The 144,179-nt window shown below is 45.4% G+C and overlaps 2 protein-coding genes and 1 long non-coding RNA gene across 6 annotated transcripts; 1 reads left to right on the top strand and 2 right to left on the bottom strand.

Annotated features, from left to right (window-relative positions):
* Positions 1-332: 332 nt before the first annotated feature.
* On the bottom strand, positions 333-1,205 carry LOC147103200 (uncharacterized). The gene is made up of 2 exons (XR_015072991.1): positions 1,110-1,205; positions 333-984 (listed from the first exon to the last, which is right to left on the bottom strand). It is a non-coding gene; the product is annotated as an uncharacterized LOC147103200 (long non-coding RNA).
* A 37,554-nt stretch (positions 1,206-38,759) lies between these two features.
* LOC147103199 (ribonucleoside-diphosphate reductase subunit M2-like) lies at positions 38,760-53,303 on the bottom strand. Of its 2 annotated transcripts, XM_085962603.1 has the most exons (10): positions 53,064-53,302; positions 52,897-52,971; positions 50,383-50,532; positions 49,505-49,621; positions 48,880-49,013; positions 47,360-47,454; positions 45,511-45,644; positions 42,749-42,853; positions 41,097-41,210; positions 38,760-40,662 (listed from the first exon to the last, which is right to left on the bottom strand). In XM_085962603.1, the coding sequence occupies exons 1-10, from the start codon at positions 53,145-53,147 to the stop codon at positions 40,510-40,512; spliced, it is 1,161 nt and encodes a 386-aa protein (XP_085818729.1). In that variant the 5' UTR covers positions 53,148-53,302; the 3' UTR covers positions 38,760-40,509. The 2 variants fall into 2 exon arrangements, with proteins under 2 accessions (XP_085818729.1, XP_085818730.1); XM_085962604.1 differs by lacking the exon at positions 50,383-50,532 and having other exon boundaries at positions 53,064-53,303.
* Positions 53,304-62,241: 8,938 nt separating this feature from the next.
* Positions 62,242-139,352, top strand: stpg1 (sperm-tail PG-rich repeat containing 1). 3 transcript variants are annotated; one of them, XM_085962601.1, is made up of 11 exons: positions 62,242-62,345; positions 74,701-74,795; positions 82,704-82,804; positions 86,287-86,428; positions 90,867-90,988; positions 112,611-112,712; positions 113,057-113,236; positions 126,540-126,651; positions 128,033-128,213; positions 131,529-131,719; positions 138,874-139,352. In XM_085962601.1, exons 4-11 carry the CDS (start codon positions 86,335-86,337, stop codon positions 138,945-138,947), a joined length of 1,056 nt encoding a protein of 351 aa, XP_085818727.1. In that variant the 5' UTR covers positions 62,242-62,345; positions 74,701-74,795; positions 82,704-82,804; positions 86,287-86,334; the 3' UTR covers positions 138,948-139,352. The 3 variants fall into 3 exon arrangements, with proteins under 3 accessions (XP_085818727.1, XP_085818726.1, XP_085818728.1); XM_085962600.1 differs by lacking the exon at positions 82,704-82,804; XM_085962602.1 differs by lacking the exons at positions 74,701-74,795; positions 82,704-82,804 and having other exon boundaries at positions 62,248-62,345.
* Positions 139,353-144,179: the final 4,827 nt, after the last annotated feature.

The raw sequence follows: 144,179 nt of genomic DNA, 5'->3' as shown, positions 1-144,179 counted from the left end.
CCAGGAGGTGCCTAGCGTACACCTCGTTCACTGGGCGTGTGTACTGGTCCTTGAGGAGCTTGATAGCATCCGCATACGAGGTCGCGTCCTGGATGACCGAGTACACTCGGTGGTTCACTTTGGAGGTCAGGACATCCAGTTTGTCCTCGTCCGATTTGATTGCAGCGGAGGTGGTCAGGAATTTTTCGAAACACCTAAGCCAGTGAGTAAACTTGGTGGATGAGTCCACCTCCCGATGATCTAAGTCCAGGCATGCTGGTGTGAGGATCTTCTCCATTATAAAAATCTTGTTAATAAAATTGATGCGCTATCAATAACTCAAAAGACTGAGATTAAGCGAGTAATTAACAGGCTTTTATTAACAAGAGAATGAAGGTGTGCCTCGAGTGGTCGACCGGTCCAGAATACAAAGGGGCTGTGGAGCAGTCACCTTTATACCTGGATTCGTGGGAGGAGTCAGCCGAGGCATGTACAGGCATGTACACAGTGGAATACAAACAGTGGTTTACCACACAGACCACGACAATTCTGGGGACCCTGGCTGGTGCATGCTGAAGGGCTCCTCCAAATCTGTCAAGGCATCTGAAGCGCATGCTCAGCATGCCTATTGTCTGCTCTATGACACATCTAGTGGAAATGTGGCTTTCATTATATCTCTTATGGGCTTCAGTACTTGGCCTCCTCCAAGGTGTCTAGAGCCACGTCTTCAGTGGATAGCCCTTGTCTCCAAACAGCCAGCTGGAAAGTCTGTTTGGAGGAGTGAAGAGCAGAGGGAGGATGGACTGGTGCAGGACGAAAGAGTCATGGCAGCTGCCAGGGAATTTGGTGCACACAAGCATGATGATCTTCCTATGGGGGGGGGCGTCAGTGGCAGGTTACCAACCCGCTACAAGTTATTTCAAATTTCCCTCACGACCCGCCTCCACTCGCGGCCGCACGGACACCAGAGAATTCCGACCAATGTTCCTGTTTGCACGTCCTTTACTGAGAAAGAAAATGCATAAGTCACTTCAAGCTACTGACACCATAGTACTGTTACACAACATTTGTCATTGTCTTTCATAGGATACAATAAGTAAAAAGAAAAAAGTCTTGCATTTATATAGCACCTTGCATGATCACTGGACATCCCAAAGTGCTTTACAGCCAATGAAGTAATTTTGAAGTAAAAACAGAAATTGCTGGAAATACTCAGCAGGTCAGGCAGCATCTGTAGATAGAGAAACAGCGTTAATGTTTCAGGTCAATGACCCTTCGTCAGAACTGGAAGAAGTTGGAGATGTAGAAGTTTTTTAAGCAAGTGCAGGGGCAGGGAGATGGGGTGGGGGCGGGAGGAAAGAACAAAAGGGAAGGTAGGAGAGATTAAGAAATAAAAGGGATGGTGGTACAAAGCAAAAGGAGATGGTAATGGGACAAGTTAAGAAACAAAAGATGACTCTAGACGAAGTGTAAATGGCAATGGCAGAATCATGCGAAACAAAAAATATGGGCCAAGGTTATGGTCTGAAATTGTTGAATTCTATGTTGAGTCCGGAAGGCTGTAAAGTGCCTAATCGAAAGATGAGGTGCTGTTCCTCGAGCTTACGTTGAGCTTCATTGGAACAATGCAAGAGGCCGAGGACGGTGAGGTCAGAGTGGGAGTGGAGCGGAGAATTAAAGTGACAGGCGACCGGAAGCTCAGGGTCACCCTTATGGGCTGAACGGAGGTGTTCCGCAAAGTGGCCACCCAATCTGCGTTTTGAAGTGGAGTCACTGTTATAATGTAGGAAACACGACAGCCAATTTGCGCACAGCAAGCTCCCACAAACAGCAATGTGATAATGACCAGATAATCTGTTTTGTTATTTTGATTGGCCAGGACACCAGGGATAACGCCCCTGCTCTTCTTTGAAATAGTACCACGGGTTCTTTTATGTCCAGCTGAGAGAGCAGACGGGGCCTCGGTTTAACATCTCATCCGAAAGACAGCACCTCTGACAGTGCAGCACTTCCTCAGCACTGCACTGAAGTGTCAGCTCAGATGTTTGTGCTCAAGTCTCTGGAGTGGGACTTGAACCCACAACCTTCTGATTCAGAGACGATGGTGCTACCAACTGAGCCACTGGCTCACACACACATAGCAAGCAGATGCTTGAATTCCATCAACCCCTGTGTAATCTATTTTGGTACAGAATTGCTTCTAGAAGAGAATGTGCTGTGGGATAACTTTGAACAGCACTCAGTGCCAGCAGAATAAATAAATAAATAATAGATTATTTTTTAAGGGGCGAGTTTAAAGGGGAAAGTCTGATTTCACCAAGGTTCACTTTGTAATTCATCGTGCTACCTTTGAAGCAACCGCAATGCAAGGGCCCCCACATGGCTACAGGGCCATAAGACCATCTGTCTGACTGCAGTTACCCTTCAATACTTTAAGTTAAAGTCAGCTAATATAGGCAAACATTCTGGTTACCCCGCACTGCACATTCCTGGTGGTGGTAGTTATTAAAAACCGGAGTGACCTTTGCACAGTTTACAGATCCAGCAGATGGATAAAAGGTTGGGAATAATGGGTGCTGACCTTTCAGCTGCCACACAGTTACAATTTAAATTTCTGGAGTACTGTGGAGGAGCCACAAGAGACTCAGTGTACTTTAGTATAATCCCCTTAATTGTATTATAGTGCAGCCGGGGACTGCGCCTTTAAACTGATTGTTACCTTTACAGTGTGTGTTTGCCTTTATCCTGCGTGGTGACGTCATGACGCCGATCACGTGACTGCCAGTGGCGCGAAGAACGTGGGGACGTCATGACGTCAGCTTAGAGAACTTTCCAGCAGTCTTTGACTACCTGGCATCTTGAACGAACGTGTTTTGATTTCCTCCTTGTAACATCCAGCAAACTTCGTTGTTATTAAATTCCAGTCTTTTAATCCATCGAGTTGAGCTGAATTATTTAGTTAGGAACCTCCGTTCCTACAGTACAGTCATTGAGAGCAATCCCAGAGGACACACATCTATAGCACAAAAATACCACAAATCGCCCTCTGCAAAAGCTGGAATGAGTGGCTTACTTGTTCTATAGATGTGAGAAACACGTTACTGATATACCTATCAATTCGTCCAATGAAAAGCGACGAGTTAAGAAAGTAACTATAGGTTTTTATTGACTAAATAACAGAGCCCACCCTCGTGGGTGATCGGATCCAAGAAGGAGGAATACCAGCCAGTCGACCACCTTTATACCCGGGCAGGTAGGTGGAGCCATGGGCGGAGTCGGCAGTGGTCAGCCCAGGTATAGCAGCGTGACAAGAGGCGACCTCGTACAGTGATACAACAATGTGAACAGTGATAACTATAGGGAAACGATCTAACAGTGATAACTATAGTGTAACGAAAGTAAACGGTAAAAGTGGTTTACCACAGTTACTTTGTTCACATTTTTCATCATCCACTGCCATCAACCCCTATCAAAGCTAGAAAGCAGTAGATCCAATGAATTGATCTGTCACGCCTGTATTGGAAAAGATTGTTTAAGGTCGTCGTGTTGCACAGTCAGACTTTTAAAAAAAAAATCTAAAATCACAAATGGCTATTTGAATTTTAAATGGACAAGATGAATCCTACAAATCATTCAGATTTGGTATGGAGAGAATAGGCATGGGAAGAGCTGCAACAGTGTGCAAAAAGGGAATGCAATAAGAGAAAAATGTGCCAGAGGAGACTGAAAAGAAACCGGGACTGCTTGATGTGGCCATTACAATTCAGGCTATCCTATGATTCACTTTATTGCAGCAAAATGCAGTTTCCATACTCAGATCTGTGTCTCCCATGATCAGAAATTTACACCCTTATAGAAATTGTGAATGGGAGTAGTGGGGCACGGGATAATGCGATAGCATTTTATATTGAGTTTGAAAGTCATAGAGTCATAGAGTCATAGAGTAATACAGCACGGATAGAGGCCCTTCGGCCCATCGTGTCCATGCCGGCCATCAAGCCCTGTCTAATCTAATCCCATATTCCAGCATTTGGCCCGTAGCCTTGTATGCTATGGCATTTCAAATGCTCATCCAAATGCTTCTTAAATGTTGTGAGGGTTTCTGCCTCCACAACCCTTTCAGGCAGTGAGTTCCAGACTCCAACCACCCTCTGGGTGAAAAAGTTCTTTCTCAAATCCCCTCTAAACCTCCCGCCCTTTACCTTGAATCTATGCCCCCTAGTTATTGACCCCTCTACTAAGGGGAAAAGCTCCTCAGCATCCATCCTATCTATGCCCCTCACAATTTTGTACACCTCAATCATGTCCCCCCTCAGCCTCCTCTGCTCCAAGGAAAACAAACCCAATCTGCCCAGTCTCTCTTCATAGCTGAAGCGCTCCAGCCCTGGTAACATCCTGGTGAACCTCCTCTGCACCCTCTCTAACGCGATCACATCTTTCCTGTAGTGTGGCGACCAGAACTGCACACAGTATTCCAGCTGTGGCCTAACCAGTGTTTTATACAGCTCCATCATAACCTCCTTGCTCTTATATTCTATGCCTCGGCTAATGAAGGCAAGTATCCCATATGCCTTTTTTACCACCTTATCCACCTGTTCCGCCGCCTTCAGGGATCTGTGTACCTGCACACCCAGATCCCTCTGACCCTCCGTCTTGCCTAGGGTCTTTCCCTTCATTGTGTATTCCCTTGCCTTGTTAGACCCCCCAAAGTGCATCACCTCGCACTTTTCCGGGTTAAATTCCATTTGCCACTGTTCCGCCCATCTGACCAACCCATCTATATCGTTCTGCAGACTGAGGCTACCCTCCTCGCTATTTACCACCCTACCAATTTTAGTATCATCCGCGAATTTACTGATCATACCCTTTACATTCATATCCAAGTCATTAATGTAGACCACAAACAGCAAGGGACCCAGCACCGATCCCTGTGGTACCCCACTGGCCACAGGTTTCCAGTCACAAAAACAACCTTCGACCATCACCCTCTGCCTTCTGCCACTAAGCCAGTTTTGTATCCAATGTGCCAAGGCACCCTGGATTCCATGGGCTCTTACCTTCTTGACCAGTCTCCTGTGCGGGACTTTATCGAAGGCCTTACTGAAATCCATGTATACCACATCCACTGCGTTACCCTCATCCACACACCTAGTCACCCCCTCAAAAAATTCAATCAAATTAGTCAGACATGATCTTCCCTTGACAAAGCCATGTTGACTATCCCTGATTAATCCTTGCCTCTCCAAGTGGAGACAAATTTTGTCCCTCAGGATTTTTTCCAGTAATTTTCCTACCACTGATGTTAGGCTCACTGGCCTGTAGTTCCCCGGTTTTTCCCTACTACCCTTCTTGAATAATGGTACTACATTAGCGGTTCTCCAGTCCTCTGGCACATCCCCTGTGGCCAGAGAGGTCCTGAATATATGTGTTAGAGCCCCCGCAATCTCCTCCTTTGCCTCACACAGCAGCCTGGGGTACATTTCATCCGGGCCTGGGGATTTATCCATTTTTAGGCCAGCTAAAACCGCCAATACCTCCTCCCTCTCGATGTTAATATGTTCGAGCATATCACAGTCCCCCCGCCCTATTTCTATGTCTACATCGTCCTTCTCCATAGTGAAAACAGATGCAAAAAATTCATTTAGTACCCCTCCTACATCTTCCGGCTCCACACACAGATTGCCACTTTTGTCCCTAATGGGCCCTATTTTTTCCCTAGTTATCCTTTTACCCTTAATATACTTATAAAACATCTTCGGATTTTCCTTTATTTTGCTCGCCAGTGTTATTTCATGGCCCCTCCTTGATCTCCTAATTTCTTTTTTAAGTATCCCCCTGCACTTTTTGTACTCCTCTAGGGCTTCCTCCGTCTTTAGCCTTTTGTATCTACCAAAAGCCCTCCTTTTTTTCCTAATCCATTCCCGTATATCCCCTGACATCCACGGTTCCCTGTGGTTTTTGGAACCACTCTTGACATTTATGGGAACATGTTGCCCTTGTATGATCTCAATCTCCCTTCTGAAAGCCTCCCATTGCTCCGATGCGGATTTTCCTACAAGTAGCTGATCCCAGTCCATTTTGGCCAGATCCTGCCTTATCCTATTAAAATCGGCCTTCCCCCAATTTAGAACCTTTATTTCCGGCCCATCCCTGTCCTTTTCCATGACCACCTTAAATCTTACCATATTATGGTCACTATCACCAAAGTGCTCACCTACTAGCACTTTTTCCACTTGGCCGGCCACATTCCCTAGAATTAGGTCCAGTACCGCCCCCTCTCTTGTAGGACTTTCTACATGCTGGCTCAAAAAGCTCTCCTGGATGCACTTTAAGAATTCTACACCCTCTGAGCCTTTCACACTTTGACTATCCCAGTTAATATTGGGGAAGTTGAAATCCCCCATTATTATTACCCTATTATTTGCACATTTCTCTGAGATTTGCCTACATATCTGTTCCTCTATTTCCCCCTGACTGTTTGGAGGCCTATAGTACACTCCCAGCAAAGTGCTTGCCCCCTTTTTGTTTTTAAGCTCCACCCATATGGCCTCATTAGAGGACCCTGCTAATATATCATCCCTCCTTACTGCAGTAATTGACTCCTTAATTAATATTGCGACACCCCCTCCTCTTATACCTCCCCCTCTGTCTCGCCTGAAGATTCTGTACCCCGGAATATTGAGCTGCCAGTCTTGCCCCTCCCTCAACCATGTCTCCGTGATAGCAACAATATCATACTCCCATGTGTTTATCAACACCTTCAGTTCATCCACCTTATTTGCAAGACTCCTTGCATTAAAATAGATGCCATCCAGCCTTGCCCTTATATATTTGCCCTGTCTACCAAGCTGACTTGTTTTTTCCTCCATAATTGGCAGCACATCCCCCCCTATTTCAGCTTCCCTCTGTATCCCATCCCCCTGCCAAGTTAGTTTAAACCCCCCCCGACAGTGCTAGCAAACCTCCCCGCAAGGATATTTGTCCCGCTCTGGTTCAGGTGCAACCCGTCCGACTTGTACAAGTCCCACCTTTCCCAGAAGCAGGCCCAGTGATCCAGGAAAGTAAAACCCTCCCCCCTACACCAACTCTTTAGCCACGCATTCATCTGCTCTATCCTCCCATTCCTATACTTACTAGCACGTGGCACTGGGAGTAATCCAGAGATTACACCCTTTGAGGTCCTGCCCTTTAATCTGTTACCTAGCTCCCTAAATTCTTGATGCAGGACCTCATCCCTCTTTTTACCTATGTCGTTGGTACCAATGTGGACCACGACCACTGGCTGTTCACCCTCCCCCTCCAGAATGCCCTGCAGCCGCTCAGTGACATCCTTGACCCTGGCACCAGGGAGGCAACAAACCATCCTGGAGTCACGTTTGCGGCCACAGAAACGCCTATCTGTTCCCCTTACTATAGAATCCCCTACCACTATTGCTCTCCCACTCTTTTTCCCCCCCTCCTGGGCAGCAGGAGCACCCCCAGTGCCAGGAAGTTGGCTGCTGCTGCCTTCCCCTGGTGAGTCATCCCCCTCAACAGTATCCAAAGCGGTATACCTGTTTGGAAGGGGGATGTCCGCAGGGGTTCCCTGCACTACCTGCCTGCCTTTGTTGCTCCGCCTGATGGTCACTCCCTGTGCTGCCCTACCCTGAGGCGTGCACAACTCGCTAAACGTGGTATCCACGAGCCTCTCAGCATCGCGCATGCTCCACAACCCATCCACCCGCAGCTCGAGCGCCGCAATGCGGTCTACAAGTAGCTGCAGCTGGATGCATTTCCCGCACACATGGTCGTCAGGGACACTGGCAGCGTCCCTGATTTCCCACATGGAGCAAGAGGAGCAGAACACGGGTCTGAGCTCTCCTGCCATGACTTACTCCTTTAATTAATTTAAAAATTAATTCAATACCCCAGTTACAGATATACTCTAGGGCGCTTTATTTACCAACTGTCCCCACTACACCTTAATCCCGAGAAATTTAACACCACAGAATTCAAGCTTGTACTGAAAAGAGAGAAATACTCACCAACCAATCACTTACGTGCTCCCTGGTGACGTCACACTCTGATTATTTTTTACCTCTCTCCTCTGATGTTGATTTGGTCGTGATTTACTTAAATCTGAAACTAGGGTCTTAAATCTAAACAAAGCAAATTACACAGGTATGAGGGGCGTGTTGGCTAAGGTAGATTGGGAAACTACATTAAAAGGTGTGACGGTAGACAAGCAATGGCTTGCATTTAAAGAATTAATGCATAATTTACAACAAATATACATTCCTTTAAGGCACAAAAGCTCCACAGGAAAAGTGGTCCAACCGTGGCTAACAAGAGAAGTTAAAGATAGTATTAGATCAAAGGAAGAGGCTAATAATGTGGCCAAAAAGTAAGCCTGAGGAATGGGAGGATTTTAGAATTCAGCAAAGGAGGACCAAGAAATTGATAAAGGGAAAATAGAATGAGAATAAACTAGCGAGGCATAAAAACTAATTATAAAAGGTTCTATAGGTAAGTAAAAAGGAAAAGATTAGCAAAAGTAAATGTGGGTCCCTTACAGGCAGAGACAAGAGAAATTATAATGGGGAATAAGGAAAAAGTAGAGAAATTGAACAAATACTGAGGCCGCGAATTTCCAAGAGGAGGCGGGATGGTGGCGGGAGAGCTGGTTTCTGGGTTCCAGACACGAACCTGACTGCAGCTGCTCTGTAAATGGGATTTTTCCCTTGATTGGCCTTGTTTAGCCCACCCTGCGGGCTTCCCGGCCAATTAACAGAAAGTGGGACTAATGAATACATTTGATGACGCGCCAGGTTTCCATAAAGGGACCACGTCCACATGGAGTTTGACAGTTGTTCTGTCAGTGTTTGACAGTGCTGCAAACACTGACTAGCACTGCACAAATGTGGACACTTGCACCCAGGCTCTCCAATGACTCCCTCCATATGCTTATGGAGGGGGTCACAGCACACAGGGAGGTTCTCGTCCCTTCCAAGGGCGGAAGAGACCTCCCCAGGACACCAACGCAGCCTGGATACACATTGCACAGGAGGGAAGAAGCAGGAATGTCATCAGGGGTCCCTGGCTGCAGTGGCGCAAACCTTTCAATGATCTCAGTGGATCACGAAACATTACTGTAAAGCCACACAAACTCACCCTGCTGTTCCACTCAACACATTCCCATCACTGCCTTCCATACCCTTCTCCTGCACATCCTTACTCACACCAACTTACCTTGCACCTCCACCCAACCCTCTCTATCTACTTTATCACTTCCCCATCTCACTAGCCACCCTTCACACTCACCCTCATCCTACTGCAAGCATACCAACTAGCAACATACAATGGTGGGCACTTGAGGTTTAGCCAATGTCCATGTGAAGTTTCTGGTAATACAGTGAAATCTATTTTTCCAAAACTACCCCTTATTGGACAGATCTGAGCGTACCTTGAGAAGTGTCTTACTGAGTTCCAGTGAATGTTGAGACATAACTTCCCCCCCCCCCCCCCGATAGCGAGGAGTGTGCATGAATGGCTTGGACATTAAAGGGATGCTTCAGGGTGCTGGTGTGGGATGGTGTCAACCTGGCGCATCATGTGGCAGCCAGGGTCAACGGCATCAAGTGAAATAAATCTGGCCATGGTGATGCCATTGCTGGCCTCCTGGGCAGCAACGTGGTCGGGGGCTGATGCCCTGTGTCCAATGCAGCATCAGGTGATGGCAGGGAAGGTTGGCGTGCCTGGTGATGTTGATGTTGGGGCTGATCGTGGAAGGATTCAGAGAACCAAGGCCTGATATTTTTCTAGGGCACCGATGTTGCTGCAATAGATGGCAGCTACAGGCGAGATGACACAAGCGATCTGTCAATGGAGAGAGGTGTTCTCCCAATGAGGTGGCACTGGACATACAGTTGGATCTAAAAACTTGTAAGCTAACGAAATCTCTATGTAATAAAAATGCAGTAACCTACATTTTCTGCACTCAAACTCATCATCTGCAACATGGCATCCTTGACACCACTTCTGCAGCTGTCAGCTTTTCAGATACATCAGAGCAGACTATCACGCCAGGATGAGCTGGCGTGTTCCCCGAACAGCAGGTAACTCATGAGGGAGAACGTAAAATTGCAAGGAAGCCTCAAATAGTATTAAATTGGCTCTTAACAAGCCATTTAACTAGCTCAATTGTCTCCCCCGCTGCTTAACATAAGAACATAAGAAGTAGGAGCAGGAGTAGGTCATACGGCCCCTCGGGCCTGCTCTGCCATTAAATAGGATCATGGCTGATCTGAACCTAGACTCACATCCACTTCCCTGCCCTCTCCCCGTAACCCCTAATTCCATTATCAGCTAGGAAACTGGCTATCTCCGTTTTAAATTTATTTAATGTCGCAGCTTCCACAGCTCAGGTAGCAAATTCCATAGATTTACTACCCTCAGTGAAGAAGTTTCTCCTCATCTCAGTTTTGAAATGGCAGCCCCTTATTCTAAGATTATGCCCCCTAGTTCTAGTCTCACCCATCAGTGGAAACATCCTCCCCACCTCCACCCGATCAAGCCCCCTCACAATCTTATGTGTTTCGATAAGATTGCCTCTCATTCTTCTGAATTCCAATGAGTAGAGGCCCAACCTATTCAACCTTTCCTCATAAGTCAACCCCCTCATCTCCGGAATCAACCGAGTGAACCTTCTCTGAACCGCCTCGAGAGCAAGTATATCTTTTCTTAAATATGGAAACCAAAACTGTACGCAATATTCCAGGTGTGGCCTCACCAGTACCCTGTATAACTGAAGTAAGACTTCCCTGCTTTTATACTCCATCCCCCTTGCAATAAAAGCCAAGGTTCCATTGGCCTTCCTGATCACCTGCTGTACCTGCATACTAACCTTCTGTGTTTCATGTACCAGGATCCCCAGATCCCTTTGTACTGTAGCACTTTGCAGTTTCTCTCCATTTAGATAATAACTTGCTCTTTGATTTTTTTCCTGCCAAAGTGCATAACCTCACACTTTCCAAAATTATATTCCATCTGCCAAATTTCTGCCCACTCACTTAGCCTGTCTATGTCCTTTTGCAGGTTTTTTATGTCCTCCTCACTCACTGCTTTCCCTCCCATCTTTGTATCGTCAGCAAACTTGGATATGTTGCACTCGGTCCCCTCCTCCAAATCGTTAATATAGATTGTAAAGAGTTGGGGTCCCAGCACTGACCCCTGCGGAACACCACTAGTTACTGATTGCCAACCCGAGAATGAACCATTTATCCCAACTCTCTGTTTTCTGTTAGATAGCCAATCTTCCACCTATGCCAGTATATTACCCCCAATCCTGTGATTTTTTATCTTGTGCAGTAATCTTGTGTGGCACCTTGTCAAATGCCTTTTGGAAGTCCAAATACACCACATCCACTGGTTCCCCTTTATCCACCCTGTTTGTTACATCCTCAAAGAATTCGAGCAAATTTGTCAAACAGGCTTGGTGTCAGGTCAGTTCTCTGCTGACAGACTAGACACCTGGGTGACTCACATGGAGGTGGGTTGACAACAGGTTCCCTACCCACTATCAATCTCTGCTATTTTATCAGCGGACCCGCCTCCAAAACCACCCTCTGAGCTCTGGCAAACTCGCGGCCTGTGTGTCTGTCTTCACAGAAGAAGATGCCAAAATTTTCCTGGTAATAGTGGAGAACCAAGGCTCCAGCAAGAATGAGGAACTGAGAAATGAGTATTAGTAAAAAAAAAGTACTGGAGAAATGAATGGGACTGAAAGCAGATAAATCCCCTGGACCTGATGGCCTAATTCCCAGGGTTTTGAAAGAGGTGGCTACAGAAATAGTGGATACATTGGTTGTCATCTTTCAAAATTCCATAGATTCTGGAACGGTTCCCATGGATTGGAAGGTAGCAAATGTAATCCCACTATTTAAGAAACGAGGGAGAGAGAAAATGGGGAACTACAGACCAGTTAGCCAGACATCAGTAGTAGGGAAAATGCTAGACTCTATTATTAAGGACATGGTAACAGGACACTTAGAAAATAATAATAGGATTGGGCAGAGTCAACACGGATTTATGAAAGGGAAATAGTGTTTGACAAATCTGTTGGAGCTTTTTGAGGTTGTAATTAGCAGAATAGATCAGGGGAAACCAGTCGATGTGGTGTATTTAGATTTCCAGAAGGCATTCGATAAAGGTGCCACACAAGAGGTTATTAAACAAAATTAGTGCTCATGGAATTGGGGGTAATACACTAGCATGGATTGAGGATTGGTTAACGGACAGAAAAGAGAGTAGGACTAAACAGATCATTTTCAGGTTGGCAGGCTGTAACTAGTAGGGTACCGCAAGGATCAGTGCTTGGGCCTCAGCTATTCACAATCTACATCAATGATTTAGATGAGGGGACCAAATGTAATATATCCAAGTTTGCTGATGATACAAAGCTGTGTGGGAATGTAAGTGGTAAGGAGGATGCAAGGAGGTTCCAAGGGAATATAGACAGGCTAAGTGAGTGGGCAAGAACATGGCAAATGGAATATAATGTGGAGAAATGTGAAGTTGTCCGCTTTGGTAGGAAAAATAGAAAAGCAGAGTATTTTTTTAAATGGCGAGAGATTGGGAAATGTTGGTGTTCAGGAGGTACCTGGGTGTCCTTGTACACGAATCACAAAGTTAACATGCAGGTACAGCAAGCAATTAGGAAAGCAAATGGTATGTTGGCCTTTATTACAAAAGAATTTGAGTACAAGAGTAAAGACATCTTACTACAATTATATAGGGCCCTGGTGAGACCACACCTGGAGTATGGTGTACAGTTTTGGTCTCCTTACCTCAGGAAGTATATACTTGCCATAGAGGGAGTGCAACAAAGGTTCACCAGACTGGCAGAGAGTTGGAATAAACAACTCTTTTTCCGAGTGGCAGGCAGTGACTAGTGGGGTACCGCAGGGATCGGTCTTTGGACCCCAGCTATTCACAATATATATTAATGATCTGGACGAAGGAACTAGATGTAATATCTCCAAGTTTGCAGACGACACAAAGCTGGGTGGGCGTGTGTGCTGTGAGGAGGATGCCGAGAAACTCCAGTATGATTTGGACAGGTTGGGTTATTGGGCAGAAGCATGGCAGATACAATATAACGTGGATAAATGTGAGGTTATCCACTTTGGTGTCAAAAACAGGAAGGCAGATTATTATCTGAATGGCAATAGATTGGGCGAAGGGGAAGTGCAACGAGACCTGGGTGTCTTTGTACACCAGTTGCTGAAAGTAAGCATGCAGGTGCAGCAGGCGGTTAAGGCGGCAAATGGTATGTTGGCCTTCGTAGCGAGAGGGTTTGAGTACAGGAACAAGGATGTCTTGCTGCAGTTGGACAGGGCCTTGGTGAGACCACATCTTGAGTATTGTGTGCAGTTTTGGCCGCCTTATCTGAGGAAGGATATTCTTGCCATGGAAGGAGTGCAGCGAAGATTCACCAGGCTGATACCTGGGATGGCAGGAATGACGTATGAGCAGAGATTGGGTCGATTGGGCTTGTACTCGCTGGAGTTTAGAAGAATGAGGGGATCTCATCGAAACTTATAAAATTCTAACAGGACTAGACAGACTAGATGCAGGAAGGATGTTCCCAATGGTCGGAGAGTCCAGAACCAGGGGTCACAGTCTAAGGATAAGGGGTAAGCCATTTAGGACAGAGATGAGGAGGAATTTCTTCACCCAGAGAGTGGTGAACCTGTGGAATTCTCTACCAAAGAAGGCAGTAGAGGCCAATTCATTAAATATATTCAAGAAGGAGTTGGATATATTTAAGGCTAAAGGGATCAAGGGATATGGAGAGAAGGCAGGAACAGGGTACTGAATTTGATGATCAGCCATGATCTCATTGAATGGCGGAGCAGGCTCGAGGGGCCGAATGGCCTACTCCTGCTCCTGTCTTCTATGTTTCTATGGGGGGATTGGCCTATGAGGAGCGATTGAGTAGACTAGGGCTATATTCTTTAGAGTTTAGAAGAATGAGAGGTGATCTCATTGAAACATACAACATTCTTACAGGGCTTGACAGGGTAGATGCAGGGAGGATGTTTCCCCTGGCTGGGGAGTCTAGAACCAGGGGTCACAGTCTCAGAATAAGGGGTTGGCCATTTAGGACTGAGATAAGGAGAAATTTCTTCTCTCAGATGGTGGTGAATCTTTGGAATTCTCTACCCCAGAGGGCTGTGGAGGCTCAGTCGTTGAGTATATTCAAGACAGAGATCGATAGATTTTTGAATATTAAGGGAATCAAGGGATATGGGGATAGTGCAGGAAAGTGGAGATGAGGTAGAAGATCAGCCATGATCTTATTGAATGGCGGAGCAGGCTCAAAAGGACCAAATGGCCTACTCCTGCTCCTATTTCTTACATTGTTCTTAACAATTACCCTTTCACCAAGATATCTGGCACCTGAGGTTCCATGGGCTGGCCATCAACTGTCCTGCTGAGAGGCAGAAAACTCCCAAGCAGCAGACAAAGACAAAAAAGCTTCTGAACCAAGGTATCCGGGAAATTAAGAATACTCCTTTAAAAATGATTTGCATCGTGCATTGAGGAAGGCATTCTTAGTAACATTCTTCACATTCACCCTTGCAAATAGATAGAGACATTGTTTCTGTCTAGGCACAAGAATTAATTAATTTTCTCTGTCTAGAATGCTCGCTTAAATGTCAGTCGCATCTCTGGAAATGGATGTGAGGATCCCGTCGAAACAATCATCAGAAAAAATTTATGAAACGCTCTGTAAATTACTCATATGTCAACAAAAAAGATTAAGCATGTGCTACCATCACAGTAGCTCCAGATTGTAATATATATGGAAATTGCAGTATGTCTATAACACAAAATTGTTACCAATATTTTAGCCTCAATCTCAACAGGAGTTTAATTAGGCATTCTGCTTAAAGGAATTAGACTGATTGCTGAAGAAAAATTAACTCTGACATTAGAAGACAGGTTAAATCCATCATCCCAGTAGATGGAGTTGGTGACTGCCGTTGTAGACATGTTGCAACTTAATTGCCTTTTATTTTGCTCAATTTTGGCTCTTTTTTAAATTAAAAAAAGGTATCAAATCGATCTAATGCAGTATAGACACTGGATGTCATCCAAGAAACTGACCCCACCACACCGAGATTGGTCAAATTTTAAAAAAAAGGTCTTTGATCTGGCGAGGGTTACCCGCCCTCCAGGATTGTCCGAGTCTCCAGGAATCTGCTGCGACCAATCCCAGAGCAAAATCATCGGGCCAGTCAACAAAATTGTATTTTTTTCCCCATTTTATTTGAACACTTTCATTCATTAGTTCTAAAAAATATTGGAGATTGTGAAACCCAAGTCAAGATTAGTCCAATTGGGTAACAAGGGGTCTGTTCCCTTTCCAAATTGGTGTGGACCAATGGCAGGACTTTGGGGGCAGGGTGGGAGGACAGGTGATGCACCCTCCAGGACTACACCTGACCAGAGTTGGCAAACCTAGCTGTGGTAACACTCAATTTGCAGACAGTGTGCGAGGGACATGGGGATATTGAAGGTTGCAGCAGTCTTCATGATTTAACAAGACAGTATTAGAAGCATGGTCGCTAACCTCATTCTGGAAACAGGCGCTCCCTCTATTACCACAGAATTTCACAGATTATAACCTGGACTTTTCTCCTCTATCCCACAGCTAGCCGCTCCTTCCCCACCTGCTGCATGCAGGTTCGCAGCCCATTTCCCTCCCGTCCATCACAGCTCCCCGGCACTGCCAGATTAAGCCTGGTGGTGTTCCCTGGGCTCAAAGGAGGAAGGCCTCAGTCACCTGATGGAGGGACAGGGCTTACTAGCGGCCGCCTCTCCCACCACTTTGGCCCAATCCCTTACCTGATGAAGGCCTCACTCTCAACCGAGGCCTTCAGTAAATGATTTGCTGCAGTCTTCAGTGCCCTGCAGTCCCTTTAACCTGGCCTCTTGACCCTTCTGCCACTGTAGCGGTTATCTCATTACCGAAGCGCCTGGACTTTCCTGCTTGCTGGTGGTGTAAGATTTGCAAAATTTCTACATTTCCCTGAAGGGTATTATTAATAAAAAGGGACCCTGCGTGGACATTTTAAATCAAAAAGGGTACCCAAGATGGCGTCCACGCCTCGTGGCAGAAAGCCTGTGAGATTTTAAAACTTGACTCTGCAACGCAGGCAGCTTGTGGAGAAATCGAAACCAAAGCTACAGTTTCTGTGAAGAGTGACTTTGTATTTTGAAACCAGGCAGGACTTTGAATTATGTATTAGATCGAATTGGAGACAAATCTAAACCCAGTTAGGCCTATAGTTAAGGCCATCAAGCGGTTTACATATATAATCGGCAACAGATTAAGAAAACCATCGAGACTGGACAGGCCCATCAAGGAACATTCATGACAAAACAAGTCAATTATCGGGCTGGTAGATGCAATTACCGGCCATCTAAAAACAGTTAGTATAGATCGCTACCATTATTTAAAAATAGCCCGCCAAGATTAAGACAAAGAACTAACCTGATTTGGCGCGCAGATAAGGGTTTTCGAAAGGAGTATAATTGAAGGCCCCGGGTAGCAATCTCTCTCTTTCTCTCTCTCTCTCTCTCTCTCTCTGCTCGACTCTTCTGCCCCTCGCCCTCATGGCTGTTACTCTTTCCCTGTCCCGCGCTTACCCCCTGGCCTTTGCCCGTGCCTTTTCCCACTCCATCTAGAAATCGCCCAGGCACTGCATCGGGCGGACACGGACAATCCAGGCCAGGCGAGGCGGGACGCGATGAGGGGAGGAGGGAAGACCAACTGAGGAGACGAACTGAGGGTAGGCTTCGAATCATCGGGCCTTCAGTCTCAGCCAACCTGCGACTATCTTCATACAAACTCAAACTGTCGGCCGAAGAAGAGGAATCATCCCTGCAAGGTAAAGTACCCAAGCAGAGACTTTAACTTTGGGGTACTCGAACTTGGACAACGCCCTTGCAGCGCCCGGAGACCACGTGGCAACGGCAGGCTACAGAGAGCACCAAGCGCGAACCCCACCGCTGTTTTGAGTCCAACAGACCCTTTTGATTGGTGAGCATAAGTTCTGGCCCCTCATAGCTTAATCTAGTTAGGTATAGGGGGTGGGATAAGGAAAAGGGGATTGTTAAGATAGTTGTTTTCCCTCGATGTGCCGTGTGTTCCCCATTCCAATAATTAATTCAATTTTATTTGTCATATATGCAGCAAACGTGTGTACTGCACAATGAAATGTTGATTTTTACAAGTCCTCCCAACATTGGAATAAATATGGCATAGCAATGATAAAAATACTAATAGAAATAAACTAGAATGCTAAATACTAAACAGTAGAATACTAAAAAACTAACAGTATGATATATTAAAATACCAGTTGGGGGGGGGGAGGAGCTCGTAAAACAGCAGCCACACAGGTCAGCGCTGTGAGCGGGGACTTAGGAGAGGTTGAGAAGGAGGTCCCACAGACACTGTATAAGTATAGTTATTTGCACACACACACACATATAACTTCTCATAAGACTGTTAATTTTCTGTTTAATAAAATCCTGAGTTTTGCTTACATCCAAACCACCTGTCTACTCGAGTCTTTTCTGTATCGCTACCTGTACCCAAGTCCAGTGTTGAGAATCTCAGGGGCATGGGAGCGATTCGAACCGCTCATGGGCAGTCAGAGGCATAACTGACTGGGCTCACGCACCACCCCCTACAGTGGGAATCCCATTATACATAGATAATGACCCTAAGCCCAGGAAACTTCACTGGGATCATGTCACAATCTGGTCGGCCAGCAGTCTGACCCTGCCAGGGTGAATTAAGGAGATCCAGCCCTATGTTTCAGAGTAGCAATTCATGTAATTTCTTTGGGGATTTTTTTCTTTAAGAAAAAAATTCCCATAATAGTTCCACTTTGTTAGGATATCTGACAACAATACAAACTAATTGTCTACAATTATCACTATACAGTACTCTTGTACACCTGGCAGAATGGGATTGGTCCTTCCAGTTTTTCCCTCAGAATCTGCTATGCATCTGTTGCTATGACCAGAAATGAGGAGATTGATTGAGGTTTACACTTGACTGCTCTTCATGGACTATTCAAGGTCCAGAGATGACGCAGTTCAGTCTTGTTCAGATATTTCCTGTATACGCTGGTACAGGTGCAATAACGAGGCTGACTGGGTTAAACAACGTTCTTGCTGGAATTATTAAAGCTCCTGGTTTTTAATCTTTTGAGCCTCAGTAGATCTTTCTTCTTTTGAAATGCATTCCTGTTTCACACAGGGATCAATAATGCGATACGGTGTGCCTGAAACGCCATAGTCATTCAGGCACAGGAGTCTCAATATTGAATGTGGATGGCTGCAGCTTAGTCTATGCCCAATGGGTATAATGTGCCGCAGCACAGCAGAGAAGCACTTTCAGTGCTTGCAGCCTGTGCGCAATCTGTGAGCAAGGCTCATTAAAGGTGCAGCTTTATTTAAATGAGGAGTCCTTCCCACAATACACTCTGGAGGTGCAGAGCATTGCCTAATACACTTGGCAATAGTATTAAACAGACACTGCTAGGAAGGTCTGTTCTTTTCTGTTGGGTCCTGATATACCTATCAATTCATCCAATGAAAAGCGACGAGTTAAGACAGTAACTATAGGTTTTTATTGGCTAAATAACAGAGCCCACCCTCGTGGGTGATCGGATCCAACAAGGAGGAATACCAGCCAGTCGACCACCTTTATACCTGGGCAAGTAGGTGGAGCCATGGGCGGAGTCAGCAGTGGTCAGCCCAGGTATAACAGCGTGACAAGAGGCGACCTCGTGTAGTGATACAACAGTGTAAACAGTGATAACCATAGTGTAACGATATAACAGTGATAACCATAGTGTAACGATAGTGAACGATAAAAGTGGTTTACCACATTCACCCCTTGTTTAGATTTGAGTCCGGCGGGGTGAAGTGTACTACCAGTTCGGGTATGTCAGTCTGTCCGGAGGCCTCGTAAGCCTTTCCGATCGTCGCAGCAGCGGCGGCGGTGATGCAGTATCCGATGTTAATGCTGGTGTCTGCGTGGTCGGCGAAGGCTCGTGGGGTTCCGGCATGCCGTCTACCTGGGCTGGATTTGGGGGGGTGGTGGGGGGTAACGGTGGTGTCTCAGGGATGCCCGAGGGTGCGAGGTCTCGTAAGGAGACTGTGTCCTCCCGCCCGTCTGGGTATGCCACATAGGCGTACTGGGGGTTGGCGTGCAGGAGGTCCACCCTCTCGACCAGGGGGTCCATTTTATGGGCCCTCGCGTGCTTTCGCAGCAAGACGGGCCCCGGAGAGGTCAGCCAAGTTGGTAGCGTGGTTCCCGTAGTCGACTTCCTGGGGAAAACAAACATTCGTTCATGGGGGGTGGCGTTAATGGCAGTGCAAAGCAGTGACCGGATGGAATGCAGCGCTGCCGGGAGGACTTCCTGCCAGCGAGAGGTTGGGAGGCCCTTGGACTTTAAGGCTAAGAGAACGGCCTTCCAGACAGTCGCGTTCTCTCTTTCCACCTGGCCGTTCCCTCGGGGGTTGTAGCTGGTGGTCCTGCTTGCAGCAATACCTCTCGCTAGTAGGGACTGGCGAAGTTCCTCGCTCATGAAGGAGGAGCCCCGGTCGCTATGTATATAGTTCGGGAACCCGAACACGGCGAAGAGGTCGTTCAGGCATTTGATGACCGTGGTACTGGTCATGTCTGGGCAGGGGAAGGCAAAGGGGAAACGGGAGTACTCGTCAATGATGTTGAGGAAGTACACATTACGGTCAGGGGACGGGAGGGGCCCCTTAAAATCGATGCTCAAGCGCTCGAAGGGGCGGGTGGCCTTGATCAGGCTTGCTCTGTCCGGCCTAAAGAAATGCGGTTTGCATTCGGCACAGGTTTGGCAGTTCCTGGTCATGGTCCTGACCTCCTCGATGGAGTAGGGCAGGTTGCAGGCCTTAATGAAGTGGTAAAGTCTGGTGACTCCGGGGTGGCAGAGGTCGTTGTGGAGGGTCTGCAGTCTATCAATTTGCGCGTTGGCGCATGTACTTCGTGATAGAGCATCTGGGGGTTCGTTCAGTTTACCAGGCCGGTACAAGATCTCATAATCATAGGTGGAGAGCTCGATTCTCCACCTCAAGATCTTGTTGTTCTTGATTTTGCCCCTCAGTTTGTTATTAAACATAAAAGCGACCGAACGCTGGTCGGTGAGGAGGGTAAATCGTTTGCCTGCCAGGTAATGCCTCCAGCGTCGTACAGCCTCCACGATCGCCTGGGCCTCCTTCTCGACCGAGGAGTGTCGGATCTCAGGGCCCTGGAGGGTCCTTGAGAAGAAGGCCACCGGTCTCCCCTCCTGGTTAAGGGTTGCGGCTAGGGCGAAGTCGGATGCATCGCTCTCCACTTGAAAGGGGATAGACTCATCCACCGCGTGCATTGTGGCCTTAGCAATGTCTCCCTTAATGAGGGAGAAGGCTGCGCATGCTTCTGCCGTCAGGGGGAAGGAGGCGGACTTCATGAGGGGTCTGGCTTTGTCCGCATAATTCGGCACCCATTGGGCATAGTAGGCGAAGAGCCCCAGGGTCCTCTTCAGCGCCTTTGGACAGTGGGGGAGGGGAAGCTCCATGAGGGGGCGCATTCTTTCGGGGTCGGGGCCGATGACTCCGTTCTCTACTACGCAGCCGAGGATGGCAAGGCGCGAGGTGTTAAACACACATTTCTCCTTATTGTAGGTGAGGTTCAGCCGTTGGGCCGTACGGAGTAATCTCTCCAGATTAACATCATGGTCCTGCCGGTCGCGGCCGCAGATGGTGACGTTATCTAGATAGGGGAACGTGGCTTGCAGCCCGTTCTGGTCAACCATCCGGTCCATCTCCCTTTGGAAGACCGAAACCCCGTTGGTGACGCCGAAGGGAACCCTAAGGAAGTGGTAGAGGCGGCCATTCGCCTCGAAGGCGGTATACTGGCGGTCCTCAGGGCGGATAGGGAGTTGGTGGTAGGCCGACTTAAGGTCGATGGTAGAGAATACTCGGTACTGTGCAATCTGATTGACCATATCAGATATGCGGGGAAGGGGGTATGCGTCCAGCTGGGTGTACCGGTTTATGGTTTGGCTGTAGTCGATGACTAGGCGGTTTTTATCGCCGGTCTTAACGACTACGACCTGGGCACGCCAGGGGCTGTTGCTCCTCTTGATGATGCCCTCTTTCAGGAGACGCTGCACCTCAGAGCTAATAAAAGCTCTGTCCCCGGTGCTGTACCGCCTGCTCTTGGTAGCGACGGGTTTACAGTCGCGGGTGAGGTTGGCGAACAGGGAGGGGGGCGGAACCCTGAGGGTGGATAGGCCGCAGGTGGTACGCGGTGGGCGGTTTAAAGGCTGTTGGTTGTCGACTGTGAGTGGGGGGAGGGGTCCACCGTATGCCAAAGTGACACTTTGAAGGTGGGATTGGAAATCCAGCCCTAGTAGGACGGCAGCGCAGAGTTGGGGCAGGACGAGAAGTTTAACATTTTTATACTCCGTGCCCCTAACCGACAGGGTCACAACACAGTATCCGCTGATGTCTGTTGAATGGGACCTCGACACCATCGAGATCCGGTTGCGCGTTGGCTGGACAGTGAGGGAGTAGTGGCTCACCGTGTCTGGATGGATGAAACTCTCCGTGCTTCCGCTGTCGAACAGGCAGGTCGTGGCGTGGCCGTTTACTTTGATGTCCATCATAGACTTGGACAGGTGATGCGGGCGAGCTTGGTCCAGTGTGACGGAGGCTAGTGTATGGCTGAGCGAGCTGCTGTAGTCTGCGGGTGAGGCTGTGGTCGGGTCTGGAGACAAGGTGGCGGTCGAGTGTGGTGAACAAAATGGCGGTGCCCACGACGTTGCATAAAATGGCGGAGAAGATGGCCGCCCCCACAACTCACATGAGGCACTGCCGGTGTCGGTGGCCTTGATCAAAGATGGCCGCCCCCACGACTCACACGAGGGGGTACTGGCATCTGTGGCCTTGATGAAAGATGGCCGCCCCCACAACCCGCATGAGGCACTGCTGGCGTCTGTGGCTTTCCCCCTGCAGGCCTTCGCGAAGTGGCCTTTCTTGTGGCAGTCGGAGCAGGTCGCGTTTCTTGCAGGGCAGCGCGCCCTCGGGTGTTTCGCCTGGCCACAGAAAAAGCAGCCGGCGGCCCGATCGCGGGGCTCCGATGTCGCAGCCGGTACCGGGGGTGGCGGTCCCGATCGGGTCCGGGACGCCGACGCTGAGGTAGGTCCCAGAGGCGGCGGTGCGAGGGGTATTGCGGTTGGGGTCGGGCCCGAGTCCCAGGGTCGCGCAGCACAGTACCTGGAATACGCCTCGAGGTCCCGATGGGCCACTTCCAGAGAGCGAGCGAGGGCTGCAGCTGTGTTCAGGTCGAGGTCCTTTGATTCGAGCAGTCTTTGCCGTGAGTAGTCGGACCGAAGGCCTTTCACGAAGGCATCGCGGATATTCTCTTCAGTATTTTCTGCAGCCGTTACAGCTTTAAAGTCACAGTCCCTGCCGAGTGTTTGTAGCACCCGTAAAAATTCATCTACAGACTCTCCTGGCTGTTGCGGGCGGGATCTTAGGAGATGTCTGGCATACATAGAATTTACCGGACTCCGGTACTGCTCTTTCAGCAGGTTGAGGGCGGCCTCGTATGTAGTAAGGTCCTGGATGAGTGCAAATACTTTAGGGCTCACTTGGGCGGTCAGAACTCTTAGTTTGGATCTCTGAGGCACGCCGGATTCTCCCAGGTAGGATTCGAAACAGCTCAGCCAGTGTTTGAAGTCGAGGGCTGTGTTTGCTGCCTGTGGGTTTAGATCCAGGTACGGCGGTCGGAGGGCTCGCAGCCAGGCCGGCTGCTGTGGCTGTTGTAGCTGGGCGTCTGACTGGTCGTTTGGCTGCTCCGTTAAAGACATTTCAAAATTTAGCCAATAAAATTGATATACCTATCAATTCATCCAATGAAAAGCGACGAGTTAAGACAGTAACTATAGGTTTTTATTGGCTAAATAACAGAGCCCACCCTCGTGGGTGATCGGATCCAACAAGGAGGAATACCAGCCAGTCGACCACCTTTATACCTGGGCAAGTAGGTGGAGCCATGGGCGGAGTCAGCAGTGGCCAGCCCAGGTATAACAGCGTGACAAGAGGCGACCTCGTGTAGTGATACAACAGTGTAAACAGTGATAACCATAGTGTAACGATATAACAGTGATAACCATAGTGTAACGATAGTGAACGATAAAAGTGGTTTACCACAGGTCCTTGTTCTTAAAAAAGGTACATTGCTGCACCCCTCACCAAGTGACTGTTTCGGCAATGTTTTGGTATTGTTGGACAAAGTAATTTATTGAAAATGACTGGGGTCTTCCTGATAGCTACTTAAAGCCGTACTCAGTGACTGCTTGCACGCTAGTCGAGAGCTCATGCATGGTCAGCTATGGACATATCTCTATTTTCAGGCTCTGAAAGAGAAGAGGATCAATGGATGCATGCCAGACAGGTGACATTGCACTTTAGACGTTCCATTTAAACACATTCTTACACTGAGACTCTTGTACACAGGGCCTCATACAGCTGTCTGAGGTAACCAGTCAGTGCCAAGTTAGATTCCTGAAGGAAGCCACCACTGAGCTCTGCATACTCCATAATCAGACTTGAAGACCAGTTCCAACACAGGGATGGCCGACAGTGGCTCTCAAGACTACAGGCATTTTTATGCAATAGCCTCCTTCCAATCAAGTGTGGGAACCTCCATCAGAGGCCCCAGTGTTCAGTTCAGAATTGTATGAAGGTGGTAACTGATGCATTGTTTACACATTTCCTGTGGAAAGCAGTCAACAGGCAGTAAAGTCCCTCCAGTTCTACTGTGTGGCAAGAATTCACACAAGGGTTGGGCATCATTGATGCACTTAGGTGGCTCGATCCCTAATGAAACTCCTGAATAGACATGATTGTGGCGGTAGCACCGGTTGTCCCTCACATTGAGATACATAATTCCCTTTAAATGTATCTGTTACTGCACTCAGGCTTCATTCCTGTACTCTGCGTGATGACGTCATGACGTCAGAGCTTGGAAGCTTCTGGCAGTAGAGCTCGGAACCTGCTAGCATTTGAGTTCGGAACCTGCTAGCAGTTGAGTTTGGAAACTTCTAGTTAGTCCTCGTGGAGTCCCCGCTGGGACAAGACCTACATCATGGTGCTCCTACAGTCAGCCATCTTACCTGCTGTAATTATCCGGTTCTTGTAATTAAACAACTCGTTAATAGTTCGTCGAAGTCAAACTCTCTTATGTAGGGGTGATGTACCCTGACCCGCTACATGATTACGTTTCCATGATTGTACATGTACAGGGCTACAGTAGCATAGTGGTTATGTAACTAGTCTAGTAATGCATAGATTGGGCCTAATGATCCAGCGACACAAGTTCAAATCCCACCATGGCAGCTGGGAATTTAATTAAATTATTTAATTTAAATTTTAAAAAGCTAGTATCGTTATTCACTAATGTCCTTTAGGGAAGGAAATCAGCCGTCCCTACCCGGTCTGATCTATATATGTGACTCTAGACCCACTGCCCTCTGAAATAGCAGCTCACCACAACCTTCAAGGGCAATGAGGGATGGGCAATAAATGCTGGCCTTGCCAGCGACGCTCACATCCTGTGAATTAATTTTTTTTAATTTATTTTTTTTATAAAGTGTCTGCGACCACAGGAACATAACACACATGAATGCACGTTTCCCTGGAAACATCCATGATTTATGCATCCTGCTTCAGACAAGACGAGAGATGGCTTTTGGGAGACTAACCATATGCCCTGCAGCTTTAGCCCCGTCAGAACAGTATGGTACTCACGGCCAAGAAATCCGGAGCGGTGCAGCATGCCCCACACTTTCACCGGGCTCCTCGTAAAACAAACCCTCTGCATCCTGGAGTAGCAATTGCGTGGTTTGGACTGGTTGGGGGATTTCTACAGTATAGCCCAGTCAAGGCCTGCAAAATTAAAAAAGGGTCATCGCCCTGAAACGTTAACTCTGTTTCTCGCTCCACAGATGCTGCCTGACCTGCTGAGTATTTCTAGCATTTTCTGTTTTTATTATTGCAAAATTATTGTTGGCTGTTGGATCTCTAACTTTAATACAAAAGGGGTTTAATGCTGGAGCAGGCAGAAGAAGGGCAGCATTAAGCTGAAGAAGAAAAGGCTGGTTACAAGAGAAAATTGCCCTCTGGATTAACTCAGACTGTTACATTCATCAGACAGGATCTGACTGTCAAACCTTTCATTAAGAACCTTTTACTGCCAAAGCATAACCATCTTTCCCATATGTGATCAATCTCCATGCGAAATAAATTTTCCCTTATTGAGCCCAGCTGTACATCACGCTTGAATGAATCATTCTCTTTCCACATCCCCCCCCCGCCCCGTCCCCCCACAACCCTGCAAAGACCTCATACTGAAAGAACTGTCAAGACACATTCTAGTAGCAGTCAGTGCAACTTTTATTAATCCTTACAGCATATGTTGCCATGTTCAATGTATTTTATCCCAGTGTTTCCCCATTGTCGATGCATATTGTGTGTCCTTCTGCTTCCTAACCATGTGCTAGTGATGAAATGGCTGCCTGGGCTGGACCTTACTTTTGTTCACATTTTTCTAACCTGGCTTCAGGCAAAGAAAAGATTTTCTTTTGTCAGAACATAAGACAATTGATCATAACAGCACATCTCCACAGGGCCCAACATGCAGCTCAACTTAACTTCTATTGCCAGTTCATCACATTTCTCTCACACCTGGCAGCTATCCCTTGCCCTGCCAGTACACTTTACACCCAATCTCAGCCTATTACCATCTCGTCCAGCTTCTAACACCTTTCATTGTCTCTTTTTTACTTCTTTTGTTTCTTTTATCCAATCGCAGCCCTGCCTCCGATCCATCTTTTCTTTCCAGTTTTGAAGAAGGGTTCGACCCGAAACGTCAACTCAAATTTCTGTCCACGGGTGTTGCCTGACCTGCTGAGTTTTTCCAGCATTTTCTGTTGTTATTTCAGCACATTTAAGCTTGCCAATAGGTAAGCCACTGCACCATTATCCTCTAACACATGACAAACCCTAACATTGAGGTCGTCCACACCCGAGCTCTAATATATGGCTGAAGGTAGAGAGAATCTAATGCCTGGAAACAAAGGCACTACCTTTCTGTCCACTCAATCAAATTTTGCAAATTGGCCAATGCAAAGGGCTTGTGTTTCAACAGCAGTTTCTTCAATAGTTTCATCACAGTGATCATCATCAGGAGTGGAACCATCTCCAGAAACTGGCATGCATCATGGTTCAAAGTAATTACAGCTCACCCCAAAGTTAAAGGAAGGCTGCTGCTTGACTGTTGCCCAGGAGAGTTCGGAGCCACTAAAACAGCAGGGGCCCAGGAGAGTTCGGAGCTACTAAAACAGCGGGGGTCCAGGAGAGAGCGCGCGAGAGTTCGGAGCTACTAAAACAGCGGGGGTCCAGGAGAGGGCGAAGGTTCGGCAGCACAAAACACAGCGGGAGCCCAGGAGAGCGTGCGAGAGTTCGGAGCTACTAAAACAGCGGGGGCCCAGGAGAGAGTGCGAGAATTCAGAGCTACTAAAACAGCGGGGGCCCAGGAGAGAGTGCGAGAGTTCGGAGCTACTAAAACAGCGGGGGCCCAGGAGAGCGCGCAAGAGTTCGGAGCTACTAAAACAGCAGGGGCCCAGGAGAGAGTGCAAGAGTTCGGAGCTACTAAAACAGCGGGGGCCCAGGAGAGAGTGCGAGAGTTCGGAGCTACTAAAACAGCAGGGGCCCAGGAGAGAGCGCGAGAGTTCGGAGCTACTAAAACAGCGGGGGCCCAGGAGAGCGCGCAAGAGTTCGGAGCTACTAAAACAGCGGGGGCCCAGGAGAGCGCGCAAGAGTTCGGAGCTACTAAAACAGTGGGGGTCCAGGAGAGAGCGCGAGAGTTCGGAGCTACTAAAACAGCGGGGGCCCAGGAGAGCGCGCGAGAGTTCGGAGCTACTAAAACAGCGGGGGCCCAGGAGAGCGCGCAAGAGTTCGGAGCTACTAAAACAGCGGGGGCCCAGGAGAGCGCGCAAGAGTTCGGAGCTACTAAAACAGTGGGGGTCCAGGAGAGAGCGCGAGAGTTCGGAGCTACTAAAACAGCGGGGGCCCAGGAGAGCGCGCAAGAGTTCGGAGCTACTAAAACAGCGGGGGCCCAGGAGAGCGCACAAGAGTTCGGAGCTACTAAAACAGCGGGGGTCCAGGAGAGAGCGCGAGAGTTCGGAACTACTAACACAGCGGGGGCCCAGGAGAGAGCGAGAGTTCGGAGCTACTAACACAGCGGGGGCCCAGGAGAGAGCGAGAGTTCGGAGCTACTAACACAGCGGGGGCCCAGGAGAGAGCGAGAGTTCAGAACTACTAACACAGCGGGGGCCCAGGAGAGAGCGAGAGTTCGGAGCTACTAACACAGCGGGGGCCCAGGAGAGAGCGAGAGTTCAGAACTACTAACACAGCAGGGGTCCACGGGAGCAGCTACAACAGACCGTGAGTGTAAAGCAGCAAAAAGTAATCGAAGTGTGATGTCACCAGAAAGCAGGCAAGTGATTGGTTGGTGAATATTTCTATATTTCTCCCTTTTTTCCCCCCAAACTTGGGCATCTAAATTTAAGTGCTTTGGTGTAATTAAAAGATATGTGTTCCAAATTTTAAAACTAAAATTAATTAATTGAGATGGGAGACCAGGCAATGTGTTGTTGTTGCATGTGGGAGCTGGTGGACATCATTGAGGTCCAGGGCGACCACATCTGCAGCAAATGAGAGAGAGAAAAAAAAGACAAAGTTAAAAGCTCTATATCTGCATGTTGAGCAGGTTGGGCCTATACTCATTGGAATTTAGAAGAATGAGAGGTGATCTTATTGAAACATATAAGATACTGAGGGGGCTCGACAAGGTAGATGCAGAGATAATGTTTCCCCTCGTGGGGAAATCTAGAACTCGGGGGTACAGTTTTAGAATAAAGGGTCGCCCTTTTAGAACTGGGATGGAGGAGGAATTTCTTCTCAGGAGAGTTGTAAATCTGTGGAATTCTCTGCCCCAGAGACCTGTGGAGGCTGGGTCATTAAATACATAAGGTGGAGATGGACAGACTTTGGCAAGATAAGGTAGTGAAGGTGTAACGATCAATAACATGTCATTCTATAGTGGACACTAGGTGGAGCCGTAGAGCTGTATGTATAAGACTACACTACCCAGCTGTATATTTATTAAGACTACATTACCCATGAGGCACTAGGCTACCCACAAGGCAGCAGTCAAGATGGCAGCCTACACACAGGAGCACATATGCTGCATCTCTACAGATACTGTACCTAGAGAACATGTACTGAATGACTAGCTAGAAGCTAGCTGTGTTCATAATAAGAATGTCTATTTATTAATGAACATAACATGGTACCAGGGTGGTGAAGATCTGCTGAAAATTGTGAAAAGTGACATGGAGAATTTGAAGCCACCAGAGCGTTTGAATCTCGAGGGAAATGTCGACTACAATTGGCGGATTTTTAAACAACAATTCGAACTCTACATTGCAGCCATCGGATTCGGTACGAAGCCAGATGCAAGGAAGATAGCGTTGCTGCTTATGGTTGCAGGCCCACAGGCGATAGAGGTATTTAATACATTTGTATTTAATCCAGCGGAGAACAGAGAAAAATTAGAAGATGTGCTAAAAAAATTTGATGCACATTGCTCTCCCAAAAAGAATGAGACGTATGAAAGATACATCTTCCGTTCTCGGACACAGCAACAAAATGAGACTTTTGTTAGCTTTATAACTGATCTGAAACTGAAAGCACAGACATGTAATTTCTCTGAGCTGAAATCATCCATGATTCATGACCAGATTGTGTTTGGTATTCATGATAAAAAAGTCAGGGAACATCTGTTGAGAGAAACCGAACTAAATTTGGAAAATGCGGTGAAAATATGCCAAGCCAGCGAGCTAGCTCGAAAGCATGCGAAGACTTTCAGTGAAATCAATAATGATGCGATTGTAATGAGTGAAAATGCTGCTGTCGGTGCTGTGTCCTACAAGGGGAAGATACTTGGGCAGAACAGAAATGAAAAGCAATCGGAGGATTAAATTTTTAAATTGTAAACGCTGTGGTTACAAACACCAGTTAAGACAATGCCCAGCGTTTGGAAAAATGTGCACAAAGTGTAATGGAAAGAATCACTTTGCCAAACAATGCTTTTCAAAAGTACAAACTAAGAAAGGGCAATGAGTTAATGTAATTGAGGACACTGATTTAAGTGAGACATTTTTTGTAGGAATGGTGTCATGTGACGATATCAAAAAAGATACAGAAAATGTGCAGCCCTCAGAAATGGACAATGCTGAACATAAAGTCAATGCAGTAAAAGAAGACAAATGGATGATCCCACTGCAGGTAAATGGAGCATTAGTTACATTGAAACTGGACACTGGGGCAAAAGCAAACTTAATCAGTATGAGTGACATAAAAAATATGAAAGAAAAGCCCAAAATACAGAAAGTCAGTACTACTGAAGAGCTATAATGGACAGAAAATAGATAGCTTAGGTGTATGCAGACTTAAAGTGACAGTCAAAGACAAAGTGCATCATCTCATGTTTTCTGTTGTGGCTGAAAGACTTGATTCGATACTAGGTGACTCGATACTAGGTGACAAAGCTTGTGAAGACTTAGAACTGGTCAAGAGAGTCTGTATAAACTGTGCCATAAGCAGACCAGATGACTCAGGTGATGAAGCAGAGAGCCCATCAAGGATGAAAAGGCCAAAGATATAACCGCAGCAGATGTTGTTAAGCAGTGGAAAGAGAAAAAGAAGAAGCCTGCACCAGAGCAGGAAGCAGTTCCGGTGGATACTCCTTCTTCCCTCAGGCCAATCTTTGGTGTTCCATTAGCCGAGGCTGCTGAGAGGACTATGCTGTATGATGGGATCCAGCTGCCAGCAGTTTTTTGAGAGTGCATTGACTACATTGAGAGTTATGGCATGAAGAGTGAAGGAAACACTGAAACCCTCTCCAAGCAAAGATCGCAAGGAGACCTCGATCTATACAAGAGCAGATTGATGACAATGCCGCAACTGCATCTTGTCATTCACCGCCAGAACAATCTTATGAAGACACATCAGACTTACCCGTGTTGAGAAGATCCACACGTGAAGTAAAAGAGCCTGATAGACTTAATCTTTGAGTACAATGTAAAGCTTTGAAAATGTGTTGACTGTTTTGAAAATGTTTATGTTTATAGAGCACTAACAAAAGTGTTACTGATATTATCTTTATTGTTTTCTTGAAAGTTGATTGATATTGATTTTGTTAAACCTCAAAGAAAGGGGGATGTAACGATCAATAACATGTCATTCTATAGTGGACACTAGGTGGAGCCGTAGAGCTGTATATAGCTGTATGTATAAGGCTACACTACCCAGCTGTATATATATTAAGACTACATTACCCATGAGGCACTAGGCTACCCACAAGGCAGCAGTCAAGATGGCAGCCTACACACGAGCACACATGCTGCATCTCTACAGATACTGTACCTAGAGAACGTGTACTGAATAAATGACTAGCTAGAAGCTAGCTGTGTTCATAATAAGAATGTCTATTTATTAATGAACATAACAGAAGGGTTATGGGGAGCGGGTGGGGAAGTGGCTTTGAGCCCAAGATCAGCCATTATCTTATTGAATGGCGGAGCAGGCTCGAGGGGCCAAGTGGCCTATCCCTGCTCCTATTTATGTTCTTATGTCCTAACAGCATCTGCCATTATTTGATATTTCACTATGGGATGACATTTGAACAATGCCCATTTGAGTAAAAAAAAATAGGCTATTAGCTAAATTCTCCAGTAGGAAAACTGAAACAATCAGCCCAAGGGTTAATTTAAACAATTCCTTTTTAATTCTGAAGTATTTCCTACAATGTTGTAGAAATTGCAATAAAAATTCTTCAGAGTGGCAAGAATGTTGAACTCACCATCACATGGAGTGGTTGAAGCAGATAGCATTAATGCATTTAACGAGAGGCTTGATGCATAAATGAGGGGGGGAAGGGAATAGTGGGAAATGGAGGCAGGGCAAGAATTAATTAAAGTGGGAGGAGGCTCGGGGAGTATAAAACACCAGCATAGACCAGTTATACCGAATGACCTGTTTCTGTGCTGTAGATTCTATGTAATTTTATGTAAATTGCACTTGAGAAGTGACTATAACCTACTTGTAACTTTGATGCCCGTGAATTATTGTGTCAGACTTGTAAAGACATTCATCAAATCACTCCACTGACCCAAATGCATCCTCCCTCACCTGGAGAAATGGATATTCCCAGAGACATAAAACAGTGCCACTTGCACCACAAAGCAATCCTTGGATCACAAAAAAAAACCTCACAAAAATTAATGTTAGTTAAAGTTGCTTAGCATCTAACTCTCAAATTTCACTTGTAGAGATATCACATGGGTGACAATGGCATATCCTTGATGTGCGTGAAAAGATCTTTTCAGTGGTGGATTATTTAAATTCAAAACAAGGAGAGCCTCGACAGGACAATCTAAAGCCAAACAATGAATACAGCAACATAGATTGTAAAGTACCCTTTAGGTTTAAAAGACGAGACTTAAGTAATCCCATGGGTACCCTATAATGTAGTCAATTAAATTTGTTCTGCTAATAAACTACTTTATCAAATATCTCTTGGCATTAATTATTGGATTTGCAAAATTCTCAGTTATAAATACTTGCATCTTATCTGTGATCAATGACATCTAAATACAACAGCATGAATAATCATGGTGGCTTGGAGAGCAAAGAAGAAGCTCTTGCAATTAATTAAAAAAAATAACTGCAGGTAGCTCATCATATTTTATTACATTAATGATGAGAAGCAGGTGGTTCTGCATTTTAAAATCAGCCCGTTCAGCTACAAGGCTCGATATCAGGCTTTGGTATTTTTAGCTCTCTTTACCCAACTTGGGTTGATAGGCCACGATATTTACAGGGGGGTGCACCCGGAGATACCAGGGACATGAAGATCCTGCCAAATTTAACGGCAGGACCTCAATCATTTTTTAAAAACTTTAAAACAGATTGAGGGGCTGTCTGGCTGCTGGGCAGGAAAGCCAGCAGTAGAAGGCTGCAGCCAGGGAGCGTTGGGGCTGGTCCCTAGCAACCAGGAAAGGTCAGATTTTAAAAAAATCAGAGAGGGGGGGGGGGGGGGGGGGGGGGGGCGGCTAGGAGAAATTGCAGGGTTGGTAAAGTGAAAATAAAACACTTTGGCTCCTCCTGACCCACAAGCAATGCTCTAAAAACCATTTACCTGCTGGGTCTGACTGCTCCTGCATCCATTTTGCTACCAGGTTTCCCCCAGAGTCCTGGGAAACCCAGCCGGCCTAGCATTAAATTCAAATGGCTGCCAAAATCTGAGGAACAGAGCCTCATTAACATTTTATTTTTAGAAAACGTCGTTCTAGGTGAGGCTCGAACTCACAACCTTGGCATTTTACCGAGGCTGCACTGTTATATAAGCACCGCGCACGCTGACCGATTGCACCACCAGAGTCGCGCACAAAGCCTACTGCACCCAGTATTCCCAGGCAGTCTCCCATTCAAGTACTAACCAGACCTGACTGCTTAGCTTCCAAGATCAGATGAGATGAGGCGTTTCCAGACTAGTCTGGCCGTAGGCCTCATTAACACATTAGCCTGGAGGCTCCACTCGATTGTGCTGGGTGCTTTTGGGCACAATTAACTCGAAATAGGTGCAAAAAAAAAAATTTGCGGAATTTTAAGCGCAAATTGCATTCAGCGCCATTTGCGATTCCGCGATCTTATGGGCTAGTTTTAAAAATATCGCGCTCTAAGCAGGCCCCGCCTACAAAACTGGCCACGCCCCCAGGATTAATCACCACTGGGAATTTCCGCTAATTGCACTTGTTTGCAGGCCTTTGAGGAGGCTCCAAAAGTTAAGCTGGATCTTTTGGGTGTTTTGAAAGAATTTTTTTTTTTTTTTTTAATTTACTAAAAGGAACTGACTACTGTACCCCCAATCTAACAAAAATAGTTTCGTATACTTTAAAAAAGACAGTTATTTAAAATCGGGTTACTAAGAGGTGGCGGACTGACAACGGGAGATTTAAAAAGCTTATTTTTTTGTGATAAACCCATCTCCAGCTGCTTTAAATCAAACTTTACGAAGTCACTCAAATTTAGCAAGAAATACTTTTTTTAAAAAGCAAATTTTTTTTTTTTTTTTTTTTTAAATTACCTTTTAAAACGTTACCCAATTATGCTGGTTCATGACAGATTGTGTTTGGCAATATGCAAATGAGTTTGAGCGGAAACTCGGGGAGGAAAAAACTTCAAAACAGCCGCAATTTGCGTAGAAATTACCGATTGTGCCCAAAACGGAAACTCTACCCCATTATAACCAGAGCCCCCTGCTCCAGAGCGCAATACTCGGGACACCCCAAAATCCGCCGCAGTTAAAGCAGAAGTAGGCACATTCGCGGCTGGTTGGGGGTTGGAGTTAACATAATTATCGATTTGAACCCAACCCAGACTTTCTCCTGCCCATCATGGGGGGGTTTACAATTACCCCGTTTCTGAAAAAGCTCCGCTATCCCATTAAGAATGGTTGTTTATGTTACCCATACACCCTCCTAAGCTTTTCCCCCTCCCACCTCAGTCATCATTCAGGAGTGCAGTTCCACGGGTGCCAATCACCTTCTGGAATCAGTCAAGTCCTTTTTTTTTTTCCATCTGAGCATTGGTAGACTATTAGACTGCACAGAGCATCAGAGCTGAACTTGATCCTGACCTCACCCAGTATCCACAATTTTCTTTAGAAGTCACTGAATTGCTGTCAGGAGCAAGGACCTTGGCCAATTTCCCAATACCCCCAGGCCAGGGGTGTTGAAGCAATTTGTATCATCTCCACTGCTACTTCAGCCAACTCAATCCAGATCAGGGGCAGAACCTAGGACCTTTCAGGTTTGTATGGCTCATTATCACACTGCACCATCTACTGAACCATCAAAAGAGCCACAATGTATGCAAATTGGCTACACTTCAAAGGACTTCATTGACTTAAGTGCTTTGGGATGTTCAAGGTACTATATAAATGCAAGTTCTTTTTTTAACATGACTAATATTACCCATTGAATTGTCTATTAATGCTTTCAGTAACTTTTTTTCTTCAAACCCCAGCCTCTCAAAAGCTGAGGCGTCGACTGGATATTTTTAACCATACAACAGTTGTCCAGAGCTTGCAATCATATCTCTGCATTTTCATAGAAATTTAGGGCACAGAAGGAGGCCGCCATTCGGCCCATGGGGTCTGTGCCAGCCAAAAGAGCTCTCCAGCCTAATCCTACTTTCCAGCTCTTGGCCCATAGCCCTGTAGGTTACCGCACTTCAAGTGCAGATCCAAATACCTTGTAAATGCGTTGAGGGTTTCTGCCTCTACCATCCTTTCAGGCAGAGAGTTCCAGACCCCCCCCCCCCCACCCTATGGGTGAAAAAAAGTTCTCAACTCCCCTCTAATCCTTCTACCAATTACTTTAAATCTATGCCCCCTGGTTATTGACCTCTCTGCTAAGGGAAGTAGGTCCTTCCTATCCACTATCTAAGCCCCTCAATTTTATACACCTCAATCAAGTCTCCCCTCAGCCTCCTCTGTTCTAAATAAAACAACCCCAGTTGATCCAATCTTACTTCAGCTAAAATTCTCCAGTCCTGGCAACATCCTCATAAATCTCCTCTGTACCCTCTCTAGTGCAATCACATCTTTCCTGTAATGTGGTGACCAGAGCTGTACGCAGTACTCCAGCTGTGGCCTAACTAGTGTTTTATAGTTCTAGCATAACCTCCCTGCTCTTATATTCTACGCCTCAGCTAATTTTGAGCATGTGCCGGTTGCCAAAATTCCCAGCATGCAATTTGTGCATCAACAGGAGTTCAAAAGGTAGATGGATGTGTCCCCTCACCCCGGAGGCTTTTACCAAATATTTAAAGAAATTGGAAGAGTTAACGGTCAAAGATTTTATTTCAGGTATTTATTTAAATGTATTAATGAATGTTAGCAGCACATGAAGTGATTGTTTATGGAGACTGAATTACCATTTATTGCTTTGACAATTCAGTTAAAAAAAAACTTTTCTAACCATTTAAAAGATGAACTTGAGCATTTTATGAGGTTGGTTTATGGAGATCTATGTTTAAAGACAAACTCTAATGGTACATTAAATTTTCCACTCATACACTCCCAAGAGTGAGAAAGGAGTGTAGATCAAACAATTGTGCATCCTCATCATTTTCAGAAGCAGAGTATAAAAAGACATGAACTGGCTGACAATGGGGGAAAAAGTGGTGGCGAGACACAGGTGGAAGCAAAATGGATTGTACATAGGTCAGGGGAGGTGGTTAATGGACAGGAACACAGTGGAGGTTGGAGTCCAATTGTTTGGAAAGCAGCCAGAGGTTTGGGTCCCAATCTCCCTGGCCCCTCACGACTAGATCCTCCCACCCCTGCCAAACAAACAAAGTTATATCCCCTAGTCCTCCTAAACCGTCTTGCTAGACTCCAGGGCCCTCGCTCCAGATGATCCCTCCACTGCAAGATTCCAGGACCCCACCTTAATGCCAAGATCTCCCTTCCCAATTCTCCTAGATCCCAAGATACCCCTCAGTGCTCCCAGACTCTGCAACAACTCTTCCCCTGTAAAAATACTGGTATATTCTAAAGCTACATAACCATTACTACCAGCTCCTAGTCTGCAGCCAATGCTGATAAGTTAGTTTACCTGAAAATACAACTTGGCATAGCATCCCTTTTCTTGTAAAACCTCTTGCTCACCATAAGCAATACCAAGGGAGATCTGCTAGCAGACATCAATATTTTATGATGTGTATGCTACTATAAAATGGCAAATCATGCACATTCTGATAATGCAATCTCAAAACAACCACCCCCTCACCATGACTGCTGTGTAACTAGAGCTTTCTCTAACTTAACAGCTATGAAGAGACACCTCATGTTCAAATCTCTCCCAATCTCTAACCTCCAGCCCTGCAACCCTCCGATCTGTGCTCCACCAATTCTGGTCTCTTGTAAATCCTCTATTTTCAGTCAGTCAGTCAGGCAGCATCTGTGGAGCAAGAAATAAACAAACATTTAAGTGGTTCAGGTCTGTGACCTTTCGTCAGAACTAGTCAATCGCTCCACCATTGGCTGCTATGCCATCAGCTGCCTAGGCCCTTAGCTCTGGAATTACCTCCATAAACTTCTCAGCCTCCAAGTCACTCCTTAAAACCTACCTCTGACTAAGCTTTGGTCACCTGTCCCAATCTGTGGTTTGGTGTCAAATTTTGTCAGACAACACTGAAGCACCGTGGGACATTTTATGTTAAAGGCACTCAATAAATGCAAGTGGTTGTTTGACTCCCACCAAAACTTCAGTTTGTATCCCCCTCTCCAGCTGAATCCAATAGTGCTCAACCAATTTGACCCAGAGTGGGGTTTCAAAATGCTATCACTAAGACTGCCTATTTCTACCTCCACAACTGCCTGCCTCTGCTCTTCACTAATCTCCTTAACCATTGAAACCCTCATCCATGTTTTTTGTCACTTCCAGGCTCAATTTCTCCAACAGTCTCTCCTAGCTGCCCCCCAAAGCTCCATAAACACCAACTCCTCAAATTCTACTGCCAACATCCTACTTGCCTATTAAGCCAGTCCTTTATTGGCTTCACCAACATATTTATTTGAAAGTCCTTTGCTGCCCACCCACCCCCCCCAATTTACAATTCCCTCCAGTCTCAAGTATGTCATAACTTTAAGCTTTCAATTACCCAATATTGTCTACAGTAATTTCTAGGCATTGTTCTTAAAATGGAATGACTGATACAACAGTCAGACAGTAACTGCTACATAGTCAGAAGATGGTTGCTTCCATCATCTTGCCATTGCCATCTTGTGCTTTTAGAGCCTGAATCTAATGTATTGCTTGGCACCCCACAAGAGGCGATCTAGCCTGAAACTTGCATTTGAGTTGGTGAATGCTAGGCTTGTCATTTCCCATCAAAATCAAAATTAAAAACAATCACAACTCAATGAACGATTTGGTTTCATTTGAAAAAATATTGGAGTTTCACCTTCCGAGGAGTGATGCAGTCAAGGATGAAATGTACCTAAATCATCAGTAATTGCTCAAAGCCAATTTCTGAAGATAATGCCACAGAACCAATAGTAGGAAGGGGATTTCTTGTCTGCACATTAGTTTGAGGGGAAAAAAATTGAATATGCATGGGGGTTGAGTGTATTATGAAACAGTAATGGGGACTTGAGTATAGTAATGGTATTTACAAATGAGTAAACAATGCATACTAAAAGAAAAATACCACAGGTGGAAATCTAAAACAAAAATGCTGGAAATACTTAGCATCTGTGGAGAGAAAAAAAGTTAAAGTTTCAGGTCGAAGGTCATCAGCCTGAAACATTAACTTAATGGCCACAGATGCTGCCTGACCAGTTAAGTATTTCCAGCATTTTCTGTTATGTACAATGTATAGATAAGTTGATAGAAACTAAATACGTAACTATGTTTAATCCTCATTCAAATCTTAGCCTTCAAAAATAAGTTGGCATATTCCAGAGTATACATTTGATAGATGTTGCTAAAATGTGGACATACTCTTGCCTCCAAAACTGCTCCACAAGAGTGATGTTGCACCATATATAATCCTGGCTGTCAGAGCTCAATCCATATTGCTAAGGGAGGGTCAAGAGATGCTCCAAACAGAGGACAGGCACCTCCCCACAGGAGTTCGTTTTTTTAATTTATTTATTTTTTAAAAAGGTAGTCCTAGTTCCTTGGCTCATAGGACCTCGATGACAATATAGAAACCCAAAAGCAACACATGCACACATTAGAAATTTAATCAATAGGCAAAATGAAAAATTTGAATTTGCCATTTAATCTTGCTGTGACAGAAGGGAAGCAACTAATTATACTTTAGCCTACACAGTCTTGCAAGTCAGTCACGAAGGGGATATGCAAATGACCTAGGGGAACTACCTTCAACCACCTGATTTCAATGACTCCACCACAGAGAGGTCATGCTTTTTGGTTAGAGTAAATGACATATCTGCTTAGAATTCATAGTGCTACTTGATCTTCTACACTTGAGTGACAACCAATTAAACAGATTATAGAAATCATATTGCATAGCCATGTTCCATTGAGGTCAACTGAGAACAGCAATTCCCAAGGAAGCTTATTCAACAGTATCTCTAGTTGGTGGCTGACAGATGGTTCAGTTGAAGCTAGAATATTTTTGGTTCCAACTCTTCAGATGGCCTCCTGGCAGGGAACTCTAGCTTGGCTTGGGACAGAGTTATACTGCCACTTTATTATTAATGTGAAAGTGACAGTATAAAACAGCACGGAATTTTAGTAGTGGTGCCATCTTAAAGTTGATGCACCCCAGCATAGATTTAGCTACTTCATTAAAAAAAGGAAAAAAAAAAAAAAAAAAAGTCTCCTACATTCATTTAAATAACTACTGGGATACTATAGTAGAGCAATGCCATAAATTTCAGTGATAGGAGAACAGCACAAGCAAATACATTTTCAAGCATTTTAGTAGACAAGAATGCTTCATTGCCAAAAGGAAACTGCATATTCAAATTACTTTTGAAGACTGATTTTATTTAATTGTAGACAGGCTGCATTAAAAACACATCCAGGTTAAATCTCAAATATTAACAACTGGGTTAGTCGAGTATCGAGTACGGAGAATGCAGATATGCATCGAGAGAATAATTCATTTCCTGCCCAAAGCTCATTCACCCCAGGTTGATCTTTCTTGCATTTGCTACGGCAGGCATCAGAGCCCTAGTGGAAGCCCAAGAACAGATCGCCATATGGCCCAGAAAGGCGTGTGGCACCGAGACCAGGACTGGAAGCCACATGAAGACATTGCATCCCTCGCCCACCCACAATAAAAAGGTCAAGTTTGTACATGTATTGTTTTGTTACTGATAAAAATGCACACAGTATGGTTTTACTAACCAAAATAAAAAAATTCATTAAAGCTTAGTTATACCAACTTTCAAAAGATATTTAGTCTTAAATTTCATAAATCAGCTATAAATAAGTGTGATTCAGACAGAAAGCTAAAATACAAACTTATTCTAGCACCAATTTGTTCCACCAGAGATCAAACCAAATGAGGCTCATCCACCACAACAACGTAACACATTTGGAATGTAGCCTCCACAACTCGAGAATGAAGAACTTAAAACATGACTTATGGGTTTCATTAAAAAAGTCACAATATAGTTCTGATAGACGCCAAAGGAACCAGGGGTTTAAAAACTACAAGTTTAGGTCGTGTTACAGGCTGGTTTTAACACCAGCTTGAAGAGTGGGAGCCCAGCATGCCAAGAAGTTCAGAGCATGGGCTATAGAAACCCACTAAAGCACAGTTCTGTTTCAACAGCTGCTGCAGGTTAGTGGCTTTTAAAGCTTGGGCTATTTTGCTTCCAAGCCATTTATTTAAAAAAAAAAGTACAGGAAGCTTTCGATTTACCGGCACCTAAATAACCAGAAATCTTGGTTAACCGGCAAAATTCAGGAGTAGGTTCAGGTAACTTTTATTACTTGCCTTCCTCCATGTGTTGCTGTGCAAGGGTGTGGTTGCAGCTGTTGCTAAGCTACAGAGACGCTTGCAACTTGTGGCCATTGTTTTGAAAACAAACCCTGTTGCTTAGCAGAGCTCTCCGCTCCGTATCTTTTACTATAACGTTCGGTTATCCGGAATTTTTGATGAACCGGCACCACGTCAGTCCCGTCCGTGCCGGATAAAAAAAAGTTTCCTGTAGTATTTGTGCATTCCAGCACTGATCAGAAATCCCACTTTTGGCGATGAATTTCCTGTGCCAAGAGGCTTCTGAACTAGGATTTTCCTCCATCATACTTGCGCAAGGAATCCAGAAGTCACAAGTACGACGCAAGTAAAAAGTACCTCCATTACATAATATGGGGCACTTAAACATGCAAGACTTCCGCTGTGTGATGTACTCATTGACTGTGGCAGATATAGGTGGCTCACCTTGGCTGCAGTTACCATCATTGACCTAGATACAATTATCACAGCACATCCACTAAGTTTGGCTACAAAAATAGGTACAGAAAAAAAGCTTGGTTTAAATGCTCATCAAACAGAGTACAGATCCTAACCCAGATGTTAAAATGTAATAAATCTGGCTGTTGTCCAAACAAAATAACCCAGAATATTCTCAGGCAAGATCTGCTTCAAGGCCAGTTAAAATAACCAGCCATAAATTTGTGGCCAAACCCAAAACAACATAAAAAAGGTCATCTCTGGTTTCCAAGCTTTTCCAACTGGCTTTGTTGATGCTTCGCAACATTCAGACTAAAAGTCAGCATCTAGTGTGAAGTTGTTGTCTTCTGCTCTTGACATCACTCCCATCCTTTGATACTCAGCAACTCTCTTTTCAAAGAAGTTGGTTTTCCCCTCCAGAGAAATGTTTTCCATGAAGTCAAAAGGGTTTTCGGCTTTAAAAATCTGAAGTGAAAGAAATGGGTCAAGCAGGTTACAGTTCAGTCTTTTCACACATTTGTTCTCAGTGACAGCTAAGGAGCAAGAATAAAATAATGGTCATGAAGCACATCCTCTTCTACCCCTCCCAGTCTTCCAATATGCTCAAACCATCACCTCTGCATAGTTACATGCAACTAAGCTTTCAATTATAATTTCACAAAACAAAATTTAAGTTCAATTTAAACAGAACACCAAGTCAAAAAGTGGCACTCATTTTATTTCAAAACCCCCATGAATTAACATGGTAGGTACCAAAACAGGTGAAAGCGTGCTAGTCTTGGGTCTGCAGGTAATGGTGGAGAAGATAAGGTTTTGGCCTAAAAACTCAAAAATCAAAAACTTTGAAACATTAATGTGCACAAACCTTTCCTGCACTAACAGCAGGAGTAAATACTGACCTTACAGAAACCCAACTCCAATAACAGGCGGTCAGCTACAAACTCAATGTAACATCTCATTAGGGTGCAGTTCATGCCTATCAAGTCCACGGGGAGAGACTCAGTCAGAAACTCCTGTCAAAAGAATCATACAATTTAACATTATGGCAGCTTTTTCTTTAGCAACGATAGAGTAATAAATCCTTACGCACCATTTAAAGTCACTTTAGTGTCCTTTATATAGTGGACATGGCTAAAAGGTTAAAAGGAAAAACCTGGGTAGCATCCATTTGGTACCCCGAAAAAGTTACAAAAATTCAGTAGTAGATTCCCAAAGAGGTGGAGCGCTACTGGAAGCACTCCACCTTCTTGGGGCACTACTACTCAATGTCACAGTGGCACGTAGCACCGGTCATTGCAGGCCTCCTCTCCTGATTAAAGGGGAGGGCAGAGCACTGCACACCCCAGGGCCCAGCTGGACCACCGGGGAGCAGGGTGTCGTGGAAAAAGTCTGGCACTCAAGAGGAGTGCCAGGCTGAGCAATCACAGCCAGCACACCACACAGAAATGTTAAAGGTGGGAAGGTGCTGGCAGTCGGTCAAAATAAAAATAGGTGCCCGACACGTGCCCTTTAAGTAACATAGAAACATAGATAGGAGCAGGAGTAGGCCCATTCGGCCCCTCGAGCCTGCTCTGCCATTTAATGAGATCATGGCTGATCATCCAAATTCAGTACCCTGTCCCTACTTTCTCCCCATATCCCTTGAGCCTTAAGAAATGTATCCAACTCCTTCCTGAATATATTTAATGAATTGGCCTCAACTGCCTTCTGTGGTAGAGAATTCCACAGGTTCACCACTCTCTGGGTGAAGAAATTCCTCCTCATCTCTGTCCTAAATGGCTTACCCCTTATCCTTAGACTGTGACCCCTGGTTCTGGACTCACCCGCCATCGGGAACATCCTTCCTGCATCTAGTCTGTCTAGTCCTGTTAGAATTTTATACATTTCAATGAGATTCCCCCCTCATTCTTCTAAACTCCAGCGAATATAAGCCCAATCGACCCAATCTCTTCATAAGTCATTCCGGTCATCCCAGGTATCAGTCTGGTGAATCTTCGCTGCACTCCCTCCATGGCAAGAACATCCTTCCTCAGATAAGGCAACCAAAACTGCACACAATACTCAAGATGTGGTCTCACCAAGGCCCTGTGCAACTGCAGCAAGACATCCTTGTTCCTGTACTCAAATCCTCTCGCTATGAAGGCCAACATACCATTTGCCTTCTTAACCGCCTGCTGCACCTGCATGCTTAAGTAGCACCGGCTACAGCCACTGCAAAACCACCCCGATCCGGTCAGTCCCATCGCCCGGCGATAGTTCAGGGGACGCAAGGGAAGTTTGCGGCCAGGGCGCAAATGGGGCGCTGCACACAGCGAGGACGTCCTCATCAGCAGTGAAGCGGGGCACTACCGGCTACCGCCGCCGCTAACCTTAAGGCAGGAGTTAGTGGCGCCGCGTCCAGGCGCTAGGACATTTGCACCCCCTGGGAGGTACAAAGCAACTCAATTTCTCCCCCAGGACATTAAAAAAGGTTATTTTTCCCCAAACTTAGGATTAATAAGTCACTATTAAGTAAAGGAAAGACGATATCAAGCACTCAGACAAACAGTACCTGTTCAATCTTCACTGCTTCAGTGATTATTTCTATAACTCTTGCTTCTGAGGGCTTGTGAACCAAGTGTTTGAACATAAGACAGGCAAAGTCACAATGCAGACCCTGAGAAAAAAAATGAACCAAAACAAGGTTACTACTGGGATTTCAGTTAGATTAATTCCCCAAAAAAGGAAAGCCATGTTCCTACAAATACATGCATCTGTTTCCCACAGACAACATAAATCTGACAAGTGTCAGCTTATATAGGCCATTAAAAAAAAAAGACACCGCCAGCCAAAACAATTTTAATCGACTGCTATTGAGAGAAACCAACAGAAAGTCATCTGGCTTTTTGTCAGTCTTCGTAAACTTATCAGATCTAGACTGGTGGCACAGACACCTCACGCTTGTGAAATGTTGATGTCTATCAGCATGCCACTGCAGCAGGAGATGCTGGTTGCTATCTCTAATGAAATGTCATCAAAAAAAGTTCAAACAAGTACCCAGTGTCGACATTAGCATATCCTGGTTGAAAGACAGCTTTGATTTAGGAGCAAGCCATTTGTCTTCTCTTCTTAGGCAGTCCCTCGGAACCGAGGATGACTTGCTTCCACATTAAAAATGAGTTCTCAGGTGACTGATGAGTCCAATGCGGGACCTACAGTCTCTGTCACAGGTGGGGCAGACGGTGGGTGGGGTGCTTGGGTTGACGTGCGCTCCTTGCGCTTGCTCCCAGTGAAGAGACGCGAGGTGTTCGACGCCTTCCCGGATGCTTCTCCTCCACTTTGTGCGGTCTTGGGCCAGGGACTCCCAGGTGTCGGTGGGGATGTTACACTTTGTCAAGGAGGCTTTGAGGGTGTCCTTGAAGCGATTTGTATTATGCAACTGAAAGAGCAAAGCCCCTCAAGCTTGATCACTGGGTTGTCTGCCTATTCATGGCTAAAAAAAAAACATGCAGTAAAAAAGTGACAAAGGGCTTCGACCTGAAACGTTGACTATTTCTCTCTCCACAGATGTTGCCTGGCCTGCAGTCAGCGTGCTGTTTTCCTAGTGGTTTGATAACAGAGTGGCTTGTGAGGCCATTTCAGAGGGCAGTTAAGAGTCAACCACATTGCTGTGGGTCTGGAGTCAGGCCAGGTTAAGGACGGCAGATTTCCTTCCCTAAAAAAAGGACATTAGTGAACCAAATGGGCTTTTATGACAATCTAGTAGTTTCATGGTCACCATTACCAATACTAGCTTTTTTAATTCCAGATTTATTTAATTAACTGAATTTAAATTCTCCGGCCGCCATGGTGGGATTTGAAGTCTCCGGATCATTAGTCCAGGCCTCTGGATTACTAGTCCAGTAACAACCACTATGCTAATGTTCCATTGCCAACTTCTTTCATAGAAGAAAGGAATTACATGAGTAACACATACTGTTTCCAGTGGGCATATCATAGTTAATAGGGTTACTTGTTCACCCTGGGAACACTACATCCTAGGTACAAGGATGTACAAGGTCAAGTTTCACTTGATAGGAAGCACATACTAGTCAATGGAGGCAGATTATCCTGTGGTCACAAGAGTTAAATATCTGGATCGAGTTCAAATGTTAACAGATGCACTGGTTCTCCTGTGAGGAATACATAATTCATACAAAAACAAACCCTAAACTGTGCTGCAAGCCACAAGCAATTTAAAAAGAGTATTCTCCCCATCAGCAAGCAGCAGCTGTAACTATAGCAATACCATTGAATATTATAGACTAGTGTTTACTCATTTTTAAAAATTCATTCATGGGATGTGGGCATCGCTGGCAAGGCCAGCATTTATTGCCCATCCCCAATTGCTCCGCGAGAAGGTGGCGGTGGTGAGCCGCCTTCTTGAACTGCTGCAGTCCGTGTGGTGAAGGTACTCCCACAGTGCTGTTAGGGAGGGAGTTCCAGGATTTTGACCCAGCGACAATGAAGGAACGGCGATATATTTCCAAGTCAGGATGGCGTGTGACTTGGAAGGGAACTTGGAGGTGGTGGTCTTCCCTGCTGCCCTTGTCCTTCTAGGTGGAAAAGGTCACAGATTTGGGAGGTGCTGCTGAAGCAGCCTTGGCGAGTTGCTGCAGTGCATCTATACCAATTCATACCAAAATGCCAGTTCTGCTGCCCACCACCAAAAAAGCTACACAAATCTTTGATCTCGTTACATCACAATTGTTCCAGATGAAATTACATCAGCCGCAACGCCCTCTATTTAAGGAGTCCCGTTTCCCCTTTATCCCACTCGGTACCTCACTGCAGTGAAAGCTCCTAGATTTTAACAAAGGGGACATATAAACTGGGACCACACCTTGTAAGTATAGCTGAATGTATGCTCTAACTAATTTGAATCTGATATTCAGCAAGAGTTATGTATTTCAGAACAGTTAAGTCAGGCATTTTGAAGAAATACGAGAGGAGAAAAAGATTTATGAACGGGATCTGCCAACAGCAGGTTTCACTCAAACATGGGGCAAAGAAGTGAAACCAAGTACTTTTGAAACTTATTAGAGCCCAATGACCATTTGTCTAAAGGAATATGCAACCAGCTGCTTGTTTCTACACCTTAGTATGGTAATTGGCATTTTATACACTCATTGATTGGATGGTTTAGTGTGTGTGGTTTAGTGTGTATTGTTTAGTGTGTAAACAGTTGAACAAAACAAAGCCTCTGATACAGGACTGGTTAAAGTCTAATTTGTTGCTTTTCCACAATCAGTATTCACCCTGCACCACATCAGCAGCAGAATGCCTTGCACTTACTTCATCCCTACTGATCAGCTCATTGGAGAAAGTCAAGCCTGGCATCAAGCCTCGCTTCTTTAACCAGAAAATAGCAGCAAAGGACCCAGAAAAAAAGATTCCCTCAACAGCAGCGAAGCCAACCACTCGCTCCCCTAGATGGGAATAAGAGCAAAGAGAAGTGTATTTGAGATGAGAGAGCGAGCAACTTATAGGTTTAAGCACACAATTTGCATGTTTCAGCCAGAGCCCAAGGCAAGTCAGTCAAATGGGAAGATATCCATGGCCAATCAGAACACCAAGTGTCCCAATAAAGCATCGGAGACCCAATCCAACCAGAGCTGCTCTGTAACACTGTAGGAGAGCACACCCTTACTTCAAAAAAGCAAGCAATAGCAAGAAACAATTCAGAAATAAGAAACCATAAAAGAAACCTTTGTATTTAAGTGCAACACTCTAAAAAGCAAGAGTCTTGCATTAATACATAGCACAGACTGATCATAATTTGTGGCAGCCCTCATTTGAACAAGTGATGCACCCAAAGTCCACAAATTGAAAGTGGGAACCTAGGAGGGTAAAGCCAATACGGCTGTGCAGTCTACCAGCTAGCACTAAGGATTGAGTCCACCAACTAAATATGGGAAAGACCCAAGCCATTGTCTTCGGTCCCTGCCACCAACTCGGTCCCTCTCCCTGGCCACCGGCTGAGGCTGAACTTGATAGAGCGCAAGCTCGGCTCGGCATGGTATTTGAACTGGAGCGGAGCTTCCGGCCCCATATCTTTCCATCACCAAGACCAGCTACTTCCAACTCTGGAACATCGCCAGTCTGCGACCCTGCCTCAGCTCATCTGCTGCTGAAACCCTCATCCATGCTTTGGTTGCCTCGAGAATTGACTATTCCAATGCACTCCTGGCCAGCCTCCAATCTTCCACCCTCCATAAACTGGAGTTCATCCGAAGCTGTGCTGCCCGTGTCCTAACTCGTACCACTCACCCCTGCACGCGGACCTACATTGGCTCCTGGTTCAGCAACACAGATGTTAGAATTCGCATTCTAGTTTTAAAATCCCTCCATGATCTTGCCCCTCCCCATCTCGAACTTCCTCCAGTCCAGATCTCTGCACTCCTCCAATTCTAGCCTCTTGTGCATCCAATTTTAAAAATCGCTCCACCATTGGCAGCCATGCCTTCAGCTGCCTAGGCCCAAAACTCTGGAATTCCCTCTTTAAGCCTCTCTGCCCCTCTCCTCCTTAAAACCTACTTTGCCCAACCTGTCCTAATATCTCCTTACTGTATATGGCTTGGTAACGTTTCTATGCTTGGGACATTTTACTACATTAAAGGCGCTATATAAATACAAGTTGTTGTTACCTTCCTGGTCTGTATGTCTCAGCCCTGCTACTTTAAAGCAATTGAGGTATTTTTTTTTTTTTTTTTTTTTTTTTTAAGCGAGCGGGGTGGGGTGGGAGGAAACACTGGTAAACCAGCAGTTATTTCTAGAAGAATTTTAGGCAAGTTTGCTTGGGGGGAAAAAAATACAAGCAGCAGCATTTCCGAGATCTAGATTTAATTTGCTGGTCTTTTCCACCTGCACATGGATCTAGCGAGGTCTTTCACCCTCATTTAGTATTGATAGAAAAAAAAAACCTAGTGCAAATGAACCTGGAGATTAGTTTTATCGTTCCAATGAGGCAAATTAAACAGGTTAGCATTAATGCAGTTTCATTGTTTCAGGGACAAAGCTTCATTAATACAGGACTGCGAGGCATCAAAATCTTTGATCTCAAAGAACATGCACTACAGTAATTTTATAACCAGTATGCCTTTGAAGATGTACATGTTTTTTCCTGAATTATTAGGACACGTACCAAATGTAGAGTCCTGATCAGCAATCCATCGCAAGGCCCAGTCAGCCTTTTGCTTGACACATGCCATTGTTTCAATTGCATTAAACAGGAACTCCCTGAAGAGCAAGATGGAACCCATATTAGATTAGACCGATAGTCTCCAATATTTCTCTCATACGACAAGTTTAAGAAACAGGTTATTCTAGTTTATTCAGACTGCCCACACAGACTGCAAATAATTCCAAATATTCCTCATTGGATTACAGAACCTGCAGGATACTAGAATATTTGTGTCCAGTATTTTTACACAGCCAATGCATAACTTCTCATCAATAGGTTAAAATAAGTTACAAGTTAATTAGAAATTGTTCTCTTCCAATTTGTGTTTTGCTTAATAAGCAAGTATTGCCCATTAACTTTACCTGATGTTACAAAAGGAGCTAAATCACACTGAGCCCTTCACTTTCTGAAGAGGGGTCTTGGAGAACAGGAACCAGCAGCTCTCCCATACTGCAAATGATAGTCTCTGCAGGCCTAGGCAGTGAGAGCCAGCATTATCCTAGTAGGGTGGTGGAGAGTTTGTCCTCATCCAATCGCTCCAGAAATGTGTATCTTCCAGAAAGTATCCCAAAAGTCAAGTGGGAACCCACCTTAGCCAAGGGGCACCAATGCCAATTATACATTGGCACTCCATCTCCCAACCCTGCCTGAGGTCAGCTAATTCAGTACAGGCTAGATTTGAACTTGGGGTCAGCTGCTCTGTAAATTTTAGTCACCAAGAATCAGGAGTCAACATGCTCCATTCATGTTGAATCATCCCATATAAAACTTTCCTTTCTCCATTATTCACATTTCTTAAAATGTATAAATGCAAATAAAGATCACTCATGACTAGAATAGGCACACTACATCTTGTCTCAGCAAGACAGGCTAATAACTCATGGTTCTAATATATGCTGCTATGAATCACAGAACGAGTCTTGCAGAAACTTCAACCCATCACCCAACCCTGACTATCATAGTACCTGGAGAGTAGAGAACTTCAATATCAAGAATCGGATCAATTAGTCCCAGTGGGGGAGAAGGATTGTGTACCAGAGGAAGGAGGGCCATTTAGTTAATTTGCATTATGGCTACAGAACTAATATTAAAGCTTATGTGCAGTAAGATCAGAGATAAATTTCCCCATTGAAGGGCAGGCAACATTGGATCTTCTATCTCTACCCCAGAGAGCTGTGGAGGCGGAGTCATTGAATATATCCAAGGCGGAGATTGACAGACATTTGAACTACAAAGGAGTCAAGGGGTATGGGGGAGAGAGCAGGAAAGTGGTGTTAAGGCCAAGATTGGATCAGCCATGATCTTATTGAATGGCAGAGCAGGCTCAAGGGACTGATTAGCCTGCTCCTGTTTTATGTTCTCATTCCCAAAAATTAAAACCTTGTGATAAGGCAGAGAAATGAATTACTAACACAACCTTGCTACAAGTGACACATTTATAGACAAGCCTCAAGGTCCACATGGAACCCTTGATTCCCTACCTCTCAATGGGATCCTTGATGTAGGTATCAATAAGGAGACTGTACATCTCCGAATGAACATTCTCCATGGCAATTTGGAAACCATAGAAACAACGAGCTTCAGTGACTTGGACCTCCTGACTGAATCGCTCCACCTACAAAGGCAAAAAAAAGGATAATCTAGCTCCGAGTGGCTGCAAACCCTGGCTAGTGATTTGAGCCTAGTTCCAATACTTGCACAGCGAGATGAACCAGAACTGTATTTTACAAAGCAATAAACCCTTTTGGGTAAATTCTGGAGGGAGGGAGGGAGGGGGGGGGGTGGTGTCACCATTTTAATATTTAAACCTACAACTGGTCAAATTTAAAATTCCTACACAACTGGACGATATTTTTGTAACAGGTTACCATGTACAGAAAAGCAGCTTTACAATAAAAGCAACATACCCAACTACCTGCCCAATTATAGTGATCGTGCAAGTCAAACACCCCAGCAGCGATACAGGACTTCAATCTCAGGGCCTTTCCCATTTGAAAAGTCATTTTGGAATTGGCTCACATCTTGTATCTACAGTACCAATAATGGGAAAGTCATACCGCCCTAGAAATTCTGTAGAACAATTTTAACATGCAAATGCAGACATACCAGGTTCTCATTTACAATTCCATCACTGGCAGCAAAGAATGCTAGAACATGTGAAATAAAGTGTTTTTCATCCAGTTTCAGAGATCCCCAGTGTGCCAAGTCCTTCGACAAGTCAACCTAAAAGAAAAGAAAAGGCCTACAAAATCAAACGGAGAAGAAATAATCTTACCAATGTCTCACATCTATAGAATCATAGAATGGTTACAGCACAGAAGGCGGCCATTCGGCCTGTCGAGCCCGTGCTGGCTCTCTGCAAGAGCACTTCAACTAGTCCCACTCCTCTGTAGCCCTGCAAATTTTGCATATGTATACAAAAGCTACCCAAAATGACTTCAGCATCCATAACTAACTGGTGCAATAATTATACAATAGAGGGTTCACTTCCCCAAGTGCAAATGAAAGCTCTTGAAAATTAAAATGGTCATGGTGGTACAACATATTAAGCCTACAATGCATCAGGACGTCTCCAAATGCCAGCCATTCAATTATGGAAAAAGGCACTCCCTTATAGTACGAGGACAACAGTCACTTCAGGTCACTTTGCCCCCTTTAGTGGTTAAAGAGCTGCATTGCTGAAGCCTGGGAGCAATCTCCAGTTCATCGTCATTCCAAGAGATGGTGCACACTTTACGAAATAAACATTTGTCAGTCGGACTTGACTACAGCAGAGCGGTTGGGAGATTACTATCAGTAATTGCAGTAGCTGGAGCAGATCTATTCCGAGCTTCAGTTGCAGTAACATGTAGCCATTGCCAATATTTTGAAGTAACCACTGATTACACCCCTAAAAATCCTGTGAAAAACTACAATTCTTGCTGGGTTGTTACTGACCTTCACACCCAACTAGATATTCCCCTAACAACCTGCCATGTATTTACCTCTTCGGCAGTCCAGAACGATGCTTCTGCCTTTTTATACATTTGCCAGAGATCATGGTATTGGATGGGAAAGATGACAAAGCGATTTGGGTTTTCCCGAAGAAGGGGCTCATCCTGAAGTTTTGCAGCTTTCGGATCTTTCATGTCAGTCTACAAATTCAAAGTGTCATTATGCAAAGGAAGCATGCTGTAAAAGATTAAGGTGCATTCTTTTACTGGCAAACATCTGGTGCTAGTCACAGCTAGGAACACAAGTGCTTGAGAATGGAAGCTTTCTGCTTTTGAGCACTCAGTGCCAGATTCAATACGCCCAGGGTCAATACTGTACACAGCGAGGCTCCCGGTGTTGCACCAACCTCATACATACTCAGCTGGGAGAGGTAAGCAGTTAAGCCACTGCCAAACATTAGCACTCTGCCCGAAAATGTTCATCTTTGCTGGCACCCAAGAACTATATCAAAATTAACACTCAATTAAAAAACTCAAGTCACTAAAGATTAACAATTTGCAATACTTTCCTAAAAATGGTTAGTAATATGGCTAGCACAATGCAACCATATTACAGTAACTTGCAATTAAGTAAGACCACCTTGTAATGCTCTCCTCAATACTGTATCTCACATTAGGCTAGCTTCAAGGCAATAGCAAACCTCCATAGCACTCACCCATTTACTGGAGGAGGTTGCACCAACAATGCAGCAAATTGTACAGAGAGACCAAGAGAGTCCAATTAAGGGCAGAGCAACTGGGAAATTGCAGAGGCAACTTAGTGACAATGATTGGAGATTATTTAACAAACACCTAACTTAGCACAAGTTCAATTCACCTTTGCTCTCAACATTGCTGTGTAAACAGTCATCCATACAGCTACGCATTTAGAATGCTCACCTCACACAGCTACACATTCAGAATGCTCATCTTGGAAATCTCAGTTTTGATTTGAATTCTGGCATTCCCAAAATCAAAGACAATGACTAGACTTCCATTTTTGCTATGTTTTGATGACAGTACCTATATTTAAAAATTCATTCACAACATGAAGATCTCATTAAGGAGGAAGTCAGATTGACAGTCAGCAAAATTTTAAAATGAAAAAAAAAACTACTAGTTGGTCTCTCCTGGCCTTGTTCACACACAAAAGTAAACTGTTTTTGTGCAGATCACCCACTCTCAATTTAATCTCCCTCACTTCCTTAGACATGCATTGTATACAGCACTTTCCTTCCTCCCCAAAAAGACCCAGAACCAGACTTGGGGTTCACATCTTCCAATAGCCACAGAAATTGCCTAATTTCAACATAGCCTCAAGGAGGAAATGGAAAGGCAATAGGAGTCTTCAGGTCAGATGGTCCCCCTGGTCCCAGAGGCATAGCCCCACAGTGGGAAAAGGAATACAGGAATTGGTTCCAAGTAACCACTACATGTATCAATAGCCCTGTTAACACTGATCAGACAATACTTTCATAGTAGGGCAATCACCTTCAGCACTGCTTGCAGTTCCAATATCAGTGACAAAAGCCCACAACATGTATTTATTTAGCACCTTTAACATAGTAAAACATCCCACAGCACTTCACAGGAGTTTTAAATTAAACAACATTTGATACAAAGCCACAAGGAGATCTTAGGACAGATGGTCAAAAGTTTGATCAAAGAGGTAGGTTTTAAGGAGTGTCTTAAAAGGAGAGGGGTAAAGAGGCTTAGAGGGAATTCCAGGAGTTTAGGGCCTTGACAGCTGAAAGCACAACCACCAATGGCACAGCAATTAAAATAGGGGATGCACAAGAGGCCAGAATTGGAGGGATGCAGAGATCTCCGAGGGTTGTAGGAGGTTACATTGATAGGATGAGGCAAGGTCATGGCTGGATTTGAAAACAAGCATGAGAATTTTAAAATTGAGGCAGTGCTAAACCAGGAGCCAATGTAGATCAGCAAGCACAGGGGTGATGGGTGAAACAGGACTTGGAGAGAGTTAGGTTACAGGCAGCAGAGCTTTGGAGAAGCTCAAGTTTATGGAGGGTGGAAAATGGGAGGCAGGACAGGAGAGCTTTGAAATAGTCAAGTCTGGAGGTAAGGAAGGCACAGGGGAGCGGAGGCAGGGGTAGATATTAAAGGAGGTGGAAGTAGGTGGGCTTGGTGGAGTGTTGGGGCGGATTGATTCATAGCGTCACATAGTTATCAGACTAATAGTGGAAACTAATTGGTCAACATTAGAGACTCACTACACTACCACATTCTATATTAAACAATCAAAATTTAATATAAAATATGAAATAGACAGCTGTAAATTTCAAGGGCAGTTAGCAAGCATCGCAGAAGACTGGTAAAAGGAAAATGCTGAGTTTGCGGTCTTTCACTCCCAGCCAGTTAATTGGACTTTAGAAGCAGTTACACAAGAGAAGAAACCTTTACTTCTTGGCGCTTTGCATTTCCAACCGCAAGGTTCCAAAAAAAAAAAATCCAGCATGGACTTACTTTCCTCCCGAATAAAAAAAGTTACACATTTTAACTCACCGCAGCTCGAACATCGGTCATCATTTTTCGCGCGGATTTCGATGCCAGACCTAGAGTTTTGATCGCCGCCGGTGGCTAAAAAAAATAGGATTCATTACTCCAAATTACAATCTCAAATTTAGCCACTTCCCCCAACGTAATATTTGGTGGTTTAAAAAAAATCTTACCATGTTTTCCTGGTCTTCATGAAGAGGTTTTGAAGGACAAACGGGGATTTGATTTTTCTGATACAGGAGAGCTCGAGCAGACATGACAGGGCTTTAAAAATTACAGCTCTTTAAAAACAAAGTTACGATAGTATTGTAATTTCAAAGTGTTAAGACTAATAGAGCAACAAATACTATGTCCATAAACAACTAAATGACCCTAATACGCTTGTGAAATATACCCACTGTCCTTGCGCTCCTCAGCATTTTTAAACGCTCCCGCGCAGGGCAAGCACCCAACATCCAACCCCGCCCCATTACTTCGCTGCAACCAATAGGATTACTATATTCCTAAACGTCACAATGCCTGTCCAGCTTTAATAACGAATCAGCGTGAAGCGGAAGATTGTGACACAACATTCTATTACCGCTACAATAGAACATGACAGTGCTGAGGGTACAGCTTGCATTGGTGGTTGGCGCTTCCAAGGAGGACTTATTATTTAGCAAAGAGGGGGAAAAAAAGCAAATGCATTTCTGTAAAAACGACACTCGTAATTAATTGGAAAAACCAGGGGGAGAGCATCGCAAATCGTCTCTCTTTACATACAATCTAGAGCCTGGAAACAGTCTGTTGGGCCCAATTGATCTATGCTGGTGTTTTTACTCGGTACAAACCTCTTTCCACTCTAATTACCCCGTCTCACCCTGCTGCTGTATCCCTCTGTTCCCTTCTCCCTCACACAGCCATCAAGCCCCCTCTTAAATGCATCAAAGCGATTTGCTTCAACCACTGCATGTGGCAGCAAGTCCCATATTCTCTACTCTCCACAGAAATTCTTCCTAAATTCTTTATTTGATCTGTTAGTGGCTCTCTTATTTTTATGCACTCTTGTTGTGAACTCACACCCAAGTGGAAACAGTTTCTCCACATCCACTGATTTTAAAGACTTTTCGGCTTTCTCAGAGTGAATTGGTGTTTAAATGCATGCAGATACCATGGGCTAGATTTTCCTGGAGCCGTCAGGCGGGGTTTCGGGGGGGGGGGGAGATCCCAAATTTGGGGGTCCCGACACCATCCCGCCCAAAACCCCGCCCCACGCAACTTTCAGGGGCGGCGGGTACCCGCCCCGCACTGGGACCCGCCAAAACCAGGCGGGAAGGGATTAGTGCCAATTAACTGCCTGTTAACAGGTAGTTAACAGGCGCTTTTTAGCCTAATCCCTATTTTGAGGGGTATCGTGTGGGATTCCCGATGGCTCCAAACCACTCCAGGTTAGAGCAGGCGGGCCGTCGGGTTGAAGGACTTGGAGGGGTCACGATGTCGGTGCTCAGGTGAGTGATGGGTGCATGAGTGCAAAGGTAAGTGTGTTTGGTGTGTCTAAAGTGTGTAAAGAACTTTTACTTACCTGTACTTACCTTAACAGCCTTTCTTCCTGTAGGCGTCGGGAGCCCATCACTCAGCCAGCACTTAAAGCTGAACGACTGCGATCTGTGAAAAGTGACAGCCTTCAGCTTAGAGTGCTGCTGAGAGTTCTAACTGAGTCTGTGCAGAAGGACTCATGTTAGAACTCAGACTGTCAGTGTTTCACAGCCTCAAACAGCTGTGAAACACTGATATTTCATCTGTCAAGAACTCTTGACAGATGAAATTGCAGTCTGTGACATCACCTGTTGCCGGGTGGCCCTTAATTGGCCTGCTGAGCCCAGGTCAATCAAGGGAAAATCGCGCGGATTGGCCGGACGTCGATGTAGGCGGGTCTAAAACCCGAAAGTTGTAGTCCCGCCTTCTTCCCGGCAGGTTCAGGAAAATCTACCCCAATGATTGAGATTCTCTTCAAATTAAATTAAATTAATTATTTTTGTTTCCTGGAAAATAAAATACAATTACCGAGTGAGGGGATATATTTCATGATATGTGTAGGATTACAATTAAGTATATTTAAGGATACAGTCACACTGACACGGCCAATGGAAATTAATCTTTAAATTTAATGCAGCAAATATACTGCCAATTTTGTGTCCATGCAAGCGTTTTTAGATGCTCATCGTTGCAAAAGTGGCAAGAGTGCACTAAAGCTACATTTACACTAGAATTGTAGCATGAGGTGTGAAGCAGTTTCACTTTGTACCAGAACGATGGTATAAGTGAAGCCTACATCCAGAATTCAGGTTGGCTTGACTGCAGTGAAGTCTCATTCTGCTTCACTCTGGAATCAGATCAGATCCTAAAACTGGATTCACACTGTTAAGTGTAAATACATCCTAAAGTCAGGTGGGACCAGACCTGTACAAAGAGCACCTCATGCATTTGAGTTTGCACCAATTTTGGTATAACTCTGGTTAAGAAAACTATTGTAACTCAGTACAATAGCAAAATACTGCAGATGCATATAGATTGGGCTAACCAAATTAGTAACAATACTGTGGAGGAGGAATTCCTGGAGTGTATACGGGATGGTTTCCTGGACCAATATGTCAAGGAACCAACTAGAGATCAGGCCATCTTAGATGGGGTATTATGTAATGAGAAAGGATTAATTAGCAATCTTGTTGTGCGAGGCCCCTTGGGGCGAAGCGATCATAATATGATAGAATTCTTCATTAAGATGGAGGGTGAAGTATTTGACTTAGAGACTAGGATCCTGAATTTAAATAAAGGAAACTACGATGGTATGAGGCGCGAGTTGGCTAGGATGGATTGGGGAACGTTACTTAAAGGGTTCATGGTGGATAGGCAATGGCAAACATTTAAAGATCGCATGGATGAACTACAGAATTTGTTCATCCCTGCTTGGCATAAAAATAAAACAAAAAAGGTGACTCAACCGTGGCTAACAAGGGAAATTAGGGATAGCATAAGATCCAAGGAGAGGACATATAAATTGGCCAGAAAAAGCAGCAAACCTGAGGATTGGGAGCAGTTTAGGATTGATCAAAGGAGGACAAAGGGATTAATTAAGAGGGGAAAAATAGAGTATGAGAGTAAGCTTTCAGGGAACATAAAAACTGACTGTAAAAGCTTCTATAGATATGTGAAGAGAAAAAGATTGCTGAAGTCAAGTGTAGGTCCCTTGCAGTCAGAATCAGGGGAATTTATAATGGGGAACAAAGAAATGGCAGACCAATTAAATACATACTTTGGTTCTGTCTTCACAAAGGAGGACACAAATAACCTCCCAGAGATGTCAGGGAACATAGGGTCTAATGAGAGGGAGGAACTGAATGAAATCAGTATTTGTAGGGAAATGGTGTTAGGGAAATTGACGGGATTGAAGGCCGATAAATCCCCAGGGCCTGATAATCTACATCCTAGGGTACTTAAGGAAGTGGCCCTAGAAATAGTAGATGCATTGCTGGTCATCTTCCAAAATTCTGCAGGCGCTGGAACAGTTCCCATGGATTGGAGGATAGCTAATGTAACCCCACTATTTAAAAAAGGTGGTAGAGAGAAAACAGGGAATTATAGACCGGTAAGCCTGACATCGGTAGTGGGGAAAATGCTAGAGTCCATTATAAAAGATGTAATAGCAGAGCACTTGGAAAACAGCGACAGGATCGGATAAAGCCAACATGGATTTACAAAAGGTAAATCATGCTTGACTAATCTACTGGAATTTTTTGAGGATGTAACTGGTAGAATAGATAAGGGAGAACCAGTGGATGTGCTGTATTTGGACTTTCAGAAGGCTTTCGATAAGGTCCCGCATAAGAGATTAGCATGTAAAGTTAAAGCACAAGGGATTGGGGGCAAGGTACTTACTTGGATAGAGAACTGGTTGGCAGACAGGAAGCAAAGAGTTGGAATAAATGGGTCTTTTCCCGAGTGGCAGGCAGTGACTTAGTGGGGTACTGCAGGGATCAGTGCTAGGACCCCAGCTATTCATAATATATATTAATGATCTAGACGAGGGAACTACATGTAATATCTCCAAGTTTGCAGATGACACAAAGCTGGGTGGGCATGTGTGCTGTGAGGAGGATGCCGAGAAACTCCAGTATGATTTGGACAGGTTGGGTGATTGGGCAGATGCATGGCAGATGCAGTATAATGTGGATAAATGTGAGGTTATCCACTTTGATGGCAAAAACAGGAAGGCAGATTATTATCTGAACGGCAATAGATTGGGAGAAGGGGAAGTGCAACGCGACCTGGGTGTCCTTGTGCACCAGTCGCTGAAGGTAAGCATGCAGGTGCAGCAGACGGTTAAGAAGGCAAATGGTATGTTGGCCTTTGTAACGAGAGGGTTTGAGTACAGGAACAGGGATGTCTTGCTGCAGTTGTACAGGGCCTTGGTGAGACCACATCTTGAGTATTGTGTGCAGTTTTGGTCGCCTTATCTGAGGAAGGATGTTCTTGCCATGGAGGGAGTGCAGCGAAGATTCATCAGACTGATACCTGGGTTGGCAGGAATGACGTATGAGGAGAGATTGGGTTGATTGGGCTTATACTCGCTGGAGTTTAGAAGAATGAGAGGGGATCTCATTGAAACTTATAAAATTCTAATATGACTAGACAGACTAGATGCAGGAAGGATGTTCCCGATGGCGGGGGAGTCCAGAACCAGGGGTCACAGTCTAAGGATAAGGGGTAAGCCATTTAGGACAGAGATGAGGAGGAATTTCTCCACCCAGAGAGTGGTGAACCTGTGGAATTCTCTACCACAGAAGGCAGTAGAGGCCAATTCATTAAATATATTCAAGAAGGAGTTAGATATATTTCTTAAGGCTAAAGGGATCAAGAGATATTGGGAGAAGGCAGGGACAGGGTACTGAGTTTGGATGATCAGCCATGATCTCATTGAATGGTGGAGCAGGCTAGAGGGGCCGAATGGCCGACTCCTGCTCCTATCTTCTATGTTTCTATGTATGCTGGAAATCTGAAATAACAACAGAAAATGCTGGAAAAACTCAGCAGGCCAGGCAGCATCCGTGGAGAGAGAAACAGAGTTAACGTTTCAGGTCGATGACCTTTCATCAGAACTGGAAACAAGCAGGAAAAGGAACAGATTTTAAAGCAAGTTTAGGGGCTGAGAAATGGGGGAGGGGATGAAAGAACAAAAGGGGAGGTCTGTGATAGGATGGAAGGCAGGAGAAGAAAAGAGGCATTAAGAGATATTCAAGGCAAGAGGAGATGGTAATGGGACAGGTTAAGATACAAAGGATGGCTCTAGATGGAGTGTGAATTGCGCTGGCAGAATGAAAGACAGCTGCCATGTGGGAGGGGGAAAAAGGCAAGCACAAACAAAAAGTGTGGATAAAAAATATATATGTGATAGGGGCCGAGGTAATGATCTGAAATTGTTGAACTCTATGTTGAGCCCAGAGGGCTGTAAAGTGCCTAATCGAAATAAATATGTAACTCAGTATTCCCCTGATGATTCAGATTTAATAAAACAGTGTAAAAGAGAATTGTAAGAGATTTTTAAAGCAACACATTTTGCATAATTGTAATTGTTCCATTCATAATTGTTTCAGTTCAACTACTGTATAATGAAATAGCAAGGAATCATAGAAAATTCTTCACAGAAGCAGCCATATGGCCTACTGTGCTTTTGGGATTACTAGTTCCACAGCAGAGCTAACTGCTCATCCCATTTTCCCATTCCTTTGTGCATTATTATTAATTTTTTTCAGCTCAACTATAATGAAATAGCAATCAGAATCATAGAAATTTCATCACAGAAGTAGCTATATGGCTAGCCCGCTGTGTCTTTGGAGTTACTCCCGCCACTGCAAAGCTAATTGTTCATTCCTTTTCCCCACTCCTCCAATGCAGCTTTTCATTTTTTTTCTTGTTCAAGTATTCAATTGTCTTTTAAATGTATGTGATTGGGCTTTAATGGCTACATGTGGCAATGCATTTCATTTTCTGATAAACCTTGTATTAAAAAAGTATAGAGTGAAAATTCATATTTTGATTCACTGCAGAAGGGCTAACTTCAGTGAGTTGATAAAGGATCTGGCCCCGGTGAATTGGAATCAAAAATTAGTAGGGAAAACAGTAATTGAACAATGGGAGGCCTTCAAAGAGGAGATGGTTCGGGTACAGAATAGACACATTCCCACGAGGGGGAAAGGAAGGACATCCAAAGCTAAAGCTCCCTGGATGACAAAAGATATAGAGATTAAAATGAGACAGAAAAAGGAGGCTTGTGACAAATGTACAGTTCAAAATACAGTTGAGAACCAAGCTGAATACAGAAAATACAGAGAGGATCTAAAAAGGGAAGAAGAGTGGTAAAGAAAGAGTGTGAAAATAGATTAGCGGCTAACATAAAGGGAATCCAAAAGTATTTTATAAACTTATAAATTGTGAAAGGGTTGACAAAGGAAGGGTGGGGCCAACTAGGGACCAAAAAGAAGATATTCTTGTGGAGACAGAGGGCACGATGAGGTACTAAATGAATACTTTGCATCTGTCTTCACGAGAGAAGAGGATGCTGCCAATGTCACAGTAAAGGAGAAGCCACAATCTTCCACTCCTCCTTAAATATGAAGGAGGTGCCTGAGGACTGGAGGATTGCAAATGTTACACCCCTGTTTAAAAAAGAGGAGGGGGATAAACCCGACAACTACAGGCCAGTCAGCCTAACGTCGGAGGTGGGGAAACGTTTAGAGACAATAATCTGGGACAAAATTAATTGGCATTTGGAACAGTATGGGCGAATAAATGAAAGTTTGAATGGATTTGTTAAAGGAAAATCCTGTTTGACCAACTTGATTCAGTTATTTGATGAAGCAATGGAGGGGGTTGATGAAGGTAGAGTGGTTGATGTTCTGTATGTGGAGTTTCCAAAGGAAGATGGTTGTGATGGTTGGAGGTCAAATCATCACAGCCCCAGGACATCACTGCTGGAGTTCCTCAGGGCAGTGTCCAAGGCCCAACCATCTTCAGCTGCTTCATCAATGACCTTCCCTCCAACATAAGGTCAGAAATGGGGATGTTTGCTGATGACTTGCACAGTGTTCAGTGCCATTCACAACACCTCAGATAATGAAGCAGTCTATGCCCGCATGCAACAAGACCTGGATGACGTTCAGGCTTAGGCTGATAAGTGGCAGGTAACATTCGCGCCACACAAGTGCCAGGCAATGACTATCTACAACAAACGAGAGTCTAACCACCTCCCCTTGACATTCAATGGCATTACCATCGCTGAATCCCCCACCATCAACATCCTGGGGATTACCATTGACCAGAAACTTAACTGGACCAGCCACATAAATACTGTGGCAACAAGAGCAGGTCAGAGGCTGGGTATTCTGCAGCGAGTGTCTTACCTCCTGACTCCCCAAAGCCTTTCCACCATCTGCAAGGCACAAGTAAGGAGTGTGATGGAATATTCTCCACTTGCCTGAATAAGTTCAGCTCCAACAACACTCAAGAAGCTTGACACCATCCAGGACAAAGCAGCCCGCTTGATTGGCGCCCCATCGACTACCTTAAACATTCACTCCCTCCACCACTGGTGTACTGTGGCTGCAGTGTGTACCGTCTACAAGATGCACTGCAGCAACTCGCCAAGGCTTCTTCGGCAGCACCTCCCAAACCCGCGGCCTCTTCCACCTAGAAGGACAAGGGCAGCAGGCACATGGGACCACCATCACCTCCAAGTTCCCCTCCAAGTCACACACCATCTTGACTTGGAAGTATATCGCCGTTCCTTCATCGTCGCTGGGTCAAAATCCTGGAACTCCCTCCCTAACAGCACTGTGGGAGCACCTTCACCACACGGACTGCAGCGGTTTAAGAAGGCGGCTCACCAACACCTTCTCAAGGGCAACTAGGGATGGGCAATAAATGCTGGCCTTGCCAGCGATGCCCACATCCCATGAACGAATAAATAAAAGTTTGAAGTGCCACATAATAGACTTGTTAGCAAAATTAAAGCCCATGGGATTAAAGGGCAGTGTGGATGCGAAATTTGATGAAATATGAAAGGAACAGAAAGCAGAGAGTAGTGGTGAATGTTTTTTTTCAGACTGGAGGGAAGTATATAGTGGCGTTCCCCAATGGTTGGTATTAGGACCACTGCTCTTTTTGATATATATTAATGACCAGGACTTGAGTTTACAGAGCATAATTTCAAAGTTTGCAGATGACACGAAACTCAGAAATGTAGTAAACAATGAAGAAGATAGTAACAGACTTCAGGAGGACTGGTTAAATGGGTAGACACATGGCAGATGGAACTTAATGCAGAGAAATGTGAAGTGACACATTTTGGTAGAAAGAATGAGGAGCAGCAATATAAATTAAATAATATAATTTTAAAGGGGGTGGAGGAACAGAGAGACCTGGGGGTGTACATACACAAATTTTTGAAGATGGCAGAAAATGTTGAGAAGACTGTTAAAAATGCCTATGCAATCCTTGGCTTTATTAATAGAGGCATAGAGCACACAAGCAAGGAAGTTATGGTAAACCTTTATAAAATACTGATTGGACCTCAGCTGGAGTATTGCTTTCAATTCTGGGCACCGCACTTTAGGATGTCAAGGCCTTGGAGAGGGTACAGAGGAGATTCACTGGAATGGTTCCAGGGATGAGGGGTTTCAGTTATGTGGAGAGACTGGGGAAGCTGGGGTTGTTCTCCTTAGTGCAGAGAAGGTTAAGAGGAGAATTGATAGAGGTGTTCAAAATCATGAATGGTTTTTATAGAGTAAATAAAGAGGAATTGTTTCCAGTGGCAGAAAGGTCGGTAACCAGCAGACACAGATTTAAGGCGATTGGCAAAAGAACCAGAGGCGACATGAGGAATTTTTTTTTTACACAGCGAGTTGTTATGATCTGGAATGCACTGCCTGAAAAGGGTGATGGAAGCAGATTCAATGGTAACTTTCAAAAGGGAATTGGATAAATACTTGAAGGGAAAACATTTACAGGGCTATGGGGTACTAGTAGGGGAGTGGGACGAATTGGATAGCCCTACCAAAGGGCCAGCACAGGCACGAAGGGCCGAATGGCCTCCTTCTGTTGCTGTATCATTCTATGATAGCAATGTAAATAGATGTTTATTTTATTCTATTGAACTCCATTGCCTCCACGCTACTCAATATTTGGCAGCTTTATTCCCACAGCACACAATCCTGGCCCCTGTTTACAGGAGCTGGTTGATTGCTGGAGTCACTGCGCCTTTCACGTATTGGGACTGAAGGCGACAGCCATTGTCATCGATCAGGAAGTCCGGCTGGCTGAGCCGTTGCCTTGGAGACCGAAATAAACATCTCGCTGCTGCCGCGAGATGAAGCGCAGCCAGAATAAAGGAGCAAAAGATCGGTGGGGGCAAAAAGTACCAGGTAAGAGGACCTTTCCGCAATGCACTGATAGCGTTGGGTTGGAGAAAAGGACGCTCGTTTATTATGTGAATTGTTGATAGCTCCGTGACTGGCAACATTTTAATCTTAGGACTCACAGGTGTTCAAGCGAACAGAATGTTATAAAATTGATTTTTTTTAACAAAAAAATAACACGTTTTTATCCCGGGAATGCAAAAATAATTCAGTGGGGATACATCACTACAGTTTTATATGAAAAATTTATAACACGTCAAGAAAGTAGCACAAACAAAATCAAACTTTTATGCTTTTTACTTCTTGCCAATGTCTTTTCCTGAAGATTGACTCCTCAAGATATCAATGAATGATGAAGGTCATTCGGCCCATCTTAATTCATCCATCCAGTACAACCCCACATTTCTCCCATTGCTGGATCTAGTTGTTTCTTAAATGACTCCATTGCTTTTGCCTCTACCACTCTGCCTGTAACTCATGTTGATCATAGAAACATAGAAGATAGGAGCAGGAGTAGGCCATTCGGCCCTTCGAGCCTGCTCTGCCATTCAATGAGATCATGGCTGATCATCCAATTTCAGTACCCTGTCCCTGCCTTCTCCCCATATCCCTTGATCCCTTTAGCCTCAAGAAATATATCCAACTCTTTCTTGAATATATTTAATGAACTGGCCTCCACCGCCCTCTGTGGCAGAGAATTCCACAGGTTCACCATTCTCTGGGTGAAGAAATTCCTCCTAATTTCAGTCCTAAATGGCTTACCACTTATCCTTAGACTATGACCCCTGGTTCTGGACTCCCCGGCCATCAGAAACATCCTTCCTGCATCTAGTCTGTCCAGACCTGACAGAATTTTATAGGTTTCGATGAGATCCCCTCTCAATCTTCTAAACTCCAGTGAGTATAAGCCCAATCGACACAATCTCTCCTCATACGTCATTCCTGCCATCCCAGGTATCAGGCTGGTGAATCTTCGCTGCACTCCCTCCATGGCAAGAATGTCCTTCCTCAGGTAAGGTGACCAAAACTGCACGCAATACTCAAGGTGCGGTCTCACCAAGGCCCTGTACAACTGTAGCAAGACATCCTTGTTCCTGTACTCAAACCCTCTTGCTACGAAGGCCAACATACCATTTGCCTTCTTAACCGCCTGCTGCACCTGCATGCTTACCTTCAGCGACTGGTGCACAATAACACCCAGGTCTCTGCACTTCCCCTTCTCTCAATCTATTGCTATTCAAATAATAATCTGCCTTCCTGTTTTTGCCACCAAAGTGGATAACCTCAAATTTATCCACATTATAGTGCATTTGCCATGTTTCTGCCCAATCACCCAACCTGTCCAAATCGTACTGGAGTTTCACGACATTCTCCTCACAGCTTACCCTCCCACCCAGCTTTGTGTCGTCTGCAAATTTGGAGATATTACATTCAATTCCCTCGTCCAGATCATTAATATATATTGTGAACAGCTGGGGTCCTAGAACCGATCCTTGTGGTACCCCACTAGTCACTGCCTGCCACTCGGAAAATGACTCGTTTATTCCAACTCTTTGCTTTCTGTCCGCCAACCAGTTTTCTATCCAAGTCAATACCTTGCCCCCAATCCCATGTGCCTTAATTTTGCACGCTAATCTCTTATGTGGGACCTTATCGAAAGCCTTCTGAAAGTCCAAATACACCACATCCACTGGTTCTCCCTTATCTATTTTACCAGTTACATCCTCAAAAAATTCCAGTAGATTAGTCAAGCATGATTTACCTTTTGTAAATCCATGTTGACTTTGTCCGATCCTGTCACTGCTTTCCAAGTGCTCTGCTATTACATCTTTTATAATGGACTCTAGCATTTTCCCCACTACTGATGTCAGGCTTACCGGTTTATAATTCCCCGCTTTTTCTCTACCACCTTTTTTGAATAGTGGGGTAACATTAGCTACCCTCCAATCCATGGGTACCGTTCCAGAGTCTATCGAGTTCTGGAAGATGACCAGCAATGCATCTACTATCTCTAGGGCCACTTCCTTAAGTACCCTGGGATGTAGACCATCAGGCCCTGGGGATTTATCGGCCTTCAGTCCCATCAATTTTCCTAACACCATTTTCCTACAAATACTGATTTCTTTCAGTTCCTCCCTTTCATCAGACCTTATGTTCCCCGGCATCTCTGGGAGGTTATTTGTGTCCTCCTTTGTGAAGACAGAACCAAAGTATGTATTTAGTTGGGCTGCCATTTCCTTGTTTCCCACTATAAATTCCCCTGATTCTGACTGTAAGGGGCTTGACTTGCCCAATCTTTTTCTCTTCACATATCTATAAAAGCTTTTACAGTCAGTTTTTATGTTCCTTGCTAGCTTACTCTCAAATTCTATTTTCCCTTTCTTAATGAATCTCTTTGTCCTCCTTTGTTGACTCCTAAACTGCTCCCAATCCTCAGGATTATTGCTTTTTCTAGCCAATTTATATGTCCTCTCCTTGGATCTTATGCTATCCCTAATTTCCCTTGTTATCCACAGTTGAGTCACCTTTTTTGTTTTATTTTTATGCCAAACTGGGATGAACAAATTCTGTAGCTCATCCATTTGGTCTTTGAATGTTTGCCATTGCCTATCCACCGTCGACCCTTTGAGTGCCATTCCCCAATCAATCCTACCCAACTCACTCCTCAGACCATCGTAGTTTCCTTTATTTAAATTGAGGACCCTTGTCTCTGAGTCAACTACTTCATTCTCCATCTTAATGAAGAATTCAATCATATTATGATCGCTCCGACCCAAGGGGCCTCGTACAACAAGATTGCTAATTAATCCTTTCTTGTTACATAATACCCAGTCTAAGATGGCCTGATCTCTGGTTGGTTCCTCGACATATTGGTCCAGGAAACCATCCCGTAAACACTCCAGGAATTCCTCCTCCACAGTATTGTTACTAATTTGGTTGGTGTGGTAAACCACTGCTAACTCTGTACATGTCTGTGTGGTAAACCACTGTTAACTCTGTACAGGTCCGGGCATGTCTCCGCCCCTGGCTCCACCCCTAAGCCCGGGTATAAAGGTGACTCACCACCCTTCCCCCGGGAGCTCTTAGGATGGATCCACTAGCAGAGGCATGCTCCAGTTCTTAGTCAATAAAAGCCTACTTCGTATAAGTTCAACTCGTAGTCTTTGGTGTTGTTGATAGTGCATCAATTTTATTGACTAAATTTTCGACATGGAGCAAATCTTGAAGCCGGAACGTTTAGACCTGGATCGTCAAGCAGCAGATGCAGCCAATAACTTTGAACACTGGCTGAGCTGTTTCGAAGCCTTCCTGGAGGCCTCCAGCACCACTGTCACTACAGATGACGCGAAACGGCTTGTCTTGAACTCACGGGTGAGCCACCGAGTCTACTCAATCATCCGAGACGCCACAACTTACGCGACCGCCATCGCGACGCTAAAGGAACAATACGTGAGGCCTGTTAACGAGGTCTACGCCAGACACCTCCTGGCTACCCGAAAACAGCGCCCCGGGGAATCGGGCGCCGAATATTTACTGGCACTGAGCGTCCTCGGCCGGGCCTGTAATTGCAAAGCGGTGACGGCCAAGGAATGCACGGAAGACCTGATCCGAGACGCCTACGTAGCCGGCATCAGGTCCAACTATACACGGCAGAGGCTGCTGGAACAGAGGGGGCTCGACCTGCAGAAGACGGTGGCCCTCGCTAACTCGTTAGACGTGGCCCTCCAGAACATGTACGCCTACCCCCCTGACTGGATGGCCATGTGGATGTCACGGGAGCAGCCATCTTGGGACCCGGTAAGGCCACAAGCCGCCAGCAGCCCAACTACAGCTGCAATGACCAGAGGCCAGAAATGCTACTTCTGCGGCCAGGCCAAGCACCCCAGACAGCAATGCCCAGCAAAGGACGCGACCTGCTCCAAATGCGGCAAGAAAGGCCACTACGCGAGAGTGTGCAGGGTGAAATCGACCCCCAATTCCAGCAGCGCCGCGTATGAACCATGCAGGCCGCCATTTTGGACCCCACCAACCACGTGTGAGCCGTGCGGGCCGCCATTTTGGGCACCACCAGCCGCGGGGGAGCCGCCATCTTGGACACCATTTCGGGACCAGGCCCCCGGCGCGGGCGAATACTACAGCGACCCACCGACCTCGACGATGGCCTCCATCACCCTGGACCAATCTAGGCCCCATCAACTAGCCAGGTCCATGATGAACGTAAAGGTAAATGGCCATGCCACAAATTGCCTTTTCGACTGCGGAAGCACGGAGAGCTTCATCCACCCCGACACGGTGCGACGCTACTCCCTATCGGTTATGCCCACACGCCACCAGGTCTTTATGGCCTCAAAGTCCCATATGGCGGACGTCGGCGGCTACTGTGTAGCGACTCTGACAGTGAACGGCGTGGAGTACAGAGATTTTAAATTCCTCGTCCTGCCACAGCTCTGCGCTCCCGTACTGCAAGGATTAGACTTCCAGTGCCATTTGGAGAGCGTCACGATGGCATATGGCGGGCCCCTGCTCCCACTTACAGTCTGCAGCCGGCAGAATTTAAACACGGCGCCGCGCAAAGTATGCAGCCTGTCCACCCTGAAGGTCAAACCCCCCCCGTTGTTCGCTAACCTCGCCAAAGACTGCAAGCCAATTGCTACTAAAAGCAGGCGGTACAGTGCCGGGGATAGGAGCTTTATTAAATCAGAAGTAGAAAGACTCCTGAGGGAAGGGATTATCGAGGGCAGCACCAGCCCATGGCGAGCCCAAGTGGTGGTAGTGAAGACCGGCGAAAAACAGCGCCTGGTTATTGATTACAGCCAGAGGATCAATCGATATACGCAATTAGACGCATACCCGCTTCCCCGCATGTCTGACATGGTCAACCAGATAGCACAATACCGGGTATTCTCGATGATTGATCTGAAGTCGGCATACCACCAGCTCCCCATCGGGCCTGAGGACCACCAGTACACGGCCTTCGAGGCTGACGGTCGCCTCTACCACTTCCTCCGAGTCCCCTTCGGCGTCACCAACGGGGTCTCGGTCTTCCAAAGGGAGATGGACCGGATGGTTGACCAGAACGCGCTGCAGGCCACCTTCCCCTATCTAGACAACGTCACCATCTGCGGCCATGACCGGCATGACCACGACGCCAACCTAGAAAAATTCCTCCGTACGGCCCAATGGCTGAATCTGACATACAACAGAGAAAAATGTATGTTCCGCACCACGCGCCTCGCTATTCTTGGCTGCGTGGTGGAAAACGGAGTCATCGGCCCCGACCCCGACCGAATGCGCCCCCTCCTGGAACTACCCCTCCCCCACTGCCTAAAAGCCCTGAAGAGATGCCTAGGGTTCTTCTCTTACTACGCCCAGTGGGTGCCCAACTATGCGGACAAAGCCCGGCCCCTCATCAAGTCAACCTCCTTCCCCCTGACGGCAGAGGCCCGTGCGGCCTTCACCCTCATAAAAGAGGACATTGCGAAGGCCACAATGCACGCAGTGGATGAGTCCATCCCTTTCCAATTGGAGAGCGATGCATCCGACTTCGCCCTAGCCGCAACCCTTAACCAGGCAGGGAGACCTGTGGCCTTCTTTTCACGGACCCTCCAGGGCCCTGAAATTCGACACTCCTCAGTCGAGAAGGAGGCCCAGGCGATAGTGGAGGCTGTACGGCACTGGAGGCATTACCTGGCTGGTAAACGTTTCACCCTGCTCACTGACCAACGGTCAGTAGCATTTATGTTTAACAACAGACAAAGAGGGAAAATCAAAAATGATAAGATATTACGGTGGAGGATCGAGTTATCCACCTACAACTACGATATCTTATACCGGCCCGGGAAACTTAATGAGCCCCCAGACGCCCTATCCCGTGGGACATGTGCCAACGCACAAGTCGATAGGCTACGGACCCTCCACAATGATCTCTGCCACCCGGGGGTCACCAGGTTCTTCCATTTTATTAAAGCTCGCAACCTGCCTTACTCCATCGAGGAGGTCAGGACCATGACCAGGAACTGCCAGGTCTGCGCCGAATGCAAACCGCATTTTTATAGGCCAGACAGGGCACACCTGATTAAAGCCACCCGCCCCTTCGAACGTCTCAGCGTCGATTTCAAGGGGCCCCTTCCCTCCTCTGACCGCAACACGTACTTCCTCAATATTATTGACGAGTACTCCCGTTTCCCCTTCGCCATCCCCTGCCCGGACATGACCAGCGCCACAGTCATCAGGTGCCTCAATGACCTGTTCGCCATATTTGGCTTCCCCAATTACATCCACAGCGACAGGGGCTCGTCGTTCATGAGCGACGAGCTGCGCCAGTACCTGCTCGAGAAGGGCATAGCCACGAGCAGGACTACCAGCTACAACCCCCGGGGTAACGGACAGGTAGAGAGGGAGAACGCAACGGTGTGGAAGACCGCCATGCTCGCCCTAAAATCCAAGGGCCTCCCAATCTCCCGCTGGCAAGGTGTCCTCCCCGATGCGCTCCACTCCATACGATCACTGCTCTCTACTGCCACAAACGCCACCCCTCACAAGAAGATGTTTGTCTTCCCCAGGAAATCCACCTCGGGGACATCACTACCGCCATGGCTGACGTCTCCGGGACCCGTCCTGCTCAGGAAACACGTGAGGAGCCATAAGACGGACCCCCTGGTCGAAAAGGTTCACCTCCTCCACGCCAACCCACAGTACGCCTACGTGGCATATCCTGACGGGCGGGAGGACACAGTCTCAATTCGAGACCTCGCACCCTCAGGTACCACCCGAAACACCATCGATCACCATCCACTACCTCCACCCACCACCACTACCCACGACGCACCACCGGGGTGTCTACCACGATCTGACGACATGCCGGTGCCATCCCTACCCCGAGAGGACGACACGTCAGTGCTCCGTCCTACGCGAGAAGCGGCCGCGGGCAAAGAACCGCTGCAACCGACACCACGAAGATCATTACGGCAGACAAGACCCCCGGAGAGACTTCCGTATACGAACTTTTGAAACACTTCACCCCGCCGGACTCTTTTTTTAAACGAGGGGTGAATGTGGTAAACCACTGCTAACTCTGTACATGTCTGTGTGGTAAACCACTGTTAACTCTGTACAGGTCCGGGCATGTCTCCGCCCCTGGCTCTACCCCTAAGCCCGGGTATAAAGGTAACTCACCACCCTTCCCCCGGGAGCTCTTAGGATGGATCCACTAGCAGAGGCATGCTCCAGTTCTTAGTCAATAAAAGCCTACTCCGTATAAGTTCAACTCGTAGTCTTTGGTGTTGTTGATAGTGCATCAGTTGGCCCAATCTATATGTCGATTAAAGTCACCCATGATGACTGCTGTGCCCTTATTGCACGCTTCTTTAATTTCCCTTTTAATGCCATCCCCAACCTCCGCCTTACTGTTTGGAGGTCTATATACCACTCCCACTAATGTTTTTTTCCCCTTAGTATTTCTCAATTCTACCCATACAGATTCCACATCATCAGAGCTAATATCCTTCATTACAATTGTATTAATCCCTTCTTTAACCAGTAATGCTACCCCACCTCCTTTTCCTTTTTGCCTATCTTTCCTGAATATCGAATACCCTTGGATGTTGAGTTCCCAGTCTCGGCCATCCTTGAGCCATGTTTCCGTAATCCCAACCAAATCATATTCGTTTACCTCTATTTGCGCAGCCAATTCATCCACCTTATTACAAATGCTCCTCGCATTAAGACACAAAGCCTTCAGGCTTGTTTTTTTAACGCTCTTAGACCTATTAGAATTATTATTTACTGTGGCCACGTTTGATTTAAACCGTTGATTTCTCTGACTGCCACTTTTGTTTTTCTGCTTCCTATCTTTTGCTTTTATCCCTGTTTTCCTTTCCTCTGTCTCCTTGCTCAGGTTCCCAACACCCTGCCATTTTAGTTTAAACCCCCCCGAACAGTGCTAGCAAACCTCCCCGCAAGGATATTTGTCCCGCTCTGGTTCAGGTGCAACCCGTCCGACTTGTACAAGTCCCACCTTCCCCAGAAGCAGGCCCAGTGCTCCAGGAAACGAAAGCCCTCCCCCCTGCACCAACTCTTTAGCCACGCATTCATCTGCTCTATCCTCCTATTCCTATACTCACTCGCACGTGGCACCGGGAGTAATCCAGAGATTACAACCTTTGAGGTCCTACTCTTTAATCTACTACCTAGCTCCCTAAATTCTTGCTGCAGGACCTCATCCCTCTTCCTACCTATGTCGTTGGTCCCAATATGAACCACGACCTCTGCCTGTTCACCCTCCCCCTTCAGAATGTCCTGCAGCCGTTCAGTGACATCCTTGACCCTGGCACCAGGGAGGCAACAAACCATCCTGGAGTCACGTCTACGGCCACAGAAACGCCTATCTGTTCCCCTTACGATAGAATCCCCTACCACTATTGCTCTCCCACTCTTTTTCCTCCCTTCCTGAGCAGCAGAAGCACCCCTGGTGCCAGGAAGTTGGCTGCTGCTGCCTTTCTCTGTATGAAGAAGAACCTCCTAACATCAGTCCTAATGTTACCTTTTACTATTTTGAACCTGTGGGGTAGATTTTGTCGAACCTGTCAGGAAGAAGGCGAGACTTCCCCTTTCAGGTTTCTGACCCGCCTACTTCGACATCCGGCCAATCCACGCGATTTTGACTTGATTGACCTTGTTGAGCCTGCCCAGCGGGCTCAGCAGGCCAATTAAGGGCCACCCGGCAACAGGTGACGTCACAGACTGAAATTTCATCTGTCAAGAGATCTTGGCAGATGAAATATCAGTGTTTCACAGCTGTTTGAAGCTGTGAAACACTGACAGTCTGAGTTCTGACATGAGTCCCTCTGCGCAGACTCATTTAGAACTCTCAGCAGCACTCAAAGCTGAAGGCTGTCACTTTTGACAGATCGCAGCCGTTCAGCTTTAATTACCGGCTGAGTGATGCGCCCTCGACGGCTACAGGAAGAAAGGCTGTGAAGGTAAGTACAGGTAAGTAAAAGTTCTTTACACACTTAAGACACACCAAACACATTTACCTTTGTGGTAAACCACTTTTACCGTTCACTATCGTTACACTATAGTTATCACTGTTAGATCGTTTCCCTATAGTTATCACTGTTCACATTGTTGTATCACTGTACGAGGTCGCCTCTTGTCACGCTGCTATACCTGGGCTGACCACTGCCGACTCCGCCCATGGCTCCACCTACCTGCCCAGGTATAAAGGTGGTCGACTGGCTGGTATTCCTCCTTCTTGGATCCGATCACCCACGAGGGTGGGCTCTGTTATTTAGTCAATAAAAACCTATAGTTACTTTCTTAACTCGTCGCTTTTCATTGGACGAATTGATAGGTATATCAACCTTTACACTCATGCACCCATCACTCACCTGAGCACCGACATCGCGACCCCTCCAACTCCTTCAACCTGACGGCCCGCCGCTCCAACCTGGCGTGGTTTGGAGCCGTCGAGAAACCCACACGAAACCCCTCAAAATAGGGATTAGGCTAAAAACTGCCTGTTAACTACCTGTTAACAGGCAGTTAATTGGCACTAATCCCTTCCCGCCTGGTTTTGGCGGGTCCCAGTGCGGGGCGGGTACCCGCCGCCCCTGAAACTTACGTGGGGCGGGGTTTTGGGCGGGATGGTGTCGGGACCCCCAAATTCGGGATTTCCCCCCCCCACACGCCTGAAACCCCGCCTGACGGCTCCCCGAAAATCTAGCCCTGTGTCTCCTGTCCTACTCCAGAGTTTAATTTAGAATAATGTTCCAGATGGACCTGTTTTATACTATCGATATACCTCTCTAAAATCACTTCTCTGATGCCTTGTTTCCAGGTTTCTCCAGTCTTTTGTCATAAACTTAGACCCATAGCACTAGGGAACAGTCCAGTTGCTTGAGTGCCTCTCTTGTTTCTCGGTGACTAGAATAAGACATAGGGCTGAATTTTGCCGGCGCTCAGAGTGCGGGTTGGGGGCGGGTCCGCTGTCAAAATTGGAACCCGCTGCGAACTCGCCTCCATGTAGGTTTCCAGAGTGTCGGGTCTGCAATTTCAGAACAGACCCGACACCAAGCGGCAGGGGAGGCATTCAGCCTCCGATCTTCGGGTAAGCATTCTCCAAGGTGGCCTTCGAGACACACGACAACGCAAAATCGTCGAGCAGAAACTGATAGCCAAGTTCCGCACCCATGAGGACGGCCTCAACCGGGATCTTGGGTTCATGTCACGCTACATGTAACCCCACCTGACGTAGGGTCATCCAGACTCGAGTCATCGTTGGCTTGTTCTCTCTACACAGATGCGGCCATACCTGCTGTGATTTCCAGCAAAAAAAAATGTTTTTGGTCTGTTTTTTGTTTTTCATACAGACCCCAGCATCTGCAACATTTGATCCCTTGTGACCTCATCTCATTGTTCTTTGATGTAATGTTTTCCTGACTGGCCTGTTTGGACACATTCACACCTTTGATTGCTGTGATTATCTCTCTGCCGAGGTGTGATAAATGGTAGTTGGAAAGATTACCTGTAAACATCTGACATTATTCTCTGACTATATAAGCTGTGTCTTTATGCATTTCTCCACTTCACCTGACGAAGGAGCAGCACTCCGAAAGCTTGTGATTTCAAATAAAGCTGTTGGACTATAACCTGGTGTTGTGTGACTTCTTACATTTGTCCACCCCAGTCCAACACCGGCATCTCCACACCATTACACACTTTAGACACACCAAACACACTTACCTTTGCACTCATGCACCCATCACTCACCTGAACACCGACATCTCGACCCCTCCAAGTCCTTCAACCTGACGGCCCGACTCCTCTAACCTGGTGTGGTTTGGAGCCATCGGGAATCCCACACGACACCCTTCAAAATAGGGATTAGGCTAAAAACTGCTTGTTAACTACCTGTTTTGGCGGGTTTTTTAGCGGGATGGTGTTGGGACCCCCGAATTTGGGATTTTAGCCCCCCGCACGCCTAAAAGCCCACCTCACGGCACACTGAAAATCAACCCCTATATCTCCCCATTGCTGTGAATAGGTGACAGCTGCAAAAGTGGTATGAAAGCTACCATTTCACAGCTGGTCATTTTCTAATGTCAGAAGCTTGAGCCTTCAGGACTTGGAAGAAACTTTTGAGCTGTATGCAGTTTGGAAGTGTTTGGAGTAAACGCTCTATCCACTGTCACCTCCTTGGAGCAAGCTCTCTCACCATTGACAGATCGCTTCTGTCATCTCAACTTCAGCTGCCATCTATTCCAGCAACATCGGTGCCCTTGAAAAAATATCACCTTGGTCCTCTGAATCCCTCCACGATTAGCCCCAACACCAACATCACCAGGCACACCAACATCACCAACAATACCAACCTTCTCCGCAATCACCTGATGCTGCACAAGACACAGGGCATCAGCACCCGACAACATTGCTGCCCGGGAGGCCAGCGATGGCATCACCATGGCCGGATTTACTTCACTTGATGCTGTACACCCTGGCTGTCACATGATGCCCCAGGTTAACACCACCCCACACCATCACCATAAAGCATTCCCACAATGACCAAGCCATTCCTTTCACACTCATCACCATTGCGGGGGATAACATTATGTCTTACCATTCACTGCAACTCACTAAAACACTTCCAAGGGTGAGCACAGATCTGTATAATAAGGCAAAGTGTTGAAAATAAAGAATTCAATGTTTGACAACACATTAACAGAAGCTTTACATGAACACCCAAGTGCCTACCCTTGTGCGTTGTTAGTTGGTATGATTGCACTAGGATGAGGGTGAGTGTGAGGGATGGCTAGTGAGATGAGGAAGTGATAATGTAGATAGAGAGGGATGGTTGGAGGTATAAGGTAAGTTGGTGTAAGGATGCGCAGGAGTAGGGTAGGGAAGGCAGAGTTATGGGGATATGATGAGTGGCACAGCAGGATGAGGTTGAGTGTGGCTTTGCAGTAACGTTTTGTGATCTACTGAGATCATTGAAAGGTTTGCGCCACTGCAGCCTGGTATTCCTGGCGACATCCCTGCTTGTGTCCTCCTGTGCAATGTGCAACCAGGCTGTGTTGGTGTCCTGGGGAGGTCTCTTCCACCTTTGGAAGGGAAGAGGACCTCCCTGTGTGCTGTGACTCCCTCCATAAGCATATGGAGGAAGTCATGCAAGAGCCTGGGTGTAGCCGTGCACCTTTGTGCAGTGCTTGTCAGTGTTTGCAGCACCTCAATGCTGTAGAACACTGACAGCACAACTGTCAAAATGAATGTGGACATGGTCCCTTTAAGGAAACTGGCTGATGACACGTCATCAAATGACGGATTAACAAGCCCTATTAATGGAAAATCCTTTTTACAGAGCGGCTGCAGCCGGGAACGGGACCGGAACCCGCCATCCACCTCTCCCGACGCGATCCCGCCTCCGCTGGCGAAATCACGGCCATAGTACTCAAGGTCTGACCAGAGAACTGTACAGTTTGATGATGACTTCTTCTGACTTGTGTTATACTGTTTTGTACCCTGGTTCAGCTTCCTCCCATGTTCAGCACTCTTGGAGTGATTTTCCGCTGGGCAAGGGCTGGACTAATGAGGTGCTCATCTCGCATGTTATATCATCACAGCGACAAACTGACAGAAAAAAACCCGACTTTAATTAATTGAGTTTTTGGGCTACAATAATTCATTAAATATAATCTCCTCCCATTTGAAAACAAATTTTGCATCTGTAAACAGTTTAACACAAGTCAGAATTCCCATCCTAAACCTCTCCACCTCTCTACCGCTCTCTCCTCCTTTAAGATGCTCCTTAAAACCTACCTCTTTGACCAAGCTTTTAGTCAATCTGTCCTAATATCTGCTTACGTGGCTCGGTGTCAAATTTTCTTTGATAATGCCTTGGGACGTTTTACTATGTTAAAGGCGCTATATCAATGCAATTTGCTGTTGTTATTGTTATAAAATCAAATACGTCACAACAAACAATTTGACAGAATACGTATCTCCACTGAAGAGGCCGAATGTACTTTACTGATCACTGCTGAGTTATCTGGGTCAATATCATCTTGAAGATATTTATTACATGGCTGGACAGGATATAGCCTTCGTACAGAATGTATGAGTTGGTGAAATATTATAAAGCTTATCATCATGTCACTCCAGGCTTCTTTCTTCTAGGTCAATAGTGAAACCAATCCTAAATATCGTGGCCTAGAAATTGGTTCATGCCCTATTCTATTTCTAGGCCCACGTGTTTGCATCAGACAGTAACACATTTTGATCTGGTTGAGACACCTAAAATAATACGAGTAACTTGTTTGGAGTTGCCTGTAATTTTTCATCTATCAGTATATGGAAATAATTTTCCTTCAGATAATGGTCCAATTCATATCAAAAACGTACAGGTCCAGAGAAATTTTGCTTACCCTATCTTTATCACCTCTACAAAAGCAAAATACTGCAGATGCTGGAAATCTGAAATAAAAACAGAAAATGCCGGAAATACTCAGCAGGTCAGCTATAATCGGTCTCTCACATTCACCATCTATTTAATCCTGATAGCTAAAGTCTATTTTTTATAATAAGCTCACTGTTTTGTATTAGTCATTTATCTTGCCCCAGCACAAGTGTAGCTACAACCCCATTGAAGTAGTATGTGTTGATAAACAATATTATCATAATACAGCAGCTAATAACTAAAACAGCTGATCTTAAATGGAAACAAAATCTGAAATCTCTTTAAGTGCATGTTTGCTGAAAGTCTAATGGTGCATTTCATCCGCTTGCTGTTCAGGCCCATTATCATCATTATTCCTCACTCTATCTACTATCCAACATCTATAGTCTGCACTATTGACCCTCACTCAAGGACTGTTCAATGACACAATGTTTTATTGCCAATCTCTAGAGGTTGCAGTGGCTAAAGTGACATCTTTATATTGATTCAAGCATTTATGAAACACCTAACAGTACCTTCTAGTTCTGCCCTTTGTACTGCTGCAAGGTTGGAACCATACACAACGTCACACCATTCATTCACGCTGACTTTTATTTCATGCTTTTTACACTGCTAAAATCAGTCCAAGCTGAGATACTGCAGCCTGAATCTTGCTTTTGGTAAAGCAGGGTATAAATTTGCTTTACTAAAATAGAGACAGTTAGAAATCTAACAAATCTAATATTTGTCTTATAAAGACTTTTTGAAAATATTTTTACAGCAATTACTGGGGGTGTCCTTGTGTCAGGGAGCAGTTAAAGAAAAAAGAAAGTCTTACAATTATATAGCGCCTTTCATGACCATCGGACGTTCCAAAGCGCTTTATAGCCAATGAAGTACTTTTTGAAGTGTAATCACTGTTGTAATGTAGGAAACACGGCAACCAATTTACACACAGCAAGCTCCCACAAACAGCAATGTGATAGTGACCAGATAATCTGTTTTAGTGATGTTGATTGAGGGATAAATATTGGCCAGGACACCGGGGATAACTCCCCAGCTCTTCTTCGAAATAATGCCATGGGATCTTTTACCTGAGGGAGACGGGGCTTCGGTTTGACGTCTCATCTGAAAGACGGCACCTCCGACAGTGCGGCACTCCCTCAGTACTGCACTGGAGTGTCAGCCTAAAATTTATTTCTCAAGGCTCTGGAATGGGACTTGAACCCACAAACTTCTGGCCTTAGAGGTAAGAGTGCTGCCCACTGAGCCACAGAGTTAGTTGCAGGCGCAGTAGCGACCCCGATGCATTGAAATACTAATTTCAGCCATGCTGCTGGAGGGAAGGTTCCAGCGAGGACAAGTGTTTTCCCACAGGGAGAGAGGGAAAACCAGAGGGAGAGTCTCATCAAGCCGCTCGTGCATCTGCCAGCAACCAATTTCAGATTAGCTCTCCTATTGGATTTCGTGTGGGATGAGGAGACCAAAAGAATTGACAAAGAAAATCAATTTTCTCACCTTAAAAAAAAAAAGAGGATGAAGCTGCATTTAATTAAAAAAACTTATTTAGGACACTGGTGTTGTATAATTTTCTTAGATCTCAGTAATAATTGTAATAACTTTCCATTAAATTATAAAAGATATTGGCCTAGAAATTCATTGGTGCTGCACCCGTTTTATGCCCATTCTGAAGAAAGAAAGAACTTGCATTTCTATAGCACCTTTCACGATCTCAGAAAGTCCCAAAGTGCTTCGCAGCCTAAGAACTACTTTTGAGGTGTAGTCACTGTTGTGACTTAGGGAAACGTGGCAGCCAATTTGCACACAGCAAGGTCCCACAGACAGCAATGTGATAATGACCAGAGAATCTAAGCGTCTAATAAGGTGGGTGGCATACGCACGCACATTCCATACCGCAATTGCGCCGCCCACCATATTGGTAAAGGCAGCAGCAGAGGCATCCAGGCGTTAGGCCCTTTGAATGTACAAATAGGGGGCCTAATGCTTCTTTAAGGAGCCCTTCCCTAAATTGGACTGCCCTGAACGCAGTCAGCACCACATTGAGGCTGGCACCAAAAAGGTGAGTTTTGTAAAAAAAAAAAATACCTACTTGAACGTGAATAACTGCTCCTCCTGTCTCCACAGCAGTCCCAAAGACTGTTGGTGACCTGTGCTTGGCCCCCTCCTGACCGCTTCACCCCCCCCCCACCCCCTCCTCCCTAGGACCCTCCTGAGGGCCGCTGCCAAATTTTATGTCCGTTTCACCAGCAAGCTGCCTGGGGATGCGCAGCAGGTGCCTGTAGCTTGCCGGGCTACTTTAAATTAGAGGTGAGATTTTGATCGGGCCTCAGGTCTGTCTGTGCAGGGATCAGTCCCTGTGCCCTGTTTGCGGCGCTAGGCCGGCGCTTTCCAATTCCTCCCCCATTCTTTTACTCCGATCCAAGGTTGGAATTGCCCAGGAAGAACTGTGACACTGTGCTGTGAGATTTTACCCCCGGCAAAATTAGCATCCCTTTTCCAATACAATGGGACCAGACTTTTCACTAAAAATACAGTTCTTGTCAAGGCAAGAATCCTGTATCTTTATTTTAAAGATAGATGCCTTTTCAAAGACAATGCTGTTTTACTTTTATTTGTTTTTATAAAGCAAATTTAATTTTTCATAGTATTTCTCTCACTTACTGTTTAATTCCAGTTGTTATGGTGTTTTTCTTTACTTGTTTAGATTTAAACAATCTTTCTAATATTTTCCTTTTCAAAATTCCTATTTGATTTTCGTGACTGTTCAACTTTGTTTATCATTTGCCAAGTTGGCAACTAATGATTATTTGGAAATTTCAACTGGAGACTTTATTATAATTTATTTTTATTCTATTCAGTTTTTTTTCTCCCAACACAATAAAACAGTACTCACCCAGGCTTTAAGCCTCTTCTGCTCTGCTCCTGGCTTTCCCAGTGGCATCAATTGCTGACTAACTGGCTCCCTTTCAGTTCGTCTAGTTCATTTTATTTTCTGACTTGTGGACCTCCGCCTCTTCTTTATTTTGACCTGATCAAAGTCCGAGCCCTTTATTGACACACTGTCCTTCAACCAAGTCATCAAACCCGTAATTTGTCCAAAAAGAAATACTGCTTCGAGCTGCTCGTGTCATAGGTTCTCTGACTTCTAATTGTCTGCCAGCTAGATTGCATTGATCTGGAAACTCATTGCTAAAGTTTTCTGCAGTATTGGGTTTAATTGCTGGAAAAGGCACCGAATGTGCACAGTGGTTTCTTGTTACTTGTAGACCTGTGATTGGAAAATCTTAGCAGACCTTCATTTGCAAGCTAATCAATGATTAACAGTGCTGTGCACTTCAGCTCTGGGTATCTTGCTCCCTCTTGTGGTACGGCAACTCCCAGTGGCTGCTGCAACAAAAATAATAGAAGTGCCTATAATGTGGCAAGATTTTTATTCAGCCAAAGTACAGGAAACTCTTTTTTATCCGGCACCGACGGGACCGGCGTGGTGCCGGTTGATCAAAAAGTCCGGATTACAGAGAGGTATACTTACCAAGGTACGAGAGCCCCATACACGGCCACAGGTGCAGGAGCCCCGGTTACACGGCACTTGTGCAGGAGTCCCAGTTACACGGCCACAGATCCAGGAGTCCCTGTTACACAGCCACTAACATATAGTAAAACTTACCTGAAACTACTCCTGAATTTTGCCAGTTAAGAGAGATTTCCGGATATTTAGGTGCCAGTTAAAAGAGAGTTTCCTGTAACAATTTGCAATTTTTCCAATTAGCAGTTTAAAAAAAAAATCATCAGCATTTTCTGTTGTTGCAGAAGCAGCATATTCTGTGCATAAACTATCACATCCCAATTATCTGAATAGACTATCATGTCATTGACAATGTGATACCATTTTACTTCAATGTATTCAAAAGCTTATAACTGTAGGAATACAATTGTGACTTTAGAACACGTTCAAAACCTTATAATTGTAGGTGTACAATTGTGACTTAAGAAGTTCATACCTAAAAAATTTTTTTAGTCATAATGTTAGATTTTTGAGCACAAAATGTTCTAAAAGAATATCAGTAATTTCTGTTACAAAAGCAAAATACTGCGGATGCTGGAAATTTGAAATAAAAACAGAAAATGCTGGAAATACTCAGCAGGTCAGGCAGCATCTGTGGAGCGAGAAACAGAGTTAACGTTTCAGGTTGATGACCCTTCTTCAGAACTGGAAAGTTCCAGTTCTGACGAAGGGTCATCGACCTGAAATGTTGGGCTCGATTTTGGCATTGGGGCGGGCTGGGGGTGTGTCAGCCGCTTTTTGTGTTAGCCACCCGACTCCAATTTGATGTGGGGAAAATATGCAATTTTCCCCTAATTGGGCAATTGATTTCCAGCGTGTGGGAACCCCTGGCCCACTTAGTTTTTCCATCCTGAAAGTCACCTCCAATTACGTCATCAATGCTGCTGGATTTAAGGCCTGCAAGCAGCCTTGCTTCTTCTGCAGACTGCAAACCTTATGCCCTTTGCTGTCACCTGGTGTATCACAGCTCACAAGTGAGCATCAGCAGATGGTGGAGACAGGAACAGCAGTGGGGAGTCCTAGTCGGAGGACGCAGGACTCTGCTAGCTTGGCTCAGCTGCATGTTGACCCTCTGCCTCCGGGTCCATCCAGAAGAAGAGCGGTGCTGGAACTCCAGGAAGAGGTGCAGGAGTCTCTGGCAGGGTCTCCAGGGTCGCTGCGAGTGTGGAGCGAATGGAGGAGTCCATCGCTAACATGAGCAGTGCCATTGTGAAGGCGTTGGCGCATGAAGGCATCACCATGGAAAGGATGACAACCTCCTTGGAAAGGATGGCTACCTCCATGGTAAGGCTGGTTACCGTAGTCACTTGGGTGTAATGTTGTGTTTAATTTTGAAAAACCATCAGTTGCTTATTGTCATAAAAAATTCTGATGGCAAACTGTTGCAGTTGTGGCGTGTGTCATTTCGCTAATGGGACTCTTCCACATTGAGGGCTTAGGGCGACTTGCAATTGTCAGTATGGTTGTCAGAGTGATAGGAATCCGTAGGTTCTTGGCCATTGTCGATGGTCTGATAAGGTGCGAGGCAAAAGTGTTTGATTGTGCAGGCTAAGCAAATCTGGCCAAGATGAGTGCGTCCCTTGCATCCCGGGCAGCAATGTGGTCGCACGCTGGCGCCTTCTGGCCTGTGCAGCTTCAGGTGGGTGAGCAGCAGCTTGGCGCTTCTGTTGTTGCTGCTGCTGTTGGTGCTGCTGTTGTTCATGGTTCTGCTGCTGCAACGGCTGGTCTTCGTCCGAATCTGATGTCCAGGAGGAAAGGAAATAAATGGTTCCCATGCTTCTGGTATATGCCTCAGTTGGGGAAGCGCTCAGTCAAGGTGGCGAGAGGGGTTTCCCAGGAGGTCACAATGGAGATGGGTGTCAGGCTCCAAACTTCCACAACAATGAGTAGGCCTGCTAAAAGTTCCCCCAGATCTGAGACAACAAAGTTCTGCCACCTGCAAATGATGATTACTGAAAACTCCTTTTTAATGGTGGAGCTGCAGCTGTTAGTAAGCAGTCCACTTGTGAGGCCGCCAGGATTCACTGGCGTGTTCCAGAGGAGACGTGCAGGACGTGGGAAAAGTGGTAAAATCAGAAAGGCCTCTCAAAATGAGATTATAGAAGCAATTAAGTGGTTGTTAAGGGCCTTAAGGGCCTATCCCGCCTCTTGGAGGCGGGATGGAAATGGGGTCAGAAAACACACATTTCGGAAAATTGCTCGGAGGCGGGATCGGGCCCGCCCGCCATTTTTTGCGATTTTACCACCTCACACGCCTCCAACCCCGCCTCCTTGGGCCTGGCAAAATCGAGCCCGTTAACTCTGTTTCTCTCTCCACAGATGTTGCCTGACCCAGTAATGTCTGGTAGTTTGCATATGGTTGCCATGGACCACAGACATTTGTGTATACCTTATTTTCTGTTGCAATGAATGCACCATCTTAATCTATTGTTTAGTTATGGGGAAGTTATAATGGAACTGTTGACAATTATGAGTCTCATTAGTAAATACAGTTTTCTGCCAACAATTAAAAAAAATCTTCTCTATGATACAGTATTCGTCTCTGACAATGCTCATTTTGTGCGATTTATCAGCTTATGAAATAAAGTGATTAAGCTATAAAGTGCTAAACTGCCATTTTAACTGTTGGGAGTGACCCAGTTAGATGGTGGCAATCCAGGTACTTCCATAAAATTCTTTGGAAAAAATGATAAATGAAATTGTCAGAGATGAATACTGTATCATAGAGAAGATTTTTTTAAATTGTTGGCAGAAAACTATATTTACTAATGAGACTCATAATTGTCAACAGTTCCATTATAACTTTGGGCCCAGAATTTTCGACAGTGATTCTTGGGGCCCGATTTTGTGGATCGTGTGGGAGGGCGGGTTCCCCGAATGCGGGATTCCGACCCGAAAAAAAATGGGTCAGCCAGCTGCACGCAATTTTCCCTCAAGTGGCCAATTAAGTTCCAGCGTGTGGGCAGCCTTGCTAATTGTCCATTTCCAGTCAGAAAGCCCCACAGTATGATGTCATCATTCGTGGTGCTTTCAAGGTCCACAGCAAGCACTGCATCCTCTGAAGGCTTCCAAACGAACCATACAGGATGGCAGAGGAGCCTGCAGCAGCTGTGGCCAGTGCCAGACCCCGAGCTGCCTCCAAATTCGACGAGGCTTCACTGCAGGCATTATTGGATGGGGTTAGGGCCCACAGGGAGGTCCTCTTCCCTAGGTCAGGGAGGAAGAGGCCTCCCACTGAGACCAAGGCTGCATGGATGCAGGTGTCAGCAGATGCCAACTCACTGGGAGTCACCAGAAGAACCTTGGCATTATATCTCTAACTCCTTCCTTTACTCCCCCACAGTACCACCCAGAGCCCCCGTCCTCACTGTGGAGGAGGAAGAGGCTGTGCAGCCAGACTCCTCAGAGGAAGCTCCAACCTCTGAGGGCACAGCGTCAGCAGAAGTAAGTGCACCCAGTACCAACGCAGACACTCACACCTCGGGGGGACCTTCGGGACATAGAGTAGTGTTGTCACCTGGTGTTTCACAGCTCACAAGTGAGCCTCAGCAGATTCTGGAGACAGGGACAGCAGTGGAGAGTCCTCGTCGGAGGGCGCAGGACTCTGCCAGCTCAGCTCAGCTCAGCTGCGCTGCATGTCGACCCTCTGCCTCTGGGTCCATCCGCAAGAGAAGAGGTGATGGATCTCCATGCACAGATGCAGGAGTCTCTGGCAGGTTTTGTCTCCAGGGTCGCTGCGAGTGTGGAGCGAATGGAGGAGTCCATAGCGACCATGAGCAGAACCTTTGTGGAGTCATTGGCGCATGAATGCATCACCATGGAAAGGTTGGCAACCTCCATGGAGGAGATAAGTCACCAGGGTATGGAAAACATGGTGAGTGCTCATAAGAGAATGACATCTCTTGAGGAGCGATGGCCATCTATTGAACAGAGAAACCAGACCTTCATGGAAGTCCTTCTGAGTAGGACTGCCAGTGCAGATACGGGTCCCCATGGCCCCCTAATGCGCAGCAAGGTGCTCTCAAGCCAGTTCCAAGCACTGGCCCCTTCTGGCCTGTGCAGCTTTAGGTGAGTGAGCAGCAGCCTGGTGCTCCTGTTGCTGATCCTGCTGTTCCTGGTTCTGCTGCTGCCACCTCTGCTGCTGGAGATCCTCTAATGGCAAGAAGGGAAGGAGAAAAAGGCGTCCCATGCTTCTGGTAGATGCCTCCGCTGAGGAAGTGCTGAGTGAGGGTGGCGAGAGGGGCTTCCCAGGAGCTCACATTGGAGAAGTGTGTGAGGCTCCAACCTTCCACAACTGTGCCTAAGCCTTGAACAAGTAGCCCCAAGCCTGCAACAACAAGGCCCTTCAACATACACATGCTCTCCGTTTAAATCTCAGCTTTCCCGAATGACCTGCAGCTGAGAGCAAGCAAGCCAGGATGCTTCATGCCAGGTTTCATCAGCGGGGTTCCCCGCAGGCGTGTTTAGCGTGGGGAACCCTTGAAAATAGCAAGGGCCCCTTAAAATGGCATTAAACATGCCAATAATTGCTGATTAGAGTCCCGACGGCCAGTCCCACGAGCGGTGGGCGGGACTGATTTGGATCACAGAGAAACGGCGGTCCGAAAGTCAGACGGGGCGGGGAATCAGGCGGGGGGGGGGTCGCGACCCCCTAATTCTGCGATTTTCGGCCCCCACCCGCCTGAATACCCGCCCGACAGCCTGGCAGAAAATCGGGGCCTTGGTTTCAGTAGTGCCATTGTGCAGAACAGCTTCTCCACTGGGAGAGAGGCAACATGGAACGAGAGTTACACTGGGCTGCCAGCACACACCTTCAGTCAGTGGCTATAGAATGACACTAGCTGACTTGGGAGCAGTTTTCCACCACTTCTATCATTTCTGGGTTTGTACAGAGAGACTCAAGAAGGAAAACTGGGAGAAAATAAATAAGTTAATAAAAAGAAGGAAAGAAGTAATAACGAGAGAATTAGTGAGTTTTCCTTGCTCTCTCCAAGGACGGATGATGTCTCCTTTCATGATTTATCCCAGCTTTGTAGATTCAAAATGATGTGAGAGGGATTTACAGAAATAAAAATGATATTCAACATAGGTCAGCACACTGTGCACTAATTTTAGAAGTGCCTTGAGTTCTTGAGGATAATTTGCTTCTGCCTAACACCTCGTCAGCAACAGTTTCTGGGGCATTAAGGAGAGGCAAAACGGGTGGAGACCCATAGTGCGAGGTCTCTGTTACATTTACGGTTGATGCACATTTCCTGGGCATTCTCAGAGTGTTTCAAGCCTCCCACTTGTTTGTTGAATGAAATTTAAATGCTGCCGTTTGAAACAGGCTGAAAGCCTGAAACAGGTGAGGGTGATATAGTGTTGCCAATTCGAAAGTGTTCAAAGAAACTGGAAAAAACGCGCACATTTTTTTTTACTGCCCCCATGATTTTTCTCCTGGGTTGCTCGTAGGAGATTAATCATAGAATCATAGCATGGTTACAGCACAGAAGGAGGCCATTCAGCCTGTTGAGCCTATGCCGACTCTCTACAAGAGCACTTCAGCTAGTCCCAATCCCCCACCCTCTTCCCGTAGCCCTGCATTTCTTTTTCCTTCAGGTGCTTATCCAATTCCCTTTTGAAAGCCACGATTGAGTCTGCCTCAACCACCCTTTCAGGCAGTGCATTCCAGATCCTAACCACTCGCTGCGTAAAAAAGTTTTTCCTCATGTCGCCTTTGGTTCTTTTGCCAATCACCTTAAATCTATGTCCTCTGGTTCTCGATTAACCTTTAGAATTGGGAGGGTTGGCAACCCTAAAGTGATATCATAACATTCTCACATCATTTTCGTGGGATTCTACTGGGCATATGTCTCCCTCATCCAATGAAACTGGGCTATAGAAGTTGTGGGTTACCACATCAGATTGGAGGTTCTGTAAAGGAGCCATCAGCAACTCCCTCCCAATCGGGTAAATGAATGTTGGGTCCATCAGGGCTCCACAGTAGGGGTGGAGGCCATTTGGTTGCTGTTCCTGTCAGTAGCCAACGGACCTAAATTTCACCACAAATGTAGGCCTTAAGACTTGCAACCATGGCTAACTTCCAACCTGCACACCCCTGATTCGAAGCAAGGACTGACTCCCAGGTGTTAGGCCTGTCTGGTGCTCACGCAGGCCATTTAAATGGACTGAACCTGGAGATATTGCCAGGTTCAGCTACTGTCAAGTTAGGCACTTGAAGAAAGCATGTCAGCTGGGGTGAGAGGGGAGCAGAAAAATTAGGCACTTATTTCTTAATTTTCTATTTTTTGAATGAATCTATATAATTCCAAAATCTGCTGCAGTATTTATAATTAAAGTCTATTTTTTTGTTATTTCCAAGCTGTTTTGGGTTGTTAGTTAAGTTCCTGCCACAGTTCTGCTCATGCAGTTCTGTAACTGGTCAATAGGAGATGCACAAGAATGGTTCATGGGACTTGCCTTCCAATTTTCCCTCCCTACAGATAAGTACCTGAGTCGGTCCCCTAATGGACTGGGAACAAACGCATATCCTCTTATTCCATGAACCTCAAGTGGCCACATCTCCTCATCCGTGCAGGTATTTTTTTTGGGGGGGGAAAGTTATATATTATTTTTTCCCTTCCTGAATTCTTCCTGTACCACCGACCTCTCCTCAGCTCAGACCCCGGGTTAGAGACCTGCTCCTCAGCCTCTGCCAATGCTGTCCTGCTGGAAATTGTAAGGTGAACACAGGAATCCCCTCAGGTCACTGACCTACAATTTTCCTTCCGTCACTTGGAGAGACGCATCACCTCTGCCTATTGGCTGAAATTGGGAAGTCTCGGGAAGATTATTAGTTCTGAGAAACATTACAGCTTAAAGCAGGTGTTTGAACAAAGTGACTAGATTAACCAGTTCCTCTGTTACTGCTTATGTCTGATTAGATGACCACAACCTGAGACTGGAGCACCGTCACTACCCTCAGTTACATTATGGTAGATTATATTCAATCCCTGGAGCCTGAGAACAAACAGATTCACATGCCTGAGTACAAATGGATTCATTACATACCAACAGGAAATCCCGGTAAATGTAGCATTCATGATATTGGTTCTAAGTATGTTTTCTGTTTATACTGCTTGCTTATGCTTAGTGGTCTATGCCTCCACTACCCCATTGATTGAACTTGTAGAGACTGGGACCCCTGCCTTGTAGGCATGAGGGCTTGTGACTTTGTACAAAGAGCTGAGACTTGAGCTCTGTAAATGTCATTCACTGTAAAATGTTCAAATTTTAAATTAAAAAAAACCCATTGATTGAACCTCTCGCTGGAAATGCTCAGGAAAAGAATTGGTTTAATTTGTCATAAACTGCTCGTGTTTTTTTTAATGGCCCAGAACGTGCGGCCCCGATGACGGCGAACTGGCAGCGTTTGCTGTCATTTCGCCTTTGAAACTGACCCCGACTTCAGGATTTAATGCACGTGCAGCCCAATGCGGGAATCCTGAAGTTGCGGTCTGCCATTCAATGCTCCTCCACAGGCTGCGCTGTGCCCCCCGCCCCCGGCCCCTCCAGACAGAGCTGGCAATCAGTGAAATCACTGACCTGATGAAAACTTCCCCTTTTCCGAACAAATATCACTGTTAGAAACCCCATAAAAAGTTAGACCCATTCAAATGAGGTGTAACTGGGTTTTGAACAGCAATTTGAGTAATAACTATTGATAAACAACCGTTCTGACCCTGAAAAACTAATTTTATATTGGTAGAATGTCAAATGTTAAAAATTATTAGATTTTAAAATGAAGAAAAAACATTTTTACAATTTTTAAGGGTTGTTCATGATATATCAGCTTCGACCTTAACCCAATATGTATGTCTCAATCTTTATTTCGCTCTCTGTAAATTTTTTAAAAAGTGATTGTTTATTAGTGCTTTCTCTTTCCTGGTTCCCTGTCTGTGAGAATTCTGCATCTTGATTGGCTGCTTAGGCCGCTTGTTGATGTCACAGCAGCTCGCATTATGGGATTCCCACTACAATACATTAATTTCAACTGCAAGTCGGAAAAGCCAAGCTTCTCGCCACAGAGAGCGTGAGATTTTTGTGGGAAGCTTACTGCGGGGGCCGGCGACGAATGCCTTTGCTTCACCGTTGACTGCAAATTACAAGTCAATGTATTTGCTAGAGAGTTTTTTTTCCAAATTTGAATGTTCATGTTTTTGGGTTAAACCACTTCAAATAATATCCTCCTCATTTCACTAAATCTTTAATGCCATGACTTCCAAAAGCAAAAAAAAACTTATTTAAAATCGTTAAGAACATTTAAAAAAAAATCAAATAAATATAGATTGGAAACTGAGGATTAACATAAAGCAAAGCCCTCAAAATTGCAGAACACCCAAGTTCCCTCAGCCTTGCTCTTATGCTAATTTCTACAAGTTTTTAAAACTCTTGCTTGGCATTGCCTAGCCACTTGTTTTTGATTATCTCATCTTCTTTCCCTTTCTTTTTAACCTTGGTAGTGTCCTGTGCTATGGCCCTTGGCCGTCCACCTAGATTTCTCAATTCAAAAAATAACTTGAGTTAAGCTGTCCATTCCTTCCAGTGGTTTGTCTCCAATATGTATTTTCTATTATACCATGTGTGATACCATTGTTCACAGGTCTATTTTTACATTACTGCTCCAGTACAAGATTAATGATAGGTTTCCACGCATCATACCACTCCATTCTTTCTGATATACTTGATCTATTATTTTTCTAAAACCTTTCCTGTACGGATTTTCACAGCAAAACATACACCACAACAATACAAAGCAATAATCATGGCATAATCAAAACAGAAATAAATTAAGTGGAGTCAATTAGAATAAAAAATAGCGTGTCCTACTTGCGTTGTAAAAATAAATCTCACCTTCGAAGGGGTGGGGGTGGGGGGTTGGGGGGGAAGGCCAGCACTGAACAGGACGTAAAGGAGGGAGGAGACCAAAGCCATGGCCAAAGAGATAGGCATTTAAAATAGGACAAGAGGTAGAAAGGTAGTGATGTTGGAAGAGAGTTCCAGAGGACATGGTTTAGTGGCTGAACGATTGCGCGCCAATGGTGGACCAAAAAGAGTAGGGAATGAGTAGTAGTCCAGATCTGAGAAAAAGAGGGTTGAGTATTCATTCTCGAATGTTCTTCCCGCTGGACTTCCCATCTCCACCCTTCACGAATGTAGAGCTAGAGAATATTTCCCAGATAGGGTGGAGTGAGACCAGCCAGAGATGAGGACAAGGATCTTGAAATTGGGTTTCTGAGATACAGAGAACCACTGGAATTGGGTGAGGACGGAATGATGGGTGTGCGGGATTTTGCATGGGAGATTCAAGGTGCAGTGTTCTGAATTAGCTGGAGTTTGGGAAAGGTGGAGGTGGGGAGGCAGGGAGCAGAACATCTGAGAATCACTCCTCAAGATGATTAAATCATTTCGCAAGGACAGGTGCCGGTACTTGACGACGAATATTACCTCGAGGGATTGCCGACAAATTAAGCTGTTCTACCCAGCAATCAAATCTAACCTCCTACAGTGGGTGGAGGTGTTCTAACTTTTATGCATATAATTAAATAACTGATGAGATACAGTATATGGGCCTGAAGATACCACAGGGTAGAAGTCAGAAACCAAGATCCATCAAAAACAATCACTTCAAACTTCTCACTGGATTTGTCCATCACAGTCATAACAATGCAATTGAAGTAAAAAAGATCCTCCCAGATCCCAAGTGACATTTAAAGCATCAGATAGCCTTAAAAGGTTCCTAATACTGTGATCTGTGCAGAAGACTAGGCAGCAAGTCTGAAGAAAATGTTCCTTGATAAGACATAACATTCTTCCTCTGTTTAAAAAAAAGGGAATCCCATTTGTACTCAGCTTTTTGCTAAAATTATTGATGGGAAATTTAACTCAATATGCTCAGAATGTGATGCAGTTCATAGCATTAGTATCTAAGCAGAAAGTGTTGCAGTGCAGGAATACACCACTGCAGGACACAATGCAGCAGGGTAATTAATCAACCAAACTCAGAACATAGAGGAACGCTCCAGGATAGTGACAATGAAAACTCTCTATTAAAATTAGAAGGGCTGTAGATTTGATAGTGTGTTTTTACTGCAGCTAAATCAGAATGCTTCTATAGCATTGTCTTGCTTTCTCTCACTCTTCACACAGAGACAGGTGCTTGGATTTACCGCACAATACAAACACACGTGAAAGTGCAATTCTGAGATAGAAAGTAAGGAGGTCACAGCCTGCTGAGTGCTGATAGTTCGTAGCCCTGGCAACTGTATGCTGGGAGAGCCCAGCTGTTAGGAGTTCGGGGACTGGATTCCTCTCTTTGCAGCAGCGTTCTGGTGGCGCAGGAGTTCTGCCCGCCTCAGTTTTCTGGATTGGAGGGCATTTCACCTGCATAGCAAACTGCTGCCAAGAGAGAGCCTGTTAACGGAACTGAGGAAAGTCCAGGTGGTACTGCTGGGGTGGCAGGGGATGCTACTGCTGCACCCGGAGACGTGGCGAAGGACCTTAAAGGGATATGGACCCAGGCCTATCTCTCCCTCCATTTCTGCTTTTGGGGCAGAAATGGAGGGAGAGGAGGCCTCAGCTAGCCCTCTCCCTCCATTTAAAGAATGTTGGGACCTTCCTGCCGCTACCCCAGGCCTACCGCCACCTTCCACCAGACAGTCCAGGGCAGCAGCGGTAACTGGTGCAGACAGGAGGGCCATTGACTGGGAGGACGACCTCTGTCCCCCCACCATCAGTTACATGCAGTGAGCAGGGGAGAGGCGTCCAAAAGTGGTCGGTTCCAGTGGGGGCGAGGAGGGAGAGAAATTGATGTTGGGATGATGAGGTGCTGATAGGCCCCACCACCCCATTTTCCTACAGTTTCCATAGAAATCCTGGGTGATTTTGGGTGGGATCATGCAGCAAAATTCAACCCTTAATTCCATAATGTTACGAAGTGGTCAGGTTAATAAAATAAATTTTAAAAAACAACTGTAAATTACTTTGTTTTGACACATTGGGCATGCAAACAGTATCAGGATACCAATCACTGAAGATTTAATCAGGATTTTTTTCACATTTTAAGAGTGTTCGGACACAAAAACTTCAGTAAGTCATATCTGATAGCAATAGATTCAAATTGTTTGAACTGGTTATATGACGATTGCATTAATGCTTAAAAAGTGGCAGCCGATTTTCAATTACAGTCACTATATTTGACTCTAGACTCGCAGTTTATGAATGATGATGTGCAAATACCCCAGGATAACAGTGTAAGCAGTTCAGAGCTATTGCTATAATCGTTCTGCATCTCCATCAATCAATGAATAATGCAGATCTGAGGCAGCTGTCCCAGCAACACACAATACACATAATAGTAAATCTTTATTTCTTGGTAAGATATATTTTGCTAGTTGAGGAATGAGATGGATTTTCTGATCTCTATATCTAATATCATTGTTATTCTGTTCTTGTTGCACTGTAGGATGGCAATCATCTACGGCCAGCCCTACAATACCGACCAAGTATCAAACTGTGACGTATGAAATCCCTGAGAAGAAGGGGTTTGGTTCTCAGGCAAGAAGGTTTGACGATGATTTCAACCAGGTAATAAATTCTTCAAGTTTAGCACCAAATGATTGCAACCACAATTTTTTTAAATTATTCATTAAAAAAAATCATATACTGTATACATATGCTAAAAAATGGTGAAATTTGTTCTTATCAAGGTGAAGGACATCAGTCTGAGAAATGGACCATTTCTTCGCACAGTTTAACCATTAGGCAGTTCCAGCTTAGGTATAGCATGGGTTAGATGCAGAGAAACAGGCCCCAAATTTCCTCGGGTGTTCTGCAGGACTTGCACTGTAATTCTGGTGAGAGACAGGTGGAACCCACCAGAGAAAAACAGGGACCCAGTTGTGCTGGTTGTCTGCCATTTCTGGGACATGTAGGGAGCCGAACTTCTACCCGCCCCTTACAAGACAAATGTCAATGGGCAGGGGTAAGAGACATATTGGCTGTGAGTTCCCATTTCTACAACTCATTCAGCATAGTATGCTCAGTGAGATAAGGTGAAATGGCTTCCAGATAGTGGTGTGGGTCCCATTGGAGGGTGAGGGGGCAATCCAGGTTCTGGCAAGCGGTCTGGACTCCCAAATAATAAAATATTTAAAAAATCTTCTCTATCAGCCCCTTACACAGGGGCCAAAGGGGATATGGTTGGGTTCTGGGAGTAAGGTCCAGGCAACCTCCCACCATGGATATTCCGGCTGCACGGGGCATGCAGGTGCTCGAGGTGTGCCCACAGTGACATGGGTGCCTGTGTGCCCCTTGCAAATTAGGTACCCTCCAACTGACCCTACAGATTCCAGCGGGGCCAGTGCTGGTAGACACTGGCGGATTTATGGAAACTAGCTCTTGGTACAAACAATGTGACTTAACTCTAAACTTCAGAAAATGACCTACTTATTGTACCAGTGTAACAATTCCATTTTCCATACTAACCCTCCAATTTAGCCCAAATTTGAGGCAAATTATGGGCAGCTGCTGTGGATTCACAATCAGAATCAGCCACTGAACACGTTCCAATATTTCAGTGAAACTGTGGGAAACATTTTACATAGAACAACAATGTCGAGCAGCGAGGAGACTTTCCAGCTCTCAGATTTCTCTATATCACAACAGCGACTGCACTTCAAAGGTTCGACGTTGGTTGTGGAGCACTTTGTGATGTCCTGAGGTCATGAAAGGCACTATATAAATGCATATTCTTTCTTTCTTTCGGATTTAAACCTAGGTCCCAGAGAAGAAAAGACAATGGGCTAGAAATTCGTCTCGGGCGCTGGAGCTGAATATCAGGCACTGTGTAGAACGGGCGGCCGATCCGATACCGCTCATTTTGTGCCTCCGCCCGAGACGAATTTCTGGGCCAATGATTCAACTGACTGTGTTACCCAATCTGCAAGGAATGGTATAAGAACATGAGAGAACATAAGAAATAGGAACAGGAGTAGGCCATGCGTGCGGCCCCTCGAGCCTGCTCCGCCATTCAATAAGATCATGGATCTTTGACCGCAACTCCACTTCCCCGTCAGATCCCTTGATTCCCTTCGAGTCCAATTTTCAAATAAAACAACTGCAATGCAAACTGTTACAACTTAACTTGTGGAGTGAAAATGCACTGTAAAACCAGACCGCGACTGAGAATCTGAGGACAAGCCTGGCTTGGTGAAATAAAGCATTTCAGCACTGACGCTGGCCCACAGTTGGGCACATGATGGGCAGGTGGGGGGTAGGGCGGGGGGGTGGCTGGGGGGGAGACCATCTTGTCTGACCTCAGGGGGCAAGGCTGGCTTGGCCAAAAAAACCCCAGCTTAAGCACTGCTCTTGCTCATGGCTGGGAACCTGGAGCTTAAAATTGAACTCCCTCATGCCACAGACCTCTGGACTGTCATCCCTGCCCAGGGTCTGCTCCTGTCTTGGATTTTGCGCTGCATCTGCACGACAGCTCGCGCTACCACATGGCGCAAGTCTCATTAAAACCGGCATTAAAAGCTGTTAACAAATTCGGGCTTGCTGTAGATACCTTCTTGGGTTCAGTGGTGTCCGTCACACCAGTAAACAAATCCCATAAATGTTACACTTCAGAGTTGAGTCATTATGTAATATCTACTTATATGAGGCATATCCCAGGGGATGTAACAATCTGGTCCCCTTGACATACGAACTGGATATCATTTCTTTCGCATCTATCCTCATGCGTGCTTCTGCAGTCTTTGAGTAGGTAGACGGTTGACGCTTTTGTCAGACAACACCAGAATGAAACATTAAGCTGCTTTATTTCTCTGAATGCAAGTGAACACACAGAGCAACAGTTCCGATCATACTTGCTTAATTCAATCAGTGCTAACTGTCTTCATGTAATAGTACAGCATTCTTGCATAATAATCTTCAAAGTCTGGATGAAATTCTGTCGTAGCTGCTTTCTGTTTAAAAACCTGATTGTCAGCGTGTATTTCTGTCCCTGTATGATCTTCCTGTGTTCAACAACCAAACGAGAAGGACTATGCCAGGTAACTCCTACCGAATGCCCAGGACCAGGAACTTCCCAACACAATAGAAGTGAGGCATTTTTCGATTACTGAGACAGGCTCGTGAACTGCTATTTGTTTTTGTCCTGTGAGGGGATGCCTAGATCATTAGTATTTTAACCATTTTTTTTGTCTCAGTTTTTTTTTAAATGATGTGAACACACTTTGCTTTGAAAACCACCATGGTCCAAATGTAACTCTTTTCCAAATCCCAAAACGTGACAGGGTGCTCTGGGGGACTTTCCAAGCTTCTCTAGAAATTGCTCTACTTTTTAACACGGGCGCTGTGTCATTCTGGTGGGCCAAAAAAAGCTGGAACAGAGGTAATCAGTCCAGCAGCCCTTGGCAAATCTTCAAGGCGACCTAAATGTCTTCATAGTCATCTTTAGTGAGCTTCTTGCTTCTTGTTGTGCCAGGCGGTGAAATGGTTGTGGGTAAGAGTTCTAATAGGCAGGGGTGGAATAGCTGAAAGATTGAGCTCCAATTGGGAAGAGGAAGACGAGCAGTTATCCAGAGGAATGGAAGGTGTGGGTTGGAATGTATGGCTGGAAAAGATTACTGGGTGAGGCAGGGAAAAGATTTCAAAATGAAGATTGAGGATCTTGAAGTTGATTTGGTAGGGCACAGTGGAGCCACATGAGTCTGGGGGTGAAGGGAAAACTGTGTTTTACGTGAGACGTGGCTTGGGCTGTGGAATTCTGGATTCGTTGACATCTGAATAGGCTAAAAGCTGACGAGGAGAGCATTTCAGAAATTACACTTTGAAGTGCCAGAAGCGTGAATGTGGGTTTCAGCACTGGTGGCGGTAAGATAGGGGCATAACTAGGAATGGTCCAGTGGGATTTGTAGTGTATGTGCCTTTAAGTCAGAACTACTTTTTACAGCTCCTGTATACTGTAGTACCGGCAGTGACCACACCGGTATATAAGCTGTGCGCATGCCTCTGTACCCCAGTCTAGCGATTACCCTCCTCCAGTAAAGACCTGTTATTTGTTAATGTACAGCATCCGTGTGATTATTTATCCACTGAACCACGGATCTAACAGTGGCGATGAGTGTTGATGCGAATCTACCTGCAACATAAAAAAATTAAAAAATAGTCGAGTCCAGGAACACAGGCGTCGACCGCGAGCAACCGCCCAGCAGTCAGGCAGAGATCCAACTTCGCTGGGGAGGCTGTGGAGAGCCGGGCTTGGTTCCCCAGCCACAACGAGCAGTAAGAGACCGACGACAGGTCCAGAGCAGACCCTTCCCGAGCAGCAGCGGCTGGAGCCGACCGACAGCAGAAAGAGAGAGCCGAGCAGCGTCGACGGGGTAAGAAAGAGGGTGAAGAGAGCAGGGCGCAGCCGGGGGTTGATCACCGAGCGGCGTTGAGGGAAAATACTGCAAACCGGAGAGAGAGAGGGTAAGAAACAGCCGGGTTCTAGACTGAGCGGCGTCGACAAATATCAAGAGAAGAACGCGCAGAGCACAGCCAGGGATCACGGGCTGAGCAGGGTCCGCGGGGCGAAGCAAGGGGAGATGCCATTGAGCCGCGGAGAAGCAGGGAGAGCGCGGGAGACACCATTGAGCCGCGGAGAAGCAGGGAGAGCACGGGAGGTGCCATTGAGCCGCGGAGAAGAAGGAAGAGCGCGGGAGATGCCATTTTGCGAAGCCGCAGCGGAGAAGACGGGCGAGCGCGGGATGGAAGGAAAGCATGGGAGATGCCATTTTGTGCCAGCGGAGAAGAAGGGGAAGCGCGGGAGGTGTAATGATATCAGCAAATAATGATGGTATTTGCCTGTTTGATTATGATGCCTTACCAGCATATTTGCCTGATAGATTGCTTGTGCCTGACCAGCAGAGGGCATGTGACAGAGACAAGCAGTTTAGTTTTAGTTTCGTTCTAGATGAATCACTAGCATGGTGTCTCCTGTAATGCTGTTAAAAAGAGTTGAACAGACTTTAGATTAAAAGACATTCTCTTTCATAAATGTCTCGTCATTGAACCCACAAACAAATCGATACAAGGTGTCAGAAGTGATTGAAAGAGATGAAGAGGAAAAATCTGAAGTTAAATCAGCTCTCCACATATTAGCAAGCCAAAAGAGAACATCGTTACTTACCATTGGAGAATAGCTAACGAAGTCAAAAAATGGTAGGATTACACCCACCGGCGAAGCTTCAGTTGACAGGTAATGTGGCTGAAAATTGGAGGAGATTCAAACAACATGTGGGGCTGTATTTAGCGGCAATTGGAGCTGACGAGAAAAGTGATAAAAAGAAATCGTCAGTGTTCTTACATGTCGTGAGTGATGAAGCGCTGGAGGTGTATAATAACTTCACATTCGTTGCTGATGGAGACAAAATGAAGCTAGATAAAATAATGGAACAGTTTGAGGCCTACTGCATACCTAAACGTAACGTGACGTTTGAGAGGCACAGATTTTTCACATGTGTACAGAAAACGGGAGAGACTATTGATCAGTATGTGACTGAACTGAGAAACAGAAGCAAATCGTGTGAATTTGGGGGACTGACAGACTCGCTGATAAAAGACAGACTGATGTGTGGTATTCCAGATAATGGTCTAAGGGAAAGACTGCTAAGAGAGCAAGATCTAGACCTGGGAAAAGCCATAGCACTGTGTAGAGCTACAGAGACTGTGAAGTCGCAGGCAAAGGAGCTGTTCAGTGACAATAGCTGCAACGTGGATGCAGTGAGTAAGAACGGACACAAACCGTTTAACAAAAAGAGCGCCAATGTGAAAAAAGAGGCGTGGCCAGCGAACAAAAATGAAAGGGACAATCGAAAGTCATGTAGTCGATGCGGTACACAGCATCCACCAAGAAAGTGTCCAGCATATGGTAAAACATGCAATAGTTGCAACAAAAACAACCATTATGCCCGTTGCTGTAAGAACCAAGCGCAACAAAGCAAGGTCCATGCAGTAGATGAAAGCGAGATAGAGGAGTTCAATGTAGATGTTGTGTCTGAAAACAAAAAAGAAAAAAGAGACTGGATGTTGACACTAAAAGTGAATGACATACATATTCCATTTAAATTGGATACTGGAGCACAAGTTAATGTGATATCAGAGACTGATTGTAAGAAAATTAGACCCAGACCAAAGATACATGGAATAAAAGTGAAAGTGACAGGATACTCAGGTACTGATATACCAGTGAAAGGAAGATGCATTGTCAAAGTGACACACAAGGGCAGAGAGCACACGCTAGCATTAATCGTGGTGCCAAAGGATGTGCAGGCCATACTAGGTTTAAAAGCCTGTGAGAGACTGAACCTGGTAAAGAGAGTCCTCGTTGTGGAAAGCGAAGGAGAGACAGTCTATGATGAACTCATGAAAGAGTACAAAGACCTATTTCAGGGTCTAGGCTGCATTCCAGGAGAACACACGATCAGAGTAGATAAAAGTATGCCAACGGTCATACATCCATGCAGAAAAGTTCCGTTTGCTCTTCAAAAGCAACTGAAGGCAGAGTTGGACAGGATGGAAAGCCTGAACGTGATTCAGAAGATAGATGAGCCAACTGAGTGGGTGAGTTCCCTCGTCATTGTGGACAAAAAGAATGGAAAGCTCAGAATTTGCCTGGATCCAAGAGATCTAAACAGAGCAATAAAGAGAGAACACTTCAAGCTTCCTACACGTGAGGAAATCATGGCACAGTTTGCAAATGCAAAGTATTTCAGCAAGTTAGATGCATCATCAGGAATTTGGCAGATGAAATTGGACGAAGCAAGTTCAAGACTGTGCACGTTCAACAGTCCATTTGGCAGATACAGATTCCTAAGGTTACCATTTGGCATTGCCTCAGCTCCTGAAGTGTATCACAAAACTATCCATATGATCTATGAGCACCTGGAGGGAGTTGATACATCAATGGATGACATCATAGTATGGGGAACCACGAGAACTGAGCATGACGAGAGACTGAAAAAAGTGCTGGAAGCAACAAGGAAAACAAACCTGAAGCTGAATAGAGAGAAATGCCAGCTCGGGGTGACAGAACTGACATTCGTGGGAGATATCCTTAGCAGTGAGGGCGTCAGACCAGATCCCAGAAAGGTGTCCGCCATTGAGAATATGCCAAAGCCACAATGCAAAAAGGACATGCAGAGGTTTAATGGAATGATCAACTACATGGGTAAATTCATATCCAACCTCTCAGAAAAGATGGCGCCACTGAGAAGACTAACTGAAAAGAACATAGAATGGGAATGGAATCATGAGCATGAGAAGTCATGGAGCGATCTAAAGAAACTGCTCACAGAGGAACCAGTTCTGAGGTTTTATGACCCAGCGAGACCCATCAAGATATCATCAGATGCATCACAGAGTGGGCTCGGTGCCGTTCTTCTGCAAAAATATGACTACTAGCAACCTATTGCATATGCATCGCGCTCAATGACAGACGCGGAGATGCGATATGCTCAAATAGAAAAGGAGCTGCTCAGCATCACATACGCCTGTGAAAGATTTCACCAGTTTGTGGCAGGACAAGCAATCAGTGTAGAGACTGACCATAAGCCCTTGATTGCATTGTTCCAAAAGCCACTAAATAGCTGTCCGCTTAGAATACAAAGAATGATGATCAGGCTGCAACGCTATACACTGAATGTTGCGTACACACCGGGTAAGCTGATGTATACAGCAGACACGTTGTCCAGAGCTGTAGACCCAAGTGAGCCCGCAAACACCAAAATGGATGAAAAAGTGAACGCCTACGTGGACATGATCACAAGTGCACTGCCCATAGCAGATGCAAAAATGGAGCTCATAAAGACTGAGACAAACAAAGATGAAACAATGAGACGACTGAGGAAAAGCATCTTGGATGGATGGCCCAACATGAAGCAAGACTGCTCACCTGACATGGCAGAGTACTGGAACTGCAGGGCGGAACTATCAGTGGTCGAAGACATCATCTACAAAGGAAGTAAAATAGTTATCCCAAAGAGTCTGAGAAAAGAGATGGAGGACATCTGGGAATCGAAAAGTGTAAGAAAAGAGCACGAGAGGTGATGTACTGGCCACGAATCAACCAAGATGTGACAAATGAGGTGTCAAAATGCACAATATGCCTGAAATATCGAGCAAGCAATCCGGTAGAACCACTAAAGCCACACCCAGCACCAGACAGACCTTACCAGAAGGTAGGCGCTGACCTATTTGTATGTCAAGGGAAGGACAATCTTGTAGTAACAGACTATTACTCCCTGTATCCAGAGGTTTGTAGACTGTACACCACCACTGCAGATGCTGTGATAAGATGTATGAAAGCCATATTCTCCAGACATGGCGTGGCAAGCGAGTTCTTCACAGACAGCGGACCCCAGTTTTATAATGCAAGTTTCCGACACTTTGCCAAAGAGTGGGACTTTGTCCACACAATGTCAAGTCCTCACTATCCACAGTCCAATGGACTAGTGGAAAAATCGGTCCAGACAGTGAAAAGACTGATGTACAAGGCAAAAGACAGTGGAACTGACTTCTACCAGAGCATGCTTGTATACCGCACAATGCCGCTCGAGTGTGGTAAGTCACCAGCCCAACTCCTTATGGGACATCGGCTAAGGTCAAACCTACCCATCCCGGAGAACCTCCTGAAAACAAAAGAGGGGGAGAAAGTGAGGAAGTTCAAAGAACAACAGAAAGAAAAGCAAAAGTACTACTATGACAGAGGAACACAAAACCTACCTGAACTCCACACTGGTGACCAAGTAAGGTTCAAAGACAAAACAAACATATGGACTCAGAAGGGAACTGTCCTGAGTGAAGTTCAACCAAGATCATACACCATTCAGACAGATGAGGGTGCTGTTCTGCGAAGAAATCATCGAGATCTTCTCATGGGACCAGCCACAGCAAGTCAAAAGACTGATACTGTTGAACAACCTGATCACACAGCTGAGAAACCATCATCTGAGGCAACAACTCAGATTCAAGGACAATCAATCAGAAAATCCTCAAGACACGTGAAGCCTCCTGAGAGACTCATTGAGCAAATTTAAGGACTATTGTTATAGAAGGAAGTAATGTTATCTTATTCTTTCTTCAAGTTCTAGGTATTTATGTATTTCATGTGAACACACAAAACAAGGTTAAAAAACCTTGATCATGATAATGATAATGTAAGTTCATTACGTGTTACAGTTAAAATGCAGATTAATACAAAGAAAACATGTTGTTAGTTAAAAGTAAAATACTTTTCTTTTAAGAAAGGGAGATGTAATGATATCAGCAAATAGTGATGGTATTTGCCTGTCTGATTATGATGCCTTACCAGCATATTTGCCTGATAGATTGCTTGTGCCTGACCAGCAGAGGGCATGTGACAGAGACAAGCAGTTTAGTTTTAGTTTCATTCTAGATGAATCACTAGCATGGTGTCTCCTGTAATGCTGTTAAAAAGAGTTGAACATACTTTAGATTAAAAGACATTCTCTTTCATAAATGTCTCGTCATTTAACCCACAAACAAATCGATACAGGAGGCGCCATTGGTGATAGTTAACGCACAACCAAGGATGCCGAAGAATGGCAGTATCTCTACGTTCGACAATGAAGTCGAAGATTGGGCGACATATGTGGAATGTATTGAGGTGTACTGCAGGGCGAATGAAGTGCCAGACGCTAATAAAGCACTGGTTCTGTTAAATTCCATGGGTGCAAAAACGTATGGGTTACTGCAAAATCTAATAACCCCTGAGAAGCCGGTAAACAAGAATTTTGAAAGCATAGTAGAAATCCTACAGGGCCACTTAAACCCCACACTGCTGCTGATAGCAGAATGATTTAAGTTCCATAAAAGGAACCAACACAAAGACAAAAGCAATGCTGAGTACCTAACGGAACTGCGCAAGCTTTCGAAATACTGCCAGTTTGGAGCGGGACTAGCAGACACGTTAAGGGACAAGTTTGTGTGTGGGCTACAAAGTGAAGGAACCCAAAAACGGCTTCTATCAGAAAAGGACCTTACGCTGGACAAAGCTTTCAGTATGGCAGTATCACACGAAACAGCCGCAAGGGGCGCTGCAGAGATATAACGGAGACCGCAAGAATATGGCACCAACGAAATGACCTATGGAACAGGGAAGTGCTATCGCTGCGGCAGAACAACACATGACCAGAAAGATTGTTGGTTCAAGGACCAAGTGTGCAGACAGTGTGGGAAAGCAGGACACCTAGCAAGAGTCTGCAGGTCTGGGAAGAAAACCAACAGTAAGAAATCTCCACAGGAGAAGTACAAAAAGGTACACCAGGCGATGGACAGTGGTTCAGACGAACAAAAAAGTGACACAGACTCCGGAAGCAAGGAGCTGGGTTGTCTGAAACTACATAATGTTAACTGAAATGGAGGATCACCAGACTATCTGGGTTACACTCAAGATAGATGGAGTCCAAGTGGAAATGGAATTGGACACAGGGTCAGCTCTAACAGTCATAAATCAAAGAGACTACAAGCGGCTATTTTCACACATACCCTTGAAAGCTACAGAGATTGTCTTGAAGACGTATACGGGGCAAAAAGTCTACCCCAAAGGGAAAATAAGGGTGAAAGTGACATATAAAGGTCAGGAAATACCTAAAATGGATATATATGTATTGCCAAATGGAGGACCACCACTGCTAGGACGTGAATGGATCCGAAAGATACAATTAGATTGGCATTCCATACAGGCACTGAAGGTTGAGGCCAAAAAGGATGACGACGTCACACCTGGACGACTGTCAAAAATGCTAACTGATGCAAAAGAAGTGTTCCAGGAGGGACTAGGAACACTAAAAGGAATAACAGCAACAATTAAAATAGAGGAAAATGCAAGCCCAAAGTTTCTGAAGGCCAGACCAGTGCCTTATGCGATCAGACCAGCGGTTGAAGCAGAACTGGAAGGGTTGGAACGTTCAGGAGTACTGTCCAAAGTGGACTGGAGCGAGTGGGCTACACCCATCGTTCCTGTAATGAAGAGGTCGTTGAGTAATATGCCTGGGGAACCAAAGAAGGTCCACATCTGTGGGGATTTTAAGGTGACAGTGAACCCAGTCCTTCACACGGTGCAATATCCGCTTCCACGAATTGAGGATATTTTCGCCTCGCTATCTGGTGGTAAACGCTTCACCAAAATTGATCTAGCCCAGGCGTACTTGCAAATGGAGGTAGAAGAAACTTCGAAACATTACCTTACGATCAACACCCATAAAGGTCTCTATCAATACAACCGGCTGGTGTTTGGAGTAGCCTCGGCTCCGGCTATCTGGCAAAGGGCAATGGATCAGGTCCTGCAAGGGATTCCAGGGACCCAGTGTTACTTGGACGACATCTTGGTCACGGGTGAAAATGACGGTGATCACCTCGCTAACTTGGAGAAGGTGCTCGCCAGATTAAAGGAATATGGGCTACGAGCTAATCGCCACAAGTGCGAGTTTTTCCAGAAACAGATCTCGTATTGCGGCCACGTCATCGATGAAGAGGGGTTACATAAGTACCCTGACAAGATTGAGGCAGTAGTCAAGGCTCCAGCACCGGAAAATGTGTCACAACTGAGGTCGTTCCTCGGGCTGGTAAACTATTACCACAAGTTCTTACCAAATTTGTCTACGGTATTAAACCCGCTGAACACCCTACTGCAAACAGGGGTACCATGGAAGTGGGATGACGAACGTAGACGAGCTTTCCAGAAGTGTAAAGAATTGATCACATCAAAAGAGGTGTTGGCCCATTTCAACCCAGCACTACCAATTCGTTTGGCATGTGATGCATCACCCTACGGCATTGGAGCGGTGCTGTCGCACAAATTCCCAGACGGGTTGGAGAGGCCAGTAGCCTTTGCGTCTCGGTCACTAACCTCAGCTGAGCGCAACTACGCCCAGATTGACAGGAAGGCCCTCAGCCTAGTATGGGGAGTAAAAAAATTCAACCACTATCTGCATGGGCAGAAGTTCACCTTGCTGATTGACCACCAACCACTTGTCTCCATCTTTAATCCTAAGAAGGGCGTGCCAGTAATGACTGCACAGCGGTTACAAAGATGGTCCCTGTTTCAAGGGGCGAATCAATATGAAATAGAATATAAAGGCACGAAACAGCATGGGAACGCTGATGGGCTATCGTGCCTGCCACTGCCTACGGTGGAGGAAGCACCAGCAGTGGACCCTATCGAGATATTTTATTCGTCGATAATTGAACGATTGCCAGTAACAAATGCGGATATAGAGAAGGAGACCCGCAATGATCCGACGCTGTCACGGGTATATGAATTGACGGTGAGGGGATGGCCAACACATGGCGACTCACTGTTGCCAGCATTCTCATCCAGAAGAGAATAGCTGTCAGTATGCCAGGGGACAGTGATGTGTGGAGGCAGAGTGGTGATTCCACCCAAGTTAAGGGAGAGAGTGCTAAATGAGCTACATGAAGGTCATCTGGGGGGAGTGAAAATGAAAAGCCTTGCTAGGGCTTATGTGTGGTGGCCGGGAATCGATCAACAAATCGAAGACCTAACGAAGAGCTGCTTAGGATGCCAGAAGGTCCAAAATGCACCACCACATGCCCCTCTACACCCATGGGAGTGGCCCTCCTCTCCATGGCAACGGGTGCACATTGATTTCGCTGGTCCATTCATGGACTCAATGTTCTTAATAGCAGTGGATGCTCATTCAAAGTGGCCTGAGGTGATAAAGATGTCTTCAACCACTACAGAGAAAACGATTGCAGTCCTACGGACCATATTTGCCAGAAACGGTTTGCCAGAGCAGATCTGCCCTCATAATGGACCACAGTTTGTGTCCGACGAGTTCCAAAAATTCATGAAAAGGAATGGGGTAAGGCATTACACATCCGCCCCGTATCATCCAGCCACCAATGGATTGGCTGAGAGGTTCGTACAAACCTTTAAGAAGGCGATAAAGGCCATGTGCGACGAGGAAATTCCACTACAGCATAAGCTGGACAATTTCTTATTAGCCTACTGAAACGCGACACATGCAGTTACCAACCAGACCCCGGCCATGATGTTCTTTAACCGAAGGTTGAGATCTCGTCTGGACGTGCTCAGACCAAATGTGCGAAGAAATGTTGAGGACAAACAATTCCAGCACATCAACGAGAAGCCGACAAGGAGCTTCAATGTAGGGCAACCAGTCTTGGCCCGGGACTATCGAACAGAGAAGTGGCAACCCGGAACGATATGTACAAGGCAGGTGCCATTAATGTACACCATGGATGTCGGGGAGAACATTGTGAGACGCCACGTCGATCAGATCTTAGCATCACAGGAATGCGCCAACCCCATGTCTCGAGTACCTGGGGATGAACCCGACATACCGGTAGCATCTACTTCAGACCCAGTAGCAGTGGAACCCGATGAACTACCCGATGAAAAGGGGTCAGAATCGCCTCTACACCAATAACAAGAACCTCTGGAAAGGCGCTATCCCGAAAGGGTCAGGAAGCCGCCCCAAAGACTGAATCTATAAATGGACTTTTGTTATTGAATGTACGTGTAAAAATGTAATTGTTATTTTAATATTAGGGGGACATTATTAATCTAAAAAGGGAGGAATTGTAGTGTATGTGCCTTTAAGTCAGAACTACTTTTTACAGCTCCTGTATACTGTAGTACCGGCAGTGACCACACCGGTATATAAGCTGTGCGCATGCCTCTGTACCCCAGTCTAGCGATTACCCTCCTCCAGTAAAGACCTGTTATTTGTTAATGTACAGCATCCGTGTGATTATTTATCCACTGAACCACGGGTCTAACAGGATTGAAGACTCAGCTGAGGGCGGAATGAATATCCACCTTAAGCGCTGCTGGGCTCAGCCCACTCAAGCATCAGGATGAATGGTGGAGCCGGTGATGGAGGCACACGTTCTGGCACGACCCAACAGGATGGCCACAGCTTTGCCATTGTCGAGCTGTCGTGACTTCTAACCCATCCAGGACTTGATGTTGGGAGAGGCAGTTAAAATTGTACAGCAACACCACTGGAGTTAGTGAGGTGACAGAGAGGTAGAATTGATGGTCATCAGTGCACATGTAGAAGCTGAACATGTGTAGATGATGTCACTGAGGGGTAGTGTGTGGATGATGAATAGAAGGGGACCACGGATGGAGCCCAGGGCACACCACAGGTGACCATGGGAGGCGAAAGGAGTTGAAAATGTCCAAATTAGGTGCTAACTGCAGACTTGAAAAGATGTTGTTTGTAGTCGGTACATTAGTCACAATATGAAAACAGTCCAGACAGTTACAAAACGTATTACTGACCAAACTCACTTGCTGCTAAATACATGGCTTTGTTCTCAATATGTGCCACCAGATGGCGAAACCTACCACAGGTGAAAGGGATTGAACAGTCTTGTTCTTATAAAGTTCAGTCACCCCGTGAGCTGTGCAGGTTAGGGGCGAGTAGTGCTTGCAAATGAATGAGAAAACACTGCTGCAAAGTATGTGAGGCTTTTGCTGAAAATGCAGTGCTTTCCAGTTTTCTAGTCACCAAGTGACAGAAGATCTCCGGTTCAGATCACAGCCTCTTCCTCTGATCCCAATTCATACTGACACTCTTGTCCACCTTTCACCTCACATTGGCTATCTCCCACTTGTAGTTCACCATTCTGCCCTCCTCCCTCAGCACTGCTCCTCGCTCCTACCAGCTGCCGCTGCTGCTACGGGACATAGAACTCTGTTAAGTGATGTGGGTGCGATTTCCTGATCTTGTAAAGCTATCATGAGAATTGCTGCCTACAGCATTCAGCAGAGTTCCACCACCAAAGCACTGGTTAGCAGTCAGGAGCAGCATCAAAGAGCAGAGCCAGGAATGGCATTGATTTTCATCCGTGAACACAAAGAGGCAGATGTTGTCTCGAAAATACTGAATGTCTACACATGGTTGTTATACATGCAATACATGGATGGAATCCAATTTTAACTTTTTTAAAAGAGCGACAACAGGCAAAGGTTTTGCACTGGCACAACACTGTGGTTGCAATTTCAGGTCCAGTGCTCAAGAAAATGGAAGGTTTAATTCGGTACAGCCATGACAACCATGGCTGCAGTGGGTGTCCTTGGTTCCATAGAAACCAAAGGGTTGATTTTCATAAAGCTGTCGGGAAGGAAGCGGGACTACAACTTTCGGGTTTTAGTCTCGCCTACATCGACGTTCGGCCAATCCACGCGATTTTCTCTTGATTGACCTTGTTGAGCCCGCCCAGTGACAGTCTGACTTCTAACCTGAGTCCTTCTACACAGGCTCAGTTAGAAGTCTCACCGGCAATGAAAGCTGAAGGCTAACACTTTTGACAGCTTGCAGCCATTTTGCTTTCAGTGCCGGCTGAGTGATGGACTCCCGAAACCTAGAGGAAGAAAGGCTGTTAAGGTAAGTACAGGTCATTTAAACTTCTTTACACACTTTAGACACACCAAACACACTTACCTTTGCGCTCATGCACCCATCACTCACCTGAACACCGACATCGCGACCCCTCCAAGTCCTTCAACCCAACGCCCCGCCTGCTCTAACCTGGCGTGATTTGGAGCCGTCGGGAATCCCACACGACACCCCTCAAAATAGGGATTAGGCTAAAAACTGCCTGTTAACTACCTGTTAACAGGCAGTTAATTGGCACTAATCCCTTCCCGCCTCGGGTCGGCGGGTCCCAGTGCGGGGCGGGTACCCGCCTCCCCTGAAACTTACGTGGAGGTGGGTTTTGGGTGGGATGGTGTCGGGACCCCCGAATTCAGGATTTCCCCCCCCCCCCACACGCCTGAAACCCCGCCTGACAACTCCAGGAAAATCGACCCCCAACTGTCCATTCGGCCTAAAAAGAAAGAAATACTTGCATTTATATAGCACCTTTCACAACCTCAGGACGTCCCAAAGCGCTTTACAGCCAATGAAGTACTTTTTGAAGTGTGGTCCCTGTTGTAATGTAGGAAACGCGGCAGCCAATTCTCGTATAGCAAGCTCCCACAAACAGCAATGTAATAGTGACCAGATAAGTGACGTTGATTGAGGGTTACATATTGGCCAGGACACCAAGGAGAACTCCTCTGCTCTTCTTCGAAATAGTGCCATGGGATCTTTGACGCCCATCTGAGAGAGCAGATGGGGCCTCGGTTCAACCCGAAAGACTACCCCTTCAAATAATGATTGCACAGTTGACCGCAACAAAATGGTTACTCCCAGGGTATCATACATTCACTTGCATAATTCAGTTCATATTGTCCAAGATTACCTGCATATTAATGGCATGTAATCCTTTTCTATTCATTTAAGTCATGAGGTTATTATTAAGGGCCCAGATGACCAAATCAGCACATTTTTAAGAAACTGCCACTGGTAAAAATGCTATGTCCTTTAGTGCTGCTGTTTCCTTTCCATGGGGAAGGTGAGGATAGTGCCTCTTTACCAAATAAAACTTCTGTCTGTCACTTGTTGGATACATTGGTACACAGAGAACTGATCAGTTTAGCAAAGTCTTCATGGTGGCTTGAAAGGATCTGGTAGCACTGAAATTTAACGCAATGATTAACTTCACAATTATGGGCAGAGCTGTTCTGTGGTGAAATGTGTCTAGAAGTTGTGTTTAAGGAGTCAGCAACTCTGTGACAACACAAATGACTAAGGCAGGTTTCTTTAGATATTCCCAAGTAGGCATGGCCAGGTCTAACATACAGCTCCTGTGACAAGGGTGGGTGGATACCAAATGCCTGAGGTTGTAATTGTAGATGCCTTTGTTCCATCCACATGAACTCCTGTTCCTCCTCCAAATCAAGGACTGTCCAAAGAAATTCCCAGGCGGGACAGATTGGTTGCTGCGAGTGGAATAGTAAGTATCAGTGAGACTGTTGTGGAAGAACAGTCTTGTAATGGGAAAAAAAAGCACCAAATTATGCAGCAAGAGCATTGCAGAAACAGATAAGATCCAAATAAAACAGAACTTCAGATGCAATAAGAAGCAGTCAGTAAGAATCACAGAATCTTAAAGCACAAAAGGAGCCCATTGAGCCCATTGTATCTGTGCCGGCTCCTTGGAAGAGCTGTCCAATTAGTTCCACTCCCCCCTAGTCTTTCCCCATAGCCCGACAGTTTTATTCCTTTTCAAGTATTTATCCAATTCCCTTTTGAAAGGTACTTTTGAATCTGCCTCCACCACCCTTTCAGGTAATGTATTCCAGATCATAACAACTCGCGACGTGAAAAAGTTCTCCTCATCTTCCCCTGGTTATTTTGACAATTATCTTAAACCTGAATCCTCTGGTTATTGATCCTCTTGCCAGTGGAAACAATTTCTCTCTACCTACTCTATCAAAACCCTTCATCATTTTGAACACCTCTATTACATATATATAAAAATTCATTAGAAAAGGGAATAGTGCCAGAGGACTGGCAGACAGCTACTGTGATTCCTCTGGACTTGGGAATCGGAAGTACAATTTCAAAATTTGCGGATGGCATCAAATTGGGGTGTAGTTAATACAGAGGAGGATCGTGACAAAATACAGAAAGACATTAATAAACTTGCAGAATAGGCATGTAATTGGCAAATTAACTTCAACATCGATAAGTGTGAGGTGGTACATTTTGGTAGGAAGAATAAGGAGGCCACATACTCCTTGGAAAATAAGTGTCTAAATGGGGTAGAGAAGCAGAGGGTTCTGGGGGTACAGGTACACAAAACACTAAAATAGCAACACGGAATAATAAGGTCATAAAAAAGCAAACAAAGCACTGGGGCGCATTTCCAGAGGGATAGGATTGAAAAGCAGAGAAGTTATGTTAAACTTGTATAGGACCTTGGTTAGACCACACATGCGAACAGTTCTGGTCTCCATATTATAAAAAGGATATTGTGGCACTGGAGAAGGTGCAGTAAAGATTTACTAGAATGATATCGGATCTGAGAGGTTATACCTATCAGGATAGATTGAACAGGCGTAGAGATGGTGATTCCACTTGCAGGGGAGACAAGAACTAGGGGCCTTAAATATAAGATAGTCATTAATAAATTCAATAGGGAATTCAGGAGAAACTTCTTTACCTAGAGAGTGGTTAGAATGTGGAACTCACTACCACAAGGAATAGTTAAGGCGACTAGCATTGATGCGTTTAAGGGGAAGCTAAATAAACACAGAAGGGAGAAAGTAGTAGAAGGATATGTTGATGGGGTTAGATGAAGAGGAGATGCGCACTGGCATTGACCTGTTGGACTGAATGGCCTGTTTCTGTGCTGTAAATACGATGTAAATCTCCCCTTAAGACCTTTAAAAAGGAAACTCACAAACACCAAAGCAGCAAATCCCAGTAATGCCTGCTTTATATTGGTGAGCAGGGGAAAAAAAATTAGTGACCATTGTGGGATCAATTTAGCTCAGATTCAATTAAATTAAAATGCTCTCAGCGCTCCTTGCAAAACGACCAAAAACAGAACTTTTTTTATGGAGCGGATTGTGGCACCTTGCGAATCCAATGCTTAGGTCAACTGGTCGGATTCAGCAAGGCGCACTCTCCAGGTATTCTGGATGTGCTTTCAGAGTGCACCATCACAGCATTGACCCTGATATGTTCCCACATAGCGTAGCATAGAAAATTCACCTTTGGATGATTTAAAGTACTTTTCATAGGCGATAGATTACGTATCTATAACATAGTTTTTCCCTTTTGTATGTGGATGAGATGATAAGTTATGATTCACCATTGAAATGAATGGGGGAACAATTGCAATTGCAATGAAAAGAAAGAAAGAAAGACTTGCATTTATATAGCACCTTTCACGACCACCAGACGTTCCAAAGCGCTTTGCAGTCAATGAAGTACTTTTTGAAGTGTAATCACTGTTGTAATATAGGAACCGCATGAATAGAAAATGAATAGAAAAGGTTTACATACCGTTAATATTACCACAGCAGCATTTGATTTAAGGAGTAATTTTAATGCTTTGTGCTTTTGCTGAAGAGCCTCAGCTGCTAGAAGTACACATTAGAAATTTAGGTGCACGCTGTGCATGATTTTCTGACCATTTTGTCTAATGTGTACTGAGGCTTTGTGCCAGTGGTTGAAAGTCAGAAATTGAGCTCCTTAGCACTCATTAATTTTTCATGTGGCTATCCTGTGGCTGTGTCTCGAACATCAGTGAGGATTTTGGTTGATATGATTTAGGTAAGGAAATTGAACTGAAATATACAATTAATTATTCAAAGGCTGATAAAAAATTAAGTATTGAAATTACGTTTATGCGGGTATCAATGGGGGGTGGTCAAAAAGAAAGGCTTTGAGAAGGCTTTTAAAGGAGGGAGAAATACAGAGGTTTAGGGTCGAAGGCAGCTGGAGGCTCTGTCAACAATGATGGGGCCAATGGAAGGAGGATGCACAAAAGGGTAGAGTTAGAGGACTAAAGGATATCCACAGGAATTTAAGGCTGCAGCAGGTTACACACATAGGCCGTGACTTCGCCAGCCGTGGCGAGTCCGGTGCGGCCGGAGCAGGCTCGGCCTCAAATCCCGCTCGCGTCTTCATCCCGCCTCCTCCAAGTGATTTTGCCCTGATTGGGCTCCTTAAGCCCGCCCTGCGAGGTTGCCGGCCAATTAAAAGGAAGCGGGTCTGATGACATCATCTGATGACACTTCATCAGCCGGTTTCCTTAAAGGGACCATGTCCACATTCATTTTGACAGTTGTGCTGTCAGTGTTCTACAGCATTGAGGTGCTACAAACACTGACAAGCACTGCATAAAGGGGCACGGCTGCACCCAGGCTCTCCCATGGCTCCCTCCATAGCTTATGGAGGGAGTCACAGCACACAGGGAGGTTCTCTTCCCTTCCAAGGGTGGAAGAGACCTCCCCAGGACACCAACACAGTCTGGTTGCACATTGCACAGGAGGGCAAAAGCAGGGATGTCATCAGGAGGACCAGGCTGCAGTGGCACAAACCTTTCAATGATCTTAGTAGATCACAAAACGTTACTGCAAAGCCACACTCAACCTCATCCTTTTGTGCTACTCATCACATCCTCATCACTCTGCCTTCCCTACCCTACTCCTGCACATCTTTACCCACACCAACTTACCTTGCACCTCCACCCATCCCTCTCTATCTACATTATCACTTCCCCATCTCACTAGCCACCCCTCACACTCACCCTCATCCTTGTCCAATCATACCAACTTACAACACACAAGGGTAGGCACTTGGGTGTTTTAGCCAATGTTCATGTGAAGTTTCTGTTAATGTGTTGTCAAGCATTGAAATCTTTATTTTCACCACTTTGCCTTCTTGAACAGATTTGTGTGCACCTTTGAAAGTGTCTCAGTGTGTTCCAGTAAATGATGAGACATAGCGGTACCCACCCACCCCCCCCCCACCCCCAATGGTGATGAGTGTAAAAGGAATGGCTTGGACAGTGTAGGGATGCTTTATGATGCTGGTGTGGGGTGGTGCCAACCTGGGGCATCATGTGGCAGCCAGGTTGTACAGTGTTAAGTGAAGCAAATCTGGGCATGGTGAGGCCATCGCTGGCGTCCCGGGCAGCAATGTGTATGGGTTATGATGCCCTGTGTCCAGTGCAGCATCAGTTGATTGCGGAGAAGGTTGGTGTGGATGTTGGTGCTGCTGGTGTGCCCAGTGATGCTGGTGTTGGGGTTGATTGTGTTGGGATTCTGAGGACCAAGGTGAGATTTTTTCAAGGGCACCGATGCTGATGGAATAGATGGCAGGTGAGGTTGAGATGACAGAAGTAATCTGTCAATGTTGAGATAAGTTGTTCCAAGGAGGTGACAATGGGTAGAGAGATTACTCCAAACACTTCAAAAGTGCATAAAGCTCAAAAGTGGGTTCCAAATCATTAATGCTCCAGCTTCTAAGATTGGGAAGTGAACACTGTGAAATGGTAGGTTTTATACCACTTTTGCAGCTTTCACCTATTCACAGCAATCCAGTCATTGAGAACATGACATACTTACCTGACATGATACCCATTCTCCGGGAACCTCATTGAAAACCTGGTAAAATGGTAAGTACATGGGAAAATGGTTCTTAACTACCGTTTAATAAGCTTTTAACAATCTAAATTGGCTGACCCGCCGCTTGGTGTCGGGTCTGTTCAGGGATGACAGACCCGACACTTGGGAAACTGACAAAGAGGCGGGTTTACAGCGGGATACCGACCCGCTGTCAATCTTTGTGATTTTGACAGCGGACTCATCTCCGAACCCGCCCTCTGAACGCTGGTAAAATTCCGGCCATGGAAAGGGAAAGGCCATGGAGAATTTGAAGATGAAGATAAAGAATTTGAGAAAGGCAGCATGTAGGTTCGTGAAGATAGGAGTGATAAACCAGCGGAATTCAGCGCGGGAGAGGATACAAGTAGCTTCTCTTTGGACAAATTGGAATTTGTTGAGGTTGGGAGACCAGAAAGGGGGACATTGGAATAATTGAGTCTGGAGGTGAAAAAAGCACTGCCAAAGGTCTCAGTATCAGAGCACTGACATAAGGGCAGGGTGGGCAGTATTACGCAGGTGGAACTAGGCAATGTTGGTGATGGACATGATGTTTGGTTTGTAGCTCAGCTGAGGATTGAACAGGATGCCAAGGTTTCAGATGGACTGGTTCACTCTGAGCAAGTGGCTGGGGAGTGAAATGGAATCAGTGGTAAGGAAGCAGAATTTCTGGTGGGAGCCGTAACAGTGACTTCAATATTCCTGATAAGTTCAACTTGATGTCATACATGCAGTCTAATAGCATAGAGGTAGTTGTGGGGTTCAGATAGATGATAAAGAGGTGGAACTGGGTATCATCAGCACACATGTGGTGGCTGACCCCATGCTTGTGGGTGATGTTGATGAGGGGCAAGGACGAAACTTGGGAGATTCTGGAAGCGACAGTGTGAAGGTAAGAAGAGAAGCCATAGCTGGAGATGTGGTGGTTGTGTGTATATAGAGAGGACTAGAATCAGTCATAGGCAGTCCCACGGAGCTGGATAATGAATGGAGATCTGATTGAAGGTACATCCTTTACATTAATCGCTTTCTTTTAATTCCCTGCTATGATACTGGTGGTCATCCTTTTAATACATAAATCTCACATGCTGCTGTTCTGATTCAGTATCAATAAGCTTTTATACTGACTTTCTTTTACAGAGTGAAAACCCAGGACCAGGTTCCTATGATTACTCTCATGGACCAATGGAAACTTTCAGCACCTCCTTCTCCAAAAGAGGACTGGGTGGGCTTGCATCCAAAGTGAGTTTTTATGTTTTCTTATATTCATGTAATTCTGATACCAGGGGAAAATATTAGGCCCTTGTTTGCTAAGCTTTTGCTCTGTGCTAATTGTTCTGCAAATGGTAGGGTCTTTCTGCAAAAGTTAAGCAAACTGCCTTCATAAAACAGAAAGATAGCAGAAACTGCATTTTACAGATCATCCAAGGTTTGTGTATGGGAAGTCTTAATCAGTCCCAGATAATTGTAAGTCTATATCCGTATTGTAATTAGAGCCTGAAATGCATTGTGTCCTTTCCACATTGTTCTCTTGCTCCCATAATTGTTCCAATGATAAGATTTCTTCCTTTTTGCCCACTGCTCAGGCATCCCGCCTTGACCGGAGAAAAACTACTCAGACACCAGGAGCAAATGCATACAACATTCCATCTCCACTTTTGTCAAAGGTGGACTATCACATGGGGAACAGCAGTATGTTCCAGCTGCCCATTGCTACGAAAGCGGATGATCCCAAAAAGGGGACACCAAGTCCCAATGAGTATAATGTGAGTAGTGAGATTCAAGTAGGGGAAAGGTTGCTTAGTGCAGTGCTGTAATTGGAGCAAGCATCAGATTGATTGAAGCAGTCTGGGTCATGTTACAATGCGCTCCAAATGGAGGTGTAAATTAGTTAATTGTTCATTATAGTGATTTCTTTTGGGTTGTTTTTGTCTTGTTTTGCACACTTTGTACAAAAATAATAAATTGCAGGACAACGGAGTATTACAGTTTAAACTCTTTTAATGAAGCATCAGGTCTATGATCTCAATCATACAGCACAGTGGGGACAAGATGGAGTCAGGACCCCTACAGATGCCTGCAGGCCAATGACAACGCAGCATGTGATCACATGTGAATATAATAGGTATTCCTTACAGATGCCTGCGGGCCAATGATAATTCAGTATGCAAATGTTACATCTCCTTTCTTTTAAAAGAAAAATGTTATGCATTACTTTTAAACTTTTCTTCTACATAATGTTCTCGGTAGCACAACCATATAAGTAAACTCAGCATTTAACTAGCACTGAAAACATCTCAACGTTTCAATAACAATGTACAGTTTTTTTTTAGGGCAGCGATCCGCCTACACCCTTTGACAGTTCACAAGTCAAGGATAACTCTAGGCTTGACCTCTTGTCCCGACCTTGTGTGGTATGGAACTGAGCATGCTCCTGAATTGTTCAACAAATCAGGTTCAGGTAAGTATGATGTGTTTTGTGTCTTGCTCGGTTCATCACACTCTGTTGAACTGATCCTCTCATCGGAATGACGGTGTTGTTCCTTGGTGTTCAGGAGGTGCCTGCGATTGCGGCGGTACACCTGTCCTTCTGGGGTGCGGACGTGATACGATCGCTCAGTGTCAGCTGGCTGGATGACGACTGCTGGCTTCCAGTAGTCATGCTCCTGATGGATTCTCCATTGTGCAGCGGCGGCCGTAGTCTAGCTGACCTGTCATAGTATCTCTTTTGGTGTTGCTATCTCTGTACACGTTTTGCATGCACTTGCTTGCAGCTGACGACCTGCCAGGGTCTGTCTGAGATATGGTGAGGTATCATGGGCTCTTTGACATTTGATGGGCTGCGTTCTAGACAAATGGAACATTTTCCGACAATGTCCTCAATGTGTTTGCACATTCCGGGCCAAAACATAATGTCACGTGCTCTTTGTTTGCATTTTTCCATGCCCATATGTCCAGCATGAATTTTTGTCAACATCTCTTCTCTGAGACTGGTAGGAATGATGATTTTCTCCCCTTTGAAGACGGTTCCGTTGATTTGTGACAGTTCGTCTCTGTGGTTCCAGAATTCAGATATGCTCTGAGGGCATTTCCTCCTTTCCTCAGGCCATCCTTCATGTATGACTTTGCTCAGCAGTGTGAGTTGTGCATCTTTCTCTGTTCCTGCTCGGATCTCCTTCAGTTTTGAGTCACTCACAGGTAAGCTGTTGTACACCATGTGTACCTGCACATCCATGCCTTCACTGAGGCTGCTGTCCTGGTAGCTAAGAGACTTTCTGGAGAGTGTGTCTGCGACACGAATGTCTTTGCCTGGACGGTGAATGATTGTGAAGTCGTACTTCTGTAGCTGAAGGATCATTCTCTGTAGCCTTGGTGGGGCTGCGGCTGGTGGTTTCCTCATGATTGACTCGAGAGGCTTGTGGTCGGATTCCACAATGACTTGTTGGTCATAGACGTACTGGTGGAAACGCTTACATCCAAACAGGATTGCATATAGCTCTTTCTCGATTTGAGCATAGTTGATTTCACTGTCTGTGAGAGATCTGGAAGCGTAACCGATGGGCTTTCCTTCTTGCAGTAATACTGCACCTAGTCCGTACTTTGACGCGTCCACTTGTAGTCTGAGCTCTTTATCTGGCATTTGGCTGTCACTCACTGTGTGTACTTTTTTTCCGAAAACAGTCTTGCAAACTTTAGCAAAGTGGTTCCGTTTACCACATTTAGTACATTGCCTTCCTTTGGCAGGGCAGTACTCCTTTTCTCCATGCCAGTTGTTTCCACAATATCCAGTTTTTGAAGCGTTTTATGTTTGTGTTGCCCATTTTTAGAACTCTCGCTGTTCTTTTTGTTCTGAAACACGCTCTCTGGGCAGTGTTCTTTGGTGTGTGTCTATTAACCGCGTGCACTGTCTGTTCACTCGAGCTGCTCGTGGCGCCGGTTATGGTTTTCAACTGTGCTTGGGCTATCTCATGCAATCTAGCTATGTCCATAGCTTTGTCCAGTGTTAGCCCGGACCCAACATTCAAAAGTTTCTCTCTCACTTTAGCTGAATGTATTCCAAACACGATGCGGTCTCTGACCATCTCATCTTTATCTGCATATACACAGTCTTTTACCAGCAGTTTTAACTCCATCATGAACTGTTCAAACGACTCACTAGCTCCTTGTACTTTCTCCTGAAACTTGTACCTAGCGAATATCGTATTTGTCTTGGGCATCACATATGCTTCAAAACGGTCAAAATAACTTTTCAGTACCTTTGCTTCATCCATGGTGAGAGACCATGTGTTAAAAATGTCTCTCCCTTTTTCTCCGATCCACAGGAGTAGGTAGCTGCTGTTGTGTATGTCCCTTTAAGGGAATAACTGGTCTTAGACTGCAGTACCAGCAGTGACCACCCCTGTATAAAAGGCCCTAGCAGGCTTCTGTAGTTTCAGTTTCAAGCTGCCTCTTGTTCAGTAAAGTACCTGTTAAACTGTTCTCCCGAAGTCGGTGTATTATTGAGGCGCGGACTTTACAGTGGCGACGAGTAAGTTCGAACTCACCTGCAGTGTGGCATCATCTCACGGGGATCTCGCCTGGAAGGAAGGTCCTGGAAGGTCGTAGTCTGAGCAACGGGCGTCGACCGAGGGCAACCGCCCAAAGAATCCATCGGTGTTTGGAGAATTGCGGGAGAGACTGTGGTTCCAGCGAATCGTGCTGGTAGCAGGTAGCGCGCTGACCCTTCCGGACTGCGGCGGGCTCAAGCTCGATCGAGCGGCTCTACAAATCGGGCCGCGCAGCGTCGCCAGGCAAAGAAAACGACAGAGAGGGTGGAGTGCACAGGGCGCGGTCGGTGCTCGAGAATAGGACAGCGGAGAGAAACTAAACGGGGGGGAAGGAAAGCGAGACGCGCCTGCGGGTCGCCGCCAGTACCCCGTAGAATGCTAGGAGCAGCGTGGCAGTAAGGGGAAGAGCAAAAGCGCGGGAGGCGCCATTTTATCCCGTTGGGGAAGAAGCAAAAGCGCGGGAGGCGCCATTTTATTCCATTGGGGAAGAAGCAAAAGTGCGGGAGGCGCCATTTTAAATCGCCCAAGATGCCGAAAAGTGGCAGTATCACTGCTTTCGACAATGAGGTAGAAGACTGGACCACGTATGTGGAAAGAATTGAAGTGTACTGCAAGGCAAATGAGGTGGCTGATGGAAAGAGGGCGTCGGTATTATTAAATCTGATGGGTGCGAGTACGTACGGCCTATTGCGGAATTTAATTACTCCAGCTAAACCAATGGAGAAAAGTTTTGAGGAGATTGTTCATATCTTACAGGAACACCTAAGCCCTACACCACTGCTGATAGCAGAAAGATTCAAGTTCCATAAAAGAAACCAGCACAAGATGAGAGCAATGCTGACTGTCTTACGGAACTACGCAAGTTATCGAAGCACTGCCAGTTCGGAGCAGGACTGGCAGACACCTTACAGGATAAGTTTGTCTGCGGGCTCCAGAGTGAAGGAACCCAGAAACGACTACTTTCAAAAAAGGACCTGACGCTAGAACAGGCTTTCAGCGTTGCAGTATCCTACGAAGCAGCAGCACGGGGAGCTGCGGAAATACAACAGAAACCACAAGAATACAGCGCTAACGAAATGGCGTATGGAGCCGAAAAGTGCTATAGCTGCGGCAGAACAACCCATGAGCAGAAGGACTGCTGGCTTAAGGACAATGTATGCAGGCAATGCGGGAAAATGGGACATATAGCAAGAGTCTGCAGGTCGGGAAAGAAGACCAACACGACAAGAACTACTAAGGAACAGTACAGGAAAGTAAAGAAACTGACAGATAGTAGTTCAGAAGATCAGGAGAGTGATAAGGACTCCGGGAGCAGGCGACTAAGTTGTTTAAAGTTACACAACGTGATCGCAAAAGAAGATCACCGAACCATTTGGGTCACCCTCATGATAGCAGGGTCCCCAGTGAAGATGGAATTGGACACAGGATCAGCCCTAACTGTCATGAATCGACGAGACTATGAGCGGCTATTCTCACACATACCCTTAAAGGACACGTCCATTGTATTGAAGACATACACGGGGCAAAAGGTCTACCCCAGAGGAAAAATAAGGGTGCCTGTTGAATATAACGGCAAGGAAACACAGAAACTATACATGTATATACTACGAGATGGAGGACCACCATTATTGGGATGTGAATGGGTCCGAAGACTACAATTGGATTGGCATTCCATTCTGGCACTAACTGTGACTGACAAAAAAGATGATGACGTCGCACCTGGACGTCTGTCACAAATTCTATCTGAAGCGGAAGAGGTGTTCCAACAAGGACTTGGGACTCTAAAAGGAGTAAAGGCAACCATAAAGATTGAGGATAACGCAACCCCAAAATTTTTCAAGGCCAGACCGGTGCCATACGCGATACGCCCAGCTGTGGAAGCTGAACTGGAGAGTCTGGAGTGTTCGGGGGTGCTGTCTAAGGTGGACTGGAGCGAGTGGGCCACACTCATCGTTCCTGTAATGAAGAAAGCATTGAGCAGCACACCTGGGGAGCCAAGGAAGGTTCGCATCTGTGGGGACTTCAAGGTGACTGTGAACCCAGTCCTGCACACAGTACAGTATCCGCTTCCGCGGATAGAAGATACTTTCGCCTCACTATCTGGAGGGAAACGTTTTACAAAGATTGACCTGGCTCAAGCGTATCTACAAATGGAGGTCGAAGAAGCATCTCGGAAATACCTCACGATAAACACTCACAAAGGCCTTTACCAGTACAATCGACTGGTATTTGGGGTAGCATCGGCCCCAGCTATGTGGCAGAGGGCAATGGAACAAGTCCTGCAAGGGATCCCGGGGACCCAGTGTTATTTGGACGACATCCTGGTTACTGGCGAAAATGACAATGAACACCTTGCCAACCTGGAACAGGTGCTCACGAGATTGCAGGAATATGGGCTACGAGCCAACCGTCCCAAATGCGAGTTCTTCAGGAGACAAATCTCATATTGTGGCCACATGATTGATGAGGAAGGGTTGCATAAGTCGCCGGACAAGATTGAGGCTGTAGTCAAGGCTCCAGCACCAGAAAATGTGTCGCAACTGAGGTCGTTCCTCGGGTTGGTGAACTACTACCATAAGTTCTTGCCGAATTTATCTACAATTCTGCACCCACTGAACCCCTCCTTCAAACTGGTGTAACATGGAAATGGAGTGATGAGTGTAAGCGTGCCTTTCAGGAATGTAAATGCCAAATCACTTCAAAAGAAGTATTGGTCCACTACAACCCAACACTACCGATTCGGTTGGCATGTGATGCGTCACCTTACGGCATTGGAGCGGTGCTGTCACACAAATTCCGTGATGGTTCAGAGAGGCCAATAGTCTTTGCATCGTGCTCACTAACCTCAGCCGAGCGTAACTATGCCCAGATTGACAGGGAGGCCCTCAGCCTGGTGTGGGGGGTGAAGAAGTTCAATCACTATCTGCACGGGCAGAAATTCACCCTACTGACTGATCATCAACCCCTGGTCTCAATTTTTAACCCAAAGAAGGGCGTTCCGGTGATGACGGCGCAACGGCTGAAAAGATGGTCACTGTTTCTAGGGGCACATCAGTATGACATAGAGTACAAAGGTACGAAACAACATGGAAACGCTGATGGGCTGTCGTGCCTACCGTTGCCTATGGCGGAAGAAGCACCTGCAGTGGACCCTGTGGAGATATTCCATGTGACCATAGTCGAATGTTTGCCTGTTACAAACGCAAGTATTGAGAAGGAAACCCGAAATGACCCGACACTCTCTCGGGTCTATGATTTGACGGTGAAGGGATGGCCAGCATATGGCGACTCACTGTTGCCAGCATTCTCACCAAGGAGGGAACAGCTGTCAGTGTGCCGGGGAACCTTGATGTGTGGATCCCGAGTGGTAATTCCACCCAAGTTGAGAGATAGAGTACTCAATGAGCTTCACGAGGGTCATCTGGGAGGGGTAAAAATGAAGAGCCTAGCCAGGGCGTTTGTGTGGTGGCCGGGAATTGATAAAGAAATCAAGGATATGACCAAGAGATGCACAGGATGCCAGAAGGTCCAAAACGCTCCACCACAGGCCCCGCTCCATCCATGGGAGTGGCCCTCATCTCCATGGCAACGGGTACACGTTGATTTTGCTGGTCCATTTATGGACTCAATGTTTCTAATCGCTGTGGACGCCCATTCGAAATGGCCAGAGGTCATTAAAATGTCCTCCACCACCACGGAGAAAACTATTGCAGTCCTAAGGACCATCTTCGCCAGGAATGGGTTGCCAGAACAGATCTGTTCCGACAATGACCCACAGTTTGTGTCTGAGGATTTCCGGAGGTTTCTGAAGAATAATGGGGTGAAACATTACACATCTGCCCCATATCATCCAGCCACAAATGGATTGGCTGAGAGGTTTGTTCAGACCTTTAAGAAGGCCATAAAGGCAATGTATAATGACGACATACCACTGCAACACAAGGTGGATAACTTCCTGTTTGCTTACCGGAATGCGACACATGCAGTAACCAACCAAACTCCAGCCGTACTGGTTTTCAACCGGAGACTAAGATGTCGCTTGGATTTGCTCAAACCAAACATAAGACGAGATGTTGAGGATAAGCAGTTCCAGCACATAAATGAGAAGCCAACCAGGAGCTTCAAGATAGGGCAACCAGTCTTGGCCCGTGACTACCGAACAGAAAAATGGCAGCCAGGCACGATATGCACACAGCAGGGACCACTAATGTACACAGTGGACATTGGAGAGAGCATCGTGAGACGCCATGCTGACCAGATTCTAGAGTCACAGGAACAAGCCAAACCTGTACCACAAGCATATGCACCTGGTAATGAGCCCGAAGTACAGATTGCGTCTACCTCAGAAGCAGGGGTATTGGAAGCTGACGAACCAACCAATGACAATGAGCCAGAATTGACTCCACCGCCAGAACAGGATACTCGAGAAAGGCGCTATCCAGTCTGGATCAGGAAGCCTCCTCAAAGACTGAACTTATAAATGACTATTCCAGTTGATGTATATATTACTGAGAAAATTGTAATTGTAATTACTATTTATTTAGTTGTTAAATGAATGTTATGTACTGTTTATCTAAAAGGGGAGGAATTGTTGTGTATGTACCTTTAAGGGAATAACTGGTCTTAGACTGCAGTACCGGCAGTGACCACGCCTGTATAAAAGGCCCTAGCAGGCTTCTGTAGTTTCAGTTTCAAGCTGCCTCTTGTTCAGTAAAGTACCTGTTAAACTGTTCTCCCGAAGTCCGTGTATTATTGAGGCGCGAACTTTACAGCTGCATCTTTCTTCCTCCCCTTTGCTTTTCAGTGGACCCGAGAATATCAACTGCACATGTTGCTTGAACTTGCACCATTCTCTATGTAAGTTCAAAGATTCCCAATTCATTCGAGGCAAGGGAGCTCCAACGATGTCCATTTCAAATCCCTGTTCTGACACCATGTCTTGTTTTGCACACTTTGTACAAAAATACAGTAATAAATTGCAGGACAATGGAGTATTACAGTTTAAACTCTTTTAATGAAGCATCAGGTCTATGATCTCAATCATACAGCACAGTGGGGACAAGATGGAGTCAGGACCCCTACAGATGCCTGCAGGCCAATGACAACTCAGCATGTGATCACATGTGAATATAATAGTTATTCCTTACAGATACCTGCGGGCCAATGATAATTCAGTATGCAAATGTTACAGTTTTTTTTAATTGTTCATTATGGATATTTAACATGTGTGTGCGAACTCTGTGTTGGTAACAACCAGAATAATATTTCTATTCAAGTAAAAATGTGATTGTTGCTTTTCTGATTGCTTAATACACTGTGTGGTGCTATTGAGCATTACAGACTGAGAAGGCCTCAGCTTTGATGCCTGCTCTGCTTTGATGATTTCAGTCTGGGAGAGGAAAACAATGGTTTGTATTTCCTCAGTCATGCCTTATCCAACCATTACAAAATTAGCTTTCTTGCACTTAATCAGAGTGAAAACTATTCCTGGATAATAATATTGCAGTTGTGTACGGATTATCACATTGTCTTATTTCTTCCTCTGAGTACAAAAATCGAAAGCTGTGAAAAGTTGTGGAATTTTCAGGCATTACATTTTATGTTATGTACAATTTCATAACAACAACAACTTGCATTTATATAGCGCCTTAACATAGTAAAGCATAGGGGTGGAGATGGGAGATGTTATAGAGGTGGAAGTAGGCAGTCTAGGTGATGGAGAGTATATAGGGTCGGAAGCTCAGCTCAGGGTCAAATAGGACACCAAAGTTGCAAACAGTCTGACTCAGCCTCAGACAGTGGCCAGGGAGAGTAATGGAGTCGCTGGCGAAGGGACGGAGTTTGTGATGGGGACCAATGACAATACCTTTGGTCTTCCCAATATATAATTGCAGGAAAGTTTTGCTGATCCATTCCCGGATGTTGGGCAAGCAGCGTGACAAATCAGAGACAATGGAGGGGTCGAGAGAGGAGGTGGTGAGATAGAGCTGGGTGTCGTCAGTGTATATGTGGAAACTGATGTTGTGTTTTCAGATCATGTTGCCAAGGAGCAGCATGTAGATGAGAAATAGGAGGGGGGGCCAAGGATAGATCCTTGGGGGACTCCAGAGCAATGTTCCCTCTAAGCTGCATGGCCACGCAGCTGTTTGCCGGTCTCACACAGCCCGGGACAGGCGTTTCCAGTGTTAAATTTCATGCACGCGCGAAACTGAATCTGCCACGCAGCCTCTTAAAGGGGCCGCGCAACCAAAAAACAATTGGGAGGAACATTGCTCCAGAGGTAACGGTGTGGGAGCAGAAGGAGAAGCAAGTGATTCTCTAGTTATGCTGAGTAGATAGGAATGAAACCGGGTGAGGGCAGTCCCACCCAGCTGGACAACGGAGGAGAGACGTTAGAGGAGGATGGTGTGGCCAACCATGTGAAATGCTGCAGACAGGTCGAGAAGGATGAGGCGGGATAGTGCACCACGGTCCTAGTCACACATGATGTCATGAAGCATAAACATTTTAGAAGAAATACTTGCAGCAAAGAGTTGATGCCCCCCAAACCATGGATAGACCTGCTACAGAATCTACATTCTCTCGCTGGCAAATTTGATTGGGCTTGCCACGATAATTAATTTCACTGTGCCATAGAATTGTAGGAGCTCTCAATGCAGTTCATAACAAACTGCTTAACATGTCTGATGGCACAACTGGATTGAATAGGGTGTTAAGTGGCTTCAAGCTATTGCTTCAGAGAGTTACTCCCCCCCCCCCATGTTTGATTTCCCTCCCCACTCACATCGACTAATCCAGAACCCCTAACTGTTATGCACTGATTGTGATATTCTAATCACTCATTATGGATACGCGCCCTACACAGAACACAACTCCTTTGAAAAATGAATCACTGCAACGGATGCATGGGCACGGAATTTGAGGTAGTAATAATAGCGAGGCTATCAGCACTCACGTTATTACTGTACAAAACTGACAGCAACTTCTGGTGGCCGCACGTGTGCAGTTAAATGCGGAAGTTGCTGACAGTGATCCCTACTCCTCCACAGGGTGTGCTGTTGCAGTCTTTGCAGATGGAATCATTTAGAAATCACTGATTTATTGTGAACTTCAACTATTTACACATTATTGTCGCGGTAAGGAGCAATGATACAGTTAAGCTTTGTTCAATCAGGAGTAACTGAGTTTTTAATGGCATACTAAGTCATAATTACTGCTGAACAATCTCTCTGGCCCTGAAAAAATAATTTTACTTGTGTGGAGTCTCATTCCCTTAAAAGAACATTTAAAAATTGCAAATTAAAAAAATATATATATATTTTTTGTTCTGAAATTTACATTCCTCACTTAACCCCATGTGTATGTCCCAATCTTTATTTTGCTTTCCGTACAATGATTTCAATATGATTTATATACCCTGCTTTTTACTTCCTGTCTGTGAGAATTCTTCAATCTGATTGGCTGATCAGCCTGCCTGCTGCCTCCCCTGTTGCTGGATGCCACAGATCCCCTGTACAAGGCGCCAAATTAAAACTGATGTCAGGAAAGAGGAAGTCTATGCTCTAGAGCTTGCTAAATCGTTGTGGGCAGCTTTTTTTGAGGTCAGTGGCGAGCACCATTCCTTTGCCGCTGACCGCAAAATCAGGGCCATCGTATCATGGGTGAAAGATGCCAACAGAGACTCTGGCTAAAGCCAGGTAAAAGGATTTGCACTGAGAGTAAGTGAACCACAGCTGGTTGGGAATGGAGTCAGTGAGCTCTGGTAGTCTGATATTGTGTTCAGTATTGCAATATAATATTGGATTTGCATACTCATTTACTTTTTAAAATTTGTTTATGGGATGTGGGTGTCGCTGGCAAGGCCAGCATTTATTGCCCATCCCTAATTGCCCTTGAGAAGGTGGTGATTAGCTGCCTTCTTGAACCGCTGCAGTCCCACAGTGCTGTTAGGTAGGGAGTTCCAGGATTTTGACCCAGCGACGATGAAGGATCGGCAGGGAGTGCAGCGAAGGTTCATCAGACTGATTCCTGGGATGGCAGAACAGTCGTATGAGGAGAGATTGGGTCGACTAGGCCTGTATTCACTAGAGTTTAGAAGAATGAGAGGGGATCTCATTGAAATGTATAAAATTCTGACAGGGCTAGACAGACTGGATGCAGGGAGGATGTTTCCCCTGGCTGGGGGGCTCTAGAACGAGGGGTCACAGTCTCAAGGTATGGGGTAGGATATTTAGGACTGAGATGCGGAGAAATTTCTTCACTCAGAGGGTGGTGAACCTGTGGAATTCTCTACCACAGAAGGCTGTGGAGGCCAAGTCACTGAATATATTTAAGAAGGAGATAGATAGATTTCTAGACCCAAAAGGCATCAAGGATTATGGGGAGAAAGCAGGAATATGGTATTGCGATAGAGGATCAGCCATGATCATATTGAATGGTGGAGTAGGCTCGAAGGGCTCAATGACCTACTCCTGCTCCTGTTTTTCTATGTTTCTATATACTTCTAAGTCAGGATGGTGTGTGACTTGGAGGGAAACTTGGAGGTAGTGGTGTTCCCATGCGCCTGCTGCCCTTGTCCTTCTAGGTGGAAGAGGTCGCAGGTTTGGGAGGTGCTGCCGAAGAAGCCTTGGCGAGTTGCTGCAGTGCATCTTGTAGATGGTACGCACTGCAGCCATGGTACGCTGGTGGTGGAGGGAGTGAATGTTTAAGGTAGTGGATGGGGTGCCAATCATGCGGGCTGCTTTGTCCTGGATGGTGTCGAGCTTCTTGAGTTGTTGGGGCTGCACTCATCCAGGCAAGTGGAGAGTATTCCATCACACTCCTTACTTGTGCCTTGTAGATGGTGGAAAGGCTTTGGGGAGTCAGGAGGTGAGTCACTCGCCGCAGAATACCCAGCCTCTGACCTGCTCTTGATGCCACAATATTTATGTGGCTGGTCCAGTTAAGTTTATGGTCAATGGTGACCCCTAGGATGTTGATGGTGGGGGATTTGGCGATGGTAATGCCATTAAATGTCAAGGGGAGGTGGTTAGACTCTCGCTTGTTTGAGATAGTCATTGCCTCGCACTTCCGTGGCGCAAATGTTACCTGCCACTTATCAGCCCAAGCCTGAACATCGTCCAGGTCTTGTTGCATGTGGGCATGGACTGCTTCATTATCTGATTTAACTTCCCTTTAGGCTACTTTATCTCAGTTGGCAGCACTCTCGCCACTGAGTCAGAAAATTGTGGGTTAAAACCCCATTGCGGACTTGAGCATATAATTTGAGCTGGCACTGCAGTGCAGTAGTGAGGGAGTGCTGTATGGTCAGAGTCCTGTCTTCCATTTTCAGATAGATTTAAAAGGTTCCGTGGCACTATTTGAAGAAAAGTAAGGAGTTCTGGTCAATATTGCGCTACTGCCGAAGACCAATTCTACCCCCTTATTTTGTTATAGAGTAAAAAACACAAAGCAGCAGGAGCAGTTGGAAAGATAGAAAGAAAGAAAGAAAGAAAGACTTGCATTTATATAGCCCCTTTCACAACCACCGGACGTCGCAAAGCGCTTTACAGCCAATGAAGTACATTTTGAAGTGTAGTCACTGTTGCAGGAAACCCAGCAGCCAATTTACACACAGCAAGCTCCCACAAACAGCAATGTGATAATGACCAGATCATCTGTTTTTGTTATGTTGATTGAGGGATAAATATTGGCCGGGACACCAGGGAGAACTCCCCTGCTCTTCTTCGAAATAGTGCTATGGGATCTTTTACATCCACCTTAGCGAGCAGACGGGATCTCGGTTTAACGTCTCATCCAAAAGACGGCACCTCCGACAGTGCAGCACTCCCTCAGCACTGCACTGGAGTGTCAGCCCAGATTTAGGAGAGCAAGGATAGATGCAGAGACTGTCCCAGGCAGTCAGAGAGGGAGCAGAGTATAAGCACAGGGAGAGAATACAGCTCATCCTTAATCTTGGACCTACAAGAAACACTGTGTGAAATGCACTGGTATGTGCAATAATAAAAGATAACAATAAAAGTAACTTGCCAAAGAATGTCACATTTCAGGATTTCTGATTATTTCTCCACTGAAGGAACTTGGTATAATTTATATTAAAATGATATTGTCAAATTTAACTCACAAAGATTTAAAATCTTTCTAACAGCTAAGGGCTGAAGAAAGATGTGAATTAAAGCCAGACAAACCATTTTGTTCAATGATGCTTCTTGAAAACCACTCCAGCTTGGGACAATGCAAGTTGGTTAGAACTTCCTGTAAACCATCCAGACTCAATATTATGTCAGGGTGGACCTATTCATTTGAGAACAGCAGGAGATAGTTTCGAAGTAACCTCACCCAGGAGGGCAGTAGTTGATTTAATTGGTAGTCCTACTGGCCAATGCAGCACACATAGTCTGCGGCCAATCTTTTGAGAAGATCTGTTGAGATGGGGGAACGGGGATAGAAATGCCATGCAGCCATTCAAAATAGTTTTATGTACAGAAGGAAATCAATCTAATTTTTACAACTCTTTCCCCAGATTTCTCATGTTTATCTTGGGAAAATTAACAATGTCTCAGCTGAATCAGCTTTTTTATCGAAAACCAGGAGAGACACAGTTCCACCCGGGACACTGATGGGACCCTCCCCATGTAAGTACACATATCTTATGAATACAAGGGAATAGCCTGCGCTTAGTTGGTTTGTGCATCAATATGACAAGACTGCATTGTTACTCACTGGAAAAATGAGCTGAGCCATTGAGGAAGTTGAAAATAATATTTAAGGCTTGATCCACAGCACATATCTGTGCACTGCGATCAAACTGCTTAGGTTTCATTTGCATATCATTTTTTTTAATGCTTTGGCTCCCTATCTTTTTCATCAGTTTTGCTGAAATGGAAGTGTGTGGCGGAGCCACCAAAGGACTCAGATCGTTTGTATATAAATCCTTTAACGACATGTTAGCTACAGCCTGAGTCTGTATCTTTATTTATGCTGTTTAACTGTACAGAGTGTGGTTACTTTAACAGCGCGGCTAAAACGTGATGACATCACGCCGTTCATCACGTGATTCCCCACTGGCGGGAGAACGTGATGATGTCATGACGTCAGCCACGGGACTGCAGGGGCAGTCCTCGTGGAGCCTCCAGAGAGAGCAGACCTACATTCGATGTTATCCTGCAGTTTCTTGTTAAAGCCTGTTTGTTTCATTAAAGTTCGTTTTGTTTGATCGCCTGAGTAGAACTCTGTCTTTTAGTTAGGAACCCACATTCCTACAAGTGCATCTTTTGTTACAAAATTGTCATTACTTCATCGTATCATTTATGTGTGAAAATAAGTCACCATTATTTTTATTACGCTGCTCCACATTATTGCTGGTTCAGTGAAAGGAACGGCAAAGGGTAGTGAAGTGAACGAGGCAACTTTCATTTCACCTCAAGGGCCTGAGTAAAAATCAAACCCTCAGTGACAAGATGCAAGCCTTTTTTCTCTCTCTTTCTCATTCTAATGATGCTTTGTGTGGTTTCAAACCAGTTCTTTGTAGGTAGAAGCCCCCAATACAACATTGCCTATAATTTGGGTCAATGCTGTACTAAATTGGCAATGTTATATCTGATGCTTTCATCTATGCCGCTGGGCTGTTCATACACAGATTATAGTGGTTAACCTGTCTTATTGCCAGGTTGATAAAACATCCCAGGAGAACAGTAGAAAGTTGCTAGTTTTCTTTCGTTTGTTCTTGGGATGTGGGCGACACTGGCAGGGCTGTATTTATTGCCTGTCTGTAGATGAAGCAATATGGTTGCTGAGCAGGGAAATCTACCTCTTGTCTCTTTATGTGCCTCAGGTAACAATGCAATGCATTCGGCAAAAAAGTTTTTCTAGTTTTGATAATAGCTCTATGTATATCAAGATTCTTTTGTTGCAGTTGTCCATGGTCAATAAATAGCGAAGAACGTTTGTTTTGCACACCTGTGAACGGTATCATCACCACGAATGTTCTGTGTCAGCTGTGAAATTCTTTTCCAGGTCATTACAGAATCAACCATTCTTTGACCAAAGAGTCACCAAAGACCATAGTCTCTTCTTTTAAATCCAAGACAATCCGCCTGAAGTATCCAGAGGACTCAACAAGCCCAGGACCAGCAACCTATGAACCATATAAACCAATGGCACAAGGGAGGATGCAATTCACACATTTGCATCCTTGGTATGTGTGACTGACTCCGTTTGAATGGTTGCTAGATAGGTGAATACAGCAAAACTTTCTTGTCTGAGGGTCTGATTGTGAGAAAAATTAGTGTGCAGATTCTGAGCTTTCAGAAAGTGCAAAGTTTGCATCCTCTGAATCTGTTAAATGGGGGTGGGGGAATTAACACTGTCTGTGCAGAGTAATTTTGCCTCCTAGTGTACATGAGTACCTAAAACAAAGGCACAGTGCAGTGTGTAAGAATCTAAAACAATGCAGTATGTGTAACATAGGAACAGCAGTAGGCCATTCAGCCCCTCAAGCCTATTCTGCCATTCAATTAGATCATGGTTGACCTGTACCTCAACTCCATTTACCTGCCTTTGCTCCATATCCCTTGATAACCATACCTAACAAAAATCTATCAATCTGCCTTGAAAATGTCAATTGACCTATGTTCCTGTGTAAATGGAGAGTGCAGTATGCGAGCTATCAAAACCAAAATATACAGTACAGTGTGTAAGCATCTGAAACAAATGCATTGTGCATTATATGAGCAATTAAAACAAAATGTACAGCGCAATATTTGAACCTCTAAAATAAAATGTGCAGTGCAGTGTGTGAGAATCTAAAACAAATGCAAATGCAGAATGTGAGTTTCCAAAAACAAATACACAGTGGAGTATGTGAACATCTAAAATATCCACAGTCCAATAAGTGCGCGTGTAAAATGAACTAACAGTTCAAGATTTGGCATTTATAAAACGTGCCCGTGCACTCTCTGCCGTCTTTCCCCAAACTTCCTTTTCATTGTTTTTAAAGCTCAGCCACCATGAGTCGCCTGCATTTTTTAAAAGTTAAACACAGCCATCTGCCCTCCTCTAAACTAACATCTGCAAGCAGGTGTCAGGTACTGGCCTCTTTTTTTAATAAAAGTCACTTATTTTGCAGCAGAATCGGTGGAAAAATCACAGGCAGCCGAGCGAGGTATCGATGGCAGGGTGTGAATCTGTGGAGGTTGAGATGCATTGACGGCAAGTCGGTCATCTATGATAGGCATTGACGGCAGAGAGAGAAGAGGACTGCGGGAGCCAGGAATTGATTAATGGGAAGTTGGGAGGCCGTGGAGACATCGATGGCAAGGGTGCCAGCAGCAATAATGAACCAATGAGCAATTTAAGTTAGGAGGCATCGTAAATTACGTAAATGGGAGCAGGAAGGTGCAACGGGACATAGACAGACTAAGTGAGTGGGCCAAACTACGGCAGCTGGTGTTCAATGGGGAAGTGTGAGGTCATTCACTTTTGGATCTGAGAAAGGCAAATCGGAATATTTTCTGAGAGAATAGGCGCTGTGGAAGCACAAAGGTATCTGGGTGTCCATAAAGGCATTTAGGCCTCGATCGCCTGCAGCAGTGAATGGGGCTGGCTGCCTTTGGGCCAGCTGGTGAGGAGGCCCACTTCTGTGATGAATTAAATTTTAAATTTTAAATCCCCTCCCACCTACCATCGCAACATGGTACGTGCTGGTGTTCCTAGTGTCCAGCCCAGCTATGGTGTTAATGACAGGAAATACATTGTCAGGCGTTTTTTCCCATCATTACTGTGTCATTTTTGAATATGCCCTACCATACTTGGGCAATATGTTCAACGGATTGCCGTCACTTCGGATAGAAAACCCTGGAAGTCGCAGTGACTGGCATGGGGCCAGCTGAATGGCTCTGCCCCCCCCTACCCCCCCCCCCCAGAGAATTTCTCATCCCCACCTGTCTCATTACCACCTGACATTGGTACCAGGAAGGAAAATCTAGGGCTTTATTTCACAGTGATGTCATTTTCTTTCATGAATTGGAAGCTTACAAGCACTGCGCGCAGAAATAAATTCCAATGGTTTTTGCACAATGAAAGAATCCCTGAAACTCCTTGTTGCCACGTTGGTGGGCCATCTTGTTTGTTCAATGGACGTGAAGGATCCCTGAAACCTTAGTCTTTAAACATCTTGCAGCAATTAATTCGCTGCATGTATACTGTATCACTTCAATGAACAATGGAAGTATTCACTCCAACAAAATGAACATGCTTCTATTGCACATGATAGAATTTATGTGTGTTTGCCTTTAGGGCATGTATTCATTGTTTACCCCCAATTTTCTTCTGTCGTTGGTAACTCCCAGGCTTAACATCAGGTGCTTGCAATGCCCCTTTTTGTGATAACAGCCAAATAGAGATTCCACATTTTGATTTACTTTCCCACAGCAGAGAGACATCAGGGTCCTGAAATTTCTCAGGACACAATCCTGACGGTTAGCCGGGATCACACTTATCGGTGCCCTGCCGTGCTAGGCCCATGTGTTGTTTGTGTGGCTAGTGGGAGGGCATCTAATTTACCTGGGACAGACAGGCATAAATGCCACTAAAGACACAACTCCAATGCTCGCCTGCCCCACATGGCCAGATAATCTGGTGCCTGCCCACCATGGAGGGGGGGGCGTTGCCTTCTGTGTCAGGGGGCCAATCACAAAATAGTTTGAAATAAAATATCCCTTTGGGATCCAGGTCACTTTCCTGGTCTGGATTCTACTGGTGGGGCCTACTTTCACCCATCTGAAGACCAGTACGCCTCAACTCACTTGATGTACCGCCATCCGGAGATATGCCAAATCCTGACTGACCCAGGGAAGGGGACCTCCTGGTATAGGGAATTTTCACCTCCCTGACAGCATTTGCCTTTTAACAGGCAGGCAGAGGTGCTGCCCCTTACAAGAAAAGTCAGAACTCCCGGAAACGATGGAGATACAGCGCAAGCAACCGGAGACTGGCAGAACAACCCTTTCACCTCTGCTTGACAATTCCCTACAGCAGCATGGCTGAGATCAGAAACTCAGGAGGAGTGAACCATTTTGATGACCAGCACTAACGGTCTAAATAACCTGCAGCAATATTATGCTGTGTTTTTACAAATTATAATTTGTTATCTGGAGAACGTGTCATGGCCAGGCATCAAATATAAATACCACAACTGAGGCTGAGTGGATAACTCACAAACATCATAAAATGAGTTGTATGATAGCAAAATACTGCAGATGCTGGAAATCGTTGTCTTGACAAAGGGTTTTGACCTGCAACGTTGACTCTATTTTCTCTCCACGGATGTTGCCTGGCCTGCTGAGTTTTTCCAGCATTTTCTGTTGTTATTTTAAAATGAGTTGTGTTCGGCTTCACAAGTGGAATGTAAGTCACTAGGTCTAATTTACTGTTTTTGTAACATAGATTTAGTATCATTTAACAAAATGTTTGTTACTTTTCATATTGTTCTGTTGCAATTTATCTTTTCTAGGAAGAAACATTACATATGTATTTCTGCTCCTCCCTTCCCAGTACGCAGAAACCCGACTCCTCCTGGCCCTGGGTATTATAATGTTGTTGATTTTCATGATCCACCCAAGCACTACATGTCCAATGCTGTGTTTGTGTCTAACACGAGCCGCTGGTCAGGAAATATCCAGAATAAAGATGATCCAGGGCCAGGTAGGAGACTATGGCGGTTAGAGATAAGGAACAGAAATAGCATGGATACTGCAATTTAAAAAAATAGATGGCTGGCACTGTGTTTGAATGCACACCAAGAGGATGCAGAAGATGTCAGAAACCGCTGTTAAACCGCCAATGACTTACAAACACAGAGGCGGGGAATCTGCAGCCTGTCTAGCGCATTCCTGCCATAACTCAGAAGTACACCAGGTGGGCCAGAAATGAGGCTGGGTCCCAGCCTTACATTGGGACCTACTGTGGGCTCTGTAAGGGATGAAACTTTCACCTGCTCCTGACATGAGGAGATGGGGACAGAGACTCCCAAAACAGGCAGTTAATACCCCCATCCCAGTGCTGCTAAGTGCCAGATACTTACCTCTAACTCCTACATGTTGTATGCCATCTTGTTGTGCATTTTCAGCTTTAAAATTGGCAGGTGATAAAAATTAAATGCATTTAAGCAAAGGAATGTATGCAAAATAAATGCAACTCATTTACAGTTTTTACAGAATATTGGATAGATTTGTGGAAAGTGGTCCCCAAAGCACAGGTAAAAGTTTTAAAATATCACATAACAAAAACAGATCTGACCTATTCAATCACCATAAATTAGTGGCCTTGATATTCTGCTCTACATGGTGTAAGCAGATCACCATGAACAACGCCACAGATCTGCTAGTTATACAATAAAAGCTTAGCGTGTAGCATGCATCACCTGTAAGTGTTATAAACCAGCATGTCCCCTGACTCACTGTAAACAGCACCATGGGAGATTTGTTAAAATATATATACTATGGAGCTCATAGGCATTGTGGCTGCAGATTTCCTCCGGAGTTCTGCTGGACTTCTGCTGTAACTCCAGGCGTCTGTTTACACTGATTCCTCACTGATTCTAGGATTATTGGTCAGCTCTCTAAGAGGCAGAACCTGTGCCCACCCCTTACAAGGCCAGTGGCGTAAGGGGCCGTCCTGGGGGGTTAGATCCTTCCTACCCCGGGCTCAGTCGGAACCCAGCTAAGGTCTGCAGGCCAGTACACTGAGTGGGATGAGGCAAACCAGCCTCCGTATGGGTGCAAGTGGGCCCCACTGGAGGGGGAGGGGAAGAGACAGGCGAGGGGAGCCACCTGGACCATCAAAGAACAAAGATTTTTATTTTTACACAGGGGTCCAAAGCGGAGTTGGTTGTGTCTTGGATGGGCAGAGGCAACACCCACCCCTCTTGCCCCAGTGTAGGGTAAATGGGGTTTCTTTTGTGCCAAACAGTGTAGACAAACACTGGGAATGTGCTCCTGGTGGGGTGGGTGCTGTCCGGCCCCAAGCAAATTAGGTGCTGTCCTGTTGACCCTGCAAACTCCAGTTGATTGGTCCAAAATGACAGTCAATATATGTTAAACACCAGTAAAGCACAAATTGTACATCATGCCGATTGTGCTGACTGAGGTTTTGGCAAATTTTGTTTATAGATCCTCGGGACGTCAAATGCAAGTGCAGCCCACGATTACCAAGCAGTTTGGTTTGCTTCTTTGCAAAGTCACAAATGAACTGTGTGCAGTAAACCTGTGACTCGCAAGGAAACGTTAACCCAAGAACAATTTTGCTGGATTCATTCCCTATTACTCTCCCCCACACCAGTCACAAAGATACATATTTTGCAAGTTGTCAGCCGTAGAAAATGTGTTTGAAGGTTGTGTTGGACACTCACAGAGGGATCTCCCTGTGGGACAAGCAGGGGTATCTCACAAAAGATTGCAACTGTTGTTGGTGAAATGTCACAAGCACAAGGACTGCAAGAGTTTTTAGTACTAGGAAGATATCTCACTGTTCCACTTTAACTGGAAACTACCTAAAACCTGTATGACATCTCAACCCAGCCATTTCAAAATACAATGCAACTGTAAAACTTTGCATGGTCAATTTGCAAACAAAATACAATAAGTAAATAGTTGCATCCCTGTTGGTCTTGCTAGGTGTATGCCATGGTATTTCTTTTACACGTTGCCAGGTTTTAAGTAAATATGGGTTTCTAGATCTGTGTTGAAGGAAGCATTTTGTTCTATTTTAAAATCTCCTGCAATTTATTTTGCAGTTTTGCAAATTTTAAGTTTTCTGCCTTGTTGAGGGTAATTTTCACTTTTGGCAGGTGGTGGGACGGGACTGGTGGTGGTGGATCAGCAGCTTGTTATATACCCAACCCAATTTTCCTTTCTATTGACTATAATGGAAAAGTAAATCGGGCAGGGTGTACAATCCCACTGAAGGTGAAAATTACTCCCATTGGTTGGGAGTAACTTTTTTGGGGGGGTCAATTTTGTGCCCATCAAGGTGAAGGATACTGGCACTGGGAAAGGAAACCCTTTTATACTTCAGATCCTCAAATGTCAGCATCAAGTTTTCCCAGGGTCAGGTGTAGTAAAGGTTTGATGCTTCACTCTACTCTAGCAATGTGACTGTGCCCCAAACTGAGAATATCACCCTTTGCTGCACCAGTGTCATATTTTCTATTTCCAATACCATGACTGATATTTCTGACACAGATTATCGATGTCAGTGCTAAAAAAACATAGTTTTTGTTGGGAATCATGTGCAGTACAAAGAGACTCTTCACTGGGTATAAGCAATCCATTTCTCTCGGCCTGCGCATGTGAAGAATTTTGAGAGCAGCGGATCTGATTTATACTTCCTGCTTGAGCATATTATAACCACTTCCGTTTGTTCCCCTCCACTTCTACTTCATTCCCTCCAAATCCTCCTCTCTCTCATTGTCTCCTTTCCACCCTCCTCCCTGTATTTCTTCCTTTATTTCTCTCTCCCGCCTTTCCATCTGCCATGTTTCCTTCAACCTTTCTCCCCCTCTCTTTTCCCCTCCCTGCTGGTCCTTGGTAAACATCTCTGTAACTCAATAGAGCCATTTTTTTCAGCACTGCACCCTGTGGGGAAATGGTTCCACAACAGCGAGATTCCTGGAACAAGATAGATTTTGTAATCTCCAGGTGTGGGACAGGCCCAGGGTATCAGAAAATTGGGCAAGCAGGCCTTAGGCATGATATGTGCCCAATGCTTTCTGCCCACAATCTTTTGGCCAGCTGCAGTTCATGTGCTAGAGTGCTTGCTTACATTTCATGCCATTGCCTCATTAAGGCCCCCAAATAAATGCAAAAATATTTAGATGAATATCTGATGCATTTCTCCAGCTTTTGTCCTAAGATTGCATTTTTACCCTCAGAACCTTTTTTGAATGTTCACACCATGTACAATATAAAGGAGCCCAGCTTTACACAATTTTTGTCGTAGCTCTATTTACAGCACACATTTTAGCACAAATGTTTTTTTCAATAGTTCTGATTTTTTTTTGCTTATAATATGTATTTGGGAGATCATTTTGGGGCGATATCTTATTTATTCACTTCAGTACATTTGTTTTTAAATGCCCTGAAAAAAAGTCTATTATTGTCCACTAAGTTGCCGGAATGTGGACTGGAAGCTTTTACAGGACTTGAGCAGAACAGGAACTAATGAAACAAAGAGCACATGAAAAGGAATTCTTTCAGTACCAACTTTAGTGAGAGCTCAGAGAGCCACAAGGCATCAAGGGGCAAGCAGCAGAATTCGGTGGTGGGTGCAAATAAAGGTAACTGAGTGGGGTTTGGCATGTATATGCCCCAAGTACAACGTTTCATGGTTAAAGTAGAACTAGATGAATAACAGGGAATTAAGGGGTTGTGATTTCTGAGCCCTTCTCCAGTTTGGGTCAGTTCCCTGTATTATGCACAATTTTGTCATGTAAGCAGAGAAGCATTCTTTAGGTGTTGTTAGTTGATGAGGCATATACATGGTGTCAGATATGTGTCCAACTTTCAGCTCATCCTGTCTGTAAGTGACCATGCAGCGGAATTGTGCTATAATGATTTGATGAGTAAAGCCCTTAGAATGTGTCATTGTTTCAAGCCTTTCAATTGCAAGTTGCAGCTTATATATGTACCCTGCTGAAATATGGGCATGGAAGAGCTGTACGGTCGTGTGAGGGATTGATATGGGTGAGCAGGATTTGTAGAACAGGTTGATATGCAGTACTTTGTGGCATGCATTCTTGGTTCATGGCATTGTTGGGCAGTCTTACCTTACCAGGTTACTAAAAGCACGCTGTATTCCCTCACACCTTTCCCTCATGTAGCAGTACGTCCACCTTGCCATCCATCAGAAAGGGGGTTGGGTGCTGTAACACTCCACCACTTGCACAACAGCTGCTTTTCATGCCTCCATGTTTGGTTTTCCTTTTTTTATCTGCCAGTCCTTTCCCACCATACAGTCCTTGGGGAATGAATGGCTGTCAAATATTCAGAAACTATTTTCAGCAAAAGACTGAAAGAAGTTTTGCCCCACTATACAGCCACCTACTTTATCATACAAATCCCTTTAACTTTTTTCTAGCAGCTCTTAAGGGATAATCGGTGATGGGATATTCTGCTTATGCATCAAATGTTCTCCTTTCCAATGTGTGGAGGGAGCACATTCTAAATATGGAAATGAGCTGACCTTGCAAACTCACACAATGTCAACTCTCTATGGATATACAATGAATTGCAGTGCTGATGGCACTGAGGCAGCACTACATAATTAGCTCTAATGTCTCTGCGGCACAGAGAAAAAGGACAACAAAGGAGGAAAGTGCTGGAGAGACAGAGAGAGAGAAGAGACCCAAAGGGAAAGAACAATTTATCCAGTGCAGAGTGAGCAGCTTGGCACCAATGCCAGAAATGTTTGAATTTTCAGGTTTTTAATGGGCCACAAGCTTTATGATGGGTCAGTTCAATTAATGCCTCTGGCAGCAACTTCCCTGGACCCTGTGATGTTGTTAAACATGAACTACTAGTCTCATCCCTCCAGCTCAAACCACATTCTCTATGACATAGCTAGAGCACTGTGTGATACAAATTGCTTTCATTTCACAGAATTGCACATGCTGAAATCTAACTCTTCCAGATAAGCTTTGGCACTTAAATGTTTTGATAAATTGGCTTTATATAAAGGAAAACATATTCTGGGCCCAAAATAACTTTCCGAGGCCAAAGCATCCCTGGGGCAAATCTCTGGTCAAGGGACTGAGAAATGGAGCAGACCTACCTAGCATCTGGATTCCGCTCCATCTTTTAACTCCAGTCATTGTCCGGTGCGAGTAGCCCTGGGCAAATCCCCCCACCCCCCCCCGAACAACAGTGTGGGAAGAAAGGCACAGGCGTTGCACCCACTGGAGGGAAAGTGTTTGGTGAATTGCAGCAGTATTTGTCTTATCACAGAAACCTTTGAAATTTCAGGTTTTTAATGGGCCATAAGATTTATGATGGGTCAGTATCACAGGGTATTACTAAAGTACAAATCGCAATGGCTTTCATATCACCACACTATGCCACTAATCCAACCAACTGTTCAGACTAAATCTGCCCAGAGTGATTGATTATGTCCCGATTTCGGGCACAGAAGCAACAATGTGCCGGCAGCACACACCCCATCCCAGAGTCCAGAGGCTCACCTGAAATTGAGCCACAGGCACTAACCTGGCCTCCAGAGGCAGTTTAACCATTGTAAGGGTTTCAATTTTGGACCACCTACCTTGCCGGCAGTGGCCCTGAGGTATGTCCTGGGAGGAGAGTGAAAGGACAATGGGAGGAGGGCCGATCACAGGCCAGCAGGAGTTGTCAGGAGTGCTGTAGATCCAAGAGGAGCATAACCCCAACCAACTTAGTGCAGGGGGTCCGGAAATAGGCATTCGGCCCCTCGTTTGCATATGCAAAGGTCATAATGCCTGCTTCAGGTTGGTGCCATGGGCACCTGGGCAGCCACCTATGCCAATATTGCAGCACCCATACCCTTGGCGCTAATCGGGCGCAGGATATTGCTCCCCAAAATTGGCCCTCGTTGTAAAACAGGCACAATGAGGTCCAACTTCTACCCCATTTTGTCCGTATTTTAAAACTGCATTTCTAGATTATATAAATCATATAAATATATATTTTATAATGTCTTATTTATCTCTAAAATGCGAAACAAGCTAATTATGGGTGAAGTATTGGCTTCTTCATCCTCATGGTGGTGGACTCCCTTCCAGTTCAGATTTCTGTTCAACAGATGTTGTCAAATATGTGTCACAAAACTACTCTCACCCTGACACAACACGTTGAAACTAGCCTGATTGTGGACACTTCACATTCCTTATTAAAATAGTTTAATGAATAAAACTTTCATGGTTTTGATCATGGGTGATGAGGAGGCTGGCTCCAAAGTTTGGTCATGGCGAGAGTGAGGGTAAGCTACAAAGTCAGGCCTTTTGGAAACCGGGAGGCTATAGAGTAGCGTTAAGTTGAGTTGGGTTGGGTTGAGGAGAATGGCTGCATATTTGGATCATGAACACCACATCTGACAGCCAATACAAGATCAGGCAAGTGCAAACTGTAGCTGTGAGTTAGATAGTCAGTGTGCTCAGCATCAGTAAAACTACTTCAGCAGAGTCCAAGAGTCAGATCATCATGGCTGCTTTCTTTCTAACTGCTCCGCGGTCTAATTGCCTGCTAAACCGATGATAGCTTTTACCACATGGTTAGCTGGCCCCATCAGAAAGCAAATGGGAATTTCATGCTGATTTATTCATACAGACACAAATTCTCAATTTACATAACTAAATTACTCATACATCCAGCTAAAGGAATAGTATGATTTGAAGAACCTAGGATTTTTACTACTTTTATTTTTGCTGTTTACATGATGGTTATTGACCGTGTTCTGTCTCATTCTCCAGGGCCACTGGGTGCCAGTTCTTGTCCATCCAAGGAGAGGAGATTGAAAAGTGGAGAAATGAGCTCTGACACTTTTTTTCCCCTCCGTTTCCCTAAAGCAATCCAAGATTGGCAAATCTGAAATCCTTGCAAAATCTAAGTAGAAAAGTCAGTCTGGACTGGGATTCAAGCTCAGTTCTCTTAGACGGAACTCCAGTGCCCTGTAGTTGTAGCTATCAGAGCAGCAGTATTGTCTTACGTATTATTATATAGGATGTCTGCCATGCTAGAGATAATTATCAACAAATCTTTACCCAAATACTAATTAAAGCATCTCCCAACATGCTTTCATGCGATGATGTTTATCTGTTCTGCATCCCACAGCCTCCTATGTGCCAAACAAAAAAGGAAAACGGTCGTTCCTGCACAACGTTGATCAAAAGTGGGTGCCACTATAGACACTGATGGAAAAACAAGCAAGGAGCCCATACAAGGGCAGATGGGACTTCCAGTGATTACACTTCAAATCAATATATATTGCACACATGAAGATGTGAGCTGTGCTTTGGGTGGTAATGAACAGGATAGCACAGATTCATCATAGATTTTGTCATAATTGTATTGTAGAAATAAGTGATCATAATCCAATTTGAGTTTATTATTGACCTTGAATTGGAGGCGGCTTCACTTGCATGTATCATGTGATGAACTTGTTTCTGAATGAAGTGTAAAAGCTTCTCCTCCAAAAAAAAGAATGACTTACTGTTTTCTGTAGGAATCACTTGTTCTATCAAACCTAACAATGAGTCCATTTTCATTTAAACTATTACTTCTATCATTCATACATGCATTGAAAGCTTAAAGGTGTGATCTGGTTTAAATATCAATTTTAATATATTTATTTACCTTCATTTCAACCAAACATTTTAAGAAGCACTTATTTTCCAAGGTAAAACCACATTAATACGAGAACGGCAGCATAGTGGTAATGTCACTGGACTAGTAATCCAGAGACCTGGACTAATGATCCAGAGACGTGCGTTCAAATCCCACCACGGCAGCTGGGGAATTTAAATTAACTTAATTAAATAAATCTGGAAAAAAAAGCTAGTATTAGTGATGGTGACCATGAAACTATCGGATTGTTGTAAAAACCCATTTGGTTCACTAATGTCCTTTAGGGAAGGAAATCTGCCGTCCTTACCTGGTCTGGCCTATGTGTGACTCCAGACCTACAGCAACGAGGTTGACTCTTAACTGCCCTCTGAAATGGCCTAGCAAGCCACTCAGTTGTAACAAACCGCATGATAACACAATAATAAGAATAAAACCAGACAGACCACCTGGCATCAACCTTGGCACCAGCTTGGGACACGACAACGGCACACCCAGCCCAGTCGATCCTGCAAAGTCCTCCTCACCAACATCTGGGGACTTGTGCCAAAATTGGGAGAGCTGTCCCACAGACTAGTCAAGATAGTCATACTCACAGAATCATTCTTTTCAGCCAATGTCCCAGACTCCTCCATCACCACTCTTGGGTATGTCCTGTCCCATTGGCAGCACAGACCCACCAGAGGTGGCAGCACAGTGGTATACAGTCAGGAGGGAATAGCCCTGGGAGTCCTCAACATTGACTCCAGACCCCATGAAGTCTCATGGCTTCAGGTCAAGTGTGGGCAAGGAAACCTCCTGCTGATTACCACCTACTGCCCTCCCTCAGCTAATGAATCAGTACTCCTCCATATTGAACACCACTTGGAAGAAGCACTGCGGGTAGCAAGGGCACAGAATGTACTCTGGGTGGGGACTTCAATGTCCATCACCAAGAGTGGCTCGGTAGCACCACTACTGACCGAGCTGGCTGAGTCCTGAAGGACATAGCTGCCAGACTAGGACTGCGGCAGGTGGTGAGAGAACCAACATGAGGGAAAAATCTACTTGACCTCGTCCTCACCAATCTACCTGTCGCAGATGCATCTGTCCATGGGTAGCAGTGACCACCACACAATCCTTGTGCAGACGAAGTCCCGTCTTCACATTGAGGCCACCCTCCATCGTGTTGTGCGGCATTACCACCGTGCTAAATGAAATAGATTCAGAACAGATCTAGCAGCTCAAAACTGGGCATCCATGAGGCGCTGTAGGCCATCAGCAGCAGCAGAATTGTATTCCACCACAATCTGCAACCTCATGATCCGGCATATCCCTCACTCTGCCATTACCATTGTTAGATCCGTGTGTTAATGGAGACACGGAATGCAGGAGTTGATTTAACAAGTGTTTACTGAACAAAGTCTGGAGGTGAACTAACTACACAAGACGCTATACAGGCTTATACACCCGAGTAGTCACCACTGGCATTACAGTATACAGGGGCTTCAAAAACACAGTTCCTCTTAAAGGTACATACACTACAATTCCTCCCCTTTTAGATAAATAGTACATAACATTTTAAGTAATCATTAAATAACATTTTTACAAGAACAATAATATACACATTTGCTGAAGGTAATCAATTACAAATTCAATCTCTCTGGAGGCTTCCTGACTCGGTCCGGATAACGCCTCGGTGGTGTAGTAGGTTCTTTTGGCAAGGTCGATTCGGCTTCAATGCCAGTGTCGGGTTCATCTGGTTCCAGTATCACCGGATCGGAGGTAGATACTATGGGTATCTCTGCTTCATCACTAGGCATATAGAGTTGTGGTGTAGGTTGTCCTTTTTCGAATGACTCTATGATCTGGTCAGCATGGCGCCTTATTATGCTTTCTCCCATGTCCACGGTATACATCAGCGGTCCTAGTCGTGTGCAAATAGTTCCAGGCTGCCATTTCTCGGTACGGTAGTCCTGGGCCAAAACTGGTTGACCTATCTGGAAGGTTCTAGTTGGCCTTTCATTCATGCTTTGAAATTGCTGGTTCTCTACGTCCCTTCTGACGTTTGGCTTGACCAAATCCAGCCGGCATCTTAGGCTTCTATTGAAAAACATCATGGCGGGGGTTTGGTTTGTAACCACATGTGTTGCATTCCTGTATGCAAACAAGAAGTTATCTACCTTATGTTGTAGATTTATGTCTTCATTACCCATGGCCTTTATGGCCTTCTTGAAGGTCTGGACAAACTTTTCAGCCAATCCATTGGTGGCGGGATGGTATGGGGCGGATGTGTAGTGCTTAACCCCATTGTTTTTTAAGAACTTCCTGAATTCTTCGGATACAAATTGCGGTCCATTATCAGAACAGATCTGTTCAGGCAGCCCATTCCTGGCGAATATGGTCCTTAATACTGTGATGGTTTTTTCCGTGGCGGTGGAGGACATCTTTATTACCTCCGGCCACTTGGAGTGTGCATCCACCGCGATTAAGAACATTGAGTCCATAAATGGACCAGCAAAGTCGATATGTACCCTTTGCCATGGAGATGAGGGCCACTCCCATGGATGTAGAGGGGCTTGTGATGGGGCGTTTTGGACCTTCTGGCATCCTAGACAGCTCTTGGTCATTTCTTCGATGTCTCCATCGATACCTGGCCACCACACAAACGCTCTGGCTAAGTTCTTCATTTTCACTCCACCCAGATGCCCCTCGTGAAGCCCTATTAGCACTCTATCCTTGAGTTTGGGTGGAATCACCACTCTGGATCCACACATCAAGGTTCCTCGGCACACTGACAGCTGTTCTCTTCTTTGCGAGTATGCTGGCAACAGTGGTTCGCCATGTGCTGGCCATCCCTTCACCGTTAAATCGTAGACTCGTGAGAGAGTCGGGTCATTTCGCGTTTCCCTTTCAATGGTAGAATTTGTCACCGGTAGACATTCCACTATGGTCGAGTGGAACATCTCCACTGGGTCCACTGTAGGCGCTTCTTCCACCGTTGGCAACAGTAGGCGCGATAACCCGTCAGCATTCCCATGCTGTTTTGTTCCTTTGTATTCTATGTCATATTGGTGTGCCCCTAGGAAAAGGGACCACCTCTGTAGCCTTTGCGCTATCATAATGGGAACGCCCTTTTTAGGGTTGAATATGGAGACGAGGGGTTGATGGTCAGTCAACAAGGTAAATTTTTGTCCGTGTAGGTAATGGTTGAATTTCTTCACCCCCCACACCAGGCTGAGTGCCTCCCTGTCGATCTGGGCATAGTTACGCTCAGCTGAGTTCAATGAGCGTGACGCAAAAGCTATCGGCCGCTCCGAGCCATCAGGGAATCTATGCAATAATACCGCTCCCACACCGTAAGGGGATGCATCGCACGCCAGTCTGATTGGCAGTGATGGGTTGTAATGAGCCAACACTTCCCTGGACGTGATCAAGCCTTTGCATTTATGGAAGGCACGTTTACAGTCTTCGCTCCATTTCCAAACTACTCCCGTTTGTAGCAGTGCGTTAAGAGGGTGCAGAACCGTCGACAAGTTCGGTAAAAATTTATGATAGTAATTTACTAATCCCAGGAACGACCTTAATTGTGAGACATTTTCAGGCGCTGGGGCCTTTACGACCGCTTCAATTTTTTCAGGTGACTTATGCAACCCTTCTTCGTTAATAACATGGCCACAATATGATATTTGTTTCTGGAAAAATTCGCACTTGGGGCGATTTGCTCGTAGGCCCCGTTCTCTCAGCCTTGTGAGCACCTGCTCCAAGTTGGCAAGGTGCTCGTTGTTGTTTTCTCCTGTTACAAGGATGTCGTCTAGGTAGCATTGAGTCCCCAGAATCCCTTGCAGGACTTGCTCCATAGCTCTTTGCCAGATAGCCGGAGCTGATGCCACTCCGAAAACCAGTCGATTGTACTGGTACAGGCCTTTGTGTGTGTTTATCATGAGATACTTTTTAGAGGCCTCCTCAACCTCCATCTGTAGATATGCCTGTGCTAAGTCAATTTTGGTGAAACGTTTCCCTCCGGATAGTGAGGCGAAAATATCTTCTATCCTCGGAAGAGGATACTGTACCGTGTGAAGAACCGGGTTTACAGTCACCTTGAAGTCCCCACAGATGCGAATTTTTCTCTGTTCTTCAGCTTTATCATTATTCAACGTTTTCTTCATGACCGGGACGATGGGTGTTGCCCATTCGCTCCAATCTACCTTGGATAACATGCCTGCTTTTTCCAAATTCTCCAGCTCTGCCTCGACGGCTGGACGAATTGCGTATGGCACCGGCCTTGCCTTAAAAAACTTGGGAATTGCCGCATCTTCCACTTTTATTGAGGCGGTGGCGCCTTTCAGGGTTCCTAGTTCCTGTTGAAACACTTCTTTGGCGTTAGCCAAGATGTCTTTTAATCGTCCAGGTATGACGTCATCATCGTTTCTTTTCTTACTGGTCACCGTCAGTGCCTGAATGGAGTGCCAGTCTAAACGTATCCTTCTGATCCATTCACGTCCCAACAACGGTGGACCACCATCTTGTAGAACGTATAAATACAACTTCTGTATTTCCTTGCCGTTGTATACAACAGGCACCCATATTTTCCCTCTGGGGTATACTTTCTGCCCCGTATATGTCTTCAAGATAATGGATGTGTCTTTCAAAGGTATATGCGGAAATAGCCGCTCGTAATCCCGTCGACTCATGACGGTCAGAGCTGATCCTGTATCTAGCTCCATTTTGACTGGGGACCCCGCTATCGTGAGGGTAACCCAAATGGTCTGGTAATCTTCTTTGGCAATTACATTATGTAATTTGAGACAGCTTAG

The sequence above is a fragment of the Somniosus microcephalus genome, chromosome 20 (assembly GCF_052327205.1).
Source record: "Somniosus microcephalus isolate GS21.2 chromosome 20, FLI_Smic_1.0, whole genome shotgun sequence".
Taxonomy (NCBI): Eukaryota; Metazoa; Chordata; class Chondrichthyes; order Squaliformes; family Somniosidae; genus Somniosus; species Somniosus microcephalus.
The sequence above is the reverse complement of the archived record's forward strand: the minus strand, read 5'-3'. Positions and strand labels throughout refer to the sequence as shown.

Excerpts from the sequence above, each read along its gene's own strand:
- LOC147103199 (XM_085962603.1), bottom strand. The coding sequence starts at position 53,147 with ATGTCTGCTCGAGCTCTCCTGTATCAGAAAAATCAAATCCCCGTTTGT. Across the intron at positions 52,972-53,063 it reads ATGAAGACCAGGAAAACATG|CCACCGGCGGCGATCAAAAC; the intron begins GTAAGATTTTTT and ends TATTTTTTTTAG. Across the intron at positions 50,533-52,896 it reads TGACCGATGTTCGAGCTGCG|ACTGACATGAAAGATCCGAA; the intron begins GTGAGTTAAAAT and ends TTGAATTTGTAG.
- stpg1 (XM_085962600.1), top strand. The coding sequence starts at position 86,335 with ATGGTAGATTATATTCAATCCCTGGAGCCTGAGAACAAACAGATTCAC. Across the intron at positions 86,429-90,866 it reads CATACCAACAGGAAATCCCG|GATGGCAATCATCTACGGCC; the intron begins GTAAATGTAGCA and ends GTTGCACTGTAG. Across the intron at positions 90,989-112,610 it reads TTGACGATGATTTCAACCAG|AGTGAAAACCCAGGACCAGG; the intron begins GTAATAAATTCT and ends TTTCTTTTACAG.